Here is a 144,179-nt window from a genome sequence, read left to right as displayed (position 1 = left end):
AACGTTACAATTCACTATCAGTTTTTCGTCCCATTCGATAATCTAGACTCACAGCAGAACGGCCATAAGGTGCCCGAGGGAGCCAAGGACCCATGGAGTCAAGTCGGCTGGAGGACGATGTATTGAATCGGGACGCAATTTGAGTGATCCATCGTCATTAGGTGGCCCTGAACGTTACAATTCACAATCAGTTTTTCGTCCCATTCGATAATCTAGACTCACAGCAGAACGGCCATAAGGTGCCCGAGGCAGCAATAGACCCATGGAGTCAACTCGGCTGGAGGACGATGTATTGAATCGGGACGCAATTTGCGTGGTCCGTCGTCATTAAGTGGCCCTGAATGTTACAATTCACTATCAGTTTTTCGTCCGATTCGAAAATCTTTGACTCACAGCAGAACGGCCATTAGGTGCCCGAGGCAGCAATCGACCCATGGAGACAAGTCTGCTGGAGGACGATGTATTGAATCGGGACGCAATTTGAGTGATCCATCGTCATTAGGAGGCCCTGAACGTTACAATTCACTATCAGTTTTTCGTCCCATTCGATAATCTAGACTCACAGCAGAACGGCCATAAGGTGCCCGAGGGAGCCATAGACCCATGGAGTCAAGTCGGCTGGAGGACGATGTATTGAATCGGGACGCAATTTGAGTGATCCATCGTCATTAGGAGGCCCTGAACGTTACAATTCACTATCAGTTTTTTGTCCCATTCGATAATCTAGACTCACAGCAGAACGGCCATAAGGTGCCCGAGGCAGCAATAGACCCATGGAGACAAGTCTGCTGGAGGACGATGTATTGAATCGGGACGCAATTTGAGTGATCCATCGTCATTAGGTGGCCCTGAAAGTTACAATTCACTATCAGTTTTTCGTCCGATTCGAAAATCTTTGACTCACAGCAGAACGGCCATTAGGTGCCCGAGGCAGCAATCGACCCATGGAGACAAGTCTGCTGGAGGACGATGTATTGAATCGGGACGCAATTTGAGTGATCCATCGTCATTAGGAGGCCCTGAACGTTACAATTCACTATCAGTTTTTCGTCCCATTCGATAATCTAGACTCACAGCAGAACGGCCATAAGGTGCCCGAGGCAGCAATAGACCCATGGAGTCAAGTCGGCTGGAGGACGATGTATTGAATCGGGACGCAATTTGAGTGATCCATCGTCATTAGGAGGCCCTGAATGTTACAATTCACTATCAGTTTTTCGTCCCATTCTATAATCACAACAGAACGGCCATAAGGTGCCCGAGGCAGCAATAGACCCATGGAGTCAAGTCGGCTGGAGGACGATGTATTGATTCGGGACGCAATTTGAGTGATCCATCGTCATTAGGTGGCCCTGAACGTTACAATTCACTATCAGTTTTTCGTCCCATTCGATAATCTAGACTCACAGCAGAACGGCCATAAAGTGCCCGAGGCAGCAATAGACCCATGGAGACAAGTCTGCTGGAGGACGATGTATTGAATCGGGACGCAATTTGAGTGATCCATCGTCATCAGGAGGCCCTGAACGTTACAATTCACTATCAGTTTTTTGTCCCATTCGATAATCTAGACTCACAGCAGAACGGCCATAAGGTGCCCGAGGCAGCAATAGACCCATGGAGTCAAGTCTGCTGGAGGACGATGTATTGAATCGGGACGCAATTTGAGTGATCCATCGTCATTAGGAGGCGCTGAACGTTACAATTCACTATCAGTTTTTCGTCCGATTCGAAAATCTTTGACTCACAGCAGAACGGCCATAAGGTGCCCGAGGCAGCAATAGACGCATGGAGACAAGTTTGCTGGAGGACGATGTATTGAATCGGGACGCAAATTGAGTGTTCCATCGTCATTAGGAGGCCCTGAACGTTACAATTCACTATCAGTTTTTCGTCCGATTCGAAAATCTTTGAGTCACAGAAGGCCTGCCATAAGGTGCCCGAGGCAGCAATAGACCCATGGAGACAAGTCGGCTGGAGGACGATGTATTGAATCAGGACGCAATTTGAGTGATCCATCGTCATTAGGTGGCCCTGAACGTTACAATTCACTATCAGTTTTTCGTCCCATTCGATAATCTAGACTCACAGCAGAACGGCCATAAGGTGCCCGAGGCAGCAATAGACCCATGGAGTCAAGTCGGCTGGAGGACGATGTATTGAATCGGGACGCAATTTGAGTGATCCATCGTCATTAGGAGGCCCTGAACGTTACAATTCACTATCAGTTTTTCGTCCCATTCTATAATCTAGACTCACAGCAGAACGGCCATAAGGTGCCCGAGGCAGCAATAGACCCATGGAGTCAAGTCGGCTGGAGGACGATGTATTGAATCGGGACGCAATTTGAGTGATCCATCGTCATTAGGTGGCTCTGAACTATACAATTCACTATCAGTTTTTCGTCCGATTCGAAATTCTATGAGTCACAGCAGGCCTGCCATAAGGTGCCCGAGGCAGCATGGAGACAAGTCTGCTGGAGGACGATGTATTGAATCGGGACGCAATTTGAGTGATCCATCATCATTAGGTGGCCCTGAACGTTACAATTCACTATCAGTTTTTCATCCCATTCTATAAACTAGACTCACAGCAGAACGGCCATAAGGTGCCCGAGGCAGCAATAGTCCCATGGAATCAAGTCGGCTAGTGGATGATGTACTGAATCGGGACGCAATTTGAGTGATCCATCGTCATTAGGAGGCCCTGAACGTTACAATTCACTATCAGTTTTTCGTCCCATTCGATAATCTAGACTCACAGCAGAACGGCCATAAGGTGCCCGAGGGAGCCAAGGACCCATGGAGTCAAGTCGGCTGGAGGACGATGTATTGAATCGGGACGCAATTTGAGTGATCCATCGTCATTAGGTGGCCCTGAACGTTACAATTCACAATCAGTTTTTCGTCCCATTCGATAATCTAGACTCACAGCAGAACGGCCATAAGGTGCCCGAGGCAGCAATAGACCCATGGAGTCAACTCGGCTGGAGGACGATGTATTGAATCGGGACGCAATTTGCGTGGTCCGTCGTCATTAAGTGGCCCTGAATGTTACAATTCACTATCAGTTTTTCGTCCGATTCGAAAATCTTTGACTCACAGCAGAACGGCCATTAGGTGCCCGAGGCAGCAATCGACCCATGGAGACAAGTCTGCTGGAAGACGATGTATTGAATCGGGACGCAATTTGAGTGATCCATCGTCATTAGGAGGCCCTGAACGTTACAATTCACTATCAGTTTTTCGTCCCATTCGATAATCTAGACTCACTGCAGAACGGCCATTAGGTGCCCGAGGGAGCCATAGACCCATGGAGTCAAGTCGGCTGGAGGACGATGTATTGAATCGGGACGCAATTTGAGTGATCCATCGTCATTAGGTGGCCCTGAAAGTTACAATTCACAATCAGTTTTTCGTCCCATTCGATAATCTAGACTCACAGCAGAACGGCCATAAGGTGCCCGAGGCAGCAATAGACCCATGGAGACAAGTCTGCTGGAGGACGATGTATTGAATCGGGACGCAATTTGAGTGATCCATCGTCATTAGGAGGCCCTGAACGTCACAATTCACTATCAGTTTTTTGTCCCATTCGATAATCTAGACTCACAGCAGAACGGCCATAAGGTGCCCGAGGCAGCAATAGACCCATGGAGACAAGTCTGCTGGAGGACGATGTATTGAATCGGGACGCAATTTGAGTGATCCATCGTCATTAGGTGGCCCTGAAAGTTACAATTCACTATCAGTTTTTCGTCCGATTCGAAAATCTTTGACTCACAGCAGAACGGCCATTAGGTGCCCGAGGCAGCAATCGACCCATGGAGACAAGTCTGCTGGAGGACGATGTATTGAATCGGGACGCAATTTGAGTGATCTATCGTCATTAGGAGGCCCTGAACGTTACAATTCACTATCAGTTTTTCGTCCCATTCGATAATCTAGACTCACAGCAGAACGGCCATAAGGTGCCCGAGGCAGCAATAGACCCATGGAGTCAAGTCGGCTGGAGGACGATGTATTGAATCGGGACGCAATTTGAGTGATCCATCGTCATTAGGAGGCCCTGAATGTTACAATTCACTATCAGTTTTTCGTCCCATTCTATAATCACAACAGAACGGCCATAAGGTCCCCGAGGCAGCAATAGACCCATGGAGTCAAGTCGGCTGGAGGACGATGTATTGATTCGGGACGCAATTTGAGTGATCCATCGTCATTAGGTGGCCCTGAACGTTACAATTCACTATCAGTTTTTCGTCCCATTCGATAATCTAGACTCACAGCAGAACGGCCATAAGGTGCCCGAGGCAGCAATAGACCCATGGAGACAAGTCTGCTGGAGGACGATGTATTGAATCGGGACGCAATTTGAGTGATCCATCGTCATCAGGAGGCCCTGAACGTTACAATTCACTATCAGTTTTTTGTCCCATTCGATAATCTAGACTCACAGCAGAACGGCCATAAGGTGCCTGAGGCAGCAATAGACCCATGGAGTCAAGTCTGCTGGAGGACGATGTATTGAATCGGGACGCAATTTGAGAGATCCATCGTCATTAGGAGGCGCTGAACGTTACAATTCACTATCAGTTTTTTGTCCCATTCGATAATCTAGACTCACAGCAGAACGGCCATAAGGTGCCCGAGGCAGCAATAGACCCATGGAGTCAAGTCGGCTGGAGGACGATGTATTGAATAGGGACGCAATTTGAGTGATCCATCGTCATTAGGTGGCCCTGAACGTTACAATTCACTATCAGTTTTTCGTCCGATTCGAAAATCTTTGACTCACAGCAGAACGGCCATAAGGTGCCCGAGGCAGCAATAGACGCATGGAGACAAGTTTGCTGGAGGACGATGTATTGAATCGGGACGCAAATTGAGTGTTCCATCGTCATTAGGAGGCCCTGAACGTTACAATTCACTATCAGTTTTTCGTCCGATTCGAAAATCTTTGAGTCACAGAAGGCCTGCCATAAGGTGCCCGAGGCAGCAATATACCCATGGAGACAAGTCGGCTGGAGGACGATGTATTGAATCAGGACGCAATTTGAGTGATCCATCGTCATTAGGTGGCCCTGAACGTTACAATTCACTATCAGTTTTTCGTCCCATTCGATAATCTAGACTCACAGCAGAACGGCCATAAGTTGCCCGAGGCAGCAATAGTCCCATGGAGTCAAGTCGGCTGGAGGACGATGTATTGAATCGGGACGCAATTTGAGTGATCCATCGTCATTAGGAGGCCCTGAACGTTACAATTCACTATCAGTTTTTCGTCCCATTCTATAATCTAGACTCACAGCAGAACGGCCATAAGGTGCCCGAGGCAGCAATAGACCCATGGAGTCAAGTCGGCTGGAGGACGATGTATTGAATCGGGACGCAATTTGAGTGATCCATCGTCATTAGGTGGCTCTGAACTATACAATTCACTATCAGTTTTTCGTCCGATTCGAAAATCTATGAGTCACAGCAGGCCTGCCATAAGGTGCCCGAGGCAGCATGGAGACAAGTCTGCTGGAGGACGATGTATTGAATCGGGACGCAATTTGAGTGATCCATCGTCATTAGGTGGCCCTGAACGTTACAATTCACTATCAGTTTTTCATCCCATTCTATAAACTAGACTCACAGCAGAACGGCCATAAGGTGCCCGAGGCAGCAATAGTCCCATGGAATCAAGTCGGCTAGTGGATGATGTACTGAATCGGGACGCAATTTGTGTGGTTCATCGTCATTAGGTGGCCCTGAATGTTACAAATCACTATCAGTTTTTCGTCCGATTCGAAAATCTTTGACTCACAGCAGAACGGCCATAAGGTGCCCGAGGCAGCAATATCCGCATGGAGACAAGTCTGCTGGAGGACGATGTATTGAATCGGGACGCAATTTGAGTGTTCCATCGTCATTAGGAGGCCCTGAACGTTACAATTCACAATCAGTTTTTCGTCCCATTCGATAATCTAGACTCACAGCAGAACGGCCATAAGGTGCCCGAGGCAGCAATAGACCAATGGAGACAAGTCTGCTGGAGGACGATGTATTGAATCGGGACGCAATTTGAGTGATCCATCGTCATTAGGAGGCCCTGAACGTTACAATTCACTATCAGTTTTTTGTCCCATTCGATAATCTAGACTCACAGCAGAACGGCCATAAGGTGCCCGAGGCAGCAATAGACCCATGGAGACAAGTCTGCTGGAGGACGATGTATTGAATCGGGACGCAATTTGAGTGATCCATCGTCATTAGGTGGCCCTGAAAGTTACAATTCACTATCAGTTTTTCGTCCGATTCGAAAATCTTTGACTCACAGCAGAACGGCCATTAGGTGCCCGAGCCAGCAATCGACCCATGGAGACAAGTCTGCTGGAGGACGATGTATTGAATCGGGACGCAATTTGAGTGATCCATCGTCATTAGGTGGCCCTGAACGTTACAATTCACTATCAGTTTTTCATCCCATTCTATAAACTAGACTCACAGCAGAACGGCCATAAGGTGCCCGAGGCAGCAATAGTCCCATGGAATCAAGTCGGCTAGTGGATGATGTACTGAATCGGGACGCAATTTGAGTGATCCATCGTCATTAGGAGGCCCTGAACGTTACAATTCACTATCAGTTTTTCGTCCCATTCGATAATCTAGACTCACAGCAGAACGGCCATAAGGTGCCCGAGGGAGCCAAGGACCCATGGAGTCAAGTCGGCTGGAGGACGATGTATTGAATCGGGACGCAATTTGAGTGATCCATCGTCATTAGGTGGCCCTGAACGTTACAATTCACAATCAGTTTTTCGTCCCATTCGATAATCTAGACTCACAGCAGAACGGCCATAAGGTGCCCGAGGCAGCAATAGACCCATGGAGTCAACTCGGCTGGAGGACGATGTATTGAATCGGGACGCAATTTGCGTGGTCCGTCGTCATTAAGTGGCCCTGAATGTTACAATTCACTATCAGTTTTTCGTCCGATTCAAAAATCTTTGACTCACAGCAGAACGGCCATTAGGTGCCCGAGGCAGCAATCGACCCATGGAGACAAGTCTGCTGGAAGACGATGTATTGAATCGGGACGCAATTTGAGTGATCCATCGTCATTAGGAGGCCCTGAACGTTACAATTCACTATCAGTTTTTCGTCCCATTCGATAATCTAGACTCACAGCAGAACGGCCTTAAGGTGCCCGAGGGAGCCATAGACCCATGGAGTCAAGTCGGCTGGAGGACGATGTATTGAATCGGGACGCAATTTGAGTGATCCATCGTCATTAGGTGGCCCTGAACGTTACAATTCACAATCAGTTTTTCGTCCCATTCGATAATCTAGACTCACAGCAGAACGGCCATAAGGTGCCCGAGGCAGCAATAGACCCATGGAGACAAGTCTGCTGGAGGACGATGTATTGAATCGGGACGCAATTTGAGTGATCCATCGTCATTAGGAGGCCCTGAACGTCACAATTCACTATCAGTTTTTTGTCCCATTCGATAATCTAGACTCACAGCAGAACGGCCATAAGGTGCCCGAGGCAGCAATAGACCCATGGAGACAAGTCTGCTGGAGGACGATGTATTGAATCGGGACGCAATTTGAGTGATCCATCGTCATTAGGTGGCCCTGAACGTTACAATTCACTATCAGTTTTTCGTCCGATTCGAAAATCTTTGACTCACAGCAGAACGGCCATTAGGTGCACGAGGCAGCAATCGACCCATGGAGACAAGTCTGCTGGAGGACGATGTATTGAATCGGGACGCAATTTGAGTGATCCATCGTCATTAGGAGGCCCTGAACGTTACAATTCACTATCAGTATTTCGTCCCATTCTATAATCTAGACTCACAGCAGAACGGCCATAAGGTGCCCGAGGCAGCAATAGACCCATGGAGTCAAGTCGGCTGGAGGACGATGTATTGAATCGGGACGCAATTTGAGTGATCCATCGTCATTAGGTGGCTCTGAACTATACAATTCACTATCAGTTTTTCGTCCGATTCGAAAATCTATGAGTCACAGCAGGCCTGCCATAAGGTGCCCGAGGCAGCATGGAGACAAGTCTGCTGGAGGACGATGTATTGAATCGGGACGCAATTTGAGTGATCCATCGTCATTAGGTGGCCCTGAACGTTACAATTCACTATCAGTTTTTCATCCCATTCTATAAACTAGACTCACAGCAGAACGGCCATAAGGTGCCCGAGGCAGCAATAGTCCCATGGAATCAAGTCGGCTAGTGGATGATGTACTGAATCGGGACGCAATTTGTGTGGTTCATCGTCATTAGGTGGCCCTGAATGTTACAAATCACTATCAGTTTTTCGTCCGATTCGAAAATCTTTGACTCACAACAGAACGGCCATAAGGTGCCCGAGGCAGCAATATCCGCATGGAGACAAGTCTGCTGGAGGACGATGTATTGAATCGGGACGCAATTTGAGTGTTCCATCGTCATTAGGAGGCCCTGAACGTTACAATTCACTATCAGTTTTTCGTCCGATTCGAAAATCTATGAGTCACAGCAGGCCTGCCATAAGGTGCCCGAGGCAACAATAGACCCATGGAGACAAGTCTGCTGGAGGACGATGTATTGAATCGGGACGCAATTTGAGTGATCCATCGTCATTAGGTGGCCCTGAACGTTACAATTCACAATCAGTTTTTCGTCCCATTCGATAATCTAGACTCACAGCAGAACGGCCATAAGGTGCCCGAGGCAGCAATAGACCAATGGAGACAAGTCTGCTGGAGGACGATGTATTGAATCGGGACGCAATTTGAGTGATCCATCGTCATTAGGAGGCCCTGAACGTTACAATTCACTATCAGTTTTTTGTCCCATTCGATAATCTAGACTCACAGCAGAACGGCCATAAGGTGCCCGAGGCAGCAATAGACCCATGGAGACAAGTCTGCTGGAGGACGATGTATTGAATCGGGACGCAATTTGAGTGATCCATCGTCATTAGGTGGCCCTGAAAGTTACAATTCACTATCAGTTTTTCGTCCGATTCGAAAATCTTTGACTCACAGCAGAACGGCCATTAGGTGCCCGAGCCAGCAATCGACCCATGGAGACAAGTCTGCTGGAGGACGATGTATTGAATCGGGACGCAATTTGAGTGATCCATCGTCATTAGGTGGCCCTGAACGTTACAATTCACTATCAGTTTTTCATCCCATTCTATAAACTAGACTCACAGCAGAACGGCCATAAGGTGCCCGAGGCAGCAATAGTCCCATGGAATCAAGTCGGCTAGTGGATGATGTACTGAATCGGGACGCAATTTGAGTGATCCATCGTCATTAGGAGGCCCTGAACGTTACAATTCACTATCAGTTTTTCGTCCCATTCGATAATCTAGACTCACAGCAGAACGGCCATAAGGTGCCCGAGGGAGCCAAGGACCCATGGAGTCAAGTCGGCTGGAGGACGATGTATTGAATCGGGACGCAATTTGAGTGATCCATCGTCATTAGGTGGCCCTGAACGTTACAATTCACAATCAGTTTTTCGTCCCATTCGATAATCTAGACTCACAGCAGAACGGCCATAAGGTGCCCGAGGCAGCAATAGACCCATGGAGTCAACTCGGCTGGAGGACGATGTATTGAATCGGGACGCAATTTGCGTGGTCCGTCGTCATTAAGTGGCCCTGAATGTTACAATTCACTATCAGTTTTTCGTCCGATTCGAAAATCTTTGACTCACAGCAGAACGGCCATTAGGTGCCCGAGGCAGCAATCGACCCATGGAGACAAGTCTGCTGGAAGACGATGTATTGAATCGGGACGCAATTTGAGTGATCCATCGTCATTAGGAGGCCCTGAACGTTACAATTCACTATCAGTTTTTCGTCCCATTCGATAATCTAGACTCACAGCAGAACGGCCATAAGGTGCCCGAGGGAGCCATAGACCCATGGAGTCAAGTCGGCTGGAGGACGATGTATTGAATCGGGACGCAATTTGAGTGATCCATCGTCATTAGGTGGCCCTGAACGTTACAATTCACAATCAGTTTTTCGTCCCATTCGATAATCTAGACTCACAGCAGAACGGCCATAAGGTGCCCGAGGCAGCAATAGACCCATGGAGACAAGTCTGCTGGAGGACGATGTATTGAATCGGGACGCAATTTGAGTGATCCATCGTCATTAGGAGGCCCTGAACGTCACAATTCACTATCAGTTTTTTGTCCCATTCGATAATCTAGACTCACAGCAGAACGGCCATAAGGTGCCCGAGGCAGCAATAGACCCATGGAGACAAGTCTGCTGGAGGACGATGTATTGAATCGGGACGCAATTTGAGTGATCCATCGTCATTAGGTGGCCCTGAAAGTTACAATTCACTATCAGTTTTTCGTCCGATTCGAAAATCTTTGACTCACAGCAGAACGGCCATTAGGTGCACGAGGCAGCAATCGACCCATGGAGACAAGTCTGCTGGAGGACGATGTATTGAATCGGGACGCAATTTGAGTGATCCATCGTCATTAGGAGGCCCTGAACGTTACAATTCACTATCAGTTTTTCGTCCCATTCGATAATCTAGACTCACAGCAGAACGGCCATAAGGTGCCCGAGGCAGCAATAGACCCATGGAGTCAAGTCGGCTGGAGGACGATGTATTGAATCGGGACGCAATTTGAGTGATCCATCGTCATTAGGAGGCCCTGAATGTTACAATTCACTATCAGTTTTTCGTCCCATTCTATAATCACAACAGAACGGCCATAAGGTGCCCGAGGCAGCAATAGACCCATGGAGTCAAGTCGGCTGGAGGACGATGTATTGATTCGGGACGCAATTTGAGTGATCCATCGTCATTAGGTGGCCCTGAACGTTACAATTCACTATCAGTTTTTCGTCCCATTCGATAATCTAGACTCACAGCAGAACGGCCATAAGGTGCCCGAGGCAGCAATAGACCCATGGAGACAAGTCTGCTGGAGGACGATGTATTGAATCGGGACGCAATTTGAGTGATCCATCGTCATCAGGAGGCCCTGAACGTTACAATTCACTATCAGTTTTTTGTCCCATTCGATAATCTAGACTCACAGCAGAACGGCCATAAGGTGCCCGAGGCAGCAATAGACCCACGGAGTCAAGTCTGCTGGAGGACGATGTATTGAATCGGGACGCAATTTGAGTGATCCATCGTCATTAGGAGGCGCTGAACGTTACAATTCACTATCAGTTTTTTGTCCCATTCGATAATCTAGACTCACAGCAGAACGGCCATAAGGTGCCCGAGGCAGCAATAGACCCATGGAGTCAAGTCGGCTGGAGGACGATGTATTGAATAGGGACGCAATTTGAGTGATCCATCGTCATTAGGTGGCCCTGAACGTTACAATTCACTATCAGTTTTTCGTCCGATTCGAAAATCTTTGACTCACAGCAGAACGGCCATAAGGTGCCCGAGGCAGCAATAGACGCATGGAGACAAGTTTGCTGGAGGACGATGTATTGAATCGGGACGCAAATTGAGTGTTCCATCGTCATTAGGAGGCCCTGAACGTTACAATTCACTATCAGTTTTTCGTCCGATTCGAAAATCTTTGAGTCACAGAAGGCCTGCCATAAGGTGCCCGAGGCAGCAATATACCCATGGAGACAAGTCGGCTGGAGGAGGATGTATTGAATCAGGACGCAATTTGAGTGATCCATCGTCATTAGGTGGCCCTGAACGTTACAATTCACTATCAGTTTTTCGTCCCATTCGATAATCTAGACTCACAGCAGAACGGCCATAAGGTGCCCGAGGCAGCAATAGACCCATGGAGTCAAGTCGGCTGGAGGACGATGTATTGAATCGGGACGCAATTTGAGTGATCCATCGTCATTAGGAGGCCCTGAACGTTACAATTCACTATCAGTTTTCCGTCCCATTCTATAATCTAGACTCACAGCAGAACGGCCATAAGGTGCCCGAGGCAGCAATAGACCCATGGAGTCAACTCGGCTGGAGGACGATGTATTGAATCGGGACGCAATTTGCGTGGTCCGTCGTCATTAAGTGGCCCTGAATGTTACAATTCACTATCAGTTTTTCGTCCGATTCGAAAATCTTTGACTCACAGCAGAACGGCCATTAGGTGCCCGAGGCAGCAATCGACCCATGGAGACAAGTCTGCTGGAAGACGATGTATTGAATCGGGACGCAATTTGAGTGATCCATCGTCATTAGGAGGCCCTGAACGTTACAATTCACTATCAGTTTTTCGTCCCATTCGATAATCTAGACTCACTGCAGAACGGCCATTAGGTGCCCGAGGGAGCCATAGACCCATGGAGTCAAGTCGGCTGGAGGACGATGTATTGAATCGGGACGCAATTTGAGTGATCCATCGTCATTAGGTGGCCCTGAACGTTACAATTCAACATCAGTTTTTCGTCCCATTCGATAATCTAGACTCACAGCAGAACGGCCATAAGGTGCCCGAGGCAGCAATAGACCCATGGAGACAAGTCTGCTGGAGGACGATGTATTGAATCGGGACGCAATTTGAGTGATCCATCGTCATTAGGAGGCCCTGAACGTCACAATTCACTATCAGTTTTTTGTCCCATTCGATAATCTAGACTCACAGCAGAACGGCCATAAGGTGCCCGAGGCAGCAATAGACCCATGGAGACAAGTCTGCTGGAGGACGATGTATTGAATCGGGACGCAATTTGAGTGATCCATCGTCATTAGGTGGCCCTGAAAGTTACAATTCACTATCAGTTTTTCGTCCGATTCAAAAATCTTTGACTCACAGCAGAACGGCCATTAGGTGCCCGAGGCAGCAATCGACCCATGGAGACAAGTCTGCTGGAGGACGATGTATTGAATCGGGACGCAATTTGAGTGATCCATCGTCATTAGGAGGCCCTGAACGTTACAATTCACTATCAGTTTTTCGTCCCATTCGATAATCTAGACTCACAGCAGAACGGCCATAAGGTGCCCGAGGCAGCAATAGACCCATGGAGTCAAGTCGGCTGGAGGACGATGTATTGAATCGGGACGCAATTTGAGTGATCCATCGTCATTAGGAGGCCCTGAATGTTACAATTCACTATCAGTTTTTCGTCCCATTCTATAATCACAACAGAACGGCCATAAGGTCCCCGAGGCAGCAATAGACCCATGGAGTCAAGTCGGCTGGAGGACGATGTATTGATTCGGGACGCAATTTGAGTGATCCATCGTCATTAGGTGGCCCTGAACGTTACAATTCACTATCAGTTTTTCGTCCCATTCGATAATCTAGACTCACAGCAGAACGGCCATAAGGTGCCCGAGGCAGCAATAGACCCATGGAGACAAGTCTGCTGGAGGACGATGTATTGAATCGGGACGCAATTTGAGTGATCCATCGTCATCAGGAGGCCCTGATCGTTACAATTCACTATCAGTTTTTTGTCCCATTCGATAATCTAGACTCACAGCAGAACGGCCATAAGGTGCCCGAGGCAGCAATAGACCCATGGAGTCAAGTCTGCTGGAGGACGATGTATTGAATCGGGACGCAATTTGAGAGATCCATCGTCATTAGGAGGCGCTGAACGTTACAATTCACTATCAGTTTTTTGTCCCATTCGATAATCTAGACTCACAGCAGAACGGCCATAAGGTGCCCGAGGCAGCAATAGACCCATGGAGTCAAGTCGGCTGGAGGACGATGTATTGAATAGGGACGCAATTTGAGTGATCCATCGTCATTAGGTGGCCCTGAACGTTACAATTCACTATCAGTTTTTCGTCCGATTCGAAAATCTTTGACTCACAGCAGAACGGCCATAAGGTGCCCGAGGCAGCAATAGACGCATGGAGACAAGTTTGCTGGAGGACGATGTATTGAATCGGGACGCAAATTGAGTGTTCCATCGTCATTAGGAGGCCCTGAACGTTACAATTCACTATCAGTTTTTCGTCCGATTCGAAAATCTTTGAGTCACAGAAGGCCTGCCATAAGGTGCCCGAGGCAGCAATATACCCATGGAGACAAGTCGGCTGGAGGACGATGTATTGAATCAGGACGCAATTTGAGTGATCCATCGTCATTAGGTGGCCCTGAACGTTACAATTCACTATCAGTTTTTCGTCCCATTCGATAATCTAGACTCACAGCAGAACGGCCATAAGGTGCCCGAGGCAGCAATAGACCCATGGAGTCAAGTCGGCTGGAGGACGATGTATTGAATCGGGACGCAATTTGAGTGATCCATCGTCATTAGGAGGCCCTGAACGTTACAATTCACTATCAGTTTTTCGTCCCATTCTATAATCTAGACTCACAGCAGAACGGCCATAAGGTGCCCGAGGCAGCAATAGACCCATGGAGTCAAGTCGGCTGGAGGACGATGTATTGAATCGGGACGCAATTTGAGTGATCCATCGTCATTAGGTGGCTCTGAACTATACAATTCACTATCAGTTTTTCGTCCGATTCGAAAATCTATGAGTCACAGCAGGCCTGCCATAAGGTGCCCGAGGCAGCATGGAGACAAGTCTGCTGGAGGACGATGTATTGAATCGGGACGCAATTTGAGTGATCCATCGTCATTAGGTGGCCCTGAACGTTACAATTCACTATCAGTTTTTCATCCCATTCTATAAACTAGACTCACAGCAGAACGGCCATAAGGTGCCCGAGGCAGCAATAGTCCCATGGAATCAAGTCGGCTAGTGGATGATGTACTGAATCGGGACGCAATTTGTGTGGTTCATCGTCATTAGGTGGCCCTGAATGTTACAAATCACTATCAGTTTTTCGTCCGATTCGAAAATCTTTGACTCACAGCAGAACGGCCATAAGGTGCCCGAGGCAGCAATATCCGCATGGAGACAAGTCTGCTGGAGGACGATGTATTGAATCGGGACGCAATTTGAGTGTTCCATCGTCATTAGGAGGCCCTGAACGTTACAATTCACAATCAGTTTTTCGTCCCATTCGATAATCTAGACTCACAGCAGAACGGCCATAAGGTGCCCGAGGCAGCAATAGACCAATGGAGACAAGTCTGCTGGAGGACGATGTATTGAATCGGGACGCAATTTGAGTGATCCATCGTCATTAGGAGGCCCTGAACGTTACAATTCACTATCAGTTTTTTGTCCCATTCGATAATCTAGACTCACAGCAGAACGGCCATAAGGTGCCCGAGGCAGCAATAGACCCATGGAGACAAGTCTGCTGGAGGACGATGTATTGAATCGGGACGCAATTTGAGTGATCCATCGTCATTAGGTGGCCCTGAAAGTTACAATTCACTATCAGTTTTTCGTCCGATTCGAAAATCTTTGACTCACAGCAGAACGGCCATTAGGTGCCCGAGCCAGCAATCGACCCATGGAGACAAGTCTGCTGGAGGACGATGTATTGAATCGGGACGCAATTTGAGTGATCCATCGTCATTAGGTGGCCCTGAACGTTACAATTCACTATCAGTTTTTCATCCCATTCTATAAACTAGACTCACAGCAGAACGGCCATAAGGTGCCCGAGGCAGCAATAGTCCCATGGAATCAAGTCGGCTAGTGGATGATGTACTGAATCGGGACGCAATTTGAGTGATCCATCGTCATTAGGAGGCCCTGAACGTTACAATTCACTATCAGTTTTTCGTCCCATTCGATAATCTAGACTCACAGCAGAACGGCCATAAGGTGCCCGAGGGAGCCAAGGACCCATGGAGTCAAGTCGGCTGGAGGACGATGTATTGAATCGGGACGCAATTTGAGTGATCCATCGTCATTAGGTGGCCCTGAACGTTACAATTCACAATAAGTTTTTCGTCCCATTCGATAATCTAGACTCACAGCAGAACGGCCATAAGGTGCCCGAGGCAGCAATAGACCCATGGAGTCAACTCGGCTGGAGGACGATGTATTGAATCGGGACGCAATTTGCGTGGTCCGTCGTCATTAAGTGGCCCTGAATGTTACAATTCACTATCAGTTTTTCGTCCGATTCGAAAATCTTTGACTCACAGCAGAACGGCCATTAGGTGCCCGAGGCAGCAATCGACCCATGGAGACAAGTCTGCTGGAAGACGATGTATTGAATCGGGACGCAATTTGAGTGATCCATCGTCATTAGGAGGCCCTGAACGTTACAATTCACTATCAGTTTTTCGTCCCATTCGATAATCTAGACTCACAGCAGAACGGCCTTAAGGTGCCCGAGGGAGCCATAGACCCATGGAGTCAAGTCGGCTGGAGGACGATGTATTGAATCGGGACGCAATTTGAGTGATCCATCGTCATTAGGTGGCCCTGAACGTTACAATTCACAATCAGTTTTTCGTCCCATTCGATAATCTAGACTCACAGCAGAACGGCCATAAGGTGCCCGAGGCAGCAATAGACCCATGGAGACAAGTCTGCTGGAGGACGATGTATTGAATCGGGACGCAATTTGAGTGATCCATCGTCATTAGGAGGCCCTGAACGTCACAATTCACTATCAGTTTTTTGTCCCATTCGATAATCTAGACTCACAGCAGAACGGCCATAAGGTGCCCGAGGCAGCAATAGACCCATGGAGACAAGTCTGCTGGAGGACGATGTATTGAATCGGGACGCAATTTGAGTGATCCATCGTCATTAGGTGGCCCTGAAAGTTACAATTCACTATCAGTTTTTCGTCCGATTCGAAAATCTTTGACTCACAGCAGAACGGCCATTAGGTGCACGAGGCAGCAATCGACCCATGGAGACAAGTCTGCTGGAGGACGATGTATTGAATCGGGACGCAATTTGAGTGATCCATCGTCATTAGGAGGCCCTGAACGTTACAATTCACTATCAGTATTTCGTCCCATTCTATAATCTAGACTCACAGCAGAACGGCCATAAGGTGCCCGAGGCAGCAATAGACCCATGGAGTCAAGTCGGCTGGAGGACGATGTATTGAATCGGGACGCAATTTGAGTGATCCATCGTCATTAGGTGGCTCTGAACTATACAATTCACTATCAGTTTTTCGTCCGATTCGAAAATCTATGAGTCACAGCAGGCCTGCCATAAGGTGCCCGAGGCAGCATGGAGACAAGTCTGCTGGAGGACGATGTATTGAATCGGGACGCAATTTGAGTGATCCATCGTCATTAGGTGGCCCTGAACGTTACAATTCACTATCAGTTTTTCATCCCATTCTATAAACTAGACTCACAGCAGAACGGCCATAAGGTGCCCGAGGCAGCAATAGTCCCATGGAATCAAGTCGGCTAGTGGATGATGTACTGAATCGGGACGCAATTTGTGTGGTTCATCGTCATTAGGTGGCCCTGAATGTTACAAATCACTATCAGTTTTTCGTCCGATTCGAAAATCTTTGACTCACAGCAGAACGGCCATAAGGTGCCCGAGGCAGCAATATCCGCATGGAGACAAGTCTGCTGGAGGACGATGTATTGAATCGGGACGCAATTTGAGTGTTCCATCGTCATTAGGAGGCCCTGAACGTTACAATTCACTATCAGTTTTTCGTCCGATTCGAAAATCTATGAGTCACAGCAGGCCTGCCATAAGGTGCCCGAGGCAACAATAGACCCATGGAGACAAGTCTGCTGGAGGACGATGTATTGAATCGGGACGCAATTTGAGTGATCCATCGTCATTAGGTGGCCCTGAACGTTACAATTCACAATCAGTTTTTCGTCCCATTCGATAATCTAGACTCACAGCAGAACGGCCATAAGGTGCCCGAGGCAGCAATAGACCAATGGAGACAAGTCTGCTGGAGGACGATGTATTGAATCGGGACGCAATTTGAGTGATCCATCGTCATTAGGAGGCCCTGAACCTTACAATTCACTATCAGTTTTTTGTCCCATTCGATAATCTAGACTCACAGCAGAACGGCCATAAGGTGCCCGAGGCAGCAATAGACCCATGGAGACAAGTCTGCTGGAGGACGATGTATTGAATCGGGACGCAATTTGAGTGATCCATCGTCATTAGGTGGCCCTGAAAGTTACAATTCACTATCAGTTTTTCGTCCGATTCGAAAATCTTTGACTCACAGCAGAACGGCCATTAGGTGCCCGAGCCAGCAATCGACCCATGGAGACAAGTCTGCTGGAGGACGATGTATTGAATCGGGACGCAATTTGAGTGATCCATCGTCATTAGGTGGCCCTGAACGTTACAATTCACTATCAGTTTTTCATCCCATTCTATAAACTAGACTCACAGCAGAACGGCCATAAGGTGCCCGAGGCAGCAATAGTCCCATGGAATCAAGTCGGCTAGTGGATGATGTACTGAATCGGGACGCAATTTGAGTGATCCATCGTCATTAGGAGGCCCTGAACGTTACAATTCACTATCAGTTTTTCGTCCCATTCGATAATCTAGACTCACAGCAGAACGGCCATAAGGTGCCCGAGGGAGCCAAGGACCCATGGAGTCAAGTCGGCTGGAGGACGATGTATTGAATCGGGACGCAATTTGAGTGATCCATCGTCATTAGGTGGCCCTGAACGTTACAATTCACAATCAGTTTTTCGTCCCATTCGATAATCTAGACTCACAGCAGAACGGCCATAAGGTGCCCGAGGCAGCAATAGACCCATGGAGTCAACTCGGCTGGAGGACGATGTATTGAATCGGGACGCAATTTGCGTGGTCCGTCGTCATTAAGTGGCCCTGAATGTTACAATTCACTATCAGTTTTTCGTCCGATTCGAAAATCTTTGACTCACAGCAGAACGGCCATTAGGTGCCCGAGGCAGCAATCGACCCATGGAGACAAGTCTGCTGGAAGACGATGTATTGAATCGGGACGCAATTTGAGTGATCCATCGTCATTAGGAGGCCCTGAACGTTACAATTCACTATCAGTTTTTCGTCCCATTCGATAATCTAGACTCACAGCAGAACGGCCATAAGGTGCCCGAGGGAGCCATAGACCCATGGAGTCAAGTCGGCTGGAGGACGATGTATTGAATCGGGACGCAATTTGAGTGATCCATCGTCATTAGGTGGCCCTGAACGTTACAATTCACAATCAGTTTTTCGTCCCATTCGATAATCTAGACTCACAGCAGAACGGCCATAAGGTGCCCGAGGCAGCAATAGACCCATGGAGACAAGTCTGCTGGAGGACGATGTATTGAATCGGGACGCAATTTGAGTGATCCATCGTCATTAGGAGGCCCTGAACGTCACAATTCACTATCAGTTTTTTGTCCCATTCGATAATCTAGACTCACAGCAGAACGGCCATAAGGTGCCCGAGGCAGCAATAGACCCATGGAGACAAGTCTGCTGGAGGACGATGTATTGAATCGGGACGCAATTTGAGTGATCCATCGTCATTAGGTGGCCCTGAAAGTTACAATTCACTATCAGTTTTTCGTCCGATTCGAAAATCTTTGACTCACAGCAGAACGGCCATTAGGTGCACGAGGCAGCAATCGACCCATGGAGACAAGTCTGCTGGAGGACGATGTATTGAATCGGGACGCAATTTGAGTGATCCATCGTCATTAGGAGGCCCTGAACGTTACAATTCACTATCAGTTTTTCGTCCCATTCGATAATCTAGACTCACAGCAGAACGGCCATAAGGTGCCCGAGGCAGCAATAGACCCATGGAGTCAAGTCGGCTGGAGGACGATGTATTGAATCGGGACGCAATTTGAGTGATCCATCGTCATTAGGAGGCCCTGAATGTTACAATTCACTATCAGTTTTTCGTCCCATTCTATAATCACAACAGAACGGCCATAAGGTGCCCGAGGCAGCAATAGACCCATGGAGTCAAGTCGGCTGGAGGACGATGTATTGATTCGGGACGCAATTTGAGTGATCCATCGTCATTAGGTGGCCCTGAACGTTACAATTCACTATCAGTTTTTCGTCCCATTCGATAATCTAGACTCACAGCAGAACGGCCATAAGGTGCCCGAGGCAGCAATAGACCCATGGAGACAAGTCTGCTGGAGGACGATGTATTGAATTGGGACGCAATTTGAGTGATCCATCGTCATCAGGAGGCCCTGAACGTTACAATTCACTATCAGTTTTTTGTCCCATTCGATAATCTAGACTCACAGCAGAACGGCCATAAGGTGCCCGAGGCAGCAATAGACCCACGGAGTCAAGTCTGCTGGAGGACGATGTATTGAATCGGGACGCAATTTGAGTGATCCATCGTCATTAGGAGGCGCTGAACGTTACAATTCACTATCAGTTTTTTGTCCCATTCGATAATCTAGACTCACAGCAGAACGGCCATAAGGTGCCCGAGGCAGCAATAGACCCATGGAGTCAAGTCGGCTGGAGGACGATGTATTGAATAGGGACGCAATTTGAGTGATCCATCGTCATTAGGTGGCCCTGAACGTTACAATTCACTATCAGTTTTTCGTCCGATTCGAAAATCTTTGACTCACAGCAGAACGGCCATAAGGTGCCCGAGGCAGCAATAGACGCATGGAGACAAGTTTGCTGGAGGACGATGTATTGAATCGGGACGCAAATTGAGTGTTCCATCGTCATTAGGAGGCCCTGAACGTTACAATTCACTATCAGTTTTTCGTCCGATTCGAAAATCTTTGAGTCACAGAAGGCCTGCCATAAGGTGCCCGAGGCAGCAATATACCCATGGAGACAAGTCGGCTGGAGGACGATGTATTGAATCAGGACGCAATTTGAGTGATCCATCGTCATTAGGTGGCCCTGAACGTTACAATTCACTATCAGTTTTTCGTCCCATTCGATAATCTAGACTCACAGCAGAACGGCCATAAGGTGCCCGAGGCAGCAAATGACCCATGGAGTCAAGTCGGCTGGAGGACGATGTATTGAATCGGGACGCAATTTGAGTGATCCATCGTCATTAGGAGGCCCTGAACGTTACAATTCACTATCAGTTTTCCGTCCCATTCTATAATCTAGACTCACAGCAGAACGGCCATAAGGTGCCCGAGGCAGCAATAGACCCATGGAGTCAAGTCGGCTGGAGGACGATGTATTGAATCGGGACGCAATTTGAGTGATCCATCGTCATTAGGTGGCTCTGAACTATACAATTCACTATCAGTTTTTCGTCCGATTCGAAAATCTATGAGTCACAGCAGGCCTGCCATAAGGTGCCCGAGGCAGCATGGAGACAAGTCTGCTGGAGGACGATGTATTGAATCGGGACGCAATTTGAGTGATCCATCGTCATTAGGTGGCCCTGAACGTTACAATTCACTATCAGTTTTTCATCCCATTCTATAAACTAGACTCACAGCAGAACGGCCATAAGGTGCCCGAGGCAGCAATAGTCCCATGGAATCAAGTCGGCTAGTGGATGATGTACTGAATCGGGACGCAATTTGTGTGGTTCATCGTCATTAGGTGGCCCTGAATGTTACAAATCACTATCAGTTTTTCGTCCGATTCGAAAATCTTTGACTCACAGCAGAACGGCCATAAGGTGCCCGAGGCAGCAATATCCGCATGGAGACAAGTCTGCTGGAGGACGATGTATTGAATCGGGACGCAATTTGAGTGTTCCATCGTCATTAGGAGGCCCTGAACGTTACAATTCACTATCAGTTTTTCGTCCGATTCGAAAATCTATGAGTCACAGCAGGCCTGCCATAAGGTGCCCGAGGCAACAATAGACCCATGGAGACAAGTCTGCTGGAGGACGATGTATTGAATCGGGACGCAATTTGAGTGATCCATCGTCATTAGGTGGCCCTGAACGCTACAATTCACAATCAGTTTTTCGTCCCATTCGATAATCTAGACTCACAGCAGAACGGCCATAAGGTGCCCGAGGCAGCAATAGACCAATGGAGACAAGTCTGCTGGAGGACGATGTATTGAATCGGGACGCAATTTGAGTGATCCATCGTCATTAGGAGGCCCTGAACGTTACAATTCACTATCAGTTTTTTGTCCCATTCGATAATCTAGACTCACAGCAGAACGGCCATAAGGTGCCCGAAGCAGCAATAGGCCCATGGAGACAAGTCTGCTGGAGGACGATGTATTGAATCGGGACGCAATTTGAGTGATCCATCGTCATTAGGTGGCCCTGAAAGTTACAATTCACTATCAGTTTTTCGTCCGATTCGAAAATCTTTGACTCACAGCAGAACGGCCATTAGGTGCCCGAGCCAGCAATCGACCCATGGAGACAAGTCTGCTGGAGGACGATGTATTGAATCGGGACGCAATTTGAGTGATCCATCGTCATTAGGAGGCCCTGAACGTTACAATTCACTATCAGTTTTTCGTCCCATTCGATAATCTAGACTCACAGCAGAACGGCCATAAGGTGCCCGAGGCAGCAATAGACCCATGGAGTCAAGTCGGCTGGAGGACGATGTATTGAATCGGGACGCAATTTGAGTGATCCATCGTCATTAGGAGGCCCTGAATGTTACAATTCACTATCAGTTTTTCGTCCCATTCTATAATCACAGCAGAACGGCCATAAGGTGCCCGAGGCAGCAATAGACCCATGGAGACAAGTCTGCTGGAGGACGATGTATTGAATCGGGACGCAATTTGAGTGATCCATCGTCATTAGGTGGCCCTGAAAGTTACAATTCACTATCAGTTTTTCGTCCGATTCGAAAATCTTTGACTCACAGCAGAACGGCCATTAGGTGCCCGAGGCAGCAATCGACCCATGGAGACAAGTCTGCTGGAGGACGATGTATTGAATCGGGACGCAATTTGAGTGATCCATCGTCATTAGGAGGCCCTGAACGTTACAATTCACTATCAGTTTTTCGTCCCATTCGATAATCTAGACTCACAGCAGAACGGCCATAAGGTGCCCGAGGCAGCGATAGACCCATGGAGTCAAGTCGGCTGGAGGACGATGTATTGAATCGGGACGCAATTTGAGTGATCCATCGTCAGTAGGAGGCCCTGAATGTTACAATTCATTATCAGTTTTTCGTCCCATTCTATAATCACAGCAGAACGGCCATAAGGTGCCCGAGGTAGCAATAGACCCATGGAGTCAAGTCGGCTGGAGGACGATGTATTGATTCGGGACGCAATTTGAGTGATCCATCGTCATTAGGTGGCCCTGAACGTTACAATTCACTATCAGTTTTTCGTCCCATTCGATAATCTAGACTCACAGCAGAACGGCCATAAGGTGCCCGAGGCAGCAATAGACCCATGGAGTCAAGTCTGCTGGAGGACGATGTATTGAATCGGGACGCAATTTGAGTGATCCATCGTCATTAGGAGGCGCTGAACGTTACAATTCACTATCAGTTTTTTGTCCCATTCGATAATCTAGACTCACAGCAGAACGGCCATAAGGTGCCCGAGGCAGCAATAGACCCATGGAGTCAAGTCGGCTGGAGGACGATGTATTGAATAGGGACGCAATTTGAGTGATCCATCGTCATTAGGTGGCCCTGAACGTTACAATTCACTATCAGTTTTTCGTCCGATTCGAAAACCTTTGACTCACAGCAGAACGGCCATAAGGTGCCCGAGGCAGCAATAGACGCATGGAGACAAGTTTGCTGGAGGACGATGTATTGAATCGGGACGCAAATTGAGTGTTCCATCGTCATTAGGAGGCCCTGAACGTTACAATTCACTATCAGTTTTTCGTCCGATTCGAAAATCTTTGAGTCTCAGAAGGCCTGCCATAAGGTGCCCGAGGCAGCAATAGACCCATGGAGACAAGTCGGCTGGAGGACGATGTATTGAATCAGGACGCAATTTGAGTGATCCATCGTCATTAGGTGGCCCTGAACGTTACAATTCACTATCAGTTTTTCGTCCCATTCGATAATCTAGACTCACAGCAGAACGGCCATAAGGTGCCCGAGGCAGCAATAGACCTATGGAGACAAGTCGGCTGGGGACGATGTATTGAATCGGGACACAATTTGAGTGATCCATCGTCATTAGGTGGCCCTGAACGTTACAATTCACTATCAGTTTTTCGTCCCATTCGATAATCTAGATTCACAGCAGAACGGCCATAAGGTGCCCGAGGCAGCAATAGACCCATGGAGTCAAGTCGGCTGGAGGACGATGTATTGAATCGGGACGCAATTTGAGTGATCCATCGTCATTAGGAGGCCCTGAACGTTACAATTCACTATCAGTTTTTCGTCCCATTCTATAATCTAGACTCACAGCAGAACGGCCATAAGGTGCCCGAGGCAGCAATAGACCCATGGAGTCAAGTCGGCTGGAGGACGATGTATTGAATCGGGACGCAATTTGAGTGATCCATCGTCATTAGGTGGCTCTGAACGTTACAATTCACTATGAGTTTTTCGTCCCATTCGATAATCTAGACTCACAGCAGAACGGCCATAAGGTGCCCGAGGCAGCAATAGACCCATGAGGACAAATCTGCTGGAGGACGATGTATTGAATCGGGACGCAATTTAAGTGATCCATCGTCATTAGGAGGCCCTGAACGTTACAATTCACTATCAGTTTTTTGTCCCATTCGATAATCTAGACTCACAGCAGAACGGCCATAAGGTGCCCGAGGCAGCAATAGACCCATGGAGTCAAGTCGGCTGGAGGACGATGTATTGAATCGGGACGCAATTTGAGTGATCCATCGTCATTAGGTGGCCCTGAACGTTACAATTCACTATCAGTTTTTCGTCCGATTCGAAAATCTTTGACTCACAGCAGAACGGCCACTAGGTGCCCGAGGCAGCAATATCCGCATGGAGACAAGTCTGCTGGAGGACGATGTATTGAATCGGGACGCAATTTGAGTGTTCCATCGTCATTAGGAGGCCCTGAACGTTACAATTCACTATCAGTTTTTCGTCCGATTCGAAAATCTATGAGTCACAGCAGGCCTGCCATAAGGTGCCCGAGGCAGCATGGAGACAAGTCTGCTGGAGGACGATGTATTGAATCGGGACGCAATTTGAGTGATCCATCGTCATTAGGTGGCCCTGAACGTTACAATTCACTATCAGTTTTTCATCCCATCCTATAAACTAGACTCACAGCAGAACGGCCATAAGGTGCCCGAGGCAGCAATAGTCCCATGGAATCAAGTCGGCTAGTGGATGATGTACTGAATCGGGACGCAATTTGTGTGGTTCATCGTCATTACGTGGCCCTGAATGTTACAAATCACTATCAGTTTTTCGTCCGATTCGAAAATCTTTGACTCACAGCAGAACGGCCATAAGGTGCCCGAGGCAGCTATATCCGCATGGAGACAAGTCTGCTGGAGGACGATGTATTGAATCGGGACGCAATTTGAGTGTTCCATCGTCATTAGGAGGCCCTGAACGTTACAATTCACTATCAGTTTTTCGTCCGATTCGAAAATCTATGAGTCACAGCAGGCCTGCCATAAGGTGCCCGAGGCAACAATAGACCCATGGAGACAAGTCTGCTGGAGGACGATGTATTGAATCGGGACGCAATTTGAGTGATCCATCGGCATTAGGTGGCCCTGAAAGCTACAATTCACTATCAGTTTTTCGTCCGATTCGAAAATCTTTGACTCACAGCAGAACGGCCATAAGGTGCCCGAGGCAGCAATAGACCCATGAAGTCAAATCGGCTGGAGGACGATGTATTGAAACAGGACGCAATTTGAGTGATCCATCGTCATTAGGTGGCCCTGAACGTTACAATTCACTATCAGTTTTTCGTCCCATTCGATAATCTAGACTCACAGCAGAACGGCCATAAGGTGCCCGAGGCAGCAATAGACCCATGGAGACAAGTCGGCTGGGGACGATGTATTGAATCGGGACGCAATTTGAGTGATCCATCGTCATTAGGAGGCCCTGAACGTTACAATTCACTATCAGTTTTTTGTCCCATTCGATAATCTAGATTCACAGCGGAACGGCCATAAGGTGCCCGAGGCAGCAATAGACCCATGGAGTCAACTCGGCTGGAGGACGATGTATTGAATCGGGACGCAATTTGCGTGGTCCGTCGTCATTAAGTGGCCCTGAATGTTACAATTCACTATCAGTTTTTCGTCCGATTCGAAAATCTTTGACTCACAGCAGAACGGCCATTAGGTGCCCGAGGCAGCAATCGACCCATGGAGACAAGTCGGCTGGAGGACGATGTATTGAATCGGGACGCAATTTGAGTGATCCATCGTCATTAGGAGGCCCTGAACGTTACAATTCACTATCAGTTTTTCGTCCCATTCGATAATGTAGACTCACAGCAGAACGGCCATAAGGTGCCCGAGGGAGCCATAGTCCCATGGAGTCAAGTCGGCTGGAGGACGATGTATTGAATCGGGACGCAATTTGAGTGATCCATCGTCATTAGGTGGCCCTGAACGTTACAATTCACAATCAGTTTTTCGTCCCATTCGATAATCTAGACTCACAGCAGAACGGCCATAAGGTGCCCGAGGCAGCAATAGACCCATGGAGACAAGTCTGCTGGAGGACGATGTATTGAATCGGGACGCAATTTGAGTGATCCATCGTCATTAGGAGGCCCTGAACGTTACAATTCACTATCTGTTTTTTGTCCCATTCGATAATCTAGACTCACAGCAGAACGGCCATAAGGTGCCCGAGGCAGCAATAGACCCATGGAGACAAGTCTGCTGGAGGACGATGTATTGAATCGGGACGCAATTTGAGTGATCCATCGTCATTAGGAGGCCGTGAACGTTACAATTCACTATCAGTTTTTTGTCCCATTCGATAATCTAGACTCACAGCAGAACGGCCATAAGGTGTCCGAGGCAGCAATAGACCCATGGAGACAAGTCTGCTGGAGGACGATGTATTGAATCGGGACGCAATTTGAGTGTTCCATCGTCATTAGGTGGCCCTGAAAGTTACAATTCACTATCAGTTTTTCGTCCGATTCGAAAATCTTTGACTCACAGCAGAACGGCCATTAGGTGCCCGAGGCAGCAATCGACCCATGGAGACAAGTCTGCTGGAGGACGATGTATTGAATCGGGACGCAATTTGAGTGATCCATCGTCATTAGGAGGCCCTGAACGTTACAATTCACTATCAGTTTTTCGTCCCATTCGATAATCTAGACTCACAGCAGAACGGCCATAAGGTGCCCGAGGCAGCAATAGACCCATGGAGTCAAGTCGGCTGGAGGACGATGTATTGAATCGGGACGCAATTTGAGTGATCCATCGTCATTAGGAGGCCCTGAACGTTACAATTCACTATCAGTTTTTCGTCCCATTCTATAATCACAGCAGAACGGCCATAAGGTGCCCGAGGCAGCAATAGACCCATGGAGTCAAGTCGGCTGGAGGACGATGTATTGATTCGGGACGCAATTTGAGTGATCCATCGTCATTAGGTGGCCCTGAACGTTACAATTCACTATCAGTTTTTCGTCCCATTCGATAATCTAGACTCACACCAGAACGGCCATAAAGTGCCCGAGGCAGCAATAGACCCATGGAGACAAGTCTGCTGGAGGGGGATGTATTGAATCGGGACGCAATTTGAGTGATCCATCTTCATCAGGAGGCCCTGAACGTTACAATTCACTATCAGTTTTTTGTCCCATTCGATAATCTAGACTCACAGCAGAACGGCCATAAGGTGCCCGAGGCAGCAATAGACCCATGGAGTCAAGTCTGCTGGAGGACAATGTATTGAATCGGGACGCAATTTGAGTGATCCATCGTCATTAGGAGGCCCTGAACGTTACAATTCACTATCAGTTTTTTGTCCCATTCGATAATCTAGACTCACAGCAGAACGGCCATAAGGTGCCCGAGGCAGCAATAGACCCATGGAGTCAAGTCGGCTGGAGGACGATGTATTGAATAGGGACGCAATTTGAGTGATCCATCGTCATTAGGTGGCCCTGAACGTTACAATTCACTATCAGTTTTTCGTCCGATTCGAAAATCTTTGACTCACAGCAGAACGGCCATAAGGTGCCCGAGGCTGCAATAGACGCATGGAGACAAGTTTGCTGGAGGACGATGTATTGAATCGGGACGCAAATTGAGTGTTCCATCGTCATTAGGAGGCCATGAACGTTACAATTCACTATCAGTTTTTCCTCCGATTCGAAAATCTTTGAGTCACAGAAGGCCTGCCATAAGGTGCCCGAGGCAGCAATAGACCCATGGTGACAAGTCGGCTGGAGGACGATGTATTGAATCAGGACGCAATTTGAGTGATCCATCGTCATTAGGTGGCCCTGAACGTTACAATTCACTATCAGTTTTTCGTCCCATTCGATAATCTAGACTCACAGCAGAACGGCCATAAGGTGCCCGAGGCAGCAATAGACCCATGGAGTCAACTCGGCTGGAGGACAATGTATTGAATCGGGACGCAATTTGCGTGATCCATCTTCATTAGGTGGCCCTGAACGTTACAATTCACTATCAGTTTTTCGTCCCATTCGATAATCTAGATTCACAGCAGAACGGCCATAAGGTGCCCGAGGCAGCAATAGACCCATGGAGTCAAGTCGGCTGGAGGACGATGTATTGAATCGGGACGCAATTTGAGTGATCCATCGTCATTAGGAGGCCCTGAACGTTACAATTCACTATCAGTTTTTCGTCCCATTCTATAATCTAGACTCACAGCAGAACGGCCATAAGGTGCCCGAGGCAGCAATAGACCCATGGAGTCAAGTCGGCTGGAGGACGATGTATTGAATCGGGACGCAATTTGAGTGATCCATCGTCATTAGGTGGCTCTGAACGTTACAATTCACTATCAGTTTTTCGTCCCATTCGATAATCTAGACTCACAGCAGAACGGCCATAAGGTGCCCGAGGCAGCAATAGACCCATGAGGACAAATCTGCTGGAGGACGATGTATTGAATCGGGACGCAATTTAAGTGATCCATCGTCATTAGGAGGCCCTGAACGTTACAATTCACTATCAGTTTTTTGTCCCATTCGATAATGTAGACTCACAGCAGAACGGCCATAAGGTGCCCGAGGCAGCAATAGACCCATGGAGTCAAGTCGGCTGGAGGACGATGTATTGAATCGGGACGCAATTTGAGTGATCCATCGTCATTAGGTGGCCCTGAACGTTACAATTCACAATCAGTTTTTCGTCCCATTTGATAATCTAGACTCACAGCAGAACGGCCATAAGGTGCCCGAGGCAGCAATAGCCCCATGGAGACAAGTCTGCTGGAGGACGATGTATTGAATCGGGACGCAATTTGAGTGATCCATCGTCATTAGGTGGCCCTGAACGTTACAATTCACTATCAGCTTTTCATCCCATTCTATAAACTAGACTCACAGCAGAACGGCCATAAGGTGCCCGAGGCAGCAATAGTCCCGTGGAATCAATTCGGCTAGTGGACGATGTACTGAATCGGGACGCAATTTGTGTGGTTCATCGTCATTAGGTGGCCCTGAATGTTACAAATCACTATCAGTTTTTCGTCCGATTCGAAAATCTATGAGTCACAGCAGGCCTGCCATAAGGTGCCCGAGGCAGCAATAGACCCATGGAGTCAACTCGGCTGGAAGACGATGTATTGAATCGGGACGCAATTTGCGTGGTCCGTCGTCATTAAGTGGCCCTGAATGTTACAATTCACTATCAGTTTTTCGTCCGATTCGAAAATCTTTGACTCACAGCAGAACGGCCATTAGGTGCCCGAGGCAGCAATCGACCCATGGAGACAAGTCTGCTGGAGGACGATGTATTGAATCGGGACGCAATTTGAGTGATCCATCGTCATTTGGAGGCCCTGAACGTTACAATTCACTATCAGTTTTTCGTCCCATTCGATAATCTAGACTCACAGCAGAACGGCCATAAGGTGCCCGAGGGAGCCATAGACCCATGGAGTCAAGTCGGCTGGAGGACGATGTATTGAATCGGGACGCAATTTGAGTGATCCATCGTCATTAGGTGGCCCTGAACGTTACAATTCACAATCAGTTTTTCGTCCCATTTGATAATCTAGACTCACAGCAGAACGGCCATAAGGTGCCCGAGGCAGCAATAGACCATGGAGACAAGTCTGCTGGAGGACGCTGTATTGAATCGGGACGCAATTTGAGTGATCCATCGTCATTAGGAGGCCCTGAACGTTACAATTCACTATCAGTTTTTTGTCCCATTCGATAATCTAGACTCACAGCAGAACGGCCATAAGGTACCCGAGGCAGCAATAGACCCATGGAGTCAAGCCGGCTGGAGGACGATGTATTGAATCGGGACGCAATTTGAGTGATCCATCGCCATTAGGTGGACTTGAACGTTACAATTCACTATCAGTTTTTCGTCCGATTCGAAAATCTTTGACTCACAGCAGAACGGCCATAAGGTGCCCGAGGCAGCAATAGACCCATGGAGACAAGTCGGCTGGAGGACGATGTATTTAATCGGGACGCAATTTGAGTGAACCATCGACATTAGATGGCCCTGAACGTTACAATTCACTATCAGTTTTTCGTCCGATTCGAAAACCTTTGACTCACAGCAGAACGGCCATAAGGTGCCCGAGGCAGCAATAGACCCATGGAGACAAGTCGGCTGGAGGACGATGTATTGAATCGGGACGCAATTTGAATGTTCCATCGTCATTAGGAGGCCCTGAACGTTACAATTCACTATCAGTTTTTCGTCCGATTCGAAAATCTTTGAGTCACAGCTGAACGGCCATAAGGTGCCCGACGCTGCAATAGACCCATGGGGACAGTCTGCTGGAGGACAATGTATTGAATCGGGACGCATTTGAGTGATCCATCGTCATTAGGTGGCCCTGAACGTTACAATTCACTATCAGTTTTTCGTCCGATTCGAAAATCTTTGACTCACAGCAGAACGGCCATAAGGTGCCCGAGGCAGCAAGAGACCCATGGAGACAAGTCTGCTGGAGGACGATGTATTGAATCGGGACGCAATTTGAGTCTTCCATCGTCATTAGGAGGCCCTGAATGTTACAATTCACTATCAGTTTTTTGTCCGATTCGAAAATCTTTGACTCACAGCAGAACGGCCATAAGGTGCCCGAGGCAGCAATAGACGCATGGAGACAAGTCTGCTGGAGGACGATGTATTGAATCGGGACGCAATTTGAGTGTTCCATCGTCGTTAGGAGGCCCTGAACGTTACAATTCACTATCAGTTTTTCGTCCGATTCGAAAATCTTTGACTTACAGCAGAACGGCCATAAGGTGCCCGAGGCAGCAATAGGCCCATGGAGACAAGTCGGCTGGTGGACGATGTATTGAATCGGGACGCAATTTGAGTGATCCATCGTCATTAGGTGGCCCTGAAAGTTACAATTCACTATCAGTTTTTCGTCCGATTCGAAAATCTTTGACTCACAGCAGAACGGCCATAAGGTGCCCGAGGCAGCAATAGACCCATGGAGACAAGTCTGCTGGAGGGCGATGTATTGAATCGGGACGCAATTTGAGTGATCCATCGTCATTAGGTGGCCCTGAACGTTACAATTCACCATCAGTTTTTCGTCCCATTCGATAATCTAGACTCACAGCAGAACGGCCATACGGTGCCCGAGGCAGCAATAGACCCATGGAGTCAGGTCGGCTAGAGGACGATGTACTGAATCGGGACGCAATTTGTGTGGTCCATCGTCATTAGGTGGCCCTGAATGTTACAATTCACTATCAGTTTTTCGTCCGATTCGAAAATCTTTGACTCACAGCAGAACGGCCATAAGGTGCCCGAGGCAGCAATAGACCAATGGAGACAAGTCCGCTGGAGGACGATTTATTGAATCGGGACGCAATTTGAGTGTTCCATTGTCATTAGGAGGCCCTGAACGTTCCAATTTACTATCAGTTTTTCGTCCGATTCGAAAATCTTTGACTCACAGCAAAACGGCCAATAAGGTGCCCGAGGCAGCAATAGTCCCATGGAGACAAGTCGGCTGGAGGACGATGTATTGAATCGGGAGGCAATTTGAGTGATCCATCGTCATTAGGTTGCCCTGAAAGTTACAATTCACTATCAGTTTTTCGTCCGATTCGAAAATCTTTGACTCACAGCAGAACGGCCATAAGGTGCCCCAGGCAACAATAGACCCATGGAAACAAGTCTGCTGGAGGACGATATATTGAATCGGGACGCAATTTGTGTGGTCCATCGTCATTAGGCGGCCCTGAATGTTACAAATCACTATCAGTTTTTCGTCCGATTCGAAAATCTTTGACTCACAGCAGAACGGCCATAGGGTGCCCGAGGCAGCAATCGACCCATGGAGACAACTCTGCTGGAGGACGATGTATTGAATCGGGACGCAATTTGAGTGATCCATCGTCATTAGGTGGCCCTGAAAGTTACAATTCACTATCAGTTTTTCGTCCGATTCGAAAATCTTTGACTCACAGCAGAACGGCCATAAGGTGCCCGAGGCAGCAATAGACCCATGAAGTCAAGTCTGCTGGAGGACGATGTATTGAATCAGGACGCAATTCGAGTGATCCATCGTCTTTAGGTGGCCCTGAACGTTACAATTCACTATCAGTTTTTCGTCCCATTCGATAATCTAGACTCACAGCAGAACGGCCATAAGGTGCCCGAGGCAGCAATAGACCTATGGAGACAAGTCGGCTGGGGACGATGTATTGAATCGGGACATAATTTGAGTGATCCATCGTCATTAGGAGGCCCTGAACGTTACAATTCACTATCAGTTTTTCGTCCCATTCGATAATCTAGATTCACAGCAGAACGGCCATAAGGTGCCCGAGGCAGCAATAGACCCATGGAATCAACTCGGCTGGAGGACGATGTATTGAATCGGGACGCAATTTGCGTGGTCCATCGTCATTAGGTGGCCCTGAATATTACAATTCACTATCAGTTTTTCGTCCCATTCGATAATCTAGACTCACAGCAGAACGGCCATAAGGTGCCCGAGGCAGCAATAGACCCATGGAGTCAAGTCGGCTGGAGGACGATGTATTGAATCGGGACGCAATTTGAGTGATCCATCGTCATTAGGAGGCCCTGAACGTTACAATTCACTATCAGTTTTTCGTCCCATTCGATAATCTAGACTCACAGCAGAACGGCCATAAGGTGCCCGAGGCAGCAATAGACCCATGGAGTCAAGTCGGCTGGAGGACGATGTATTGAATCGGGACGCAATTTGAGTTATCCATCGTCATTAGGAGGCCCTGAACGTTACAATTCACTATCAGTTTTTCGTCCCATTCGATAATCTAGACTCACAGCGGAACGGCCATTAGGTGCCCGAGGCAGCAATCGAACCATGGAGACAAGTCTGCTGGAGGACGATGTATTGAATCGGGACGCAATTTGAGTGTTCCATCGTCATTAGGAGACCCTGAACGTTACAATTCACTATCAGTTTTTCGTCCGATTCGAAAATCTTGGAGTCACAGCAGGCCTGCCATAAGGTGCCCGAGGCAGCAATAGACCCATGGAGACAAGTCGGCTAGTGGACGATGTACTGAATCGGGACGCAATTTGTGTGTTCCATCGTCATTAGGTGGCCTTAAATGTTACAAATCACTATCAGTTTTTCGTCCGATTCGAAAGTCTTTGACTCACAGCAGAACGGCCATAAGGTGCCCGAGGCAGTAATCGACCCATGGAGACAAGTCTGCTGGAGGACGATGTATTGAATCGGGACGCAATTTGAGTGATCCATCGTCATTAGGAGACCCTGAACGTTACAATTCACTATCAGTTTTTCGTCCCATTCGATAATCTAGACTCACAGCAGAACGGCCATAAGGTGCCCGAGGCAGCAATAGACCCATGGAGTCAAGTCGGCTGGAGGACGATGTATTGAATCGGGACGCAATTTGAGTGATCCATCGTCATTAGGAGGCCCTGAACGTTACAATTCACTATTAGTTTTTCGTCCCATTCGATAATCTAGACTCACAGCAGAACGGCCATAAGGTGCCCGAGGCAGCAATAGACCCATGGAGACAAGTCTGCTGGAGGACGATGTATTGAATCGGGACGCATTTTGAGTGATCCATCGTCATTAGGAGGCCCTGAACGTTACAATTCACTATCAGATTTTTGTCCCATTCGATAATCTAGACTCACAGCAGAACGGCCATAAGGTGCCCGAGGCAACAATAGACCCATGGAGTCAAGTCGGCTGGAGGACGATGATTGAATCGGGACGCAATTTGAGTGATCCATCGTCGTTAGGAGGCCCTGAACGTTACAATTCACTATCAGTTTTTCGTCCGATTCGAAAATCTTTGACTTACAGCAGAGCGGCCATAAGGTGCCCGAGGCAGCAATTGGCCCATGGAGACAAGTCGGCTGGTGGACGATGTATTGAATCGGGACGCAATTTGAGTGATCCATCGTCATTAGGTGGCCCTGAAAGTTACAATTCACTATCAGTTTTTCGTCCGATTCGAAAATCTTTGACTCACAGCAGAACGGCCATAAGGTGCCCGAGGCAGCAATAGACCCATGGAGACAAGTCTGCTGGAGGGCGATGTATTGAATCGGGACGCAATTTGAGTGATCCATCGTCATTAGGTGGCCCTGAACGTTACAATTCACCATCAGTTTTTCGTCCCATTCGATAATCTAGACTCACAGCAGAACGGCCATAAGGTGCCCGAGGCAGCAATAGACCCATGGAGTCAGGTCGGCTAGAGGACGATGTACTGAATCGGGACGCAATTTGTGTGGTCCATCGTCTTTAGGTGGTCCTGAATGTTACAATTCACTATCAGTTTTTCGTCCGATTCGAAAATCTTTGACTCACAGCAGAACGGCCATAAGGTGCCCGAGGCAGCAATAGACCAATGGAGACAAGTCTGCTGGAGGACGATGTATTGAATCGGGACGCAATTTGAGTGTTCCATTGTCATTAGGAGGCCCTGAACGTTCAAATTTACTATCAGTTTTTCGTCCGATTCGAAAATCTTTGACTCACAGCAGAACGGCCATAAGGTGCCCGAGGCAGCAATAGACCCATGAAGTCAAGTCTGCTGGAGGACGATGTATTGAATCGGGACGCAATTTGAGTGATCCATAGTCATTAGGTGGCCCTGAACGTTACAATTCACCATCAGTTTTTCGTCCCATTCGATAATCTAGACTCACAGCAGAACGGCCATACGGTGCCCGAGGCAGCAATAGACCCATGGAGTCAGGTCGGCTAGAGGACGATGTACTGAATCGGGACGCAATTTGTGTGGTCCATCGTCATTAGGTGGCCCTGAATGTTACAATTCACTATCAGTTTTTCGTCCGATTCGAAAATCTTTGACTCACAGCAGAACGGCCATAAGGTGCCCGAGGCAGCAATAGACCAATGGAGACAAGTCTGCTGGAGGACGATGTATTGAATCGGGACGCATTTTGAGTGATCCATCGTCATTAGGAGGCCCTGAACGTTACAATTCACTATTAGTTTTTCGTCCCATTCGATAATCTAGACTCACAGCAGAACGGCCATAAGGTGCCCGAGGCAGCAATAGACCCATGGAGACAAGTCTGCTGGAGGACGATGTATTGAATCGGGACGCATTTTGAGTGATCCATCGTCATTAGGAGGCCCTGAACGTTACAATTCACTATCAGATTTTTGTCCCATTCGATAATCTAGACTCACAGCAGAACGGCCATAAGGTGCCCGAGGCAACAATAGACCCATGGAGTCAAGTCGGCTGGAGGACGATGATTGAATCGGGACGCAATTTGAGTGATCCATCGTCGTTAGGAGGCCCTGAACGTTACAATTCACTATCAGTTTTTCGTCCGATTCGAAAATCTTTGACTTACAGCAGAACGGCCATAAGGTGCCCGAGGCAGCAATAGGCCCATGGAGACAAGTCGGCTGGTGGACGATGTATTGAATCGGGACGCAATTTGAGTGATCCATCGTCATTAGGTGGCCCTGAAAGTTACAATTCACTATCAGTTTTTCGTCCGATTCGAAAATCTTTGACTCACAGCAGAACGGCCATAAGGTGCCCGAGGCAGCAATAGACCCATGGAGACAAGTCTGCTGGAGGGCGATGTATTGAATCGGGACGCAATTTGAGTGATCCATCGTCATTAGGTGGCCCTGAACGTTACAATTCACCATCAGTTTTTCGTCCCATTCGATAATCTAGACTCACAGCAGAACGGACATAAGGTGCCCGAGGCAGCAATAGACCCATGGAGTCAGGTCGGCTAGAGGACGATGTACTGAATCGGGACGCAATTTGAGTGATCCATCGTCATTAGGAGGCCCTGAACGTTACAATTCACTATCAGTTTTTCGTCCCATTCTATAATCTAGACTCACAGCAGAACGGCCATAAGGTGCCCGAGGCAGCAATAGACCCATGGAGTCAAGTCGGCTGGAGGACGATGTATTGAATCGGGACGCAATTTGAGTGATCCATCGTCATTAGGTGGCTCTGAACGTTACAATTCACTATCAGTTTTTCGTCCCATTCGATAATCTAGACTCACAGCAGAACGGCCATAAGGTGCCCGAGGCAGCAATAGACCCATGAGGACAAATCTGCTGGAGGACGATGTATTGAATCGGGACGCAATTTAAGTGATCCATCGTCATTAGGAGGCCCTGAACGTTACAATTCACTATCAGTTTTTTGTCCCATTCGATAATGTAGACTCACAGCAGAACGGCCATAAGGTGCCCGAGGCAGCAATAGACCCATGGAGTCAAGTCGGCTGGAGGACGATGTATTGAATCGGGACGCAATTTGAGTGATCCATCGTCATTAGGTGGCCCTGAACGTTACAATTCACAATCAGTTTTTCGTCCCATTTGATAATCTAGACTCACAGCAGAACGGCCATAAGGTGCCCGAGGCAGCAATAGACCCATGGAGACAAGTCTGCTGGAGGACGCTGTATTGAATCGGGACGCAATTTGAGTGATCCATCGTCATTAGGAGGCCCTGAACGTTACAATTCACTATCAGCTTTTCATCCCATTCTATAAACTAGACTCACAGCAGAACGGCCATAAGGTGCCCGAGGCAGCAATAGTCCCATGGAATCAATTCGGCTAGTGGACGAAGTACTGAATCGGGACGCAATTTGTGTGGTTCATCGTCATTAGGTGGCCCTGAATGTTACAAATCACTATCAGTTTTTCGTCCGATTCGAAAATCTATGAGTCACAGCAGGCCTGCCATAAGGTGCCCGAGGCAGCAATAGCCCCATGGAGACAAGTCTGCTGGAGGACGATGTATTGAATCGGGACGCAATTTGAGTGATCCATCGTCATTAGGTGGCCCTGAACGTTACAATTCACTATCAGCTTTTCATCCCATTCTATAAACTAGACTCACAGCAGAACGGCCATAAGGTGCCCGAGGCAGCAATAGTCCCGTGGAATCAATTCGGCTAGTGGACGATGTACTGAATCGGGACGCAATTTGTGTGGTTCATCGTCATTAGGTGGCCCTGAATGTTACAAATCACTATCAGTTTTTCGTCCGATTCGAAAATCTATGAGTCACAGCAGGCCTGCCATAAGGTGCCCGAGGCAACAATAGACCCATGGAGACAAGTCTGCTGGAGGACGATGTATTGAATCGGGACGCAATTTGAGTGATCCATCGGCATTAGGTGGCCCTGAAAGTTACAATTCACTATCAGTTTTTCGTCCGATTCGAAATTCTTTGACTCACAGCAGAACGGCCATAAAGTTCCCGAGGCAGCAATAGACCCATGGAGACAAGTCGCCTGGGGACGATGTATTGAATCGGGACGCAATTTGAGTGATTCATCGTCATTAGGAGGCCCTGAACGTTACAATTCACTATCAGTTTTTCGTCCCATTCGATAATCTAGATTCACAGCAGAACGGCCATAAGGTGCCCGAGGCAGCAATAGACCCATGGAGTCAACTCGGCTGGAAGACGATGTATTGAATCGGGACGCAATTTGCGTGGTCCGTCGTCATTAAGTGGCCCTGAATGTTACAATTCACTATCAGTTTTTCGTCCGATTCGAAAATCTTTGACTCACAGCAGAACGGCCATTAGGTGCCCGAGGCAGCAATCGACCCATGGAGACAAGTCTGCTGGAGGACGATGTATTGAATCGGGACGCAATTTGAGTGATCCATCGTCATTTGGAGGCCCTGAACGTTACAATTCACTATCAGTTTTTCGTCCCATTCGATAATCTAGACTCACAGCAGAACGGCCATAAGGTGCCCGAGGGAGCCATAGACCCATGGAGTCAAGTCGGCTGGAGGACGATGTATTGAATCGGGACGCAATTTGAGTGATCCATCGTCATTAGGTGGCCCTGAACGTTACAATTCACAATCAGTTTTTCGTCCCATTTGATAATCTAGACTCACAGCAGAACGGCCATAAGGTGCCCGAGGCAGCAATAGACCCATGGAGACAAGTCTGCTGGAGGACGCTGTATTGAATCGGGACGCAATTTGAGTGATCCATCGTCATTAGGAGGCCCTGAACGTTACAATTCACTATCAGTTTTTTGTCCCATTCGATAATCTAGACTCACAGCAGAACGGCCATAAGGTACCCGAGGCAGCAATAGACCCATGGAGTCAAGCCGGCTGGAGGACGATGTATTGAATCGGGACGCAATTTGAGTGATCCATCGCCATTAGGTGGACTTGAACGTTACAATTCACTATCAGTTTTTCGTCCGATTCGAAAATCTTTGACTCACAGCAGAACGGCCATAAGGTGCCCGAGGCAGCAATAGACCCATGGAGACAAGTCGGCTGGAGGACGATGTATTTAATCGGGACGCAATTTGAGTGAACCATCGACATTAGATGGCCCTGAACGTTACAATTCACTATCAGTTTTTCGTCCGATTCGAAAACCTTTGACTCACAGCAGAACGGCCATAAGGTGCCCGAGGCAGCAATAGACCCATGGAGACAAGTCGGCTGGAGGACGATGTATTGAATCGGGACGCAATTTGAATGTTCCATCGTCATTAGGAGGCCCTGAACGTTACAATTCACTATCAGTTTTTCGTCCGATTCGAAAATCTTTGAGTCACAGCTGAACGGCCATAAGGTGCCCGACGCTGCAATAGACCCATGGGGACAGTCTGCTGGAGGACAATGTATTGAATCGGGACGCATTTGAGTGATCCATCGTCATTAGGTGGCCCTGAACGTTACAATTCACTATCAGTTTTTCGTCCGATTCGAAAATCTTTGACTCACAGCAGAACGGCCATAAGGTGCCCGAGGCAGCAAGAGACCCATGGAGACAAGTCTGCTGGAGGACGATGTATTGAATCGGGACGCAATTTGAGTCTTCCATCGTCATTAGGAGGCCCTGAATGTTACAATTCACTATCAGTTTTTTGTCCGATTCGAAAATCTTTGACTCACAGCAGAACGGCCATAAGGTGCCCGAGGCAGCAATAGACGCATGGAGACAAGTCTGCTGGAGGACGATGTATTGAATCGGGACGCAATTTGAGTGTTCCATCGTCGTTAGGAGGCCCTGAACGTTACAATTCACTATCAGTTTTTCGTCCGATTCGAAAATCTTTGACTTACAGCAGAACGGCCATAAGGTGCCCGAGGCAGCAATAGGCCCATGGAGACAAGTCGGCTGGTGGACGATGTATTGAATCGGGACGCAATTTGAGTGATCCATCGTCATTAGGTGGCCCTGAAAGTTACAATTCACTATCAGTTTTTCGTCCGATTCGAAAATCTTTGACTCACAGCAGAACGGCCATAAGGTGCCCGAGGCAGCAATAGACCCATGGAGACAAGTCTGCTGGAGGGCGATGTATTGAATCGGGACGCAATTTGAGTGATCCATCGTCATTAGGTGGCCCTGAACGTTACAATTCACCATCAGTTTTTCGTCCCATTCGATAATCTAGACTCACAGCAGAACGGCCATAAGGTGCCCGAGGCAGCAATAGACCCATGGAGTCAGGTCGGCTAGAGGACGATGTACTGAATCGGGACGCAATTTGTGTGGTCCATCGTCTTTAGGTGGCCCTGAATGTTACAATTCACTATCAGTTTTTCGTCCGATTCGAAAATCTTTGACTCACAGCAGAACGGCCATAAGGTGCCCGAGGCAGCAATAGACCAATGGAGACAAGTCCGCTGGAGGACGATGTATTGAATCGGGACGCAATTTGAGTGTTCCATTGTCATTAGGAGGCCCTGAACGTTCAAACTTACTATCAGTTTTTCGTCCGATTCGAAAATCTTTGACTCACAGCAGAACGGCCATAAGGTGCCCGAGGCAGCAATAGACCCATGAAGTCAAGTCTGCTGGAGGACGATGTATTGAATCGGGACGCAATTTGAGTGATCCATAGTCATTAGGTTGCCCTGAACGTTACAATTCACCATCAGTTTTTCGTCCCATTCGATAATATAGACTCACAGCAGAACGGCCATACGGTGCCCGAGGCAGCAATAGACCCATGGAGTCAGGTCGGCTAGAGGACGATGTACTGAATCGGGACGCAATTTGTGTGGTCCATCGTCATTAGGTGGCCCTGAATGTTACAATTCACTATCAGTTTTTCGTCCGATTCGAAAATCTTTGACTCACAGCAGAACGGCCATAAGGTGCCCGAGGCAGCAATAGACCAATGGAGACAAGTCCGCTGGAGGACGATTTATTGAATCGGGACGCAATTTGAGTGTTCCATTGTCATTAGGAGGCCCTGAACGTTCCAATTTACTATCAGTTTTTCGTCCGATTCGAAAATCTTTGACTCACAGCAAAACGGCCAATAAGGTGCCCGAGGCAGCAATAGTCCCATGGAGACAAGTCGGCTGGAGGACGATGTATTGAATCGGGAGGCAATTTGAGTGATCCATCGTCATTAGGTTGCCCTGAAAGTTACAATTCACTATCAGTTTTTCGTCCGATTCGAAAATCTTTGACTCACAGCAGAACGGCCATAAGGTGCCCCAGGCAACAATAGACCCATGGAAACAAGTCTGCTGGAGGACGATATATTGAATCGGGACGCAATTTGTGTGGTCCATCGTCATTAGGTGGCCCTGAATGTTACAAATCACTATCAGTTTTTCGTCCGATTCGAAAATCTTTGACTCACAGCAGAACGGCCATAGGGTGCCCGAGGCAGCAATCGACCCATGGAGACAACTCTGCTGGAGGACGATGTATTGAATCGGGACGCAATTTGAGTGATCCATCGTCATTAGGTGGCCCTGAAAGTTACAATTCACTATCAGTTTTTCGTCCGATTCGAAAATCTTTGACTCACAGCAGAACGGCCATAAGGTGCCCGAGGCAGCAATAGACCCATGAAGTCAAGTCTGCTGGAGGACGATGTATTGAATCAGGACGCAATTCGAGTGATCCATCGTCTTTAGGTGGCCCTGAACGTTACAATTCACTATCAGTTTTTCGTCCCATTCGATAATCTAGACTCACAGCAGAACGGCCATAAGGTGCCCGAGGCAGCAATAGACCTATGGAGACAAGTCGGCTGGGGACGATGTATTGAATCGGGACGCAATTTGAGTGATCCATCGTCATTAGGAGGCCCTGAACGTTACAATTCACTATCAGTTTTTCGTCCCATTCGATAATCTAGATTCACAGCAGAACGGCCATAAGGTGCCCGAGGCAGCAATAGACCCATGGAATCAACTCGGCTGGAGGACGATGTATTGAATCGGGACGCAATTTGCGTGGTCCATCGTCATTAGGTGGCCCTGAATATTACAATTCACTATCAGTTTTTCGTCCCATTCGATAATCTAGACTCACAGCAGAACGGCCATAAGGTGCCCGAGGCAGCAATAGACCCATGGAGTCAAGTCGGCTGGAGGACGATGTATTGAATCGGGACGCAATTTGAGTGATCCATCGTCATTAGGAGGCCCTGAACGTTACAATTCACTATCAGTTTTTCGTCCCATTCGATAATCTAGACTCACAGCAGAACGGCCATAAGGTGCCCGAGGCAGCAATAGACCCATGGAGTCAAGTCGGCTGGAGGACGATGTATTGAATCGGGACGCAATTTGAGTTATCCATCGTCATTAGGAGGCCCTGAACGTTACAATTCACTATCAGTTTTTCGTCCCATTCGATAATCTAGACTCACAGCGGAACGGCCATTAGGTGCCCGAGGCAGCAATCGAACCATGGAGACAAGTCTGCTGGAGGACGATGTATTGAATCGGGACGCAATTTGAGTGTTCCATCGTCATTAGGAGACCCTGAACGTTACAATTCACTATCAGTTTTTCGTCCGATTCGAAAATCTTGGAGTCACAGCAGGCCTGCCATAAGGTGCCCGAGGCAGCAATAGACCCATGGAGACAAGTCGGCTAGTGGACGATGTACTGAATCGGGACGCAATTTGTGTGTTCCATCGTCATTAGGTGGCCTTAAATGTTACAAATCACTATCAGTTTTTCGTCCGATTCGAAAGTCTTTGACTCACAGCAGAACGGCCATAAGGTGCCCGAGGCAGTAATCGACCCATGGAGACAAGTCGGCTGGTGGACGATGTATTGAATCGGGACGCAATTTGAGTGATCCATCGTCATTAGGTGGCCCTGAAAGTTACAATTCACTATCAGTTTTTCGTCCGATTCGAAAATCTTTGACTCACAGCAGAACGGCCATAAGGTGCCCGAGGCAGCAATAGACCCATGGAGACAAGTCTGCTGGAGGGCGATGTATTGAATCGGGACGCAATTTGAGTGATCCATCGTCATTAGGTGGCCCTGAACGTTACAATTCACCATCAGTTTTTCGTCCCATTCGATAATCTAGACTCACAGCAGAACGGCCATAAGGTGCCCGAGGCAGCAATAGACCCATGGAGTCAGGTCGGCTAGAGGACGATGTACTGAATCGGGACGCAATTTGTGTGGTCCATCGTCTTTAGGTGGTCCTGAATGTTACAATTCACTATCAGTTTTTCGTCCGATTCGAAAATCTTTGACTCACAGCAGAACGGCCATAAGGTGCCCGAGGCAGCAATAGACCAATGGAGACAAGTCCGCTGGAGGACGATGTATTGAATCGGGACGCAATTTGAGTGTTCCATTGTCATTAGGAGGCCCTGAACGTTCAAATTTACTATCAGTTTTTCGTCCGATTCGAAAATCTTTGACTCACAGCAGAACGGCCATAAGGTGCCCGAGGCAGCAATAGACCCATGAAGTCAAGTCTGCTGGAGGACGATGTATTGAATCGGGACGCAATTTGAGTCTTCCATCGTCATTAGGAGGCCCTGAATGTTACAATTCACTATCAGTTTTTTGTCCGATTCGAAAATCTTTGACTCACAGCAGAACGGCCACAAGGTGCCCGAGGCAGCAATAGACGCATGGAGACAAGTCTGCTGGAGGACGATGTATTGAATCGGGACGCAATTTGAGTGTTCCATCGTCGTTAGGAGGCCCTGAACGTTACAATTCACTATCAGTTTTTCGTCCGATTCGAAAATCTTTGACTTACAGCAGAACGGCCATAAGGTGCCCGAGGCAGCAATAGGCCCATGGAGACAAGTCGGCTGGTGGACGATGTATTGAATCGGGACGCAATTTGAGTGATCCATCGTCATTAGGTGGCCCTGAAAGTTACAATTCACTATCAGTTTTTCGTCCGATTCGAAAATCTTTGACTCACAGCAGAACGGCCATAAGGTGCCCGAGGCAGCAATAGACCCATGGAGACAAGTCTGCTGGAGGGCGATGTATTGAATCGGGACGCAATTTGAGTGATCCATCGTCATTAGGTGGCCCTGAACGTTACAATTCACCATCAGTTTTTCGTCCCATTCGATAATCTAGACTCACAGCAGAACGGCCATAAGGTGCCCGAGGCAGCAATAGACCCATGGAGTCAGGTCGGCTAGAGGACGATGTACTGAATCGGGACGCAATTTGTGTGGTCCATCGTCTTTAGGTGGCCCTGAATGTTACAATTCACTATCAGTTTTTCGTCCGATTCGAAAATCTTTGACTCACAGCAGAACGGCCATAAGGTGCCCGAGGCAGCAATAGACCAATGGAGACAAGTCCGCTGGAGGACGATGTATTGAATCGGGACGCAATTTGAGTGTTCCATTGTCATTAGGAGGCCCTGAACGTTCAAACTTACTATCAGTTTTTCGTCCGATTCGAAAATCTTTGACTCACAGCAGAACGGCCATAAGGTGCCCGAGGCAGCAATAGACCCATGAAGTCAAGTCTGCTGGAGGACGATGTATTGAATCGGGACGCAATTTGAGTGATCCATAGTCATTAGGTGGCCCTGAACGTTACAATTCACCATCAGTTTTTCGTCCCATTCGATAATCTAGACTCACAGCAGAACGGCCATACGGTGCCCGAGGCAGCAATAGACCCATGGAGTCAGGTCGGCTAGAGGACGATGTACTGAATCGGGACGCAATTTGTGTGGTCCATCGTCATTAGGTGGCCCTGAATGTTACAATTCACTATCAGTTTTTCGTCCGATTCGAAAATCTTTGACTCACAGCAGAACGGCCATAAGGTGCCCGAGGCAGCAATAGACCAATGGAGACAAGTCCGCTGGAGGACGATTTATTGAATCGGGACGCAATTTGAGTGTTCCATTGTCATTAGGAGGCCCTGAACGTTCCAATTTACTATCAGTTTTTCGTCCGATTCGAAAATCTTTGACTCACAGCAAAACGGCCAATAAGGTGCCCGAGGCAGCAATAGTCCCATGGAGACAAGTCGGCTGGAGGACGATGTATTGAATCGGGAGGCAATTTGAGTGATCCATCGTCATTAGGTTGCCCTGAAAGTTACAATTCACTATCAGTTTTCCGTCCGATTCGAAAATCTTTGACTCACAGCAGAACGGCCATAAGGTGCCCCAGGCAACAATAGACCCATGGAAACAAGTCTGCTGGAGGACGATATATTGAATCGGGACGCAATTTGTGTGGTCCATCGTCATTAGGTGGCCCTGAATGTTACAAATCACTATCAGTTTTTCGTCCGATTCGAAAATCTTTGACTCACAGCAGAACGGCCATAGGGTGCCCGAGGCAGCAATCGACCCATGGAGACAACTCTGCTGGAGGACGATGTATTGAATCGGGACGCAATTTGAGTGATCCATCGTCATTAGGTGGCCCTGAAAGTTACAATTCACTATCAGTTTTTCGTCCGATTCGAAAATCTTTGACTCACAGCAGAACGGCCATAAGGTGCCCGAGGCAGCAATAGACCCATGAAGTCAAGTCTGCTGGAGGACGATGTATTGAATCAGGACGCAATTCGAGTGATCCATCGTCTTTAGGTGGCCCTGAACGTTACAATTCACTATCAGTTTTTCGTCCCATTCGATAATCTAGACTCACAGCAGAACGGCCATAAGGTGCCCGAGGCAGCAATAGACCTATGGAGACAAGTCGGCTGGGGACGATGTATTGAATCGGGACGCAATTTGAGTGATCCATCGTCATTAGGAGGCCCTGAACGTTACAATTCACTATCAGTTTTTCGTCCCATTCGATAATCTAGATTCACAGCAGAACGGCCATAAGGTGCCCGAGGCAGCAATAGACCCATGGAATCAACTCGGCTGGAGGACGATGTATTGAATCGGGACGCAATTTGCGTGGTCCATCGTCATTAGGTGGCCCTGAATATTACAATTCACTATCAGTTTTTCGTCCCATTCGATAATCTAGACTCACAGCAGAACGGCCATAAGGTGCCCGAGGCAGCAATAGACCCATGGAGTCAAGTCGGCTGGAGGACGATGTATTGAATCGGGACGCAATTTGAGTGATCCATCGTCATTAGGAGGCCCTGAACGTTACAATTCACTATCAGTTTTTCGTCCCATTCGATAATCTAGACTCACAGCAGAACGGCCATAAGGTGCCCGAGGCAGCAATAGACCCATGGAGTCAAGTCGGCTGGAGGACGATGTATTGAATCGGGACGCAATTTGAGTTATCCATCGTCATTAGGAGGCCCTGAACGTTACAATTCACTATCAGTTTTTCGTCCCATTCGATAATCTAGACTCACAGCGGAACGGCCATTAGGTGCCCGAGGCAGCAATCGAACCATGGAGACAAGTCTGCTGGAGGACGATGTATTGAATCGGGACGCAATTTGAGTGTTCCATCGTCATTAGGAGACCCTGAACGTTACAATTCACTATCAGTTTTTCGTCCGATTCGAAAATCTTGGAGTCACAGCAGGCCTGCCATAAGGTGCCCGAGGCAGCAATAGACCCATGGAGACAAGTCGGCTAGTGGACGATGTACTGAATCGGGACGCAATTTGTGTGTTCCATCGTCATTAGGTGGCCTTAAATGTTACAAATCACTATCAGTTTTTCGTCCGATTCGAAAGTCTTTGACTCACAGCAGAACGGCCATAAGGTGCCCGAGGCAGTAATCGACCCATGGAGACAAGTCTGCTGGAGGACGATGTATTGAATCGGGACGCAATTTGAGTGATCCATCGTCATTAGGAGACCCTGAACGTTACAATTCACTATCAGTTTTTCGTCCCATTCGATAATCTAGACTCACAGCAGAACGGCCATAAGGTGCCCGAGGCAGCAATAGACCCATGGAGTCAAGTCGGCTGGAGGACGATGTATTGAATCGGGACGCAATTTGAGTGATCCATCGTCATTAGGAGGCCCTGAACGTTACAATTCACTATTAGTTTTTCGTCCCATTCGATAATCTAGACTCACAGCAGAACGGCCATAAGGTGCCCGAGGCAGCAATAGACCCATGGAGACAAGTCTGCTGGAGGACGATGTATTGAATCGGGACGCATTTTGAGTGATCCATCGTCATTAGGAGGCCCTGAACGTTACAATTCACTATCAGATTTTTGTCCCATTCGATAATCTAGACTCACAGCAGAACGGCCATAAGGTGCCCGAGGCAACAATAGACCCATGGAGTCAAGTCGGCTGGAGGACGATGATTGAATCGGGACGCAATTTGAGTGATCCATCGTCGTTAGGAGGCCCTGAACGTTACAATTCACTATCAGTTTTTCGTCCGATTCGAAAATCTTTGACTTACAGCAGAACGGCCATAAGGTGCCCGAGGCAGCAATTGGCCCATGGAGACAAGTCGGCTGGTGGACGATGTATTGAATCGGGACGCAATTTGAGTGATCCATCGTCATTAGGTGGCCCTGAAAGTTACAATTCACTATCAGTTTTTCGTCCGATTCGAAAATCTTTGACTCACAGCAGAACGGCCATAAGGTGCCCGAGGCAGCAATAGACCCATGGAGACAAGTCTGCTGGAGGGCGATGTATTGAATCGGGACGCAATTTGAGTGATCCATCGTCATTAGGTGGCCCTGAACGTTACAATTCACCATCAGTTTTTCGTCCCATTCGATAATCTAGACTCACAGCAGAACGGCCATAAGGTGCCCGAGGCAGCAATAGACCCATGGAGTCAGGTCGGCTAGAGGACGATGTACTGAATCGGGACGCAATTTGTGTGGTCCATCGTCTTTAGGTGGTCCTGAATGTTACAATTCACTATCAGTTTTTCGTCCGATTCGAAAATCTTTGACTCACAGCAGAACGGCCATAAGGTGCCCGAGGCAGCAATAGACCAATGGAGACAAGTCCGCTGGAGGACGATGTATTGAATCGGGACGCAATTTGAGTGTTCCATTGTCATTAGGAGGCCCTGAACGTTCAAATTTACTATCAGTTTTTCGTCCGATTCGAAAATCTTTGACTCACAGCAGAACGGCCATAAGGTGCCCGAGGCAGCAATAGACCCATGAAGTCAAGTCTGCTGGAGGACGATGTATTGAATCGGGACGCAATTTGAGTCTTCCATCGTCATTAGGAGGCCCTGAATGTTACAATTCACTATCAGTTTTTTGTCCGATTCGAAAATCTTTGACTCACAGCAGAACGGCCACAAGGTGCCCGAGGCAGCAATAGACGCATGGAGACAAGTCTGCTGGAGGACGATGTATTGAATCGGGACGCAATTTGAGTGTTCCATCGTCGTTAGGAGGCCCTGAACGTTACAATTCACTATCAGTTTTTCGTCCGATTCGAAAATCTTTGACTTACAGCAGAACGGCCATAAGGTGCCCGAGGCAGCAATAGGCCCATGGAGACAAGTCGGCTGGTGGACGATGTATTGAATCGGGACGCAATTTGAGTGATCCATCGTCATTAGGTGGCCCTGAAAGTTACAATTCACTATCAGTTTTTCGTCCGATTCGAAAATCTTTGACTCACAGCAGAACGGCCATAAGGTGCCCGAGGCAGCAATAGACCCATGGAGACAAGTCTGCTGGAGGGCGATGTATTGAATCGGGACGCAATTTGAGTGATCCATCGTCATTAGGTGGCCCTGAACGTTACAATTCACCATCAGTTTTTCGTCCCATTCGATAATCTAGACTCACAGCAGAACGGCCATAAGGTGCCCGAGGCAGCAATAGACCCATGGAGTCAGGTCGGCTAGAGGACGATGTACTGAATCGGGACGCAATTTGTGTGGTCCATCGTCTTTAGGTGGCCCTGAATGTTACAATTCACTATCAGTTTTTCGTCCGATTCGAAAATCTTTGACTCACAGCAGAACGGCCATAAGGTGCCCGAGGCAGCAATAGACAAATGGAGACAAGTCCGCTGGAGGACGATGTATTGAATCGGGACGCAATTTGAGTGTTCCACTGTCATTAGGAGGCCCTGAACGTTCAAATTTACTATCAGTTTTTCGTCCGATTCGAAAATCTTTGACTCACAGCAGAACGGCCATAAGGTGCCCGAGGCAGCAATAGACCCATGGAGACAAGTCTGCTGGAGGGCGATGTATTGAATCGGGACGCAATTTGAGTGATCCATCGTCATTAGGTGGCCCTGAACGTTACAATTCACCATCAGTTTTTCGTCCCATTCGATAATCTAGACTCACAGCAGAACGGCCATAAGGTGCCCGAGGCAGCAATAGACCCATGGAGTCAGGTCGGCTAGAGGACGATGTACTGAATCGGGACGCAATTTGTGTGGTCCATCGTCTTTAGGTGGCCCTGAATGTTACAATTCACTATCAGTTTTTCGTCCGATTCGAAAATCTTTGACTCACAGCAGAACGGCCATAAGGTGCCCGAGGCAGCAATAGACCAATGGAGACAAGTCCGCTGGAGGACGATGTATTGAATCGGGACGCAATTTGAGTGTTCCATTGTCATTAGGAGGCCCTGAACGTTCAAATTTACTATCAGTTTTTCGTCCGATTCGAAAATCTTTGACTCACAGCAGAACGGCCATAAGGTGCCCGAGGCAGCAATAGACCCATGAAGTCAAGTCTGCTGGAGGACGATGTATTGAATCGGGACGCAATTTGAGTGATCCATAGTCATTAGGTGGCCCTGAACGTTACAATTCACCATCAGTTTTTCGTCCCATTCGATAATCTAGACTCACAGCAGAACGGCCATAAGGTGCCCGAGGCAGCAATAGACCCATGGAGTCAGGTCGGCTAGAGGACGATGTACTGAATCGGGACGCAATTTGTGTGGTCCATCGTCTTTAGGTGGTCCTGAATGTTACAATTCACTATCAGTTTTTCGTCCGATTCGAAAATCTTTGACTCACAGCAGAACGGCCATAAGGTGCCCGAGGCAGCAATAGACCAATGGAGACAAGTCCGCTGGAGGACGATGTATTGAATCGGGACGCAATTTGAGTGTTCCATTGTCATTAGGAGGCCCTGAACGTTCAAATTTACTATCAGTTTTTCGTCCGATTCGAAAATCTTTGACTCACAGCAGAACGGCCATAAGGTGCCCGAGGCAGCAATAGACCCATGAAGTCAAGTCTGCTGGAGGACGATGTATTGAATCGGGACGCAATTTGAGTCTTCCATCGTCATTAGGAGGCCCTGAATGTTACAATTCACTATCAGTTTTTTGTCCGATTCGAAAATCTTTGACTCACAGCAGAACGGCCATAAGGTGCCCGAGGCAGCAATAGACGCATGGAGACAAGTCTGCTGGAGGACGATGTATTGAATCGGGACGCAATTTGAGTGTTCCATCGTCGTTAGGAGGCCCTGAACGTTACAATTCACTATCAGTTTTTCGTCCGATTCGAAAATCTTTGACTTACAGCAGAACGGCCGTAAGGTGCCCGAGGCAGCAATAGGCCCATGGAGACAAGTCGGCTGGTGGACGATGTATTGAATCGGGACGCAATTTGAGTGATCCATCGTCATTAGGTGGCCCTGAAAGTTACAATTCACTATCAGTTTTTCGTCCGATTCGAAAATCTTTGACTCACAGCAGAACGGCCATAAGGTGCCCGAGGCAGCAATAGACCCATGGAGACAAGTCTGCTGGAGGGCGATGTATTGAATCGGGACGCAATTTGAGTGATCCATCGTCATTAGGTGGCCCTGAACGTTACAATTCACCATCAGTTTTTCGTCCCATTCGATAATCTAGACTCACAGCAGAACGGCCATAAGGTGCCCGAGGCAGCAATAGACCCATGGAGTCAGGTCGGCTAGAGGACGATGTACTGAATCGGGACGCAATTTGTGTGGTCCATCGTCTTTAGGTGGCCCTGAATGTTACAATTCACTATCAGTTTTTCGTCCGATTCGAAAATCTTTGACTCACAGCAGAACGGCCATAAGGTGCCCGAGGCAGCAATAGACCAATGGAGACAAGTCCGCTGGAGGACGATGTATTGAATCGGGACGCAATTTGAGTGTTCCATTGTCATTAGGAGGCCCTGAACGTTCAAATTTACTATCAGTTTTTCGTCCGATTCGAAAATCTTTGACTCACAGCAGAACGGCCATAAGGTGCCCGAGGCAGCAATAGACCCATGAAGTCAAGTCTGCTGGAGGACGATGTATTGAATCGGGACGCAATTTGAGTGATCCATAGTCGTTAGGTGGCCCTGAACGTTACAATTCACCATCAGTTTTTCGTCCCATTCGATAATCTAGACTCACAGCAGAACGGCCATACGGTGCCCGAGGCAGCAATAGACCCATGGAGTCAGGTCGGCTAGAGGACGATGTACTGAATCGGGACGCAATTTGTGTGGTCCATCGTCATTAGGTGGCCCTGAATGTTACAATTCACTATCAGTTTTTCGTCCGATTCGAAAATCTTTGACTCACAGCAGAACGGCCATAAGGTGCCCGAGGCAGCAATAGACCAAATGGAGACAAGTCCGCTGGAGGACGATTTATTGAATCGGGACGCAATTTGAGTGTTCCATTGTCATTAGGAGGCCCTGAACGTTCCAATTTACTATCAGTTTTTCGTCCGATTCGAAAATCTTTGACTCACAGCAAAACGGCCAATAAGGTGCCCGAGGCAGCAATAGTCCCATGGAGACAAGTCGGCTGGAGGACGATGTATTGAATCGGGAGGCAATTTGAGTGATCCATCGTCATTAGGTTGCCCTGAAAGTTACAATTCACTATCAGTTTTTCGTCCGATTCGAAAATCTTTGACTCACAGCAGAACGGCCATAAGGTGCCCGAGGCAACAATAGACCCATGGAAACAAGTCTGCTGGAGGACGATATATTGAATCGGGACGCAATTTGTGTGGTCCATCGTCATTAGGTGGCCCTGAATGTTACAAATCACTATCAGTTTTTCGTCCGATTCGAAAATCTTTGACTCACAGCAGAACGGCCATAGGGTGCCCGAGGCAGCAATCGACCCATGGAGACAACTCTGCTGGAGGACGATGTATTGAATCGGGACGCAATTTGAGTGATCCATCGTCATTAGGTGGCCCTGAAAGTTACAATTCACTATCAGTTTTTCGTCCGATTCGAAAATCTTTGACTCACAGCAGAACGGCCATAAGGTGCCCGAGGCAGCAATAGACCCATGAAGTCAAGTCTGCTGGAGGACGATGTATTGAATCAGGACGCAATTCGAGTGATCCATCGTCTTTAGGTGGCCCTGAACGTTACAATTCACTATCAGTTTTTCGTCCCATTCGATAATCTAGACTCACAGCAGAACGGCCATAAGGTGCCCGAGGCAGCAATAGACCTATGGAGACAAGTCGGCTGGGGACGATGTATTGAATCGGGACGCAATTTGAGTGATCCATCGTCATTAGGAGGCCCTGAACGTTACAATTCACTATCAGTTTTTCGTCCCATTCGATAATCTAGATTCACAGCAGAACGGCCATAAGGTGCCCGAGGCAGCAATAGACCCATGGAATCAACTCAGCTGGAGGACGATGTATTGAATCGGGACGCAATTTGCGTGGTCCATCGTCATTAGGTGGCCCTGAATATTACAATTCACTATCAGTTTTTCGTCCCATTCGATAATCTAGACTCACAGCAGAACGGCCATAAGGTGCCCGAGGCAGCAATAGACCCATGGAGTCAAGTCGGCTGGAGGACGATGTATTGAATCGGGACGCAATTTGAGTGATCCATCGTCATTAGGAGGCCCTGAACGTTACAATTCACTATCAGTTTTTCGTCCCATTCGATAATCTAGACTCACAGCAGAACGGCCATAAGGTGCCCGAGGCAGCAATAGACCCATGGAGTCAAGTCGGCTGGAGGACGATGTATTGAATCGGGACGCAATTTGAGTTATCCATCGTCATTAGGAGGCCCTGAACGTTACAATTCACTATCAGTTTTTCGTCCCATTCGATAATCTAGACTCACAGCGGAACGGCCATTAGGTGCCCGAGGCAGCAATCGAACCATGGAGACAAGTCTGCTGGAGGACGATGTATTGAATCGGGACGCAATTTGAGTGTTCCATCGTCATTAGGAGACCCTGAACGTTACAATTCACTATCAGTTTTTCGTCCGATTCGAAAATCTTGGGGTCACAGCAGGCCTGCCATAAGGTGCCCGAGGCAGCAATAGACCCATGGAGACAAGTCGGCTAGTGGACGATGTACTGAATCGGGACGCAATTTGAGTGTTCCATCGTCATTAGGAGGCCCTGAACGTTACAATTCACTATCAGTTTTTCGTCCATTCGATAATCTAGACTCACAGCAGAACGGCCATAAGGTGCCCGAGGCAGCAATAGACCCATGGAGTCAATTCGGCTGGAGGACGATGTATTGAATCGGGACGCAATTTGAGTGATCCATCGTCATTAGGAGGCCCTGAACGTTACAATTCACTATCAGTTTTTCGTCCCATTCTATAATCACAGCAGAACGGCCATAAGGTGCCCGAGGCAGCAATAGACCCATGGAGTCAAGTCGGCTGGAGGACGATGTATTGATTCGGGACGCAATTTGAGTGATCCATCGTCATTAGGTGGCCCTGAACGTTACAATTCACTATCAGTTTTTCGTCCCATTCGATAATCTAGACTCACAGCAGAACGGCCATAAGGTGCCCGAGGCAGCAATAGACCCATGGAGACAAGTCTGCTGGAGGACGATGTATTGAATCGGGACGCATTTTGAGTGATCCATCGTCATCAGGAGGCCCCGAACGTTACAATTCACTATCAGTTTTTTGTCCCATTCGATAATCTAGACTCACAGCAGAACGGCCATAAGGTGCCCGAGGCAGCAATAGACCCATGGAGTCAAGTCTGCTGGAGGACGATGTATTGAATCGGGACGCAATTTGAGTGATCCATCGTCATTAGGAGGCCCTGAACGTTACAATTCACTATCAGTTTTTTGTCCCATTCGATAATCTAGACTCACAGCAGAACGGCCATAAGGTGCCCGAGGCAGCAATAGACCCATGGAGTCAAGTCGGCTGGAGGACGTTGTATTGAATAGGGACGCAATTTGAGTGATCCATGTCATTAGGTGGCCCTGAACGTTACAATTCACTATCAGTTTTTCGTCCGATTCGAAAATCTTTGACTCACAGCAGAACGGCCATAAGGTGCCCGAGGCAGCAATAGACGCATGGAGACAAGTTTGCTGGAGGACGATGTATTGAATCGGGACGCAATTTGAGTGATCCATCGTCATTAGGTGGCCCTGAACGTTACAATTCACTATCAGTTTTTCATCCCATTCTATAAACTAGACTCACAGCAGAACGGCCATAAGATGCCCGAGGCAGCAATAGTCCCATGGAATCAAGTCGGCTAGTGGACGATGTACTGAATCGGGACGCAATTTGTGTGGTTCATCGTCATTAGGTGGCCCTGAATGTTACAAATCACTATCAGTTTTTCGTCCGATTCGAAAATCTTTGACTCACAGCAGAACGGCCATAAGGTGCCCGAGGCAGCAATATCCGCATGGAGACAAGTCTGCTGGAGGACGATGTATTGAATCGGGACGCAATTTGAGTGTTCCATCGTCATTAGGAGGCCCTGAACGTTACAATTCACTATCAGTTTTTCGTCCGATTCGAAAATCTATGAGTCACAGCAGGCCTGCCATAAGGTGCCCGAGGCAACAATAGACCCATGGAGACAAGTCTGCTGGAGGACGATGTATTGAATCGGGACGCAATTTGAGTGATCCATCGGCATTAGGTGGCCCTGAAAGTTACAATTCACTATCAGTTTTTCGTCCGATTCGAAAATCTTTGACTCACAGCAGAACGGCCATAAGGTGCCCGAGGCAGCAATAGACCCATGGAGACAAGTCTGCTGGAGGACGATGTATTGAATCGGGACGCAATTTGAGTGATCCATCGTCATTAGGTGGCCCTGAACGTTACAATTCACCATCAGTTTTTCGTCCCATTCGATAATCTAGACTCACAGCAGAACGGCCATAAGGTGCCCGAGGCAGCAATAGACCCATGGAGTCAGGTCGGCTAGAGGACGATGTAATGAATCGGGACGCAATTTGTGTGGTCCATCGTCTTTAGGTGGCCCTGAATGTTACAATTCACTATCAGTTTTTCGTCCGATTCGAAAATCTTTGACTCACAGCAGAACGGCCATAAGGTGCCCGAGGCAGCAATAGACCAATGGAGACAAGTCCGCTGGAGGACGATGTATTGAATCGGGACGCAATTTGCGTGGTCCGTCGTCATTAAGTGGCCCTGAATGTTACAATTCACTATCAGTTTTTCGTCCGATTCGAAAATCTTTGACTCACAGCAGAACGGCCATTAGGTGCCCGAGGCAGCAATCGACCCATGGAGACAAGTCTGCTGGAGGACGATGTATTGAATCGGGACGCAATTTGAGTGATCCATCGTCATTAGGAGGCCCTGAACGTTACAATTCACTATCAGTTTTTCGTCCCATTCGATAATCTAGACTCACAGCAGAACGGCCATAAGGTGCCCGAGGGAGCCATAGACCCATGGAGTCAAGTCGGCTGGAGGACGATGTATTGAATCGGGACGCAATTTGAGTGATCCATCGTCATTAGGTGGCCCTGAACGTTACAATTCACAATCCGTTTTTCGTCCCATTTGATAATCTAGACTCACAGCAGAACGGCCATAAGGTGCCCGAGGCAGCAATAGTCCCATGGAGACAAGTCTGCTGGAGGACGATGTATTGAATCGGGACGCAATTTGAGTGATCCATCGTCATTAGAAGGCCCTGAACGTTACAATTCACTATCAGTTTTTTGTCCCATTCGATAATCTAGACTCACAGCAGAACGGCCATAAGGTGCCCGAGGCAGCAATAGACCCATGGAGTCAAGTCGGCTGGAGGACGATGTATTGAATCGGGACGCAATTTGAGTGATCCATCGTCATTAGGTGGACTTGAACGTTACAATTCTCTATCAGTTTTTCGTCCGATTCGAAAATCTTTGACTCACAGCAGAACGGCCATAAGGTGCCCGAGGCAGCAATAGACCCATGGAGACAAGTCGGCTGGAGGACGATGTATTTAATCGGGACGCAATTTGAGTGAACCATCGACATTAGATGGCCCTGAACGATACAATTCACTATCAGTTTTTCGTCCGATTCGAAAATCTTTGACTCACAGCAGAACGGCCATAAGGTGCCCGAGGCAGCAATAGACCCATGGAGACAAGTCGGCTGGAGGACGACGTATTGAATCGGGACGCAATTTGAATGTTCCATCGTCATTAGGAGGCCCTGAACGTTACAATTCACTATCAGTTTTTCGTCCGATTCGAAAATCTTTGAGTCACAACTGAACGGCCATAAGGTGCCAGACGCTGCAATAGACCCATGGGGACAGTCTGCTGGAGGACAATGTATTGAATCGGGACGCAATTTGAGTGATCCATCGTCATTAGGTGGCCCTGAACGTTACAATTCACAATCAGTTTTTCGTCCGATTCGAAAATCTTTGGATCACAGCAGAACGGCCATAAGGTGCCAAGGCAGCAATAGACCCATGGAGACATGTCGGCTGGAGGACGATGTATTGAATCGGGACGCAATTTGAGTGATCCATCGTCATTAGGTGGCCCTGAACGTTACAATTCACTATCAGTTTTTCGTCCGATTCGAAAATCTTTGACTCACAGCAGAACGGCCATAAGGTGCCCGAGGCAGCAAGAGACCCATGGAGACAAGTCTGCTGAAGGACGATGTATTGAATCGGGACGCAATTTGAGTCTTCCATCGTCATTAGGAGGCCCTGAATGTTACAATTCACTATCAGTTTTATGTCCGATTCGAAAATCTTTGACTCACAGCGGAACGGCCATAAGGTGCCCGAGGCAGCAATAGACGCATGGAGACAAGTCTGCTGGAGGACGATGTATTGAATCGGGACGCAATTTGAGTGTTCCATCGTCGTTAGGAGGCCCTGAACGTTACAATTCACTATCAGTTTTTCGTCCGATTCGAAAATCTTTGACTTACAGCAGAACGGCCATAAGGTGCCCGAGGCAGCAATAGACCCATGGAGACAAGTCGGCTGGTGGACGATGTATTGAATCAGGACGCAATTTGAGTGATCCATCGTCATTAGGTGGCCCTGAAAGTTACAATTCACTATCAGTTTTTCGTCCGATTCGAAAATCTTTGACTCACAGCAGAACGGCCATAAGGTGCCCGAGGCAGCAATAGACCCATGGAGACAAGTCTGCTGGAGGACGATGTATTGAATCGGGACGCAATTTGAGTGATCCATCGTCATTAGGTGGCCCTGAACGTTACAATTCACCATCAGTTTTTCGTCCCATTCGATAATCTAGACTCACAGCAGAACGGCCATAAGGTGCCCGAGGCAGCAATAGACCCATGGAGTCAGGTCGGCTAGAGGACGATGTAATGAATCGGGACGCAATTTGTGTGGTCCATCGTCTTTAGGTGGCCCTGAATGTTACAATTCACTATCAGTTTTTCGTCCGATTCGAAAATCTTTGACTCACAGCAGAACGGCCATAAGGTGCCCGAGGCAGCAATAGACCAATGGAGACAAGTCCGCTGGAGGACGATGTATTGAATCGGGACGCAATTTGAGTGTTCCATTGTCATTAGGAGGCCCTGAACGTTCCAATTTACTATCAGTTTTTCGTCCGATTCGAAAATCTTTGACTCACAGCAGAACGGCCATAAGGTGCCCGAGGCAGCAATAGACCCATGAAGTCAAGTCTGCTGGAGGACGATGTATTGAATCGGGACGCAATTTGAGTGATCCATCGTCATTAGGTGGCCCTGAACGTTACAATTCACTATCAGTTTTTTGTCCCATTCTATAATCTAGACTCACAGCAGAACGGCCATAAGGTGCCCGAGGCAGCAATAGTCCCATGGAGTCAAGTCGGCTAGTGGACGATGTACTGAATCGGGACGCAATTAGTGTGGTCCATCGTCATTAGGTGGCCCTGAACGTTACAATTCACTATCAGTTTTTCGTTCCATTCGATAATCTAGACTCACAGCAGAACGGCCATAAGGTGCCCGAGGCAGCAATAGACCCATGGAGTCAAGTCGGCTGGAGGACGATGTATTGAATCGGGACGCAATTTGAGTGATCCATCGTCATTAGGAGGCCCTGAACGTTACAATTCACTATCAGTTTTTTGTCCCATTCGATAATGTAGACTCACAGCAGAACGGCCATAAGGTGCCCGAGGCAGCAATAGACCCATGGAGTCAAGTCGGCTGGAGGACGATGTATTGAATCGGGACGCAATTTGAGTGATCCATCGTCATTAGGAGGCCCTGAACGTTACAATTCACTATCAGTTTTTCATCCCATTCTATAAACTAGACTCACAGCAGAACGGCCATAAGGTGCCCGAGGCAGCAATAGTCCCATGGAATCAAGTCGGCTAGTGGACGATGTACTGTATCGGGACGCAATTTGTGTGGTTCATCGTCATTAGGTGGCCCTGAATGTTACAAATCACTATCAGTTTTTCGTCCGATTCGAAAATCTTTGACTCACAGCAGAACGGCCATAAGGTGCCCGTGGCACCAATCGACCCATGGAGACAAGTCTGCTGGAGGACGATGTATTGAATCGGGACGCAATTTGAGTGATCCATCGTCATTAGGTGGCCCTGAATGTTACAATTCACTATCAGTTTTTCGTCCGATTCGAAAATCTTTGACTCACAGCAGAACGGCCATAAGGTGCCCGAGGCAGCAATAGACCCATGGAGTCAACTCGGCTGGAGGACGATGTGTTGAATCGGGACGCAATTTGCGTGGTCCATAGTCATTAGGTGGCCCTGAATGTTACAATTCACTATCAGTTTTTCGTCCGATTCGAAAATCTTTGACTCACAGCAAAACGGCCATTAGGTGCCCGAGGCAGCAATCGACCCATGGAGACAAGTCTGCTGGAGGACGATGTATTGAATCGGGACGCAATTTGAGTGATCCATCGTCATTAGGAGGCCCTGAACGTTACAATTCACTATTAGTTTTTCGTCCCATTCGATAATCTAGACTCACAGCAGAACGGCCATAAGGTGCCCGAGGCAGCAATAGACCCATGGAGTCAAGTCGGCTGGAGGACCATGTATTGAATCGGGACGCAATTTGAGTGATCCATCGTCATTAGGAGGCCCTGAACGTTACAATTCACTATCACTTTTTCGTCCCATTCGATAATCTAGACTCACAGCAGAACGGCCATAATGTGCCCGAGGCAGCAATAGACCCATGGAGTCAAGTCGGCTGGAGGACGATGTATTGAATCGGGACGCAATTTGAGAGATCTATCGTCAGTAGGTGGCCCTGAATGTTACAATTCACTATCAGTTTTTTGTCCCATTCGATAATCTAGACTCACAGCAGAACGGCCATAAGGTGCCCGAGGCAGCAATAGACCCATGGAGTCAAGTCTGCTGGAGGACGATGTATTGAATCGGGACGCAATTTGAGTGATCCATCGTCATTAGGAGGCCCTGAACGTTACAATTCACTATCAGTTTTTTGTCCCATTCGATAATCTAGACTCACAGCAGAACGGCCATAAGAAGCCCGAGGCAGCAATAGACCCATGGAGTCAAGTCGGCTGGAGGACGATGTATTGAATAGGGACGCAATTTGAGTGATCCATCGTCATTAGGTGGCCCTGAACGTTACAATTCACTATCAGTTTTTCGTCCGATTCGAAAATCTTTGACTCAGCAGAACGGCCATAAGGTGCCCGAGGCAGCGATAGACCCATGGAGTCAAGTCGGCTGGAGGACGATGTATTGAATCGGGACGCAATTTGAGTGATCCATCGTCATTAGGAGGCCCTGAATGTTACAATTCACTATCAGTTTTTCGTCCCATTCTATAATCACAGCAGAACGGCCATAAGGTGCCCGAGGTAGCAATAGACCCATGGAGTCAAGTCGGCTGGAGGACGATGTATTGATTCGGGACGCAATTTGAGTGATCCATCGTCATTAGGTGGCCCTGAACGTTACAATTCACTATCAGTTTTTCGTCCCATTCGATAATCTAGACTCACAGCAGAACGGCCATAAGGTGCCCGAGGCAGCAATAGACCCATGGAGTCAAGTCTGCTGGAGGACGATGTATTGAATCGGGACGCAATTTGAGTGATCCATCGTCATTAGGAGGCCGTGAACGTTACAATTCACTATCAGTTTTTCGTCCCATTCGATAATCTAGACTCACAGCAGAACGGCCATAAGGTGCCCGAGGGAGCCATAGAACCATGGAGTCAAGTCGGCTGGAGGACGATGTATTGAATCGGGACGCAATTTGAGTGATCCATCGTCATTAGGTGGCCCTGAACGTTACAATTCACAATCAGTTTTTCGTCCCATTCGATAATCTAGACTCACAGCAGAACGGCCATAAGGTGCCCGAGGCAGCAATAGACCCATGAAGTCAAGTCTGCTGGAGGACGATGTATTGAATCGGGACGTAATTTGAGTGATCCATCGTCATTAGGTGGCCCTGAACGTTACAATTCACTATCACTTTTTTGTCCCATTCTATAATCTAGACTCACAGCAGAGGCCATAAGGTGCCCGAGGCAGCAATAGTCCCATGGAGTCAAGTCGGCTAGTGGACGATGTACTGAATCGGGACGCAATTAGTGTGGTCCATCGTCATTAGGTGGCCCTGAACGTTACAATTCACTATCAGTTTTTCGTCCCATTCGATAATCTAGACTCACAGCAGAACGGCCATAAGGTGCCCGAGGCAGCAATAGACCCATGGAGTCAAGTCGGCTGGAGGACGATGTATTGAATCGGGACGCAATTTGAGTGATCCATCGTCATTAGGAGGCCCTGAACGTTACAATTCACTATCAGTTTTTTGTCCCATTCGATAATGTAGACTCACAGCAGAACGGCCATAAGGTGCCCGAGGCAGCAATAGACCCATGGAGTCAAGTCGGCTGGAGGACGATGTATTGAATCGGGACGCAATTTGAGTGATCCATCGTCATTAGGTGGCCCTGAACGTTACAATTCACTATCAGTTTTTCGTCCGATTCGAAAATCTTTGACTCACAGCAGAACGGCCATTAGGTGCCCGAGGCAGCAATATCCGCATGGAGACAAGTCTGCTGGAGGACGATGTATTGAATCGGGACGCAATTTGAGTGTTCCATCGTCATTAGGAGGCCCTGAACGTTACAATTCACTATCAGTTTTTCATCCCATTCTATAAACTAGACTCACAGCAGAACGGCCATAAGGTGCCCGAGGCAGCAATAGTCCCATGGAATCAAGTCGGCTAGTGGACGATGTACTGTATCGGGACGCAATTTGTGTGGTTCATCGTCATTAGGTGGCCCTGAATGTTACAAATCACTATCAGTTTTTCGTCCGATTCGAAAATCTTTGACTCACAGCAGAACGGCCATAAGGTGCCCGAGGCAGCAATATCCGCATGGAGACAAGTCTGCTGGAGGACGATGTATGGAATCGGGACGCAATTTGAGTGTTCCATCGTCATTAGGAGGCGCTGAACGTTACAATTCACTATCAGTTTTTCGTCCCATTCGATAATCTAGATTCACAGCAGAACGGCCATAAGGTGCCCGAGGCAGCAATAGACCCATGGAGTCAACTCGGCTGGAGGACGATGTATTGAATCGGGACGCAATTTGCGTGGTCCGTCGTCATTAAGTGGCCCTGAATGTTACAATTCACTATCAGTTTTTCGTCCGATTCGAAAATCTTTGACTCACAGCAGAACGGCCATTAGGTGCCCGAGGCAGCAATCGACCCATGGAGACAAGTCTGCTGGAGGACGATGTATTGAATCGGGACGCAATTTGAGTGATCCATCGTCATTAGGAGGCCGTGAACGTTACAATTCACTATCAGTTTTTCGTCCCATTCGATAATCTAGACTCACAGCAGAACGGCCATAAGGTGCCCGAGGGAGCCATAGAACCATGGAGTCAAGTCGGCTGGAGGACGATGTATTGAATCGGGACGCAATTTGAGTGATCCATCGTCATTAGGTGGCCCTGAACGTTACAATTCACAATCAGTTTTTCGTCCCATTCGATAATCTAGACTCACAGCAGAACGGCCATAAGGTGCCCGAGGCAGCAATAGACCCATGGAGACAAGTCTGCTGGAGGACGATGTATTGAATCGGGACGCAATTTGAGTGATCCATCGTCATTAGGTGGCCCTGAAAGTTACAATTCACTATCAGTTTTTCGTCCGATTCGAAAATCTTTGACTCACAGCAGAACGGCCATTAGGTGCCCGAGGCAGCAATAGACCCATGGAGTCAAGTCGGCTGGAGGACGATGTATTGATTCGGGACGCAATTTGAGTGATCCATCGTCTTTAGGTGGCCCTGAACGTTACAATTCACTATCAGTTTTTCGTCCCATTCGATAATCTAGACTCACAGCAGAACGGCCATAAGGTGCCCGAGGCAGCAATAGACCCATGGAGACAAGTCTGCTGGAGGACGATGTATTGAATCGGGACGCAATTTGAGTGATCCATCGTCATCAGGAGGCCCTGAACGTTACAATTCACTATCAGTTTTTTGTCCCATTCGATAATCTAGACTCACAGCAGAACGGCCATAAGGTGCCCGAGGCAGCAATAGACCCATGGAGTCAAGTCTGCTGGAGGACGATGTATTGAATCGGGACGCAATTTGAGTGATCCATCGTCATTAGGAGGCCCTGAAAGTTACAATTCACTATCAGTTTTTTGTCCCATTCGATAATCTAGACTCACAGCAGAACGGCCATAAGGTACCCGAGGCAGCAATAGACCCATGGAGTCAAGTCGGCTGGAGGACGATGTATTGAATAGGGACGCAATTTGAGTGATCCATTGTCATTAGGTGGCCCTGAACGTTACAATTCACTATCTGTTTTTCGTCCGATTTGAAAATCTTTGACTCACAGCAGAACGGCCATAAGGTGCCCGAGGCAGCAATAGACGCATGGAGACAAGTTTGCTGGAGGACGATGTATTGAATCGGGACGCAAATTGAGTGTTCCATCGTCAATAGGAGGTCCTGAACGTTACAATTCACTATCAGTTTTTCGTCCGATTCGAAAATCTTTGAGTCACAGAAGGCCTGCCATAAGGTGCCCGAGGCAGCAATAGACCCATGGAGTCAAGTCTGCTGGAGGACGATGTATTGAATCGGGACGCAATTTGAGTGATCCATCGTCATTAGGAGGCCCTGAACGTTACAATTCACTATCAGTTTTTTGTCCCATTCGATAATCTAGACTCACAGCAGAACGGCCATAAGAAGCCCGAGGCATCAATAGACCCATGGAGTCAAGTCGGCTGGAGGACGATGTATTGAATAGGGACGCAATTTGAGTGATCCATCGTCATTAGGTGGCCCTGAACGTTACAATTCACTATCAGTTTTTCGTCCGATTCGAAAATCTTTGACTCACAGCAGAACGGCCATAAGGTGCCCGAGGCAGCAATAGACGCATGGAGACAAGTTTGCTGGAGGACGATGTATTGAATCGGGACGCAAATTGAGTGTTCCATCGTCATTAGGAGGCCCTGAACGTTACAATTCACTATCAGTTTTTCGTCCGATTCGAAAATCTTTGAGTCACAGAAGGCCTGCCATAAGGTGCCCGAGGCAGCAATAGACCCATGGAGACAAGTCGGCTGGAGGACGATGTATTGAATCAGGACGCAATTTGAGTGATCCATCGTCATTAGGAGGCCCTGAACGTTACAATTCACTATCAGTTTTTCGTCCGATTCGAAAATCTTTGAGTCACAGAAGGCCTGCCATAAGGTGCCCGAGGCAGCAATAGACCCATGGAGTCAAGTCTGCTGGAGGACGATGTATTGAGTCGGGACGCAATTTGAGTGATCCATCGTCATTAGGAGGCCGTGAACGTTACAATTCACTATCAGTTTTTCGTCCCATTCGATAATCTAGACTCACAGCAGAACGGCCATAAGGTGCCCGAGGGAGCCATAGAACCATGGAGTCAAGTCGGCTGGAGGACGATGTATTGAATCGGGACGCAATTTGAGTGATCCATCGTCATTAGGTGGCCCTGAACGTTACAATTCACAATCAGTTTTTCGTCCCATTCGATAATCTAGACTCACAGCAGAACGGCCATAAGGTGCCCGAGGCAGCAATAGACCCATGGAGACAAGTCTGCTGGAGGACGATGTATTGAATCGGGACGCAATTTGAGTGATCCATCGTCATTAGGAGGCCCTGAACGTTACAATTCACTATCAGTTTTTTGTCCCATTCGATAATCTAGACTCACAGCAGAACGGCCATAAGGTGCCCGAGGCAGCAATAGACCCATGGAGACAAGTCTGCTGGAGGACGATGTATTGAATCGGGACGCAATTTGAGTGATCCATCGTCATTAGGTGGCCCTGAAAGTTACAATTCACTATCAGTTTTTCGTCCGATTCGAAAATCTTTGACTCACAGCAGAACGGCCATTAGGTGCCCGAGGCAGCAATAGACCCATGGAGTCAAGTCGGCTGGAGGACGATGTATTGATTCGGGACGCAATTTGAGTGATCCATCGTCATTAGGTGGCCCTGAACGTTACAATTCACTATCAGTTTTTCGTCCCATTCGATAATCTAGACTCACAGCAGAACGGCCATAAGGTGCCCGAGGCAGCAATAGACCCATGGAGACAAGTCTGCTGGAGGACGATGTATTGAATCGGGACGCAATTTGAGTGATCCATCGTCATCAGGAGGCCCTGAACGTTACAATTCACTATCAGTTTTTTGTCCCATTCGATAATCTAGACTCACAGCAGAACGGCCATAAGGTGCCCGAGGCAGCAATAGACCCATGGAGTCAAGTCGGCTGGAGGACGATGTATTGAATAGGGACGCAATTTGAGTGATCCATTGTCATTAGGTGGCCCTGAACGTTACAATTCACTATCAGTTTTTCGTCCGATTCGAAAATCTTTGACTCACAGCAGAACGGCCATAAGGTGCCCGAGGCAGCAATAGACGCATGGAGACAAGTTTGCTGGAGGACGATGTATTGAATCGGGACGCAAATTGAGTGTTCCATCGTCATTAGGAGGCCCTGAACGTTACAATTCACTATCAGTTTTTTGTCCCATTCGATAATCTAGACTCACAGCAGAACGGCCATAAGGTGCCCGAGGCAGCAATAGACCCATGGAGTCAAGTCGGCTGGAGGACGATGTATTGAATAGGGACGCAATTTGAGTGATCCATTGTCATTAGGTGGCCCTGAACGTTACAATTCACTATCTGTTTTTCGTCCGATTCGAAAATCTTTGACTCACAGCAGAACGGCCATAAGGTGCCCGAGGCAGCAATAGACGCATGGAGACAAGTTTGCTGGAGGACGATGTATTGAATCGGGACGCAAATTGAGTGTTCCATCGTCATTAGGAGGTCCTGAACGTTACAATTCACTATCAGTTTTTCGTCCGATTCGAAAATCTTTGAGTCACAGAAGGCCTGCCATAAGGTGCCCGAGGCAGCAATAGACCCATGGAGTCAAGTCTGCTGGAGGACGATGTATTGAATCGGGACGCAATTTGAGTGATCCATCGTCATTAGGAGGCCCTGAAAGTTACAATTCACTATCAGTTTTTTGTCCCATTCGATAATCTAGACTCACAGCAGAACGGCCATTAGAAGCCCGAGGCATCAATAGACCCATGGAGTCAAGTCGGCTGGAGGACGATGTATTGAATAGGGACGCAATTTGAGTGATCCATCGTCATTAGGTGGCCCTGAACGTTACAATTCACTATCAGTTTTTCGTCCGATTCGAAAATCTTTGACTCACAGCAGAACGGCCATAAGGTGCCCGAGGCAGCAATAGACGCATGGAGACAAGTTTGCTGGAGGACGATGTATTGAATCGGGACGCAAATTGAGTGTTCCATCGTCATTAGGAGGTCCTGAACGTTACAATTCACTATCAGTTTTTCGTCCGATTCGAAAATCTTTGAGTCACAGAAGGCCTGCCATAAGGTGCCCGAGGCAGCAATAGACCCATGGAGTCAAGTCTGCTGGAGGACGATGTATTGAATCGGGACGCAATTTGAGTGATCCATCGTCATTAGGAGGCCCTGAACGTTACAATTCACTATCAGTTTTTTGTCCCATTCGATAATCTAGACTCACAGCAGAACGGCCATAAGAAGCCCGAGGCATCAATAGACCCATGGAGTCAAGTCGGCTGGAGGACGATGTATTAAATAGGGACGCAATTTGAGTGATCCATCGTCATTAGGTGGCCCTGAACGTTACAATACACTATCAGTTTTTCGTCCGATTCGAAAATCATTGACTCACAGCAGAACGGCCATAAGGTGCCCGAGGCAGCAATAGACGCATGGAGACAAGTTTGCTGGAGGACGATGTATTGAATCGGGACGCAAATTGAGTGTTCCATCGTCATTAGGAGGCCCTGAACGTTACAATTCACTATCAGTTTTTCGTCCGATTCGAAAATCTTTGAGTCACAGAAGGCCTGCCATAAGGTGCCCGAGGCAGCAATAGACCCATGGAGACAAGTTGGCTGGAGGACGATGTATTGAATCAGGACGCAATTTGAGTGATCCATCGTCATTAGGAGGCCCTGAACGTTACAATTCACTATCAGTTTTTCGTCCGATTCGAAAATCTTTGAGTCACAGAAGGCCTGCCATAAGGTGCCCGAGGCAGCAATAGACCCATGGAGTCAAGTCTGCTGGAGGACGATGTATTGAGTCGGGACGCAATTTGAGTGATCCATCGTCATTAGGAGGCCGTGAACGTTACAATTCACTATCAGTTTTTCGTCCCATTCGATAATCTAGACTCACAGCAGAACGGCCATAAGGTGCCCGAGGGAGCCATAGAACCATGGAGTCAAGTCGGCTGGAGGACGATGTATTGAATCGGGACGCAATTTGAGTGATCCATCGTCATTAGGTGGCCCTGAACGTTACAATTCACAATCAGTTTTTCGTCCCATTCGATAATCTAGACTCACAGCAGAACGGCCATAAGGTGCCCGAGGCAGCAATAGACCCATGGAGACAAGTCTGCTGGAGGACGATGTATTGAATCGGGACGCAATTTGAGTGATCCATCGTCATTAGGAGGCCCTGAACGTTACAATTCACTATCAGTTTTTTGTCCCATTCGATAATCTAGACTCACAGCAGAACGGCCATAAGGTGCCCGAGGCAGCAATAGACCCATGGAGACAAGTCTGCTGGAGGACGATGTATTGAATCGGGACGCAATTTGAGTGATCCATCGTCATTAGGTGGCCCTGAAAGTTACAATTCACTATCAGTTTTTCGTCCGATTCGAAAATCTTTGACTCACAGCAGAACGGCCATTAGGTGCCCGAGGCAGCAATAGACCCATGGAGTCAAGTCGGCTGGAGGACGATGTATTGATTCGGGACGCAATTTGAGTGATCCATCGTCATTAGGTGGCCCTGAACGTTACAATTCACTATCAGTTTTTCGTCCCATTCGATAATCTAGACTCACAGCAGAACGGCCATAAGGTGCCCGAGGCAGCAATAGACCCATGGAGACAAGTCTGCTGGAGGACGATGTATTGAATCGGGACGCAATTTGAGTGATCCATCGTCATCAGGAGGCCCTGAACGTTACAATTCACTATCAGTTTTTTGTCCCATTCGATAATCTAGACTCACAGCAGAACGGCCATAAGGTGCCCGAGGCAGCAATAGACCCATGGAGTCAAGTCGGCTGGAGGACGATGTATTGAATAGGGACGCAATTTGAGTGATCCATTGTCATTAGGTGGCCCTGAACGTTACAATTCACTATCAGTTTTTCGTCCGATTCGAAAATCTTTGACTCACAGCAGAACGGCCATAAGGTGCCCGAGGCAGCAATAGACGCATGGAGACAAGTTTGCTGGAGGACGATGTATTGAATCGGGACGCAAATTGAGTGTTCCATCGTCATTAGGAGGCCCTGAACGTTACAATTCACTATCAGTTTTTTGTCCCATTCGATAATCTAGACTCACAGCAGAACGGCCATAAGGTGCCCGAGGCAGCAATAGACCCATGGAGTCAAGTCGGCTGGAGGACGATGTATTGAATAGGGACGCAATTTGAGTGATCCATTGTCATTAGGTGGCCCTGAACGTTACAATTCACTATCTGTTTTTCGTCCGATTCGAAAATCTTTGACTCACAGCAGAACGGCCATAAGGTGCCCGAGGCAGCAATAGACGCATGGAGACAAGTTTGCTGGAGGACGATGTATTGAATCGGGACGCAAATTGAGTGTTCCATCGTCATTAGGAGGTCCTGAACGTTACAATTCACTATCTGTTTTTCGTCCGATTCGAAAATCTTTGAGTCACAGAAGGCCTGCCATAAGGTGCCCGAGGCAGCAATAGACCCATGGAGTCAAGTCTGCTGGAGGACGATGTATTGAATCGGGACGCAATTTGAGTGATCCATCGTCATTAGGAGGCCCTGAAAGTTACAATTCACTATCAGTTTTTTGTCCCATTCGATAATCTAGACTCACAGCAGAACGGCCATTAGAAGCCCGAGGCATCAATAGACCCATGGAGTCAAGTCGGCTGGAGGACGATGTATTGAATAGGGACGCAATTTGAGTGATCCATCGTCATTAGGTGGCCCTGAACGTTACAATTCACTATCAGTTTTTCGTCCGATTCGAAAATCTTTGACTCACAGCAGAACGGCCATAAGGTGCCCGAGGCAGCAATAGACGCATGGAGACAAGTTTGCTGGAGGACGATGTATTGAATCGGGACGCAAATTGAGTGTTCCATCGTCATTAGGAGGTCCTGAACGTTACAATTCACTATCAGTTTTTCGTCCGATTCGAAAATCTTTGAGTCACAGAAGGCCTGCCATAAGGTGCCCGAGGCAGCAATAGACCCATGGAGTCAAGTCTGCTGGAGGACGATGTATTGAATCGGGACGCAATTTGAGTGATCCATCTTCATTAGGAGGCCCTGAACGTTACAATTCACTATCAGTTTTTTGTCCCATTCGATAATCTAGACTCACAGCAGAACGGCCATAAGAAGCCCGAGGCATCAATAGACCCATGGAGTCAAGTCGGCTGGAGGACGATGTATTAAATAGGGACGCAATTTGAGTGATCCATCGTCATTAGGTGGCCCTGAACGTTACAATACACTATCAGTTTTTCGTCCGATTCGAAAATCATTGACTCACAGCAGAACGGCCATAAGGTGCCCGAGGCAGCAATAGACGCATGGAGACAAGTTTGCTGGAGGACGATGTATTGAATCGGGACGCAAATTGAGTGTTCCATCGTCATTAGGAGGCCCTGAACGTTACAATTCACTATCAGTTTTTCGTCCGATTCGAAAATCTTTGAGTCACAGAAGGCCTGCCATAAGGTGCCCGAGGCAGCAATAGACCCATGGAGACAAGTTGGCTGGAGGACGATGTATTGAATCAGGACGCAATTTGAGTGATCCATCGTCATTAGGAGGCCCTGAACGTTACAATTCACTATCAGTTTTTCGTCCGATTCGAAAATCTTTGAGTCACAGAAGGCCTGCCATAAGGTGCCCGAGGCAGCAATAGACCCATGGAGTCAAGTCTGCTGGAGGACGATGTATTGAATCGGGACGCAATTTGAGTGATCCATCGTCATTAGGAGGCCGTGAACGTTACAATTCACTATCAGTTTTTCGTCCCATTCGATAATCTAGACTCACAGCAGAACGGCCATAAGGTGCCCGAGGGAGCCATAGAACCATGGAGTCAAGTCGGCTGGAGGACGATGTATTGAATCGGGACGCAATTTGAGTGATCCATCGTCATTAGGTGGCCCTGAACGTTACAATTCACAATCAGTTTTTCGTCCCATTCGATAATCTAGACTCACAGCAGAACGGCCATAAGGTGCCCGAGGCAGCAATAGACCCATGGAGACAAGTCTGCTGGAGGACGATGTATTGAATCGGGACGCAATTTGAGTGATCCATCGTCATTAGGAGGCCCTGAACGTTACAATTCACTATCAGTATTTTGTCCCATTCGATAATCTAGACTCACAGCAGAACGGCCATAAGGTGCCCGAGGCAGCAATAGACCCATGGAGACAAGTCTGCTGGAGGACGATGTATTGAATCGGGACGCAATTTGAGTGATCCATCGTCATTAGGTGGCCCTGAAAGTTACAATTCACTATCAGTTTTTCGTCCGATTCGAAAATCTTTGACTCACAGCAGAACGGCCATTAGGTGCCCGAGGCAGCAATAGACCCATGGAGTCAAGTCGGCTGGAGGACGATGTATTGATTCGGGACGCAATTTGAGTGATCCATCGTCATTAGGTGGCCCTGAACGTTACAATTCACTATCAGTTTTTCGTCCCATTCGATAATCTAGACTCACAGCAGAACGGCCATAAGGTGCCCGAGGCAGCAATAGACCCATGGAGACAAGTCTGCTGGAGGACGATGTATTGAATCGGGACGCAATTTGAGTGATCCATCGTCATCAGGAGGCCCTGAACGTTACAATTCACTATCAGTTTTTTGTCCCATTCGATAATCTAGACTCACAGCAGAACGGCCATAAGGTGCCCGAGGCAGCAATAGACCCATGGAGTCAAGTCGGCTGGAGGACGATGTATTGAATAGGGACGCAATTTGAGTGATCCATTGTCATTAGGTGGCCCTGAACGTTACAATTCACTATCAGTTTTTCGTCCGATTCGAAAATCTTTGACTCACAGCAGAACGGCCATAAGGTGCCCGAGGCAGCAATAGACGCATGGAGACAAGTTTGCTGGAGGACGATGTATTGAATCGGGACGCAAATTGAGTGTTCCATCGTCATTAGGAGGCCCTGAACGTTACAATTCACTATCAGTTTTTCGTCCGATTCGAAAATCTTTGAGTCACAGAAGGCCTGCCATAAGGTGCCCGAGGCAGCAATAGACCCATGGAGTCAAGTCTGCTGGAGGACGATGTATTGAATCGAGACGCAATTTGAGTGATCCATCGTCATTAGGAGGCCCTGAACGTTACAATTCACTATCAGTTTTTTGTCCCATTCGATAATCTAGACTCACACCAGAACGGCCATAAGAAGCCCGAGGCATCAATAGACCCATGGAGTCAAGTCGGCTGGAGGACGATGTATTGAATAGGGACGCAATTTGAGTGATCCATCGTCATTAGGTGGCCCTGAACGTTACAATTCACTATCAGTTTTTCGTCCGATTCGAAAATCTTTGACTCACAGCAGAACGGCCATAAGGTGCCCGAGGCAGCAATAGACGCATGGAGACAAGTTTGCTGGAGGACGATGTATTGAATCGGGACGCAAATTGAGTGTTCCATCGTCATTAGGAGGCCCTGAACGTTACAATTCACTATCAGTTTTTCGTCCGATTCGAAAATCTTTGAGTCACAGAAGGCCTGCCATAAGGTGCCCGAGGCAGCAATAGACCCATGGAGACAAGTCGGCTGGAGGACGATGTATTGAATCAGGACGCAATTTGAGTGATCCATCGTCATTAGGAGGCCCTGAACGTTACAATTCACTATCAGTTTTTCGTCCCATTCGATAATCTAGACTCACAGCAGAACGGCCATAAGGTGCCCGAGGGAGCCATAGAACCATGGAGTCAAGTCGGCTGGAGGACGATGTATTGAATCGGGACGCAATTTGAGTGATCCATCGTCATTAGGTGGCCCTGAACGTTACAATTCACAATCAGTTTTTCGTCCCATTCGATAATCTAGACTCACAGCAGAACGGCCATAAGGTGCCCGAGGCAGCAATAGACCCATGGAGACAAGTCTGCTGGAGGACGATGTATTGAATCGGGACGCAATTTGAGTGATCCATCGTCATTAGGAGGCCCTGAACGTTACAATTCACTATCAGTTTTTTGTCCCATTCGATAATCTAGACTCACAGCAGAACGGCCATAAGGTGCCCGAGGCAGCAATAGACCCATGGAGACAAGTCTGCTGGAGGACGATGTATTGAATCGGGACGCAATTTGAGTGATCCATCGTCATTAGGTGGCCCTGAAAGTTACAATTCACTATCAGTTTTTCGTCCGATTCGAAAATCTTTGACTCACAGCAGAACGGCCATTAGGTGCCCGAGGCAGCAATAGACCCATGGAATCAAGTCGGCTGGAGGACGATGTATTGATTCGGGACGCAATTTGAGTGATCCATCGTCATTAGGTGGCCCTGAACGTTACAATTCACTATCAGTTTTTCGTCCCATTCGATAATCTAGACTCACAGCAGAACGGCCATAAGGTGCCCGAGGCAGCAATAGACCCATGGAGACAAGTCTGCTGGAGGACGATGTATTGAATCGGGACGCAATTTGAGTGATCCATCGTCATCAGGAGGCCCTGAACGTTACAATTCACTATCAGTTTTTTGTCCCATTCGATAATCTAGACTCACAGCAGAACGGCCATAAGGTGCCCGAGGCAGCAATAATCCCATGGAGTCAAGTCTGCTGGAGGACGATGTATTGAATCGGGACGCAATTTGAGTGATCCATCGTCATTAGGAGGCCCTGAAAGTTACAATTCACTATCAGTTTTTTGTCCCATTCGATAATCTAGACTCACAACAGAACGGCCATATGGTGCCCGAGGCAGCAATAGACCCATGGAGTCAAGTCGGCTGGAGGACGATGTATTGAATAGGGACGCAATTTGAGTGATCCATTGTCATTAGGTGGCCCTGAACGTTACAATTCACTATCAGTTTTTCGTCCGATTCGAAAATCTTTGACTCACAGCAGAACGGCCATAAGGTGCCCTAGGGAGCCATAGAACCATGGAGTCAAGTCGGCTGGAGGACGATGTATTGAATCGGGACGCAATTTGAGTGATCCATCGTCATTAGGTGGCCCTGAACGTTACAATTCACAATCAGTTTTTCGTCCCAATCGATAATCTAGACTCACAGCAGAACGGCCATAAGGTGCCCGAGGCAGCAATAGACCCATGGAGACAAGTCTGCTGGAGGACGATGTATTGAATCGGGACGCAATTTGAGTGATCCATCGTCATTAGGAGGCCCTGAACGTTACAATTCACTATCAGTTTTTTGTCCCATTCGATAATCTAGACTCACAGCAGAACGGCCATAAGGTGCCCGAGGCAGCAATAGACCCATGGAGACAAGTCTGCTGGAGGACGATGTATTGAATCGGGACGCAATTTGAGTGATCCATCGTCATTAGGTGGCCCTGAAAGTTACAATTCACTATCAGTTCTTCGTCCGATTCGAAAATCTTTGACTCACAGCAGAAAGGCCATTAGGTGCCCGAGGCAGCAATAGACGCATGGAGACAAGTTTGCTGGAGGACGATGTATTGAATCGGGACGCAAATTGAGTGTTCCATCGTCATTAGGAGGCCCTGAACGTTACAATTCACTATCAGTTTTTCGTCCGATTCGAAAATCTTTGAGTCACGGAAGGCCTGCCATAAGGTGCCCGAGGCAGCAATAGACCCATGGAGTCAAGTCTGCTGGAGGACGATGTATTGAATCGGGACGCAATTTGAGTGATCCATCGTCATTAGGAGGCCGTGAACGTTACAATTCACTATCAGTTTTTCGTCCCATTCGATAATCTAGACTCACAGCAGAACGGCCATAAGGTGCCCGAGGGAGCCATAGAACCATGGAGTCAAGTCGGCTGGAGGACGATGTATTGAATCGGGACGCAATTTGAGTGATCCATCGTCATTAGGTGGCCCTGAACGTTACAATTCACAATCAGTTTTTCGTCCCATTCGATAATCTAGACTCACAGCAGAACGGCCATAAGGTGCCCGAGGCAGCAATAGACCCATGGAGACAAGTCTGCTGGAGGACGATGTATTGAATCGGGACGCAATTTGAGTGATCCATCGTCATTATGAGGCCCTGAACGTTACAATTCACTATCAGTTTTTTGTCCCATTCGATAATCTAGACTCACAGCAGAACGGCCATAAGGTGCCCGAGGCAGCAATAGACCCATGGAGACAAGTCTGCTGGAGGACGATGTATTGAATCGGGACGCAATTTGAGTGATCCATCGTCATTAGGTGGCCCTGAAAGTTACAATTCACTATCAGTTTTTCGTCCGATTCGAAAATCTTTGACTCACAGCAGAACGGCCATTAGGTGCCCGAGGCAGCAATAGACCCATGGAGTCAAGTCGGCTGGAGGACGATGTATTGATTCGGGACGCAATTTGAGTGATCCATCGTCATTAGGAGGCCCTGAACGTTACAATTCACTATCAGTTTTTTGTCCCATTCGATAATCTAGACTCACAGCAGAACGGCCATAAGAAGCCCGAGGCATCAATAGACCCATGGAGTCAAGTCGGCTGGAGGACGATGTATTGAATAGGGACGCAATTTGAGTGATCCATCGTCATTAGGTGGCCCTGAACGTTACAATTCACTATCAGTTTTTCGTCCGATTCGAAAATCTTTGAGTCACAGAAGGCCTGCCATAAGGTGCCCGAGGCAGCAATAGACCCATGGAGTCAAGTCTGCTGGAGGACGATGTATTGAACGGGACGCAATTTGAGTGATCCATCGTCATTAGGAGGCCGTGAACGTTACAATTCACTATCAGTTTTTCGTCCCATTCGATAATCTAGACTCACAGCAGAACGGCCATAAGGTGCCCGAGGGAGCCATAGAACCATGGAGTCAAGTCGGCTGGAGGACGATGTATTGAATCGGGACGCAATTTGAGTGATCCATCGTCATTAGGTGGCCCTGAACGTTACAATTCACAATCAGTTTTTCGTCCCAATCGATAATCTAGACTCACAGCAGAACGGCCATAAGGTGCCCGAGGCAGCAATAGACCCAAGGAGACAAGTCTGCTGGAGGACGATGTATTGAATCGGGACGCAATTTGAGTGATCCATCGTCATTAGGAGGCCCTGAACGTTACAATTCACTATCAGTTTTTTGTCCCATTCGATAATCTAGACTCACAGCAAAACGGCCATAAGGTGCCCGAGGCAGCAATAGACCCATGGAGACAAGTCTGCTGGAGGACGATGTATTGAATCGGGACGCAATTTGAGTGATCCATCGTCATTAGGTGGCCCTGAAAGTTACAATTCACTATCAGTTTTTCGTCCGATTCGAAAATCTTTGACTCACAGCAGAAAGGCCATTAGGTGCCCGAGGCAGCAATAGACGCATGGAGACAAGTTTGCTGGAGGACGATGTATTGAATCGGGACGCAAATTGAGTGTTCCATCGTCATTAGGAGGCCCTGAACGTTACAATTCACTATCAGTTTTTCGTCCGATTCGAAAATCTTTGAGTCACAGAAGGCCTGCCATAAGGTGCCCGAGGCAGCAATAGACCCATGGAGTCAAGTCTGCTGGAGGACGATGTATTGAATCGGGACGCAATTTGAGTGATCCATCGTCATTAGGAGGCCGTGAACGTTACAATTCACTATCAGTTTTTCGTCCCATTCGATAATCTAGACTCACAGCAGAACGGCAATAAGGTGCCCGAGGGAGCCATAGAACCATGGAGTCAAGTCGGCTGGAGGACGATGTATTGAATCGGGACGCAATTTGAGTGATCCATCGTCATTAGGTGGCCCTGAACGTTACAATTCACAATCATTTTTTCGTCCCATTCGATAATCTAGACTCACAGCAGAACGGCCATAAGGTGCCCGAGGCAGCAATAGACCCATGGAGACAAGTCTGCTGGAGGACGATGTATTGAATCGGGACGCAATTTGAGTGATCCATCGTCATCAGGAGGCCCTGAACGTTACAATTCACTATCAGTTTTTTGTCCCATTCGATAATCTAGACTCACAGCAGAACGGCCATAAGGTGCCCGAGGCAGCAATTGACCCATGGAGTCAAGTCTGCTGGAGGACGATGTATTGAATCGGGACGCAATTTGAGTGATCCATCGTCATTAGGAGGCCCTGAACGTTACAATTCACTATCAGTTTTTTGTCCCATTCGATAATCTAGACTCACAGCAGAACGGCCATAAGGTGCCCGAGGCAGCAATAGACCCATGGAGTCAAGTCGGCTGGAGGACGATGTATTGAATAGGGACGCAATTTGAGTGATCCATCGTCATTAGGTGGCCCTGAACGTTACAATTCACTATCAGTTTTTCGTCCGATTCGAAAATCTTTGACTCACAGCGGAACGGCCATAAGGTGCCCGAGGCAGCAATAGACGCATGGAGACAAGTTTGCTGGAGGACGATGTATTGAATCGGGACGCAAATTGAGTGTTCCATCGTCATTAGGAGGCCCTGAACGTTACAATTCACTATCAGTTTTTCGTCCGATTCGAAAATCTTTGAGTCACAGAAGGCCTGCCATAAGGTGCCCGAGGCAGCAATAGACCCATGGAGACAAGTCGGCTGGAGGACGATGTATTGAATCAGGACGCAATTTGAGTGATCCATCGTCATTAGGTGGCCCTGAACGTTACAATTCACTATCAGTTTTTCGTCCCATTCGATAATCTAGACTCACAGCAGAACGGCCATAAGGTGCCCGAGGCAGCAATAGACCCATGGAGACAAGTCGGCTGGGGACGATGTATTGAATCGGGACACAATTTGAGTGATCCTTCGTCATTAGGTGGCCCTGAACGTCACAATTCACTATCAGTTTTTCGTCCCATTCGATAATCTAGATTCACAGCAGAACGGCCATAAGGTGCCCGAGGCAGCAATAGACCCATGGAGTCAAGTCGTCTGGAGGACGATGTATTGAATCGGGACGCAATTTGAGTGATCCATCGTCATTAGGAGGCCCTGAACGTTACAATTCACTATCAGGTTTTCGTCCCATTCTATAATCTAGACTCACAGCAGAACGGCCATTAGGTGCCCGAGGCAGCAATAGACCCATGGAGTCAAGTCGGCTGGAGGACGATGTATTGAATCGGGACGCAATTTGAGTGATCCATCGTCATTAGGTGGCTCTGAACGTTACAATTCACTATCAGTTTTTCGTCCCATTCGATAATCTAGACTCACAGCAGAACGGCCATAAGGTGCCCGAGGCAGCAATAGACCCATGGAGACAAGTCTGCTGGAGGACGATGTATTGAATCGGGACGCAATTTGAGTGATCCATCGTCATTAGGAGGCCCTGAACGTTACAATTCACTATCAGTTTTTTGTCCCATTCGATAATCTAGACTCACAGCAGAACGGCCATAAGGTGCCCGAGGCAGCAATAGACCCATGGAGACAAGTTTGCTGGAGGACGATGTATTGAATCGGGACGCAAATTGAGTGTTCCATCGTCAGTAGGAGGCCCTGAACGTTACAATTCACTATCAGTTTTTCGTCCGATTCGAAAATCTTTGAGTCACAGAAGGCCTGCCATAACGTGCCCGAGGCAGCAATAGACCCATGGAGTCAAGTCTGCTGGAGGACGATGTATTGAATCGGGACGCAATTTGAGTGATCCATCGTCATTAGGAGGCCGTGATCGTTACAATTCACTATCAGTTTTTCGTCCCATTCGATAATCTAGACTCACAGCAGAACGGCAATAAGGTGCCCGAGGGAGCCATAGAACCATGGAGTCAAGTCGGCTGGAGGACGATGTATTGAATCGGGACGCAATTTGAGTGATCCATCGTCATTAGGTGGCCCTGAACGTTACAATTCACAATCATTTTTTCGTCCCATTCGATAATCTAGACTCACAGCAGAACGGCCATAAGGTGCCCGAGGCAGCAATAGACCCATGGAGACAAGTCTGCTGGAGGACGATGTATTGAATCGGGACGCAATTTGAGTGATCCATCGTCATCAGGAGGCCCTGAACGTTACAATTCACTATCAGTTTTTTGTCCCATTCGATAATCTAGACTCACAGCAGAACGGCCATAAGGTGCCCGAGGCAGCAATTGACCCATGGAGTCAAGTCTGCTGGAGGACGATGTATTGAATCGGGACGCAATTTGAGTGATCCATCGTCATTAGGAGGCCCTGAACGTTACAATTCACTATCAGTTTTTTGTCCCATTCGATAATCTAGACTCACAGCAGAACGGCCATAAGGTGCCCGAGGCAGCAATAGACCCATGGAGTCAAGTCGGCTGGAGGACGATGTATTGAATAGGGACGCAATTTGAGTGATCCATCGTCATTAGGTGGCCCTGAACGTTACAATTCACTATCAGTTTTTCGTCCGATTCGAAAATCTTTGACTCACAGCAGAACGGCCATAAGGTGCCCGAGGCAGCAATAGACGCATGGAGACAAGTTTGCTGGAGGACGATGTATTGAATCGGGACGCAAATTGAGTGTTCCATCGTCATTAGGAGGCCCTGAACGTTACAATTCACTATCAGTTTTTCGTCCGATTCGAAAATCTTTGAGTCACAGAAGGCCTGCCATAAGGTGCCCGAGGCAGCAATAGACCCATGGAGACAAGTCGGCTGGAGGACGATGTATTGAATCAGGACGCAATTTGAGTGATCCATCGTCATTAGGTGGCCCTGAACGTTACAATTCACTATCAGTTTTTCGTCCCATTCGATAATCTAGACTCACAGCAGAACGGCCATAAGGTGCCCGAGGCAGCAATAGACCCATGGAGACAAGTCGGCTGGGGACGATGTATTGAATCGGGACACAATTTGAGTGATCCTTCGTCATTAGGTGGCCCTGAACGTCACAATTCACTATCAGTTTTTCGTCCCATTCGATAATCTAGATTCACAGCAGAACGGCCATAAGGTGCCCGAGGCAGCAATAGACCCATGGAGTCAAGTCGTCTGGAGGACGATGTATTGAATCGGGACGCAATTTGAGTGATCCATCGTCATTAGGTGGCTCTGAACGTTACAATTCACTATCAGTTTTTCGTCCCATTCGATAATCTAGACTCACAGCAGAACGGCCATAAGGTGCCCGAGTCAGCAATAGACCCATGAGGACAAATCTGCTGGAGGACGATGCATTGAATCGGGACGCAATTTAAGTGATCCATCGTCATTAGGAGGCCCTGAACGTTACAATTCACTATCAGTTTTTCATCCCATTCTATAAACTAGACTCACAGCAGAACGGCCATAAGGTGCCCGAGGCAGCAATAGTCCCATGGAATCAAGTCGGCTAGTGGACGATGTACTGAATCGGGACGCAATTTGTGTGGTTCATCGTCATTAGGTGGCCCTGAATGTTACAAATCACTATCAGTTTTTCGTCCGATTCGAAAATCTTTGACTCACAGCAGAACGGCCATAAGGTGCCCGAGGCAGCAATATCCGCATGGAGACAAGTCTGCTGGAGGACGATGTATTGAATCGGGGCGCAATTTGAGTGTTCCATCGTCATTAGGAGGCCCTGAACGTTACAATTCACTATCAGTTTTTCGTCCGATTCGAAAATCTATGAGTCACAGCAGGCCTGCCATAAGGTGCCCGAGGCAACAATAGACCCATGGAGACAAGTCTGCTGGAGGACGATGTATTGAATCGGGACGCAATTTGAGTGATCCATCGGCATTAGGCGGCCCTGAACGTTACAATTCACTATCAGTTTTTCGTCCCATTCGATAATCTAGACTCACAGCAGAACGGCCATAAGGTGCCCTAGGTAGCAATAGACCCATGGAGACAAGTCTGCTGGAGGACGATGTATTGAATCGGGACGCAATTTGAGTGATCCATCGTCATTAGGAGGCCCTGAACGTTACAATTCACTATCAGTTTTTTGTCCCATTCGATAATCTAGACTCACAGCAGAACGGCCATAAGGTGCCCGAGGGAGCCATAGACCCATGGAGTCAAGTCGGCTGGAGGACGATGTATTGAATCGGGACGCAATTTGAGTGTTCCATCGTCATTAGGTGGCCCTGAACGTTACAATTCACTATCAGTTTTTCGTCCCATTCGATAATCTAGACTCACAGCAGAACGGCCATAAGGTGCCCTAGGTAGCAATAGACCCATGGAGACAAGTCTGCTGGAGGACGATGTATTGAATCGGGACGCAATTTGAGTGATCCATCGTCATTAGGAGGCCCTGAACGTTACAATTCACTATCAGTTTTTTGTCCCATTCGATAATCTAGACTCACAGCAGAACGGCCATAAGGTGCCCGAGGCAGCAATAGCCCCATGGAGACAAGTCTGCTGGAGGACGATGTATTGAATCGGGACGCAATTTGAGTGATCCATCGTCATTAGGTGGCCCTGAAAGTTACAATTCACTATCAGTTTTTCGTCCGATTCGAAAATCTTTGACTCACAGCAGAACGGCCATTAGGTGCCCGAGGCAGCAATCGACCCATGGAGACAAGTCTGCTGGAGGACGATGTATTGAATCGGGACGCAATTTGAGTGATCCATCGTCATTAGAAGGCCCTGAACGTTACAATTCACTATCAGTTTTTCGTCCCATTCGATAATCTAGACTCACAGCAGAACGGCCATAAGGTGCCCGAGGGAGCCATAGAACCATGGAGTCAAGTCGGCTGGAGGACGATGTATTGAATCGGGACGCAATTTGAGTGATCCATCGTCATTAGGTGGCCCTGAACGTTACAATTCACAATCATTTTTTCGTCCCATTCGATAATCTAGACTCACAGCAGAACGGCCATAAGGTGCCCGAGGCAGCAATAGACCCATGGAGACAAGTCTGCTGGAGGACGATGTATTGAATCGGGACGCAATTTGAGTGATCCATCGTCATCAGGAGGCCCTGAACGTTACAATTCACTATCAGTTTTTTGTCCCATTCGATAATCTAGACTCACAGCAGAACGGCCATAAGGTGCCCGAGGCAGCAATTGACCCATGGAGTCAAGTCTGCTGGAGGACGATGTATTGAATCGGGACGCAATTTGAGTGATCCATCGTCATTAGGAGGCCCTGAACGTTACAATTCACTATCAGTTTTTTGTCCCATTCGATAATCTAGACTCACAGCAGAACGGCCATAAGGTGCCCGAGGCAGCAATAGACCCATGGAGTCAAGTCGGCTGGAGGACGATGTATTGAATAGGGACGCAATTTGAGTGATCCATCGTCATTAGGTGGCCCTGAACGTTACAATTCACTATCAGTTTTTCGTCCGATTCGAAAATCTTTGACTCACAGCAGAACGGCCATAAGGTGCCCGAGGCAGCAATAGACGCATGGAGACAAGTTTGCTGGAGGACGATGTATTGAATCGGGACGCAAATTGAGTGTTCCATCGTCATTAGGAGGCCCTGAACGTTACAATTCACTATCAGTTTTTCGTCCGATTCGAAACTCTTTGAGTCACAGAAGGCCTGCCATAAGGTGCCCGAGGCAGCAATAGACCCATGGAGACAAGTCGGCTGGAGGACGATGTATTGAATCAGGACGCAATTTGAGTGATCCATCGTCATTAGGTGGCCCTGAACGTTACAATTCACTATCAGTTTTTCGTCCCATTCGATAATCTAGACTCACAGCAGAACGGCCATAAGGTGCCCGAGGCAGCAATAGACCCATGGAGACAAGTCGGCTGGGGACGATGTATTGAATCGGGACACAATTTGAGTGATCCTTCGTCATTAGGTGGCCCTGAACGTCACAATTCACTATCAGTTTTTCGTCCCATTCGATAATCTAGATTCACAGCAGAACGGCCATAAGGTGCCCGAGGCAGCAATAGACCCATGGAGTCAAGTCGTCTGGAGGACGATGTATTGAATCGGGACGCAATTTGAGTGATCCATCGTCATTAGGAGGCCCTGAACGTTACAATTCACTATCAGGTTTTCGTCCCATTCTATAATCTAGACTCACAGCAGAACGGCCATTAGGTGCCCGAGGCAGCAATAGACCCATGGAGTCAAGTCGGCTGGAGGACGATGTATTGAATCGGGACGCAATTTGAGTGATCCATCGTCATTAGGTGGCTCTGAACGTTACAATTCACTATCAGTTTTTCGTCCCATTCGATAATCTAGACTCACAGCAGAACGGCCATAAGGTGCCCGAGTCAGCAATAGACCCATGAGGACAAATCTGCTGGAGGACGATGTATTGAATCGGGACGCAATTTAAGTGATCCATCGTCATTAGGAGGCCCTGAACGTTACAATTCACTATCAGTTTTTCATCCCATTCTATAAACTAGACTCACAGCAGAACGGCCATAAGGTGCCCGAGGCAGCAATAGTCCCATGGAATCAAGTCGGCTAGTGGACGATGTACTGAATCGGGACGCAATTTGTGTGGTTCATCGTCATTAGGTGGCCCTGAATGTTACAAATCACTATCAGTTTTTCGTCCGATTCGAAAATCTTTGACTCACAGCAGAACGGCCATAAGGTGCCCGAGGCAGCAATATCCGCATGGAGACAAGTCTGCTGGAGGACGATGTATTGAATCGGGGCGCAATTTGAGTGTTCCATCGTCATTAGGAGGCCCTGAACGTTACAATTCACTATCAGTTTTTCGTCCGATTCGAAAATCTATGAGTCACAGCAGGCCTGCCATAAGGTGCCCGAGGCAACAATAGACCCATGGAGACAAGTCTGCTGGAGGACGATGTATTGAATCGGGACGCAATTTGAGTGATCCATCGGCATTAGGCGGCCCTGAACGTTACAATTCACTATCAGTTTTTCGTCCCATTCGATAATCTAGACTCACAGCAGAACGGCCATAAGGTGCCCTAGGTAGCAATAGACCCATGGAGACAAGTCTGCTGGAGGACGATGTATTGAATCGGGACGCAATTTGAGTGATCCAACGTCATTAGGAGGCCCTGAACGTTACAATTCACTATCAGTTTTTTGTCCCATTCGATAATCTAGACTCACAGCAGAACGGCCATAAGGTGCCCGAGGGAGCCATAGACCCATGGAGTCAAGTCGGCTGGAGGACGATGTATTGAATAGGGACGCAATTTGAGTGTTCCATCGTCATTAGGTGGCCCTGAACGTTACAATTCACTATCAGTTTTTCGTCCCATTCGATAATCTAGACTCACAGCAGAACGGCCATAAGGTGCCCTAGGTAGCAATAGACCCATGGAGACAAGTCTGCTGGAGGACGATGTATTGAATCGGGACGCAATTTGAGTGATCCATCGTCATTAGGAGGCCCTGAACGTTACAATTCACTATCAGTTTTTTGTCCCATTCGATAATCTAGACTCACAGCAGAACGGCCATAAGGTGCCCGAGGCAGCAATAGCCCCATGGAGACAAGTCTGCTGGAGGACGATGTATTGAATCGGGACGCAATTTGAGTGATCCATCGTCATTAGGTGGCCCTGAAAGTTACAATTCACTATCAGTTTTTCGTCCGATTCGAAAATCTTTGACTCACAGCAGAACGGCCATTAGGTGCCCGAGGCAGCAATCGACCCATGGAGACAAGTCTGCTGGAGGACGATGTATTGAATCGGGACGCAATTTGAGTGATCCATCGTCATTAGAAGGCCCTGAACGTTACAATTCACTATCAGTTTTTCGTCCCATTCGATAATCTAGACTCACAGCAGAACGGCCATAAGGTGCCCGAGGGAGCCATAGAACCATGGAGTCAAGTCGGCTGGAGGACGATGTATTGAATCGGGACGCAATTTGAGTGAACCATCGTCATTAGGTGGCCCTGAACGTTACAATTCACAATCATTTTTTCGTCCCATTCGATAATCTAGACTCACAGCAGAACGGCCATAAGGTGCCCGAGGCAGCAATAGACCCATGGAGACAAGTCTGCTGGAGGACGATGTATTGAATCGGGACGCAATTTGAGTGATCCATCGTCATCAGGAGGCCCTGAACGTTACAATTCACTATCAGTTTTTTGTCCCATTCGATAATCTAGACTCACAGCAGAACGGCCATAAGGTGCCCGAGGCAGCAATTGACCCATGGAGTCAAGTCTGCTGGAGGACGATGTATTGAATCGGGACGCAATTTGAGTGATCCATCGTCATTAGGAGGCCCTGAACGTTACAATTCACTATCAGTTTTTTGTCCCATTCGATAATCTAGACTCACAGCAGAACGGCCATAAGGTGCCCGAGGCAGCAATAGACCCATGGAGTCAAGTCGGCTGGAGGACGATGTATTGAATAGGGACGCAATTTGAGTGATCCATCGTCATTAGGTGGCCCTGAACGTTACAATTCACTATCAGTTTTTCGTCCGATTCGAAAATCTTTGACTCACAGCAGAACGGCCATAAGGTGCCCGAGGCAGCAATAGACGCATGGAGACAAGTTTGCTGGAGGACGATGTATTGAATCGGGACGCAAATTGAGTGTTCCATCGTCATTAGGAGGCCCTGAACGTTACAATTCACTATCAGTTTTTCGTCCGATTCGAAAATCTTTGAGTCACAGAAGGCCTGCCATAAGGTGCCCGAGGCAGCAATAGACCCATGGAGACAAGTCGGCTGGAGGACGATGTATTGAATCAGGACGCAATTTGAGTGATCCATCGTCATTAGGTGGCCCTGAACGTTACAATTCACTATCAGTTTTTCGTCCCATTCGATAATCTAGACTCACAGCAGAACGGCCATAAGGTGCCCGAGGCAGCAATAGACCCATGGAGACAAGTCGGCTGGGGACGATGTATTGAATCGGGACACAATTTGAGTGATCCTTCGTCATTAGGTGGCCCTGAACGTCACAATTCACTATCAGTTTTTCGTCCCATTCGATAATCTAGATTCACAGCAGAACGGCCATAAGGTGCCCGAGGCAGCAATAGACCCATGGAGTCAAGTCGTCTGGAGGACGATGCATTGAATCGGGACGCAATTTGAGTGATCCATCGTCATTAGGAGGCCCTGAACGTTACAATTCACTATCAGGTTTTCGTCCCATTCTATAATCTAGACTCACAGCAGAACGGCCATAAGGTGCCCGAGGCAGCAATAGACCCATGGAGTCAAGTCGGCTGGAGGACGATGTATTGAATCGGGACGCAATTTGAGTGATCCATCGTCATTAGGTGGCTCTGAACGTTACAATTCACTATCAGTTTTTCGTCCCATTCGATAATCTAGACTCACAGCAGAACGGCCATAAGGTGCCCGAGGCAGCAATAGACCCATGAGGACAAATCTGCTGGAGGACGATGTATTGAATCGGGACGCAATTTAAGTGATCCATCGTCATTAGGAGGCCCTGAACGTTACAATTCACTATCAGTTTTTCATCCCATTCTATAAACTAGACTCACAGCAGAACGGCCATAAGGTGCCCGAGGCAGCAATAGTCCCATGGAATCAAGTCGGCTAGTGGACGATGTACTGAATCGGGACGCAATTTGTGTGGTTCATCGTCATTAGGTGGCCCTGAATGTTACAAATCACTATCAGTTTTTCGTCCGATTCGAAAATCTTTGACTCACAGCAGAACGGCCATAAGGTGCCCGAGGCAGCAATATCCGCATGGAGACAAGTCTGCTGGAGGACGATGTATTGAATCGGGACGCAATTTGAGTGTTCCATCGTCATTAGGAGGCCCTGAACGTTACAATTCACTATCAGTTTTTCGTCCGATTCGAAAATCTATGAGTCACAGCAGGCCTGCCATAAGGTGCCCGAGGCAACAATAGACCCATGGAGACAAGTCTGCTGGAGGACGATGTATTGAATCGGGACGGAATTTGAGTGATCCATCGGCATTAGGCGGCCCTGAACGTTACAATTCACTATCAGTTTTTCGTCCCATTCGATAATCTAGACTCACAGCAGAACGGCCATAAGGTGCCCTAGGTAGCAATAGACCCATGGAGACAAGTCTGCTGGAGGACGATGTATTGAATCGGGACGCAATTTGAGTGATCCATCGTCATTAGGAGGCCCTGAACGTTACAATTCACTATCAGTTTTTTGTCCCATTCGATAATCTAGACTCACAGCAGAACGGCCATAAGGTGCCCGAGGGAGCCATAGACCCATGGAGTCAAGTCGGCTGGAGGACGATGTATTGAATCGGGACGCAATTTGAGTGTTCCATCGTCACTAGGTGGCCCTGAACGTTACAATTCACTATCAGTTTTTCGTCCCATTCGATAATCTAGACTCACAGAAGAACGGCCATAAGGTGCCCTAGGTAGCAATAGACCCATGGAGACAAGTCTGCTGGAGGACGATGTATTGAATCGGGACGCAATTTGAGTGATCCATCGTCATTAGGAGGCCCTGAACGTTACAATTCACTATCAGTTTTTTGTCCCATTCGATAATCTAGACTCACAGCAGAACGGCCATAAGGTGCCCGAGGCAGCAATAGCCCCATGGAGACAAGTCTGCTGGAGGACGATGTATTGAATCGGGACGCAATTTGAGTGATCCATCGTCATTAGGTGGCCCTGAAAGTTACAATTCACTATCAGTTTTTCGTCCGATTCGAAAATCTTTGACTCACAGCAGAACGGCCATTAGGTGCCCGAGGCAGCAATCGACCCATGGAGACAAGTCTGCTGGAGGACGATGTATTGAATCGGGACGCAATTTGAGTGATCCATCGTCATTAGAAGGCCCTGAACGTTACAATTCACTATCAGTTTTTCGTCCCATTCGATAATCTAGACTCACAGCAGAACGGCCATAAGGTGCCCGAGGCAGCAATAGACCCATGGAGTTAAGTCGGCTGGAGGACGATGTATTGAATCGGGACGCAATTTTAGTGATCCATCGTCATTAGGAGGCCCTGAACGTTACAATTCACTATCAGTTTTTCGTCCCATTCTATAATCACAGCAGAACGGCCATAAGGTGCCCGAGGCAGCAATAGACCCATGGAGTCAAGTCGGCTGGAGGACGATGTATTGATTCGGGACGCAATTTGAGTGATCCATCGTCATTAGGTGGCCCTGAACGTTACAATTCACTATCAGTTTTTCGTCCCATTCGATAATCTAGACTCACAGCAGAACGGCCATAAGGTGCCCGAGGCAGCAATAGACCCATGGAGTCAAGTCTGCTGGAGGACGATGTATTGAATCGGGACGCAAATTGAGTGTTCCATCGTCATTAGGAGGCCCTGAACGTTACAATTCACTATCAGTTTTTCGTCCGATTCGAAAATCTTTGAGTCACAGAAGGCCTGCCATAAGGTGCCCGAGGCAGCAATAGACCCATGGAGACAAGTCGGCTGGAGGACGATGTATTGAATCAGGACGCAATTTGAGTGATCCATCGTCATTAGGTGTCCCTGAACGTTACAATTCACTATCAGTTTTTCGTCCCATTCGATAATCTAGACTCACAGCAGAACGGCCATAAGGTGCCCGAGGCAGCAATAGACCCATGGAGTCAACTCGGCTGGAGGACAATGTATTGAATCGGGACGCAATTTGCGTTATCCATCGTCATTAGGTGGCCCTGAACGTTACAATTCACTATCAGTTTTTCGTCCCATTCGATAATCTAAATTCACAGCAGAACGGCCATAAGGTGCCCGAGGCAGCAATAGACCCATGGAGTCAATTCGGCTGGAGGACGATGTATTGAATCGGGACGCAATTTGAGTGATCCATCGTCATTAGGAGGCCCTGAACGTTACAATTCACTATCAGTTTTTCGTCCCATTCGATAATCTAGACTCACAGCAGAACGGCCATAAGGTGCCCGAGGCAGCAATAGACCCATGGAGTCAAGTCGGCTGGAGGACGATGTATTGAATCGGGACGCAATTTGAGTGATCCATCGTCATTAGGTGGCTCTTATCGTTACAATTCACTATCAGTTTTTCGTCCCATTCGATAATCTAGACTCACAGCAGAACGGCCATAAGGTGCCCTAGGTAGCAATAGACCCATGGAGACAAGTCTGCTGGAGGACGATGTATTGAATCGGGACGCAATTTGAGTGATCCATCGTCATTAGGAGGCCCTGAACGTTACAATTCACTATCAGTTTTTTGTCCCATTCGATAATCTAGACTCACAGCAGAACGGCCATAAGGTGCCCGAGGGAGCCATAGACCCATGGAGTCAAGTCGGCTGGAGGACGATGTATTGAATCGGGACGCAATTTGAGTGTTCCATCGTCATTAGGTGGCCCTGAACGTTACAATTCACTATCAGTTTTTCGTCCCATTCGATAATCTAGACTCACAGAAGAACGGCCATAAGGTGCCCTAGGTAGCAATAGACCCATGGAGACAAGTCTGCTGGAGGACGATGTATTGAATCGGGACGCAATTTGAGTGATCCATCGTCATTAGGAGGCCCTGAACGTTACAATTCACTATCAGTTTTTTGTCCCATTCGATAATCTAGACTCACAGCAGAACGGCCATAAGGTGCCCGAGGCAGCAATAGCCCCATGGAGACAAGTCTGCTGGAGGACGATGTATTGAATCGGGACGCAATTTGAGTGATCCATCGTCATTAGGTGGCCCTGAAAGTTACAATTCACTATCAGTTTTTCGTCCGATTCGAAAATCTTTGACTCACAGCAGAACGGCCATTAGGTGCCCGAGGCAGCAATCGACCCATGGAGACAAGTCTGCTGGAGGACGATGTATTGAATCGGGACGCAATTTGAGTGATCCATCGTCATTAGAAGGCCCTGAACGTTACAATTCACTATCAGTTTTTCGTCCCATTCGATAATCTAGACTCACAGCAGAACGGCCATAAGGTGCCCGAGGCAGCAATAGACCCATGGAGTTAAGTCGGCTGGAGGACGATGTATTGAATCGGGACGCAATTTTAGTGATCCATCGTCATTAGGAGGCCCTGAACGTTACAATTCACTATCAGTTTTTCGTCCCATTCTATAATCACAGCAGAACGGCCATAAGGTGCCCGAGGCAGCAATAGACCCATGGAGTCAAGTCGGCTGGAGGACGATGTATTGATTCGGGACGCAATTTGAGTGATCCATCGTCATTAGGTGGCCCTGAACGTTACAATTCACTATCAGTTTTTCGTCCCATTCGATAATCTAGACTCACAGCAGAACGGCCATAAGGTGCCCGAGGCAGCAATAGACCCATGGAGTCAAGTCTGCTGGAGGACGATGTATTGAATCGGGACGCAAATTGAGTGTTCCATCGTCATTAGGAGGCCCTGAACGTTACAATTCACTATCAGTTTTTCGTCCGATTCGAAAATCTTTGAGTCACAGAAGGCCTGCCATAAGGTGCCCGAGGCAGCAATAGACCCATGGAGACAAGTCGGCTGGAGGACGATGTATTGAATCAGGACGCAATTTGAGTGATCCATCGTCATTAGGTGTCCCTGAACGTTACAATTCACTATCAGTTTTTCGTCCCATTCGATAATCTAGACTCACAGCAGAACGGCCATAAGGTGCCCGAGGCAGCAATAGACCCATGGAGTCAACTCGGCTGGAGGACAATGTATTGAATCGGGACGCAATTTGCGTTATCCATCGTCATTAGGTGGCCCTGAACGTTACAATTCACTATCAGTTTTTCGTCCCATTCGATAATCTAAATTCACAGCAGAACGGCCATAAGGTGCCCGAGGCAGCAATAGACCCATGGAGTCAATTCGGCTGGAGGACGATGTATTGAATCGGGACGCAATTTGAGTGATCCATCGTCATTAGGAGGCCCTGAACGTTACAATTCACTATCAGTTTTTCGTCCCATTCGATAATCTAGACTCACAGCAGAACGGCCATAAGGTGCCCGAGGCAGCAATAGACCCATGGAGTCAAGTCGGCTGGAGGACGATGTATTGAATCGGGACGCAATTTGAGTGATCCATCGTCATTAGGTGGCTCTTATCGTTACAATTCACTATCAGTTTTTCGTCCCATTCGATAATCTAGACTCACAGCAGAACGGCCATAAGGTGCCCGAGGCAGCAATAGACCCATGAGGACAAATCTGCTGGAGGACGATGTATTGAATCGGGACGCAATTTAAGTGATCCATCGTCATTAGGAGGCCCTGAACGTTACAATTCACTATCAGTTTTTTGTCCCATTCGATAATGTAGACTCACAGCAGAACGGCCATAAGGTGCCCGAGGCAGCAATAGACCCATGGAGTCAAGTCGGCTGGAGGACGATGTATTGAATCGGGACGCAATTTGAGTGATCCATCGTCATTAGGTGGCCCTGAACGTTACAATTCACTATCAGTTTTTCGTCCGATTCGAAAATCTTTGACTCACAGCAGAACGGCCATTAGGTGCCCGAGGCAGCAATATCCGCATGGAGACAAGTCTGCTGGAGGACGATGTATTGAATCGGGACGCAATTTGAGTGTTCCATCGTCATTAGGAGGCCCTGAACGTTACAATTCACTATCAGTTTTTCGTCCGATTCGAAAATCTATGAGTCACAGCAGGCCTGCCATAAAGTGCCCGAGGCAGCAATAGACCCATGGAGACAAGTCTGCTAAAGGACGATGTATTGAATCGGGACGCAATTTGAGTGATCCATCGTCATTAGGTGGCCCTGAACGTTACAATTCACTATCAGATTTTCATCCCATTCTATAAACTAGACTCACAGCAGAACGGCCATAATGTGCCCGAGGCAGCAATAGTCCCATGGAATCAAGTCGGCTAGTGGACGATGTACTGAATCGGGACGCAATTTGTGTGGTTCATCGTCATTAGGTGGCCCTGAATGTTACAAATCACTATCAGTTTTTCGTCCGATTCGAAAATCTTTGACTCACAGCAGAACGGCCATTAGGTGCCCGAGGCAGCAATCGACCCATGGAGACAAGTCTGCTGGAGGACGATGTATTGAATCGGGACGCAATTTGAGTGATCCATCGTCATTAGGAGGCCCTGAACGTTACAATTCACTATCAGTTTTTCGTCCCATTCGATAATCTAGACTCACAGCAGAACGGCCATAAGGTGCCCGAGGGAGCCATAGACCCATGGAGTCAAGTCGGCTGGAGGACGATGTATTGAATCGGGACGCAATTTGAGTGATCCATCGTCATTAGGTGGCTCTTAACGTTACAATTCACTATCAGTTTTTTGTCCCATTCGATAATGTAGACTCACAGCAGAACGGCCATAAGGTGCCCGAGGCAGCAATATCCGCATGGTGACAAGTCGGCTGGAGGACGATGTATTGAATCGGGACGCAATTTGAGTGTTCCATCGTCATTAGGAGGCCCTGAACGTTACAATTCACTATCAGTTTTTCGTCTGATTCGAAAATCTTTGACTCACAGCAGAACGGCCATAAGGTGCCCGAGGCAGCAATAGACCCATGGAGACAAGTCTGCTGGAGGACGATGTATTGAATCGGGACGCAATTTGAGTGATCCATCGTCATTAGGTGGCCCTGAACGTTACAATTCACTATCAGATTTTCATCCCATTCTATAAACTAGACTCACAGCAGAACGGCCATAATGTGCCCGAGGCAGCAATAGTCCCATGGAATCAAGTCGGCTAGTGGACGATGTACTGAATCGGGACGCAATTTGTGTGGTTCATCGTCATTAGGTGGCCCTGAATGTTACAAATCACTATCAGTTTTTCGTCCGATTCGAAAATCTTTGACTCACAGCAGAACGGCCATAAGGTGCCCGAGGCAGCAATATCCGCATGGAGACAAGTCTGCTGGAGGACGATGTATTGAATCGGGACGCAATTTGAGTGTTCCATCGTCATTAGGAGGCCCTGAACGTTACAATTCACTATCAGTTTTTCGTCCGATTCGAAAATCTATGAGTCACAGCAGGCCTGCCATAACGTGCCCGAGGCAACAATAGACCCAAGGAGACAAGTCTGCTGGAGGACGATGTATTGAATCGGGACGCAATTTGAGTGATCCATCGTCATTAGGAGGCCTTGAACGTTACAATTCACTATCAGTTTTTCGTCCGATTCGAAAATCTTTGACTCACAGCAGAACGGCCATAAGGTGCCCGAGGCAGCAATAGACGCATGGAGACAAGTTTGCTGGAGGACGATGTATTGAATCGGGACGCAAATTGAGTGTTCCATCGTCATTAGGAGGCCCTGAACGTTACAATTCACTATCAGTTTTTCGTCCGATTCGAAAATCTTTGAGTCACAGAAGGCCTGCCATAAGGTGCCCGAGGCAGCAATAGACCCATGGAGACAAGTCGGATGGAGGACGATGTATTGAATCAGGACGCAATTTGAGTGATCCATCGTCATTAGGTGTCCCTGAACGTTACAATTCACTATCAGTTTTTCGTCCCATTCGATAGTCTAGACTCACAGCAGAACGGCCATAAGGTGCCCGAGGCAGCAATAGACCCATGGAGTCAACTCGGCTGGAGGACAATGTATTGAATCGGGACGCAATTTGCGTGATCCATCGTCATTAGGTGGCCCTGAACGTTACAATTCACTATCAGTTTTTCGTCGCATTCGATAATCTAGATTCACAGCAGAACGGCCATAAGGTGCCCGAGGCTGCAATAGACCCATGGAGTCAAGTCGGCTGGAGGACGATGTATTGAATCGGGACGCAATTTGAGTGATCCATCGTCATTAGGAGGCCATGAACGTTACAATTCACTATCAGTTTTTCGTCCCATACGATAATCTAGACTCACAGCAGAACGGCCATAAGGTGCCCGAGGCAGCAATAGACCCATGGAGTCAAGTCGGCTGGAGGACGATGTATTGAATCGGGACGCAATTTGAGTGATCCATCGTCATTAGGTGGCTCTTAACGTTACAATTCACTATCAGTTTTTCGTCCCATTCGATAATCTAGACTCACAGCAGAACGGCCATAAGGTGCCCGAGGCAGCAATTGACCCATGAGGACAAATCTGCTGGAGGACGGTGTATTGAATCGGGACGCAATTTAAGTGATCCATCGTCATTAGGAGGCCCTGAACGTTACAATTCACTATCAGTTTTTTGTCCCATTCGATAGTCTAGACTCACAGCAGAAACGGCCATAAGGTGCCCGAGGCAGCAATAGACCCATGGAGTCAAGTCGGCTGGAGGACGATGTATTGAATCGGGACGCAATTTGAGTGATCCATCGTCATTAGGTAGCCCTGAACGTTACAATTCACTATCAGTTTTTCGTCCGATTCGAAAATCTTTGACTCACAGCAGAACGGCCATTAGGTGCCCGAGGCAGCAATATCCGCATGGAGACAAGTCTGCTGGAGGACGATGTATTGAATCGGGACGCAATTTGAGTGTTCCATCGTCATTAGGAGGCCCTGAACGTTACAATTCACTATCAGTTTTTCGTCCGATTCGAAAATCTATGAGTCACAGCAGGCCTGCCATAAGGTGCCCGAGGCAGCAATAGACCCATGGAGACAAGTCTGCTGGAGGACGATGTATTGAATCGGGACGCAATTTGAGTGATCCATCGTCATTAGGTGGCCCTGAACGTTACAATTCACTATCAGATTTTCATCCCATTCTATAAACTAGACTCACAGCAGAACGGCCATAATGTGCCCGAGGCAGCAATAGTCCCGTGGAATCAAGTCGGCTAGTGGACGATGTACTGAATCGGGACGCAATTTGTGTGGTTCATCGTCATTAGGTGGCCCTGAATGTTACAAATCACTATCAGTTTTTCGTCCGATTCGAAAATCTTTGACTCACAGCAGAACGGCCATAAGGTGCCCGAGGCAGCAATATCCGCATGGAGACAAGTCTGCTGGAGGACGATGTATTGAATCGGGACGCAATTTGAGTGTTCCATCGTCATTAGGAGGCCCTGAACGTTACAATTCACTATCAGTTTTTCGTCCCATTCGATAATCTAGATTCACAGCAGAACGGCCATAAGGTGCCCGAGGCAGCAATAGACCCATGGAGTCAAGTCGGCTGGAGGACGATGTATTGAATCGGGACGCAATTTGCGTGGTCCGTCGTCATTAAGTGGCCCTGAATGTTACAATTCACTATCAGTTTTTCGTCCGATTCGAAAATCTTTGACTCACAGCAGAACGGCCATTAGGTGCCCGAGGCAGCAATCGACCCATGGAGACAAGTCTGCTGGAGGACGATGTATTGAATCGGGACGCAATTTGAGTGATCCATCGTCATTAGGAGGCCCTGAACGTTACAATTCACTATCAGTTTTTCGTCCCATTCGATAATCTAGACTCACAGCAGAACGGCCATAAGGTGCCCGAGGGAGCCATAGACCCATGGAGTCAAGTCGGCTGGAGGACGATGTATTGAAACAGGACGCAATTTGAGTGATCCATCGTCATTAGGTGGCCCTGAACGTTACAATTCACTATCAGTTTTTCGTCCCATTCGATAATCTAGACTCACAGCAGAACGGCCATAAGGTGCCCGAGGCAGCAATAGACCCATGGAGACAAGTCGGCTGGGGACGATGTATTGAATCGGGACGCAATTTGCGTGGTCCGTCGTCATTAAGTGGCCCTGAATGTTACAATTCACTATCAGTTTTTCGTCCGATTCGAAAATTTTTGACTCACAGCAGAACGGCCATTAGGTGCCCGAGGCAGCAATCGACCCATGGAGACAAGTCTGCTGGAGGACGATGTATTGAATCGGGACGCAATTTGAGTGATCCATCGTCATTAGGAGGCCCTGAACGTTACAATTCACTATCAGTTTTTCGTCCCGTTCGATAATCTAGACTCACAGCAGAACGGCCATAAGGTGCCCCAGGGAGCCATAGACCCATGGAGTCAAGTCGGCTGGAGGACGATGTATTGAATCGGGACGCAATTTGAGTGTTCCATCGTCATTAGGTGGCCCTGAACGTTACAATTCACTATCAGTTTTTCGTCCCATTCGATAATCTAGACTCACAGCAGAACGGCCATAAGGTGCCCTAGGTAGCAATAGACCCATGGAGACAAGTCTGCTGGAGGACGATGTATTGAATCGGGACGCAATTTGAGTGATCCATCGTCATTAGGAGGCCCTGAACGTTACAATTCACTATCAGTTTTTTGTCCCATTCGATAATCTAGACTCACAGCAGAACGGCCATAAGGTGCCCGAGGCAGCAATAGACCCATGGAGACAAGTCTGCTGGAGGACGATGTATTGAATCGGGACGCAATTTGAGTGATCCATCGTCATTAGGTGGCCCTGAAAGTTACAATTCACTATCAGTTTTTCGTCCGATTCGAAAATCTTTGACTCACAGCAGAACGGCCATTAGGTGCCCGAGGCAGCAATCGACCCATGGAGACAAGTCTGCTGGTGGACGATGTATTGAATCGGGACGCAATTTGAGTGATCCATCGTCATTAGGAGGCCCTGAACGTTACAATTCACTATCAGTTTTTCGTCCCATTCGATAATCTAGACTCACAGCAGAACGGCCATAAGGTGCCCGAGGCAGCAATAGACCCATGGAGTTAAGTCGGCTGGAGGACGATGTATTGAATCGGGACGCAATTTCAGTGATCCATCGTCATTAGGAGGCCCTGAACGTTACAATTCACTATCAGTTTTTCGTCCCATTCTATAATCACAGCAGAACGGCCATAAGGTGCCCGAGGCAGCAATAGACCCATGGAGTCAAGTCGGCTGGAGGACGATGTATTGATTCGGGACGCAATTTGAGTGATCCATCGTCATTAGGTGGCCCTGAACGTTACAATTCACTATCAGTTTTTCGTCCCATTCGATAATCTAGACTCACAGCAGAACGGCCATAAGGTGCCCGAGGCAGCAATAGACCCATGGAGTCAAGTCTGCTGGAGGACGATGTATTGAATCGGGACGCAAATTGAGTGTTCCATCGTCATTAGGAGGCCCTGAACGTTACAATTCACTATCAGTTTTTCTTCCGATTCGAAAATCTTTGAGTCACAGAAGGCCTGCCATAAGGTGCCCGAGGCAGCAATAGACCCATGGAGACAAGTCGGCTGGAGGACGATGTATTGAATCAGGACGCAATTTGAGTGATCCATCGTCATTAGGTGTCCCTGAACGTTACAATTCACTATCAGTTTTTCGTCCCATTCGATAATCTAGACTCACAGCAGAACGGCCATAAGGTGCCCGAGGCAGCAATAGACCCATGGAGTCAACTCGGCTGGAGGACAATGTATTGAATCGGGACGCAATTTGCGTGATCCATCGTCATTAGGTGGCCCTGAACGTTACAATTCACTATCAGTTTTTCGTCCCATTCGATAATCTAGATTCACAGCAGAACGGCCATAAGGTGCCCGAGGCAGCAATAGACCCATGGAGTCAAGTCGGCTGGAGGACGATGTATTGAATCGGGACGCAATTTGAGTGATCCATCGTCATTAGGAGGCCCTGAACGTTACAATTCACTATCAGTTTTTCGTCCCATTCGATAATCTAGACTCACAGCAGAACGGCCATAAGGTGCCCGAGGGAGCCATAGACCCATGGAGTCAAGTCGGCTGGAGGACGATGTATTGAAACAGGACGCAATTTGAGTGATCCATCGTCATTAGGTGGCCCTGAACGTTACAATTCACTATCAGTTTTTCGTCCCATTCGATAATCTAGACTCACAGCAGAACGGCCATAAGGTGCCCGAGGCAGCAATAGACCCATGGAGACAAGTCGGCTGGGGACGATGTATTGAATCGGGACGCAATTTGCGTGGTCCGTCGTCATTAAGTGGCCCTGAATGTTACAATTCACTATCAGTTTTTCGTCCGATTCGAAAATTTTTGACTCACAGCAGAACGGCCATTAGGTGCCCGAGGCAGCAATCGACCCATGGAGACAAGTCTGCTGGAGGACGATGTATTGAATCGGGACGCAATTTGAGTGATCCATCGTCATTAGGAGGCCCTGAACGTTACAATTCACTATCAGTTTTTCGTCCCATTCGATAATCTAGACTCACAGCAGAACGGCCATAAGGTGCCCCAGGGAGCCATAGACCCATGGAGTCAAGTCGGCTGGAGGACGATGTATTGAATCGGGACGCAATTTGAGTGTTCCATCGTCATTAGGTGGCCCTGAACGTTACAATTCACTATCAGTTTTTCGTCCCATTCGATAATCTAGACTCACAGCAGAACGGCCATAAGGTGCCCTAGGTAGCAATAGACCCATGGAGACAAGTCTGCTGGAGGACGATGTATTGAATCGGGACGCAATTTGAGTGATCCATCGTCATTAGGAGGCCCTGAACGTTACAATTCACTATCAGTTTTTTGTCCCATTCGATAATCTAGACTCACAGCAGAACGGCCACAAGGTGCCCGAGGCAGCAATAGACCCATGGAGACAAGTCTGCTGGAGGACGATGTATTGAATCGGGACGCAATTTGAGTGATCCATCGTCATTAGGTGGCCCTGAAAGTTACAATTCACTATCAGTTTTTCGTCCGATTCGAAAATCTTTGACTCACAGCAGAACGGCCATTAGGTGCCCGAGGCAGCAATCGACCCATGGAGACAAGTCTGCTGGTGGACGATGTATTGAATCGGGACGCAATTTGAGTGATCCATCGTCATTAGGAGGCCCTGAACGTTACAATTCACTATCAGTTTTTCGTCCCATTCGATAATCTAGACTCACAGCAGAACGGCCATAAGGTGCCCGAGGCAGCAATAGACCCATGGAGTTAAGTCGGCTGGAGGACGATGTATTGAATCGGGACGCAATTTTAGTGATCCATCGTCATTAGGAGGCCCTGAACGTTACAATTCACTATCAGTTTTTCGTCCCATTCTATAATCACAGCAGAACGGCCATAAGGTGCCCGAGGCAGCAATAGACCCATGGAGTCAAGTCGGCTGGAGGACGATGTATTGATTCGGGACGCAATTTGAGTGATCCATCGTCATTAGGTGGCCCTGAACGTTACAATTCACTATCAGTTTTTCGTCCCATTCGATAATCTAGACTCACAGCAGAACGGCCATAAGGTGCCCGAGGCAGCAATAGACCCATGGAGTCAAGTCTGCTGGAGGACGATGTATTGAATCGGGACGCAAATTGAGTGTTCCATCGTCATTAGGAGGCCCTGAACGTTACAATTCACTATCAGTTTTTCTTCCGATTCGAAAATCTTTGAGTCACAGAAGGCCTGCCATAAGGTGCCCGAGGCAGCAATAGACCCATGGAGACAAGTCGGCTGGAGGACGATGTATTGAATCAGGACGCAATTTGAGTGATCCATCGTCATTAGGTGTCCCTGAACGTTACAATTCACTATCAGTTTTTCGTCCCATTCGATAATCTAGACTCACAGCAGAACGGCCATAAGGTGCCCGAGGCAGCAATAGACCCATGGAGTCAACTCGGCTGGAGGACAATGTATTGAATCGGGACGCAATTTGCGTGATCCATCGTCATTAGGTGGCCCTGAACGTTACAATTCACTATCAGTTTTTCGTCCCATTCGATAATCTAGATTCACAGCAGAACGGCCATAAGGTGCCCGAGGCAGCAATAGACCCATGGAGTCAAGTCGGCTGGAGGACGATGTATTGAATCGGGACGCAATTTGAGTGATCCATCGTCATTAGGAGGCCCTGAACGTTACAATTCACTATCAGTTTTTCGTCCCATTCGATAATCTAGACTCACAGCAGAACGGCCATAAGGTGCCCGAGGCAGCAATAGACCCATGGAGTCAAGTCGGCTGGAGGACGATGTATTGAATCGGGACGCAATTTGAGTGATCCATCGTCATTAGGTGGCTCTTATCGTTACAATTCACTATCAGTTTTTCGTCCCATTCGATAATCTAGACTCACAGCAGAACGGCCATAAGGTGCCCGAGGCAGCAATAGACCCATGAGGACAAATCTGCTGGAGTACGATGTATTGAATCGGGACGCAATTTAAGTGATCCATCGTCATTAGGAGGCCCTGAACGTTACAATTCACTATCAGTTTTTTGTCCCATTCGATAATGTAGACTCACAGCAGAACGGCCATAAGGTGCCCGAGGCAGCAATAGACCCATGGAGTCAAGTCGGCTGGAGGACGATGTATTGAATCGGGACGCAATTTGAGTGAACCATCGTCATTAGGTGGCCCTGAACGTTACAATTCACTATCAGTTTTTCGTCCGATTCGAAAATCTTTGACTCACAGCAGAACGGCCATTAGGTGCCCGAGGCAGCAATATCCGCATGGAGACAAGTCTGCTGGAGGACGATGTATTGAATCGGGACGCAATTTGAGTGTTCCATCGTCATTAGGAGGCCCTGAACGTTACAATTCACTATCAGTTTTTTGTCCCATTCGATAATGTAGACTCACAGCAGAACGGCCATAAGGTGCCCGAGGCAGCAATAGACCCATGGAGTCAAGTCGGCTGGAGGACGGTGTATTGAATCGGGACGCAATTTGCGTGGTCCGTCGTCATTAAGTGGCCCTGAATGTTACAATTCACTATCAGTTTTTCGTCCGATTCGAAAATCTTTGACTCACAGCAGAACGGTGCCCGAGGCAGCAATCGACCCATGGAGACAAGTCTGCTGGAGGACGATGTATTGAATCGGGACGCAATTTGAGTGATCCATCGTCATTAGGAGGCCCTGAACGTTACAATTCACTATCAGTTTTTCGTCCCATTCGATAATCTAGACTCACAGCAGAACGGCCATAAGGTGCCCGAGGCAGCAATATCCGCATGGAGACAAGTCGGCTGGAGGACGATGTATTGAATCGGGACGCAATTTGAGTGTTCCATCGTCATTAGGAGGCCCTGAACGTTACAATTCACTATCAGTTTTTCGTCTGATTCGAAAATCTTTGACTCACAGCAGAACGGCCATAATGTGCCTGAGGCAGCAATAGACCCATGGAGACAAGTCAGCTGGAGGACGATGTATTGAATCGGGACGCAATTTGAGTGATCCATCGTCATTAGGTGGCCCTGAACGTTACAATTCACTATCAGATTTTCATCCCATTCTATAAACTAGACTCACAGCAGAACGGCCATAATGTGCCCGAGGCAGCAATAGTCCCATGGAATCAAGTCGGCTAGTGGACGATGTACTGAATCGGGACGCAATTTGTGTGGTTCATCGTCATTAGGTGGCCCTGAATGTTACAAATCACTATCAGTTTTTCGTCCGATTCGAAAATCTTTGACTCACAGCAGAACGGCCATAAGGTGCCCGAGGCAGCAATATCCGCATGGAGACAAGTCTGCTGGAGGACGATGTATTGAATCGGGACGCAATTTGAGTGTTCCATCGTCATTAGGAGGCCCTGAACGTTACAATTCACTATCAGTTTTTCGTCCCATTCGATAATCTAGATTCACAGCAGAACGGCCATAAGGTGCCCGAGGCAGCAATAGACCCATGGAGTCAAGTCGGCTGGAGGACGATGTATTGAATCGGGACGCAATTTGCGTGGTCCGTCGTCATTAAGTGGCCCTGAATGTTACAATTCACTATCAGTTTTTCGTCCGATTCGAAAATCTTTGACTCACAGCAGAACGGCCATTAGGTGCCCGAGGCAGCAATAGACGCATGGAGACAAGTTTGCTGGAGGACGATGTATTGAATCGGGACGCAAATTGAGTGTTCCATCGTCATTAGGAGGCCCTGAACGTTACAATTCACTATCAGTTTTTCGTCCCATTCGATAATCTAGATTCACAGCAGAACGGCCATAAGGTGCCCGAGGCAGCAATAGACCCATGGAGTCAAGTCGGCTGGAGGACGATGTATTGAATCGGGACGCAATTTGCGTGGTCCGTCGTCATTAAGTGGCCCTGAATGTTACAATTCACTATCAGTTTTTCGTCCGATTCGAAAATCTTTGACTCACAGCAGAACGGCCATAAGGTGCCCGAGGCAGCAATAGACGCATGGAGACAAGTTTGCTGGAGGACGATGTATTGAATCGGGACGCAAATTGAGTGTTCCATCGTCATTAGGAGGCCCTGAACGTTACAATTCACTATCAGTTTTTCGTCCCATTCGATAATCTAGATTCACAGCAGAACGGCCATAAGGTGCCCGAGGCTGCAATAGACCCATGGAGTCAAGTCGGCTGGAGGACGATGTATTGAATCGGGACGCAATTTGAGTGATCCATCGTCATTAGGAGGCCATGAACGTTACAATTCACTATCAGTTTTTCGTCCGATTCGAAAATCTTTGAGTCACAGAAGGCCTGCCATAAGGTGCCCGAGGCAGCAATAGACCCATGGAGACAAGTCGGATGGAGGACGATGTATTGAATCAGGACGCAATTTGAGTGATCCATCGTCATTAGGTGTCCCTGAACGTTACAATTCACTATCAGTTTTTCGTCCCATTCGATAGTCTAGACTCACAGCAGAACGGCCATAAGGTGCCCGAGGCAGCAATAGACCCATGGAGTCAACTCGGCTGGAGGACAATGTATTGAATCGGGACGCAATTTGCGTGATCCATCGTCATTAGGTGGCCCTGAACGTTACAATTCACTATCAGTTTTTCGTCCCATTCGATAATCTAGATTCACAGCAGAACGGCCATAAGGTGCCCGAGGCTGCAATAGACCCATGGAGTCAAGTCGGCTGGAGGACGATGTATTGAATCGGGACGCAATTTGAGTGATCCATCGTCATTAGGAGGCCATGAACGTTACAATTCACTATCAGTTTTTCGTCCCATACGATAATCTAGACTCACAGCAGAACGGCCATAAGGTGCCCGAGGCAGCAATAGACCCATGGAGTCAAGTCGGCTGGAGGACGATGTATTGAATCGGGACGCAATTTGAGTGATCCATCGTCATTAGGTGGCTCTTAACGTTACAATTCACTATCAGTTTTTCGTCCCATTCGATAATCTAGACTCACAGCAGAACGGCCATAAGGTGCCCGAGGCAGCAATAGACCCATGAGGACAAATCTGCTGGAGGAGGGTGTATTGAATCGGGACGCAATTTAAGTGATCCATCGTCATTAGGAGGCCCTGAACGTTACAATTCACTATCAGTTTTTTGTCCCATTCGATAATGTAGACTCACAGCAGAACGGCCATAAGGTGCCCGAGGCAGCAATAGACCCATGGAGTCAAGTCGGCTGGAGGACGATGTATTGAATCGGGACGCAATTTGAGTGATCCATCGTCATTAGGTAGCCCTGAACGTTACAATTCACTATCAGTTTTTCGTCCGATTCGAAAATCTTTGACTCACAGCAGAACGGCCATTAGGTGCCCGAGGCAGCAATATCCGCATGGAGACAAGTCTGCTGGAGGACGATGTATTGAATCGGGACGCAATTTGAGTGTTCCATCGTCATTAGGAGGCCCTGAACGTTACAATTCACTATCAGTTTTTCGTCCGATTCGAAAATCTATGAGTCACAGCAGGCCTGCCATAAGGTGCCCGAGGCAGCAATAGACCCATGGAGACAAGTCTGCTGGAGGACGATGTATTGAATCGGGACGCAATTTGAGTGATCCATCGTCATTAGGTGGCCCTGAACGTTACAATTCATTATCAGATTTTCATCCCATTCTATAAACTAGACTCACAGCAGAACGGCCATAATGTGCCCGAGGCAGCAATAGTCCCGTGGAATCAAGTCGGCTAGTGGACGATGTACTGAATCGGGACGCAATTTGTGTGGTTCATCGTCATTAGGTGGCCCTGAATGTTACAAATCACTATCAGTTTTTCGTCCGATTCGAAAATCTTTGACTCACAGCAGAACGGCCATAAGGTGCCCGAGGCAGCAATATCCGCATGGAGACAAGTCTGCTGGAGGACGATGTATTGAATCGGGACGCAATTTGAGTGTTCCATCGTCATTAGGAGGCCCTGAACGTTACAATTCACTATCAGTTTTTCGTCCCATTCGATAATCTAGATTCACAGCAGAACGGCCATAAGGTGCCCGAGGCAGCAATAGACCCATGGAGTCAAGTCGGCTGGAGGACGATGTATTGAATCGGGACGCAATTTGCGTGGTCCGTCGTCATTAAGTGGCCCTGAATGTTACAATTCACTATCAGTTTTTCGTCCGATTCGAAAATCTTTGACTCACAGCAGAACGGCCATTAGGTGCCCGAGGCAGCAATAGACGCATGGAGACAAGTTTGCTGGAGGACGATGTATTGAATCGGGACGCAAATTGAGTGTTCCATCGTCATTAGGAGGCCCTGAACGTTACAATTCACTATCAGTTTTTCGTCCCATTCGATAATCTAGATTCACAGCAGAACGGCCATAAGGTGCCCGAGGCAGCAATAGACCCATGGAGTCAAGTCGGCTGGAGGACGATGTATTGAATCGGGACGCAATTTGCGTGGTCCGTCGTCATTAAGTGGCCCTGAATGTTACAATTCACTATCAGTTTTTCGTCCGATTCGAAAATCTTTGACTCACAGCAGAACGGCCATAAGGTGCCCGAGGCAGCAATAGACGCATGGAGACAAGTTTGCTGGAGGACGATGTATTGAATCGGGACGCAAATTGAGTGTTCCATCGTCATTAGGAGGCCCTGAACGTTACAATTCACTATCAGTTTTTCGTCCCATTCGATAATCTAGATTCACAGCAGAACGGCCATAAGGTGCCCGAGGCTGCAATAGACCCATGGAGTCAAGTCGGCTGGAGGACGATGTATTGAATCGGGACGCAATTTGAGTGATCCATCGTCATTAGGAGGCCATGAACGTTACAATTCACTATCAGTTTTTCGTCCGATTCGAAAATCTATGAGTCACAGCAGGCCTGCCATAAGGTGCCCGAGGCAACAATAGACCCATGGAGACAAGTCTGCTGGAGGACGATGTATTGAATCGGGACGCAAATTGAGTGTTCCATCGTCATTAGGAGGCCCTGAACGTTACAATTCACTATCAGTTTTTCGTCCCATTCGATAATCTAGATTCACAGCAGAACGGCCATAAGGTGCCCGAGGCTGCAATAGACCCATGGAGTCAAGTCGGCTGGAGGACGATGTATTGAATCGGGACGCAATTTGAGTGATCCATCGTCATTAGGAGGCCATGAACGTTACAATTCACTATCAGTTTTTCGTCCGATTCGAAAATCTTTGAGTCACAGAAGGCCTGCCATAAGGTGCCCGAGGCAGCAATAGACCCATGGAGACAAGTCGGATGGAGGACGATGTATTGAATCAGGACGCAATTTGAGTGATCCATCGTCATTAGGTGTCCCTGAACGTTACAATTCACTATCAGTTTTTCGTCCCATTCGATAGTCTAGACTCACAGCAGAACGGCCATAAGGTGCCCGAGGCAGCAATAGACCCATGGAGTCAACTCGGCTGGAGGACAATGTATTGAATCGGGACGCAATTTGCGTGATCCATCGTCATTAGGTGGCCCTGAACGTTACAATTCACTATCAGTTTTTCGTCCCATTCGATAATCTAGATTCACAGCAGAACGGCCATAAGGTGCCCGAGGCTGCAATAGACCCATGGAGTCAAGTCGGCTGGAGGACGATGTATTGAATCGGGACGCAATTTGAGTGATCCATCGTCATTAGGAGGCCATGAACGTTACAATTCACTATCAGTTTTTCGTCCCATACGATAATCTAGACTCACAGCAGAACGGCCATAAGGTGCCCGAGGCAGCAATAGACCCATGGAGTCAAGTCGGCTGGAGGACGATGTATTGAATCGGGACGCAATTTGAGTGATCCATCGTCATTAGGTGGCTCTTAACGTTACAATTCACTATCAGTTTTTCGTCCCATTCGATAATCTAGACTCACAGCAGAACGGCCATAAGGTGCCCGAGGCAGCAATAGACCCATGAGGACAAATCTGCTGGAGGAGGGTGTATTGAATCGGGACGCAATTTAAGTGATCCATCGTCATTAGGAGGCCCTGAACGTTACAATTCACTATCAGTTTTTTGTCCCATTCGATAATGTAGACTCACAGCAGAACGGCCATAAGGTGCCCGAGGCAGCAATAGACCCATGGAGTCAAGTCGGCTGGAGGACGATGTATTGAATCGGGACGCAATTTGAGTGATCCATCGTCATTAGGTAGCCCTGAACGTTACAATTCACTATCAGTTTTTCGTCCGATTCGAAAATCTTTGACTCACAGCAGAACGGCCATTAGGTGCCCGAGGCAGCAATATCCGCATGGAGACAAGTCTGCTGGAGGACGATGTATTGAATCGGGACGCAATTTGAGTGTTCCATCGTCATTAGGAGGCCCTGAACGTTACAATTCACTATCAGTTTTTCGTCCGATTCGAAAATCTATGAGTCACAGCAGGCCTGCCATAAGGTGCCCGAGGCAGCAATAGACCCATGGAGACAAGTCTGCTGGAGGACGATGTATTGAATCGGGACGCAATTTGAGTGATCCATCGTCATTAGGTGGCCCTGAACGTTACAATTCATTATCAGATTTTCATCCCATTCTATAAACTAGACTCACAGCAGAACGGCCATAATGTGCCCGAGGCAGCAATAGTCCCGTGGAATCAAGTCGGCTAGTGGACGATGTACTGAATCGGGACGCAATTTGTGTGGTTCATCGTCATTAGGTGGCCCTGAATGTTACAAATCACTATCAGTTTTTCGTCCGATTCGAAAATCTTTGACTCACAGCAGAACGGCCATAAGGTGCCCGAGGCAGCAATATCCGCATGGAGACAAGTCTGCTGGAGGACGATGTATTGAATCGGGACGCAATTTGAGTGTTCCATCGTCATTAGGAGGCCCTGAACGTTACAATTCACTATCAGTTTTTCGTCCCATTCGATAATCTAGATTCACAGCAGAACGGCCATAAGGTGCCCGAGGCAGCAATAGACCCATGGAGTCAAGTCGGCTGGAGGACGATGTATTGAATCGGGACGCAATTTGCGTGGTCCGTCGTCATTAAGTGGCCCTGAATGTTACAATTCACTATCAGTTTTTCGTCCGATTCGAAAATCTTTGACTCACAGCAGAACGGCCATTAGGTGCCCGAGGCAGCAATCGACCCATGGAGACAAGTCTGCTGGAGGACGATGTATTGAATCGGGACGCAATTTGAGTGATCCATCGTCATTAGGAGGCCCTGAACGTTACAATTCACTATCAGTTTTTCGTCCCATTCGATAATCTAGACTCACAGCAGAACGGCCATAAGGTGCCCGAGGGAGCCATAGACCCATGGAGTCAAGTCGGCTGGAGGACGATGTATTGAATCGGGACGCAATTTGAGTGATCCATCGTCATTAGGTGGCCCTGAACGTTACAATTCACAATCAGTTTTTCGTCCCATTCGATAATCTAGACTCACAGCAGAACGGCCATAAGGTGCCCGAGGCAGCAATAGACCCATGGAGACAAGTCTGCTGGAGGACGATGTATTGAATCGGGACGCAATTTGAGTGATCCATCGTCATTAGGAGGCCCTGAACGTTACAATTCACTATCAGTTTTTTGTCCCATTCGATAATCTAGACTCACAGCAGAACGGCCATAAGGTGCCCGAGGCAGCAATAGACCCATGGAGTCAAGTCGGCTGGAGGACGATGTATTGAATCGGGACGCAATTTGAGTGATCCATCGTCATTAGGTGGACCTGAACGTTACAATTCACTATCAGTTTTTCGTCCGATTCGAAAATCTTTGACTCACAGCAGAACGGCCATAAGGTGCCCGAGGCAGCAATAGACCCATGGAGACAAGTCGGCTGGAGGACGATGTATTTAATCGGGACGCAATTTGAGTGAACCATCGACATTAGATGGCCCTGAACGTTACAATTCACTATCAGTTTTTCGTCTGATTCGAAAATCTTTGACTCACAGCAGAACGGCCATAAGGTGCCCGAGGCAGCAATAGACCCATGGAGACAAGTCTGCTGGAGGACGATGTATTGAATCGGGACGCAATTTGAGTGATCCATCGTCATTAGGTGGCCCTGAACGTTACAATTCACTATCAGATTTTCATCCCATTCTATAAACTAGACTCACAGCAGAACGGCCATAATGTGCCCGAGGCAGCAATAGTCCCATGGAATCAAGTCGGCTAGTGGACGATGTACTGAATCGGGACGCAATTTGTGTGGTTCATCGTCATTAGGTGGCCCTGAATGTTACAAATCACTATCAGTTTTTCGTCCGATTCGAAAGTCTTTGACTCACAGCAGAACGGCCATAAGGTGCCCGAGGCAGCAATATCCGCATGGAGACAAGTCTGCTGGAGGACGATGTATTGAATCGGGACGCAATTTGAGTGTTCCATCGTCATTAGGAGGCCCTGAACGTTACAATTCACTATCAGTTTTTCGTCCGATTCGAAAATCTATGAGTCACAGCAGGCCTCCCATAAGGTGCCCGAGGCAACAATAGACCCATGGAGACAAGTCTGCTGGAGGACGATGTATTGAATCGGGACGCAATTTGAGTGATCCATCGGCATTAGGTGGCCCTGAAAGTTACAATTCACTATCAGTTTTTCGTCCGATTCGAAAATCTTTGACTCACAGCAGAACGGCCATAAGGTGCCCGAGGCAGCAATAGACCCATGAAGTCAAATCGACTGGAGGACGATGTATTGATACAGGACGCAATTTGAGTGATCCGTCGTCATTAGGTGGCCCTGAACGTTACATTTCACTATCAGTTTTTCGTCCCATTCGATAATCTAGACTCACAGCAGAACGGCCATAAGGTGCCCGAGGCAGCAATCGACCCATGGAGTCAAGTCGGCTGGAGGACGATGTATTGAATCGGGACGCAATTTGCGTGGTCCGTCGTCATTAAGTGGCCCTGAATGTTACAATTCACTATCAGTTTTTCGTCCGATTCGAAAATCTTTGACTCACAGCAGAACGGCCATTAGGTGCCCGAGGCAGCAATCGACCCATGAAGACAAGTCTGCTAGAGGACGATGTATTGAATCGGGACGCAATTTGAGTGATCCATCGTCATTAGGAGGCCCTGAACGTTACAATTCACTATCAGTTTTTCGTTCCATTCGATAATCTAGACTCACAGCAGAACGGCCATAAGGTGCCCGAGGGAGCCATAGACCCATGGAGTCAAGTCGGCTGGAGGACGATGTATTGAATCGGGACGCAATTTGAGTGATCCATCGTCATTAGGTGGCCCTGAACGTTACAATTCACAATCAGTTTTTCGTCCCATTCGATAATCTAGACTCACAGCAGAACGGCCATAAGGTGCCCGAGGCAACAATAGACCCATGGAGACAAGTCTGCTGGAGGACGATGTATTGAATCGGGACGCAATTTGAGTGATCCATCGTCATTAGGTGGCCCTGAACGTTACAATTCACTATCAGATTTTCATCCCATTCTATAAACTAGACTCACAGCAGAACGGCCATAATGTGCCCGAGGCAGCAATAGTCCCATGGAATCAAGTCGGCTAGTGGACGATGTACTGAATCGGGACGCAATTTGTGTGGTTCATCGTCATTAGGTGGCCCTGAATGTTACAAATCACTATCAGTTTTTCGTCCGATTCGAAAATCTTTGACTCACAGCAGAACGGCCATAAGGTGCCCGAGGCAGCAATATCCGCATGGAGACAAGTCTGCTGGAGGACGATGTATTGAATCGGGACGCAATTTGGGGGTTCCATCGTCATTAGGAGGCCCTGAACGTTACAATTCACTATCAGTTTTTCGTCCGATTCGAAAATCTATGAGTCACAGCAGGCCTCCCATAAGGTGCCCGAGGCAACAATAGACCCATGGAGACAAGTCTGCTGGAGGACGATGTATTGAATCGGGACGCAATTTGAGTGATCCATCGGCATTAGGTGGCCCTGAAAGTTACAATTCACTATCAGTTTTTCGTCCGATTCGAAAATCTTTGACTCACAGCAGAACGGCCATGAGGTGCCCGAGGCAGCAATAGACCCATGAAGTCAAATCGGCTGGAGGACGATGTATTGATACAGGACGCAATTTGAGTGATCCGTCGTCATTAGGTGGCCCTGAACGTTACGTTTCACTATCAGTTTTTCGTCCCATTCGATAATCTAGACTCACAGCAGAACGGCCATAAGGTGCCCGAGGCAGCAACAGACCCATGGAGACAAGTCGGCTGGGGACGATGTATTGAATCGGGACGCAATTTGAGTGATCCATCGTCATTAGGAGGCCCTGAACGTTACAATTCACTATCAGTTTTTCGTCCCATTCGATAATCTAGATTCACAGCAGAACGGCCATAAGGTGCCCGAGGCAGCAATAGACCCATGGAGTCAAGTCGGCTGGAGGACGATGTATTGAATCGGGACGCAATTTGCGTGGTCCGTCGTCATTAAGTGGCCCTGAATGTTACAATTCACTATCAGTTTTTCGTCCGATTCGAAAATCTTTGACTCACAGCAGAACGGCCATTAGGTGCCCGAGGCAGCAATCGACCCATGAAGACAAGTCTGCTAGAGGACGATGTATTGAATCGGGACGCAATTTGAGTGATCCATCGTCATTAGGAGGCCCTGAACGTTACAATTCACTATCAGTTTTTCGTTCCATTCGATAATCTAGACTCACAGCAGAACGGCCATAAGGTGCCCGAGGGAGCCATAGACCCATGGAGTCAAGTCGGCTGGAGGACGATGTATTGAATCGGGACGCAATTTGAGTGATCCATCGTCATTAGGTGGCCCTGAACGTTACAATTCACAATCAGTTTTTCGTCCCATTCGATAATCTAGACTCACAGCAGAACGGCCATAAGGTGCCCGAGGCAGCAATAGACCCATGGAGACAAGTCTGCTGGAGCTCGATGTATTGAATCGGGACGCAATTTGAGTGATCCATCGTCATTAGGAGGCCCTGAACGTTACAATTCACTATCAGTTTTTTGTCCCATTCGATAATCTAGACTCACAGCAGAACGGCCATAAGGTGCCCGAGGCAGCAATAGACCCATGGAGTCAAGTCGGCTGGAGGACGATGTATTGAATCGGGACGCAATTTGAGTGATCCATCGTCATTAGGTGGACTTGAACGTTACAATTCACTATCAGTTTTTCGTCCGATTCGAAAATCTTTGACTCACAGCAGAACGGCCATAAGGTGCCCGAGGCAGCAATAGACCCATGGAGACAAGTCGGCTGGAGGACGATGTATTTAATCGGGACGCAATTTGAGTGAACCATCGACATTAGATGGCCCTGAACGTTACAATTCACTATCAGTTTTTCGTCTGATTCGAAAATCTTTGACTCACAGCAGAACGGCCATAAGGTGCCCGAGGCAGCAATAGACCCATGGAGACAAGTCTGCTGGAGGACGATGTATTGAATCGGGACGCAATTTGAGTGATCCATCGTCATTAGGTGGCCCTGAACGTTACAATTCACTATCAGATTTTCATCCCATTCTATAAACTAGACTCACAGCAGAACGGCCATAATGTGCCCGAGGCAGCAATAGTCCCATGGAATCAAGTCGGCTAGTGGACGATGTACTGAATCGGGACGCAATTTGTGTGGTTCATCGTCATTAGGTGGCCCTGAATGTTACAAATCACTATCAGTTTTTCGTCCGATTCGAAAATCTTTGACTCACAGCAGAACGGCCATAAGGTGCCCGAGGCAGCAATATCCGCATGGAGACAAGTCTGCTGGAGGACGATGTATTGAATCGGGACGCAATTTGAGTGTTCCATCGTCATTAGGAGGCCCTGAACGTTACAATTCACTATCAGTTTTTCGTCCGATTCGAAAATCTATGAGTCACAGCAGGCCTGCCATAAGGTGCCCGAGGCAACAATAGACCCATGGAGACAAGTCTGCTGGAGGACGATGTATTGAATCGGGACGCAATTTGAGTGATCCATCGGCATTAGGTGGCCCTGAAAGTTACAAATCACTATCAGTTTTTCGTCCGATTCGAAAATCTTTGACTCACAGCAGAACGGCCATAAGGTGCCCGAGGCAGCAATAGACCCATGAAGTCAAATCGGCTGGAGGACGATGTATTGAAACAGGACGCAATTTGAGTGATCCATCGTCATTAGGTGGCCCTGAACGTTACATTTCACTATCAGTTTTTCGTCCCATTCGATAATCTAGACTCACAGCAGAACGGCCATAAGGTGCCCGAGGCAGCAATAGACCCATGGAGACAAGTCGGCTGGGGACGATGTATTGAATCGGGACGCAATTTGAGTGATCCATCGTCATTAGGAGGCCCTGAACGTTACAATTCACTATCAGTTTTTCGTCCCATTCGATAATCTAGATTCACAGCAGAACGGCCATAAGGTGCCCGAGGCAGCAATAGACCCATGGAGTCAAGTCGGCTGGAGGACGATGTATTGAATCGGGACGCAATTTGCGTGGTCCGTCGTCATTAAGTGGCCCTGAATGTTACAATTCACTATCAGTTTTTCGTCCGATTCGAAAATCTTTGACTCACAGCAGAACGGCCATTAGGTGCCCGAGGCAGCAATCGACCCATGGAGACAAGTCTGCTGGAGGACGATGTATTGAATCGGGACGCAATTTGAGTGATCCATCGTCATTAGGAGGCCCTGAACGTTACAATTCACTATCAGTTTTTCGTCCCATTCGATAATCTAGACTCACAGCAGAACGGCCATAAGGTGCCCGAGGGAGCCATAGACCCATGGAGTCAAGTCGGCTGGAGGACGATGTATTGAATCGGGACGCAATTTGAGTGATCCATCGTCATTAGGTGGCCCTGAACGTTACAATTCACAATCAGTTTTTCGTCCGATTCGAAAATCTTTGACTCACAGCAGAACGGCCATAAGGTGCCCGAGGCAGCAAGAGACCCATGGAGACAAGTCTGCTGGAGGACGATGTATTGAATCGGGACGCAATTTGAGTCTTCCATTGTCATTAGGAGGCCCTGAATGTTACAATTCACTATCAGTTTTTTGTCCGATTCCAAAATCTTTGACTCACAGCAGAACGGCCATAAGGTGCCCGAGGCAGCAATAGACGCATGGAGACAAGTCTGCTGGAGGACGATGTACTGAATCGGGACGCAATTTGAGTGTTCCATCGTCATTAGGTGGCCCTGAACGTTACAATTCACCATCAGTTTTTCGTCCCATTCGATAATCTAGACTCACAGCAGAACGGCCATAAGGTGCCCGAGGCAGCAATAGACCCATGGAGTCAGGTCGGCTAGAGGACGATGTACTGAATCGGGACGCAATTTGTGTGGTCCATCGTCTTTAGGTGGCCCTGAATGTTACAATTCACTATCAGTTTTTCGTCCGATTCGAAAATCTTTGACTCACAGCAGAACGGCCATAAGGTGCCCGAGGCAGCAATAGACCAATGGAGACAAGTCCGCTGGAGGACGATGTATTGAATCGGGACGCAATTTGAGTGTTCCATTGTCATTAGGAGGCCCTGAACGTTCCAATTTACTATCAGTTTTTCGTCCGATTCGTAAATCTTTCACTCACAGCAGAACGGCCATAAGGTGCCCGAGGCATTAATAGACCCATGAAGTCAAGTCTGCTGGGGGACGATGTATTGAATCAGGACGCAATTAGAGTGATCCATCGTCATTAGGTGGCCCTGAACGTTACAATTCACTATCAGTTTTTCGTCCCATTCGATAATCTAGACTCACAGCAGAACGTCCATAAGGTGTCCGAGGCAGCAATAGACCTATGGAGACAAGTCGGCTGGGGACGATGTATTGAATCGGGACGCAATTTGAGTGATCCATCGTCATTAGGAGGCCCTGAACGTTACAATTCACTATCAATTTTTCGTCCCATTCGATAATCTAGATTCACAGCAGAACGGCCATAAGGTGCCCGAAGCAGCAATAGACCCATGGAGTCAACTCGGCTTGAGGACGATGTATTGAATCGGGACGCAATTTGCGTGGTCCATCGTCATTAGGTGGCCCTGAATGTTACAAATCACTATCAGTTTTTCGTCCGATTCGAAAATCTTTGACTCACAGCAGAACGGCCAATAGGTGCCCGAGGCAGCAATCGACCCATGGAGACAAGTCTGCTGGAGGACGATGTATTGAATCGGGACGCAATTTGAGTGATCCATCGTCATTAGGAGGCCTTGAACGTTACAATTCACTATCAGTTTTTCGTCCCATTCGATAATCTAGACTCACAGCAGAACGGCCATAAGGTGCCCGAGGCAGCAATAGACCCATGGAGTCAAGTCGGCTGGAGGACGATGTATTGAATCGGGACGCAATTTGAGTGATCCATCGTCATTAGGTGGCCCTGAATGTTACAAATCACTATCAGTTTTTCGTCCGATTCGAAAATCTTTGACTCACAGCAGAACGGCCATAAGGTGCCCGAGGCAGCAACAGACCCATGAAGTCAAGTCTGCTGCAGGACGATGTATTGAATCAGGACGCAATTTGAGTGATCCATCGTCATTAGGTGGCCCAGTTTTTCGTCCCATTCGATAATCTAGATTCACAGCAGAACGGCCATAAGGTGCCCGAGGCAGCAATAGACCCATGGAGTCAACTCGGCTGGAGGACGATGTATTGAATCGGGACGCAATTTGCGTGGTCCATCGTCATTAGGTGGCCCTGAATGTTACAATTCACTATCAGTTTTTCGTCCGATTCGAAAATCTTTGACTCACAGCAGAACGGCCATTAGGTGCCCGAGGCAGCAATCGACCCATGGGGACAAGTCTGCTGGAGTACGATGTATTGAATCGTGACGCAATTTGAGTGATCCATCGTCATTAGGAGGCCCTGAACGTTACAATTCACTATCAGTTTTTCGTCCCATTCGATAATCTAGACTCACAGCAGAACGGCCATAAGGTGCCCGAGGCAGCAATAGACCCATGGATTCAAGTCGGCTGGAGGACGATGTATTGAATCGGGACGCAATTTGAGTGATCCATCGTCATTAGGAGGCCCTGAACGTTACAATTCACTATCAGTTTTTCGTCCCATTCGATAATCTAGACTCACAGCAGAACGGCCATAAGGTGCCCGAGGCAGCAATAGACCCATGGAGTCAAGTCGGCTGGAGGACGATGTATTGAATCGGGACGCAATTTGAGTGATCCATCGTCATTAGGTGGCTCTGAAAGATACAATTCACTATCAGTTTTTCGTCCCTTTCGATAATCTAGACTCACAGCAGAACGGCCATAAGGTGCCCGAGGCAGCAATAGACCCATGGAGACAAGTCTGCTGGAGGACGATGTATTAAATCGGGATTCAATTTGAGTGATCCATCGTCATTAGGTGGCCCTGATCGTTACAATTCACTATCAGTTTTTCGTCCCATTCGATAATCTAGACTCACAGCAGAACGGCCATAAGGTGCCCGAGGCAACAATCGACCCATGGGGACAAGTCTGCTGGAGGACGATGTATTGAATCGGTACGCAATTTGAGTGTTCCATCGTCATTAGGAGGCCCTGAACGTTACAATTCACTATCAGTTTTTCGTCCGATTCGAAAATCTTTGAGTCACAGCTGAACGGCCATAAGGTGCCCGACGCTGCAATAGACCCATGGGGACAGTCTGCTGGAGGACAATGTATTGAATCGGGACGCAATTTGAGTGATCCATCGTCATTAGGTGGCCCTGAACGTTACAATTTACTATCAGTTTTTCGTCCGATTCGAAAATCTTTGGATCACAGCAGAACGGCCATAAGGTGCCAAGGCAGCAATAGACCCATGGAGCCATGCCGGCTGGAGGACGATGTATTGAACCGGGACGCAATTTGAGTGATCCATCGTCATTAGGTGGCCCTGAACGTTACAATTCACTATCAGTTTTTCGTCCGATTCGAAAATCTTTGACTCACAGCAGAACGGCCATAAGGTGCCCGAGGCAGCAAGAGACCCATGGAGACAAGTCTGCTGGAGGACGATCTATTGAATCGGGACGCAATTTGAGTCTTCCATCGTCATTAGGAGGCCCTGAATGTTACAATTCACCATCAGTTTTTTGTCCGATTCCAAAATCTTTGACTCACAGCAGAACGGCCATAAGGTGCCCGAGGCAGCAATAGACGCATGGAGACAAGTCTGCTGGAGGACGATGTATTGAATCGGGACGCAATTTGAGTGTTCCATCGTCATTAGGTGGCCCTGAACGTTACAATTCACCATCAGTTTTTCGTCCCATTCGATAATCTAGACTCACAGCAGAACGGCCATAAGGTGCCCGAGGCAGCAATAGACCCATGGAGTCAGGTCGGCTAGAGGACGATGTACTGAATCGGGACGCAATTTGTGTGGTCCATCGTCTTTAGGTGGCCCTGAATGTTACAATTCACTATCAGTTTTTCGTCCGATTCGAAAATCTTTGACTCACAGCAGAACGGCCATAAGGTGCCCGAGGCAGCAATAGACCAATGGAGACAAGTCCGCTGGAGGACGATGTATTGAATCGGGACGCAATTTGAGTGTTCCATTGTCATTAGGAGGCCCGGAACGTTCCAATTTACTATCAGTGTTTCGTCCGATTCGAAAATCTTTGACTCATAGCAGAACGGCCATAAGGTGCCCGAGGCATTAATAGACCCATGAGGTCAAGTCTGCTGGAGGACGATGTATTGAATCGGGACGCAATTTGAGTGATCCATAGTCATTAGGTGGCCCTGAACGTTCCAATTTACTATCAGTTTTTCGTCCGATTCGAAAATCTTTGACTTACAGCAGAACGGCCATAAGGTGCCCGAGGCAGCAATAGTCCCATGGAGACAAGTCGGCTGGAGGACGATGTATTGAATCGGGAGGCAATTTGAGTGATCCATCGTCATTAGGTTGCCCTGAAAGTTACAATTCACTATCAGTTTTTCGTTCGATTCGAAAATCTTTGACTCACAGCAGAACGGCCATAAGGTGCCCGAGGCAACAATAGACCCATGGAAACAAGTCTGCTGGAGGACGATATATTGAATCGGGACGCAATTTGTGTGGTCCATCGTCATTAGGTGGCCCTGAATGTTACAAATCACTATCAGTTTTTCGTCGGATTCGAAAATCTTTGACTCACAGCAGAACGGCCATAAGGTGCCCGAGGCAGCAATCGACCCATGGAGACAACTCTGCTGGAGGACGATGTATTGAATCGGGACGCAATTTGAGTGATCCATCGTCATTGGGTGGCCTTGAACGTTACAATTCACTATCAGTTTTTCATCCGATTCGAAAATCTTTGACTCACAGCAGAACGGCCATAAGGTGCCCGAGGCAGCAATAGACGCATGGAGACAAGTCTGCTGGAGGACGATGTATTGAATCGGGACGCAATTTGTGTTTTCCATCGTCATTAGGAGGCCCTGAACGTTACAATTCACTATCAGTTTTTTGTCCCATTCGATAATCTAGACTCACAGCAGAACGGCCATAAGGTGCCCGAGGCAGCAATAGACCCATGGAGTCAAGTCGGCTGGAGGACGATGTATTGAATCGGGACGCAGTTTGAGTGATCCATCGTCATTAGGTGGCCCTGAACGTTACAATTCACTATCAGTTTTTCGTCCGATTCGAAAATCTTTGACTCACAGCAGAACGGCCATAAGGTGCCCGAGGCAGCAATAGACGCATGGAGACAAGTCTGCTGGAGGACGATGTATTGAATCGGGACGCAATTTGAGTGTTCCATCGTCATTAGGAGGCCCTGAACGTTACAATTCACTATCAGTTTTTTGTCCCATTCGATAATCTAGACTCACAGCAGAACGGCCATAAGGTGCCCGAGGCAGCAATAGACCCATGGAGTCAAGTCGGCTGGAGGACGATGTATTGAATCGGGACGCAGTTTGAGTGATCCATCGTCATTAGGTGGCCCTGAACGTTACAAATCACTATCAGTTTTTCGTCCGATTCGAAAATCTTTGACTCACAGCAGAACGGCCATAAGGTGCCCGAGGCAGCAACAGACCCATGAAGTCAAGTCTGCTGCAGGACGATGTATTGAATCAGGACGCAATTTGAGTGATCCATCGTCATTAGGTGGCCCAGTTTTTCGTCCCATTCGATAATCTAGATTCACAGCAGAACGGCCATAAGGTGCCAAGGCAGCAATAGACCCATGGAGACAAGTCTGCTGGAGGACGATGTATTAAATCGGGATTCAATTTGAGTGATCCATCGTCATTAGGTGGCCCTGATCGTTACAATTCACTATCAGTTTTTCGTCCCATTCGATAATCTAGACTCACAGCAGAACGGCCATAAGGTGCCCGAGGCAACAATCGACCCATGGGGACAAGTCTGCTGGAGGACGATGTATTGAATCGGGACGCAATTTGAGTGTTCCATCGTCATTAGGAGGCCCTGAACGTTACAATTCACTATCAGTTTTTCGTCCGATTGGAAAATCTTTGAGTCGCAGCTGAACGGCCATAAGGTGCCCGACGCTGCAATAGACCCATGGGGACAGTCTGCTGGAGAACAATGTATTGAATCGGGACGCAATTTGAGTGATCCATCGTCATTAGGTGGCCCTGAACGTTACAATTCACTATCAGTTTTTCGTCCGATTCGAAAATCTTTGGATCACAGCAGAACGGCCATAAGGTGCCAAGGCAGCAATAGACACATGGAGCCATGCCGGCTGGAGGACGATGTATTGAATCGGGACGCAATTTGAGTGATCCATCGTCATTAGGTGGCCCTGAACGTTACAATTCACTATCAGTTTTTCGTCCGATTCGAAAATCTTTGACTCACAGCAGAACGGCCATAAGGTGCCCGAGGCAGCAAGAGACCCATGGAGACAAGTCTGCTGGAGGACGATGTATTGAATCGGGACGCAATTTGAGTCTTCCATCGTCATTAGGAGGCCCTGAATGTTACAATTCACTATCAGTTTTTTGTCCGATTCCAAAATCTTTGACTCACAGCAGAACGGCCATAAGGTGCCCGAGGCAGCAATAGACGCATGGAGACAAGTCTGCTGGAGGACGATGTATTGAATCGGGACGCAATTTGAGTGTTCCATCGTCATTAGGTGGCCCTGAACGTTACTATTCACCATTAGTTTTTCGTCCCATTCGATAATCTAGACTCACAGCAGAACGGCCATAAGGTGCCCGAGGCAGCAATAGACCCATGGAGTCAGGTCGGCTAGAGGACGATGTACTGAATCGGGACGCAATTTGTGTGGTCCATCGTCTTTAGGTGGCCCTGAATGTTAAAATTCACTATCAGTTTTTCGTCCGATTCGAAAATCTTTGACTCACAGCAGAACGGCCATAAGGTGCCCGAGGCAGCAATAGACCAATGGAGACAAGTCCGCTGGAGGACGATGTATTGAATCGGGACGCAATTTGAGTGTTCCATTGTCATTAGGAGGCCCTGAACGTTGCAATTTACTATCAGTTTTTCGTCCGATTCGAAAATCTTTCACTCACAGCAGAACGGCGATAAGGTGCCCGAGGCATTATTAGACCCATGAAGTCAAGTCTGCTGGAGGACGATGTATTTAATCGGGACGCAATTTGAGTGATCCATAGTCATTAGGTGGCCCTGAACGTTACAATTCACCATCAGTTTTTCGTCCCATTCGATAATCTAGACTCACAGCAGAACGGCCATAAGGTGCCCGAAGCAGCAATAGACCAATGGAGACAAGTCCGCTGGAGGACGATGTATTGAATCGGGACGCAATTTGAGTGTTCCATTGTCATTAGGAGGCCCTGAACGTTAAAATTTACTATCAGTTTTTCGTCCGATTCGAAAATCTTTGACTCACAGCAGAACGGCCATAAGGTGCCCGGGGCAGCAATAGTCCCATGGAGACAAGTCGGCTGGAGGACGATGTATTGAATCGGGAGGCAATTTGAGTGATCCATCGTCATTAGGTTGCCCTGAAAGTTACAATTCACTATCAGTTTTTCGTCCGATTCGAAAATCTTTGACTCACAGCAGAACGGCCATACTGGTGCCCGAGGCAACAATAGACCCATGGAAACAAGTCTGCTGGAGGACGATATATTGAATCGGGACGCAATTTGTGTGGTCCATCGTCATTAGGTGGCCCTGAATGTTACAAATCACTATCAGTTTTTCGTCCGATTCGAAAATCTTTGACTCACAGCAGAACGGCCATAAGGTGCCCGAGGCAGCAATCGACCCATGGAGACAACTCTGCCGGAGTACGATGTATTGAATCGGGACGCAATTTGAGTGATCCATCGTCATTAGGTGGCCCTGAAAGTTACAATTCACTATCAGTTTTTCGTCCGATTCGAAAATCTTTGACTCACAGCAGAACGGCCATAAGGTGCCCGAGGCAGCAATAGACCCATGAAGTCAAGTCTGCTGGAGGACGATGTATTGAATCAGGACGCAATTCGAGGGATCCATCGTCATTAGGTGGCCTATCAGTTTTTCGTCCCATTCGATAATCTAGACTCACAGCAGAACGTCCATAAGGTGCCCGAGGCAGCAATAGACCTATGGAGACAAGTCGGCTGGGGACGATGTATTGAATCGGGACGCAATTTGAGTGATCCATCGTCATTAGGAGGCCCTGAACGTTACAATTCACTATCAATTTTACGTCCCATTCGATAATCTAGATTCACAGCAGAACGGCCATAAGGTGCCCGAAGCAGCAATAGACCCATGGAGTCAACTCGGCTTGAGGACGATGTATTGAATCGGGACGCAATTTGCGTGGTCCATCGTCATTAGGTGGCCCTGAATGTTACAAATCACTATCAGTTTTTCGTCCGATTCGAAAATCTTTGACTCACAGAAGAACGGCCATTAGGTGCCCGAGGCAGCAATCGACCCATGGAGACAAGTCTGCTGGAGGACGATGTATTGAATCGGGACGCAATTTGAGTGATCCATCGTCATTAGGAGGCCTTGAACGTTACAATTCACTATCAGTTTTTCGTCCCATTCGATAATCTAGACTCACAGCAGAACGGCCATACGGTGCCCGAGGCAGCAACAGACCCATGAAGATAAGTCTGCTGCAGGACGATGTATTGAATCAGGACGCAATTTGAGTGATCCATCGTCATTAGGTGGCCCAGTTTTTCGTCCCATTCGATAATCTAGATTCACAGCAGAACGGCCATAAGGTGCCCGAGGCAGCAATAGACCCATGGAGTCAACTCGGCTGGAGGACGATGTATTGAATCGGGACGCAATTTGCGTGGTCCATCGTCATTAGGTGGCCCTGAATGTTACAATTCACTATCAGTTTTTCGTCCGATTCGAAAATCTTTGACTCACAGCAGAACGGCCATTAGGTGCCCGAGGCAGCAATCGACCCATGGGGACAAGTCTGCTGGAGTACGATGTATTGAATCGGGACGCAATTTGAGTGATCCATCGTCATTAGGAGGCCCTGAACGTTACAATTCACTATCAGTTTTTCGTCCCATTCGATAATCTAGACTCACAGCAGAACGGCCATAAGGTGCCCGAGGCAGCAATAGACCCATGGAGTCAAGTCGGCTGGAGGACGATGTATTGAATCGGGACGCAATTTGAGTGATCCATCGTCATTACGAGGCCCTGATCGTTACAATTCACTATCAGTTTTTCGTCCCATTCGATAATCTAGACTCACAGCAGAACGGCCATAAGGTGCCCGAGGCAGCAATAGACCCATGGAGTCAAGTCGGCTGGAGGACGATGTATTGAATCGGGACGCAATTTGAATGATCCATCGTCATTAGGTGGCTCTGAAAGTTACAATTCACTATCAGTTTTTCGTCCCATTCGATAATCTAGACTCACAGCAGAACGGCCATAAGGTGCCCGAGGCAGCAATAGACCCATGGAGACAAGTCTGCTGGAGGACGATGTATTAAATCGGGATTCAATTTGAGTGATCCATCGTCATTAGGAGGCCCTGAACGTTACAATTCACTATCAGTTTTTCGTCCGATTCGAAAATCTTTGAGTCACAGCTGAACGGCCATAAGGTGCCCGACGCTGCAATAGACCCATGGGGACAGTCTGCTGGAGGACAATGTATTGAATCGGGACGCAATTTGAGTGATCCATCGTCATTAGGTGGCCCTGAACGTTACAATTCACCATCAGTTTTTCGTCCGATTCGAAAATCTTTGGATCACAGCAGAACGGCCATAAGGTGCCAAGGCAGCAATAGACCCATGGAGCCATGCCGGCTGGAGGACGATGTATTGAACCGGGACGCAATTTGAGTGATCCATCGTCATTAGGTGGCCCTGAACGTTACAATTCACTATCAGTTTTTCGTCCGATTCGAAAATCTTTGACTCACAGCAGAACGGCCATAAGGTGCCCGAGGCAGCAAGAGACCCATGGAGACAAGTCTGCTGGAGGACGATGTATTGAAACGGGACGCAATTTGAGTCTTCCATCGTCATTAGGAGGCCCTGAATGTTACAATTCACTATCAGTTTTTTGTCCGATTCCAAAATCTTTGACTCACAGCAGAACGGCCATAAGGTGCCCGAGGCAGCAATAGACGCATGGAGACAAGTCTGCTGGAGGACGATGTATTGAATCGGGACGCAATTTGAGTGTTCCATCGTCATTAGGTGGCCCTGAACGTTACAATTCACCATCAGTTTTTCGTCCCATTCGAGAATCTAGACTCACAGCAGAACGGCCATAAGGTGCCCGAGGCAGCAATAGACCCATGGAGTCAGGTCGGCTAGAGGACGATGTACTGAATCGGGACGCAATTTGTGTGGTCCATCGTCTTTAAGTGGCCCTGAATGTTACAATTCACTATCAGTTTTTCGTCCGATTCGAAAATCTTTGACTCACAGCAGAACGGCCATAAGGTGCCCGAGGCAGCAATAGACCAATGGAGACAAGTCCGCTGGAGGACGATGTATTGAATCGGGACGCAATTTGAGTGTTCCATTGTCATTAGGAGGCCCGGAACGTTCGAATTTACTATCAGTGTTTCGTCCGATTCGAAAATCTTTGACTCACAGCAGAACGGCCATAAGGTGCCCGAGGCATTAATAGACCCATGAAGTCAAGTCTGCTGGAGGACGATGTATTGAATCGGGACGCAATTTGAGTGATCCATAGTCATTAGGTGGCCCTGAACGTTACAATTCACCATCAGTTTTTCGTCCCATTCGATAATCTAGACTCACAGCAGAACGGCCATAAGGTGCCCGAGGCCGCAATAGACCCATGGAGTCAGGTCGGCTAGAGGACGATGTACTGAATCGGGACGCAATTTGTGTGGTCCATCGTCATTAGGTGGCCCTGAATGTTACAATTCACTATCAGTTTATCATCCGATTCGAAAATCTTTGACTCACAGCAGAACGGCCATAAGGTGCCCGAGGCAGCAATAGACCAATGGAGACAAGTCCGCTGGAGGACGATGTATTGAATCGGGACGCAATTTGAGTGTTCCATTGTCATTAGGAGGCCCTGAACGTTAAAATTTACTATCAGTTTTTCGTCCGATTCGAAAATCTTTGACTCACAGCAGAACGGCCATAAGGTGCCCGAGGCAGTAATAGTCCCATGGAGACAAGTCGGCTGGAGGACGATGTATTGAATCGGGAGGCAATTTGAGTGATCCATCGTCATTAGGTTGCCCTGAAAGTTACAATTCACTATCAGTTTTTCGTCCGATTCGAAAATCTTTGACTCACAGCAGAACGGCCATACTGGTGCCCGAGGCAACAATAGACCCATGGAAACAAGTCTGCTGGAGGACGATATATTGAATCGGGACGCAATATGTGTGGTCCATCGACATTAGGTGGCCCTGAATGTTACAAATCACTATCAGTTTTTCGTCCGATTCGAAAATCTTTGACTCACAGCAGAACGGCCATAAGGTGCCCGAGGCAGCAATCGACCCATGGAGACAACTCTGCTGGAGGACGATGTATTGAATCGGTACGCAATTTGAGTGATCCATCGTCATTAGGTGGCCCTGAAAGTTACAATTCACTATCAGTTTTTCGTCCGATTCGAAAATCTTTGACTCACAGCAGAACGGCCATAAGGTGCCCGAGGCAGCAATAGACCCATGAAGTCAAGTCTGCTGGAGGACTATGTATTGAATCAGGACGCAATTCGAGTGATCCATCGTCATTAGTTGGCCTTGAACGTTACAATTCACTATCAGTTTTTCGTCCCATTCGATAATCTAGACTCACAGCAGAACGTCCATAAGGTGCCCGAGGCAGCAATAGACCTATTTAGACAAGTCGGCTGGGGACGATGTATTGAATCGGGACGCAATTTGAGTGATCCATCGTCTTTAGGAGGCCCTGAACGTTACAATTCACTATCAATTTTTCGTCCCATTCGATAATCTAGATTCACAGCAGAACGGCCATAAGGTGCCCGAAGCAGCAATAGACCCATGGAGTCAACTCGGCTTGAGGACGATGTATTGAATCGGGACGCAATTTGCGTGGTCCATCGTCATTAGGTGTCCCTGAATGTTACAAATCACTATCAGTTTTTCGTCCGATTCGAAAATCTTTGACTCACAGCAGAACGGCCATTAGGTGCCCGAGGCAGCAATCGACCCATGGAGACAAGTCTGCTGGAAGACGATGTATTGAATCGGGACGCAATTTGAGTGATCCATCGTCATTAGGAGGCCTTGAACGTTACAATTCACTATCAGTTTTTCGTCCCATTCGATAATCTAGACTCACAGCAGGACGGCCATAAGGTGCCCGAGGCAGCAATAGACCCATGGAGTCAAGTCGGCTGGAGGACGATGTATTGAATCGGGACGCAATTTGAGTGATCCATCGTCATTAGGAGGCCCTGAACGTTACAATTCACTATCAGTTTTTCGTCCCATTCGATAATCTAGACTCACAGCAGAACGGCAATAAGGTGCCCGAGGCAGCATTAGACCCATGGAGTCAAGTCGGCTGGAGGACGATGTATTGAATCGGGACGCAATTTGAGAGATCCATCGTCATTAGGTGGCCCTGATCGTTACAATTCACTATCAGTTGTTCGTCCCATTCGATAATCTAGACTCACAGCAGAACGGCCATAAGGTGCCCGAGGCAACAATAGACCCATGGAGACAAGTCTGCTGGAGGACGATGTATTGAATCGGGACGCAATTTGAGTGATCCATCGTCATTAGGAGGCCCTGAACGTTACAATTCAATATCAGTTTTTTGTCCCATTCGGTAATCTAGACTCACAGCAGAACGGCCATAAGGTGCCCGAGGCAGCAATAGACCCATGGAGTCAAGTCGGCTGGAGGACGATGTATTGAATCGGGACGCAATTTGAGTGATCCATCGTCATTAGGTGGCCCTGAACGTTACAATTCACTATCAGTTTTTCGTCCGATTCGAAAATCTTTGACTCACAGCAGAACGGCCATAAGGTGCCCGAGGCAGCAATAGACGCATGGAGACAAGTCTGCTGAGGGCGATGTATTGAATCGGGACGCAATTTGAGTGTTCCATCGTCATTAGGAGGCCCTGAACGTTACAATTCACTATCAGTTTTTTGTCCCATTCGATAATCTAGACTCACAGCAGAACGGCCATAAGGTGCCCGAGGCAGCAATAGACCCATGGAGTCAAGTCGGCTGGAGGACGATGTATTGAATCGGGACGCAATTTGAGTGATCCATCGTCATTAGGAGGCCCTGAACGTTACAATTCACTATCAGTTTTTCGTCCCATTCGATAATCTAGACTCACAGCAGAACGGCCATAAGGTGCCCGAGGCAGCAATAGACCCATGGAGTCAAGTCGGCTGGAGGACGATGTATTGAATCGGGACGCAATTTGAGTGATCCATCGTCATTAGGTGGCCCTGAACGTTACAATTCACTATCAGTTTTTCGTCCCATTCGATAATCTAGACTTACAGCAGAACGGCCATAAGGTGCCCGAGGCAGCAATAGACCCATGGAGACAAGTCTGCTGGAGGACGATGTATTAAATCGGGATTCAATTTGAGTGATCCATCGTCATTAGGAGGCCCTGAACGTTACAATTCACTATCAGTTTTTTGAACCATTCGATAATCTAGACTCACAGCAGAACGGCCATAAGGTGCCCGAGGCAGCAATAGACGCATGGAGACAAGTCTGCTGGAGGACAATGTATTGAATCGGGACGCAATTTGAGTGTTCCATCGTCATTAGGAGGCCCTGAACGTTACAATTCACTATCAGTTTTTCGTCCGATTCGAAAATCTTTGAGTTACAGCAGGCCTGCCATAAGGTGCCCGAGGCAGCAATAGACCATGGAGAGAAGTCGGCTGGAGGACGATGTATTAAATCGGGACGCAATTTGAGTGATCCATTGTCATTAGGTGGCCCTGAACGTTACAATTCACTATCAGTTTTTCGTCCGATTCGAAAATCTTTGACTCACAGCAGAACGGCCATTAGGTGCCCGAGGCAGCAATCGACCCATGGAGACAAGTCTGCTGGAGGACGATGTATTGAATCGGGACGCAATTTGAGTGATCCATCGTCATTAGGAGGCCCTGAACGTTACAATTCACTATCAGTTTTTCGTCCCATTCGATAATCTAGACTCACAGCAGAACGGCCATAAGGTGCCCGAGGAAGCAATAGACCCATGGAGTCAAGTCGGCTAGTGGACGATGTACTGAATCGGGACGCAATTTGTGTGGTCCATCGTCATTAGGTGGCCCTGAATGTTACAAATCACTATCAGTTTTTCGTCCGATTCGAAAATCTTTGGATCACAGCAGAACGGCCATAAGGTGCCAAGGCAGCAATAGACCCATGGAGCCATGCCGGCTGGAGGACGATGTATTGAACCGGGACGCAATTTGAGTGATCCATCGTCATTAGGTGGCCCTGAACGTTACAATTCACTATCAGTTTTTCGTCCGATTCGAAAATCTTTGACTCACAGCAGAACGGCCATAAGGTGCCCGAGGCAGCAAGAGACCCATGGAGACAAGTCTGCTGGAGGACGATGTATTGAATCGGGACGCAATTTGAGTCTTCCATCGTCATTAGGAGGCCCTGAATGTTACAATTCACTATCAGTTTTTTGTCCGATTCCAAAATCTTTGACTCACAGCAGAACGGCCATAAGGTGCCCGAGGCAGCAATAGACGCAAGGAGACAAGTCTGCTGGAGGACGATGTATTGAATCGGGACGCAATTTGAGTGTTCCATCGTCATTAGGTGGCCCTGAACGTTACAATTCACCATCAGTTTTTCGTCCCATTCGATAATCTAGACTCACAGCAGAACGGCCATAAGGTGCCCGAGGCAGCAATAGACCCATGGAGTCAGGTCGGCTAGAGGACGATGTACTGAATCGGGACGCAATTTGTGTGGTCCATCGTCTTTAGGTGGCCCTGAATGTTACAATTCACTATCAGTTTTTCGTCCGATTCGAAAATCTTTGACTCACAGCAGAACGGCCATAAGGTGCCCGAGGCAGCAATAGACCAATGGAGACAAGTCCGCTGGAGGACGATGTATTGAATCGGGACGCAATTTGAGTGTTCCATTGTCATTAGGAGGCCCGGAACGTTCCAATTTACTATCAGTGTTTCGTCCGATTCGAAAATCTTTGACTCATAGCAGAACGGCCATAAGGTGCCCGAGGCATTAATAGACCCATGAAGTCAAGTCTGCTGGAGGACGATGTATTGAATCGGGACGCAATTTGAGTGATCCATAGTCATTAGGTGGCCCTGAACGTTCCAATTTACTATCAGTTTTTCGTCCGATTCGAAAATCTTTGACTCACAGCAGAACGGCCATAAGGTGCCCGAGGCAACAATAGACCCATGGAAACAAGTCTGCAGGAGGACGATATATTGAATCGGGACGCAATTTGTGTGGTCCATCGTCATTAGGTGGCCCTGAATGTTACAAATCACTATCAGTTTTTCGTCCGATTCGAAAATCTTTGACTCACAGCAGAACGGCCATAAGGTGCCCGAGGCAACAATAGACCCATGGAAACAAGTCTGCTGGAGGACGATATATTGAATCGGGACGCAATTTGTGTGGTCCATCGTCATTAGGTGGCCCTGAATGTTACAAATCACTATCAGTTTTTCGTCCGATTCGAAAATCTTTGACTCACAGCAGAACGGCCATAAGGTGCCCGAGGCAGCAATCGACCCATGGAGACAACTCTGCTGGAGGACGATGTATTGAATCGGGACGTAATTTGAGTGATCCATCGTCATTAGGTGGCCTTGAACGTTACAATTCACTATCTGTTTTTCGTCCGATTCGAAAATCTTTGACTCACAGCAGAACGGCCATAAGGTGCCCGAGGCCGCAATAGACCCATGGAGTCAGGTCGGCTAGAGGACGATGTACTGAATCGGGACGCAATTTGTGTGGTCCATCGTCATTAGGTGGCCCTGAATGTTACAATTCACTATCAGTTTATCATCCGATTCGAAAATCTTTGACTCACAGCAGAACGGCCATAAGGTGCCCGAGGCAGCAATAGACCAATGGAGACAAGTCCGCTGGAGGACGATGTATTGAATCGGGACGCAATTTGAGTGTTCCATTGTCATTAGGAGGCCCTGAACGTTAAAATTTACTATCAGTTTTTCGTCCGATTCGAAAATCTTTGACTCACAGCAGAACGGCCATAAGGTGCCCGAGGCAGTAATAGTCCCATGGAGACAAGTCGGCTGGAGGACGATGTATTGAATCGGGAGGCAATTTGAGTGATCCATCGTCATTAGGTTGCCCTGAAAGTTACAATTCACTATCAGTTTTTCGTCCGATTCGAAAATCTTTGACTCACAGCAGAACGGCCATACTGGTGCCCGAGGCAACAATAGACCCATGGAAACAAGTCTGCTGGAGGACGATATATTGAATCGGGACGCAATATGTGTGGTCCATCGACATTAGGTGGCCCTGAATGTTACAAATCACTATCAGTTTTTCGTCCGATTCGAAAATCTTTGACTCACAGCAGAACGGCCATAAGGTGCCCGAGGCAGCAATCGACCCATGGAGACAACTCTGCTGGAGGACGATGTATTGAATCGGTACGCAATTTGAGTGATCCATCGTCATTAGGTGGCCCTGAAAGTTACAATTCACTATCAGTTTTTCGTCCGATTCGAAAATCTTTGACTCACAGCAGAACGGCCATAAGGTGCCCGAGGCAGCAATAGACCCATGAAGTCAAGTCTGCTGGAGGACTATGTATTGAATCAGGACGCAATTCGAGTGATCCATCGTCATTAGTTGGCCTTGAACGTTACAATTCACTATCAGTTTTTCGTCCCATTCGATAATCTAGACTCACAGCAGAACGTCCATAAGGTGCCCGAGGCAGCAATAGACCTATTTAGACAAGTCGGCTGGGGACGATGTATTGAATCGGGACGCAATTTGAGTGATCCATCGTCTTTAGGAGGCCCTGAACGTTACAATTCACTATCAATTTTTCGTCCCATTCGATAATCTAGATTCACAGCAGAACGGCCATAAGGTGCCCGAAGCAGCAATAGACCCATGGAGTCAACTCGGCTTGAGGACGATGTATTGAATCGGGACGCAATTTGCGTGGTCCATCGTCATTAGGTGTCCCTGAATGTTACAAATCACTATCAGTTTTTCGTCCGATTCGAAAATCTTTGACTCACAGCAGAACGGCCATTAGGTGCCCGAGGCAGCAATCGACCCATGGAGACAAGTCTGCTGGAAGACGATGTATTGAATCGGGACGCAATTTGAGTGATCCATCGTCATTAGGAGGCCTTGAACGTTACAATTCACTATCAGTTTTTCGTCCCATTCGATAATCTAGACTCACAGCAGGACGGCCATAAGGTGCCCGAGGCAGCAATAGACCCATGGAGTCAAGTCGGCTGGAGGACGATGTATTGAATCGGGACGCAATTTGAGTGATCCATCGTCATTAGGAGGCCCTGAACGTTACAATTCACTATCAGTTTTTCGTCCCATTCGATAATCTAGACTCACAGCAGAACGGCAATAAGGTGCCCGAGGCAGCATTAGACCCATGGAGTCAAGTCGGCTGGAGGACGATGTATTGAATCGGGACGCAATTTGAGAGATCCATCGTCATTAGGTGGCCCTGATCGTTACAATTCACTATCAGTTGTTCGTCCCATTCGATAATCTAGACTCACAGCAGAACGGCCATAAGGTGCCCGAGGCAACAATAGACCCATGGAGACAAGTCTGCTGGAGGACGATGTATTGAATCGGGACGCAATTTGAGTGATCCATCGTCATTAGGAGGCCCTGAACGTTACAATTCAATATCAGTTTTTTGTCCCATTCGGTAATCTAGACTCACAGCAGAACGGCCATAAGGTGCCCGAGGCAGCAATAGACCCATGGAGTCAAGTCGGCTGGAGGACGATGTATTGAATCGGGACGCAATTTGAGTGATCCATCGTCATTAGGTGGCCCTGAACGTTACAATTCACTATCAGTTTTTCGTCCGATTCGAAAATCTTTGACTCACAGCAGAACGGCCATAAGGTGCCCGAGGCAGCAATAGACGCATGGAGACAAGTCTGCTGAGGGCGATGTATTGAATCGGGACGCAATTTGAGTGTTCCATCGTCATTAGGAGGCCCTGAACGTTACAATTCACTATCAGTTTTTTGTCCCATTCGATAATCTAGACTCACAGCAGAACGGCCATAAGGTGCCCGAGGCAGCAATAGACCCATGGAGTCAAGTCGGCTGGAGGACGATGTATTGAATCGGGACGCAATTTGAGTGATCCATCGTCATTAGGAGGCCCTGAACGTTACAATTCACTATCAGTTTTTCGTCCCATTCGATAATCTAGACTCACAGCAGAACGGCCATAAGGTGCCCGAGGCAGCAATAGACCCATGGAGTCAAGTCGGCTGGAGGACGATGTATTGAATCGGGACGCAATTTGAGTGATCCATCGTCATTAGGTGGCCCTGAACGTTACAATTCACTATCAGTTTTTCGTCCCATTCGATAATCTAGACTTACAGCAGAACGGCCATAAGGTGCCCGAGGCAGCAATAGACCCATGGAGACAAGTCTGCTGGAGGACGATGTATTAAATCGGGATTCAATTTGAGTGATCCATCGTCATTAGGAGGCCCTGAACGTTACAATTCACTATCAGTTTTTTGAACCATTCGATAATCTAGACTCACAGCAGAACGGCCATAAGGTGCCCGAGGCAGCAATAGACGCATGGAGACAAGTCTGCTGGAGGACGATGTATTGAATCGGGACGCAATTTGAGTGTTCCATCGTCATTAGGAGGCCCTGAACGTTACAATTCACTATCAGTTTTTCGTCCGATTCGAAAATCTTTGAGTTACAGCAGGCCTGCCATAAGGTGCCCGAGGCAGCAATAGACCATGGAGAGAAGTCGGCTGGAGGACGATGTATTAAATCGGGACGCAATTTGAGTGATCCATTGTCATTAGGTGGCCCTGAACGTTACAATTCACTATCAGTTTTTCGTCCGATTCGAAAATCTTTGACTCACAGCAGAACGGCCATTAGGTGCCCGAGGCAGCAATCGACCCATGGAGACAAGTCTGCTGGAGGACGATGTATTGAATCGGGACGCAATTTGAGTGATCCATCGTCATTAGGAGGCCCTGAACGTTACAATTCACTATCAGTTTTTCGTCCCATTCGATAATCTAGACTCACAGCAGAACGGCCATAAGGTGCCCGAGGAAGCAATAGACCCATGGAGTCAAGTCGGCTAGTGGACGATGTACTGAATCGGGACGCAATTTGTGTGGTCCATCGTCATTAGGTGGCCCTGAATGTTACAAATCACTATCAGTTTTTCGTCCGATTCGAAAATCTTTGGATCACAGCAGAACGGCCATAAGGTGCCAAGGCAGCAATAGACCCATGGAGCCATGCCGGCTGGAGGACGATGTATTGAACCGGGACGCAATTTGAGTGATCCATCGTCATTAGGTGGCCCTGAACGTTACAATTCACTATCAGTTTTTCGTCCGATTCGAAAATCTTTGACTCACAGCAGAACGGCCATAAGGTGCCCGAGGCAGCAAGAGACCCATGGAGACAAGTCTGCTGGAGGACGATGTATTGAATCGGGACGCAATTTGAGTCTTCCATCGTCATTAGGAGGCCCTGAATGTTACAATTCACTATCAGTTTTTTGTCCGATTCCAAAATCTTTGACTCACAGCAGAACGGCCATAAGGTGCCCGAGGCAGCAATAGACGCATGGAGACAAGTCTGCTGGAGGACGATGTATTGAATCGGGACGCAATTTGAGTGTTCCATCGTCATTAGGTGGCCCTGAACGTTACAATTCACCATCAGTTTTTCGTCCCATTCGATAATCTAGACTCACAGCAGAACGGCCATAAGGTGCCCGAGGCAGCAATAGACCCATGGAGTCAGGTCGGCTAGAGGACGATGTACTGAATCGGGACGCAATTTGTGTGGTCCATCGTCTTTAGGTGGCCCTGAATGTTACAATTCACTATCAGTTTTTCGTCCGATTCGAAAATCTTTGACTCACAGCAGAACGGCCATAAGGTGCCCGAGGCAGCAATAGACCAATGGAGACAAGTCCGCTGGAGGACGATGTATTGAATCGGGACGCAATTTGAGTGTTCCATTGTCATTAGGAGGCCCGGAACGTTCCAATTTACTATCAGTGTTTCGTCCGATTCGAAAATCTTTGACTCATAGCAGAACGGCCATAAGGTGCCCGAGGCATTAATAGACCCATGAAGTCAAGTCTGCTGGAGGACGATGTATTGAATCGGGACGCAATTTGAGTGATCCATAGTCATTAGGTGGCCCTGAACGTTCCAATTTACTATCAGTTTTTCGTCCGATTCGAAAATCTTTGACTCACAGCAGAACGGCCATAAGGTGCCCGAGGCAACAATAGACCCATGGAAACAAGTCTGCTGGAGGACGATATATTGAATCGGGACGCAATTTGTGTGGTCCATCGTCATTAGGTGGCCCTGAATGTTACAAATCACTATCAGTTTTTCGTCCGATTCGAAAATCTTTGACTCACAGCAGAACGGCCATAAGGTGCCCGAGGCAACAATAGACCCATGGAAACAAGTCTGCTGGAGGACGATATATTGAATCGGGACGCAATTTGTGTGGTCCATCGTCATTAGGTGGCCCTGAATGTTACAAATCACTATCAGTTTTTCGTCCGATTCGAAAATCTTTGACTCACAGCAGAACGGCCATAAGGTGCCCGAGGCAGCAATCGACCCATGGAGACAACTCTGCTGGAGGACGATGTATTGAATCGGGACGTAATTTGAGTGATCCATCGTCATTAGGTGGCCTTGAACGTTACAATTCACTATCTGTTTTTCGTCCGATTCGAAAATCTTTGACTCACAGCAGAACGGCCATAAGGTGCCCGAGGCAGCAATAGACGCATGGAGACAAGTCTGCTGGAGGACGATGTATTGAATCGGGACGCAATTTGTGTTTTCCATCGTCATTAGGAGGCCCTGAACGTTACAATTCACTATCAGTTTTTTGTCCCATTCGATAATCTAGACTCACAGCAGAACGGCCATAAGGTGCCCGAGGCAGCAATAGACCCATGGAGTCAAGTCGGCTGGAGGACGATGTATTGAATCGGGACGCAGTTTGAGTGATCCATCGTCATTAGGTGGCCCTGAACGTTACAATTCACTATCAGTTTTTCGTCCGATTCGAAAATCTTTGACTCACAGCAGAACGGCCATAAGGTGCCCGAGGCAGCAATAGACGCATGGAGACAAGTCTGCTGGAGGACGATGTATTGAATCGGGACGCAATTTGAGTGTTCCATCGTCATTAGGAGGCCCTGAACGTTACAATTCACTATCAGTTTTTTGTCCCATTCGATAATCTAGACTCACAGCAGAACGGCCATAAGGTGCCCGAGGCAGCAATAGACCCATGGAGTCAAGTCGGCTGGAGGACGATGTATTGAATCGGGACGCAGTTTGAGTGATCCATCGTCATTAGGTGGCCCTGAACGTTACAAATCACTATCAGTTTTTCGTCCGATTCGAAAATCTTTGACTCACAGCAGAACGGCCATAAGGTGCCCGAGGCAGCAACAGACCCATGAAGTCAAGTCTGCTGCAGGACGATGTATTGAATCAGGACGCAATTTGAGTGATCCATCGTCATTAGGTGGCCCAGTTTTTCGTCCCATTCGATAATCTAGATTCACAGCAGAACGGCCATAAGGTGCCAAGGCAGCAATAGACCCATGGAGACAAGTCTGCTGGAGGACGATGTATTAAATCGGGATTCAATTTGAGTGATCCATCGTCATTAGATGGCCCTGATCGTTACAATTCACTATCAGTTTTTCGTCCCATTCGATAATCTAGACTCACAGCAGAACGGCCATAAGGTGCCCGAGGCAACAATCGACCCATGGGGACAAGTCTGCTGGAGGACGATGTATTGAATCGGGACGCAATTTGAGTGTTCCATCGTCATTAGGAGGCCCTGAACGTTACAATTCACTATCAGTTTTTCGTCCGATTGGAAAATCTTTGAGTCACAGCTGAACGGCCATAGGGTGCCCGACGCTGCAATAGACCCATGGGGACAGTCTGCTGGAGAACAATGTATTGAATCGGGACGCAATTTGAGTGATCCATCGTCATTAGGTGGCCCTGAACGTTACAATTCACTATCAGTTTTTCGTCCGATTCGAAAATCTTTGGATCACAGCAGAACGGCCATAAGGTGCCAAGGCAGCAATAGACCCATGGAGCCATGCCGGCTGGAGGACGATGTATTGAATCGGGACGCAATTTGAGTGATCCATCGTCATTAGGTGGCCCTGAACGTTACAATTCACTATCAGTTTTTCGTCCGATTCGAAAATCTTTGACTCACAGCAGAACGGCCATAAGGTGCCCGAGGCAGCAAGAGACCCATGGAGACAAGTCTGCTGGAGGACGATGTATTGAACCGGGACGCAATTTGAGTCTTCCATCGTCATTAGGAGGCCCTGAATGTTACAATTCACTATCAGTTTTTTGTCCGATTCCAAAATCTTTGACTCACAGCAGAACGGCCATAAGGTGCCCGAGGCAGCAATAGACGCATGGAGACAAGTCTGCTGGAGGACGATGTATTGAATCGGGACGCAATTTGAGTGTTCCATCGTCATTAGGTGGCCCTGAACGTTACAATTCACCATCAGTTTTTCGTCCCATTCGATAATCTAGACTCACAGCAGAACGGCCATAAGGTGCCCGAGGCAGCAATAGACCCATGGAGTCAGGTCGGCTAGAGGACGATGTACTGAATCGGGACGCAATTTGTGTGGTCCATCGTCTTTAGGTGGCCCTGAATGTTACAATTCACTATCAGTTTTTCGTCCGATTCGAAAATCTTTGACTCACAGCAGAACGGCCATAAGGTGCCCGAGGCAGCAAAAGACCAATGGAGACAAGTCCGCTGGAGGACGATGTATTGAATCGGGACGCAATTTGAGTGTTCCATTGTCATTAGGAGGCCCTGAACGTTCCAATTTACTATCAGTTTTTCGTCCGATTCGAAAATCTTTCACTCACAGCAGAACGGCCATAAGGTGCCCGAGGCATTAATAGACCCATGAAGTCAAGTCTGCTGGAGGACGATGTATTGAATCGGGACGCAATTTGAGTGATCCATAGTCATTAGGTGGCCCTGAACGTTACAATTCACCATCAGTTTTTCGTCCCATTCGATAATCTAGACTCACAGCAGAACGGCCATAAGGTGCCCGAAGCAGCAATAGACCAATGGAGACAAGTCCGCTGGAGGACGATGTATTGAATCGGGACGCAATTTGAGTGTTCCATTGTCATTAGGAGGCCCTGAACGTTAAAATTTGCTATCAGTTTTTCGTCCGATTCGAAAATCTTTGACTCACAGCAGAACGGCCATAAGGTGCCCGGGGCAGCAATAGTCCCATGGAGACAAGTCGGCTGGAGGACGATGTATTGAATCGGGAGGCAATTTGAGTGATCCATCGTCATTAGGTTGCCCTGAAAGTTACAATTCACTATCAGTTTTTCGTCCGATTCGAAAATCTTTGACTCACAGCAGAACGGCCATACCGGTGCCCGAGGCAACAATAGACCCATATAAACAAGTCTGCTGGAGGACGATATATTGAATCGGGACGCAATTTGTGTGGTCCATCGTCATTAGGTGGCCCTGAATGTTACAAATCACTATCAGTTTTTCGTCCGATTCGAAAATCTTTGACTCGCAGCAGAACGGCCATAAGGTGCCCGAGGCAGCAATCGACCCATGGAGACAACTCTGCTGGAGGACGATGTATTGAATCGGGACGCAATTTGAGTGATCCATCGTCATTAGGTGGCCCTGAAAGTTACAATTCACTATCAGTTTTTCGTCCGATTCGAAAATCTTTGACTCACAGCAGAACGGCCATAAGGTGCCCGAGGCAGCAATAGACCCATGAAGTCAAGTCTGCTGGAGGACGATGTATTGAATCAGGACGCAATTCGAGGGATCCATCGTCATTAGGTGGCCCTGAACGTTACAATTCACTATCAGTTTTTCGTCCCATTCGATAATCTAGACTCACAGCAGAACGTCCATAAGGTGCCCGAGGCAGCAATAGACCTATGGAGACAAGTCGGCTGGGGACGATGTATTGAATCGGGACGCAATTTGAGTGATCCATCGTCATTAGGAGGCCCTGAACGTTACATTTCACTATCAATTTTTCGTCCCATTCGATAATCTAGATTCACAGCAGAACGGCCATAAGGTGCCCGAAGCAGCAATAGACCCATGGAGTCAACTCGGCTTGAGGACGATGTATTGAATCGGGACGCAATTTGCGTGGTCCATCGTCATTAGGTGGCCCTGAATGTTACAAATCACTATCAGTTTTTCGTCCGATTCGAAAATCTTTGACTCACAGCAGAACGGCCATTAGGTGCCCGAGGCAGCAATCGACCCATGGAGACAAGTCTGCTGGAGGACGATGTATTGAATCGGGACGCAATTTGAGTGATCCATCGTCATTAGGAGGCCTTGAACGTTACAATTCACTATCAGTTTTTCGTCCCATTCGATAATCTAGACTCACTGCCAGAACGGCCATAAGGTGCCCGAGGCAGCAATAGACCTATGGAGTCAAGTCGGGTGGAGGACGATGTATTGAATCGGGACGCAATTTGAGTGATCCATCGTCATTAGGTGGCCCTGAATGTTACAAATCACTATCAGTTTTTCGTCCGATTCGAAAATCTTTGACTCACAGCAGAACGGCCATACGGTGCCCGAGGCAGCAACAGACCCATGAAGATAAGTCTGCTGCAGGACGATGTATTGAATCAGGCCGCAATTTGAGTGATCCATCGTCATTAGGTGGCCCAGTTTTTCGTCCCATTCGATAATCTAGATTCACAGCAGAACGGCCATAAGGTGCCCGAGGCAGCAATAGACCCATGGAGTCAACTCGGCTGGAGGACGATGTATTGAATCGGGACGCAATTTGCGTGGTCCATCGTCATTAGGTGGCCCTGAACGTTACAATTCACCATCAGTTTTGCGTCCGATTCGAAAATCTTTGGATCACAGCAGAACGGCCATAAGGTGCCAAGGCAGCAATAGACCCATGGAGCCATGCCGGCTGGAGGACGATGTATTGAACCGGGACGCAATTTGAGTGATCCATCGTCATTAGGTGGCCCTGAACGTTACAATTCACTATCAGTTTTTCGTCCGATTCGAAAATCTTTGACTCACAGCAGAACGGCCATAAGGTGCCCGAGGCAGCAAGAGACCCATGGAGACAAGTCTGCTGGAGGACGATGTATTGAAACGGGACGCAATTTGAGTCTTCCATCGTCATTAGGAGGCCCTGAATGTTACAATTCACTATCAGTTTTTTGTCCGATTCCAAAATCTTTGACTCACAGCAGAACGGCCATAAGGTGCCCGAGGCAGCAATAGACGCATGGAGACAAGTCTGCTGGAGGACGATGTATTGAATCGGGACGCAATTTGAGTGTTCCATCGTCATTAGGTGGCCCTGAACGTTACAATTCACCATCAGTTTTTCGTCCCATTCGATAATCTAGACTCACAGCAGAACGGCCATAAGGTGCCCGAGGCAGCAATAGACCCATGGAGTCAGGTCGGCTAGAGGACGATGTACTGAATCGGGACGCAATTTGTGTGGTCCATCGTCTTTAAGTGGCCCTGAATGTTACAATTCACTATCAGTTTTTCGTCCGATTCGAAAATCTTTGACTCACAGCAGAACGGCCATAAGGTGCCCGAGGCAGCAATAGACCAATGGAGACAAGTCCGCTGGAGGACGATGTATTGAATCGGGACGCAATTTGAGTGTTCCATTGTCATTAGGAGGCCCGGAACGTTCCAATTTACTATCAGTGTTTCGTCCGATTCGAAAATCTTTGACTCACAGCAGAACGGCCATAAGGTGCCCGAGGCATTAATAGACCCATGAAGTCAAGTCTGCTGGAGGACGATGTATTGAATCGGGACGCAATTTGAGTGATCCATAGTCATTAGGTGGCCCTGAACGTTACAATTCACCATCAGTTTTTCGTCCCATTCGATAATCTAGACTCACAGCAGAACGGCCATAAGGTGCCCGAGGCAACAATAGACCCATAAAAACAAGTCTGCTGGAGGACGATATATTGAATCGGTACGCAATTTGAGTGATCCATCGTCATTAGGTGGCCCTGAAAGTTACAATTCACTATCAGTTTTTCGTCCGATTCGAAAATCTTTGACTCACAGCTGAACGGCCATAAGGTGCCCGAGGCAGCAATAGACCCATGAAGTCAAGTCTGCTGGAGGACGATGTATTGAATCAGGACGCAATTCGAGTGATCCATCGTCATTAGTTGGCCTTGAACGTTACAATTCACTATCAGTTTTTCGTCCCATTCGATAATCTAGACTCACAGCAGAACGTCCATAAGGTGCCCGAGGCAGCAATAGACCTATGGAGACAAGTCGGCTGGGGACGATGTATTGAATCGGGACGCAATTTGAGTGATCCATCGTCATTAGGAGGCCCTGAACGTTACAATTCACTATCAATTTTTCGTCCCATTCGATAATCTAGATTCACAGCAGAACGGCCATAAGGTGCCCGAAGCAGCAATAGACCCATGGAGTCAACTCGGCTTGAGGACGATGTATTGAATCGGGACGCAATTTGCGTGGTCCATCGTCATTAGGTGGCCCTGAATGTTACAAATCACTATCAGTTTTTCGTCCGATTCGAAAATCTTTGACTCACAGCAGAACGGCCATTAGGTGCCCGAGGCAGCAATCGACCCATGGAGACAAGTCTGCTGGAAGACGATGTATTGAATCGGGACGCAATTTGAGTGATCCATCGTCATTAGGAGGCCTTGAACGTTACAATTCACTATCAGTTTTTCGTCCCATTCGATAATCTAGACTCACAGCAGGACGGCCATAAGGTGCCCGAGGCAGCAATAGACCCATGGAGTCAAGTCGGCTGGAGGACGATGTATTGAATCGGGACGCAATTTGAGTGATCCATCGTCATTAGGAGGCCCTGAACGTTACAATTCACTATCAGTTTTTCGTCCCATTCGATAATCTAGACTCACAGCAGAACGGCAATAAGGTGCCCGAGGCAGCATTAGACCCATGGAGTCAAGTCGGCTGGAGGACGATGTATTGAATCGGGACGCAATTTGAGAGATCCATCGTCATTAGGTGGCCCTGATCGTTACAATTCACTATCAGTTTTTCGTCCCATTCGATAATCTAGACTCACAGCAGAACGGCCATAAGGTGCCCGAGGCAACAATAGACCCATGGAGACAAGTCTGCTGGAGGACGATGTATTGAATCGGGACGCAATTTGAGTGATCCATCGTCATTAGGAGGCCCTGAACGTTACAATTCAATATCAGTTTTTTGTCCCATTCGATAATCTAGACTCACAGCAGAACGGCCATAAGGTGCCCGAGGCAGCAATAGACCCATGGAGTCAAGTCGGCTGGAGGACGATGTATTGAATCGGGACGCAATTTGAGTGATCCATCGTCATTAGGTGGCCCTGAACGTTACAATTCACTATCAGTTTTTCGTCCGATTCGAAAATCTTTGACTCACAGCAGAACGGCCATAAGGTGCCCGAGGCAGCAATAGACGCATGGAGACAAGTCTGCTGAGGGCGATGTATTGAATCGGGACGCAATTTGAGTGTTCCATCGTCATTAGGAGGCCCTGAACGTTACAATTCACTATCAGTTTTTTGTCCCATTCGATAATCTAGACTCACAGCAGAACGGCCATAAGGTGCCCGAGGCAGCAATAGACCCATGGAGTCAAGTCGGCTGGAGGACGATGTATTGAATCGGGACGCAGTTTTAGTGATCCATTGTCATTAGGTGGCCCTGAACGTTACAATTCACTATCAGTTTTTCGTCCGATTCGAAAATCTTTGACTCACAGCAGAACGGCCATAAGGTGCCCGAGGCAGCAATAGACGCATGGAGACAAGTCTGCTGGAGGACGATGTATTGAATCGGGACGCAATTTGAGTGATCCATCGTCATTAGGTGGCCCTGAACGTTACAATTCACTATCAGTTTTTCATCCCATTCTATAATCTAGACTCACAGCAGAACGGCCATAAGGTGCCCGAGGCAGCAATAGTCCCATGGAGTCAAGTCGGCTAGTGGACGATGTACTGAATCGGGACGCAATTTGTGTGGTCCATCGTCATTAGGTGGCCCTGAATGTTACAAATCACTATCAGTTTTTCGTCCGATTCGAAAATCTTTGACTCACAGCAGAACGGCCATAAGGTGCCCGAGGCAGCAATAGACCCATGAAGTCAAGTCTGCTGCAGGACGATGTATTGAATCAGGACGCAATTTGAGTGATCCATCGTCATTAGGTGGCCCTGAACGTTACAATTCACTATCAGTTTTTCGTCCCATTCGATAATCTAGATTCACAGCAGAACGGCCATAAGGTGCCCGAGGCAGCAATAGACCCATGGAGTCAACTCGGCTGGAGGACGATGTATTGAATCGGGACGCAATATGCGTGGTCCATCGTCATTAGGTGGCCCTGAATGTTACAATTCACTATCAGTTTTTCGTCCGATTCGAAAATCTTTGACTCACAGCAGAACGGCCATTAGGTGCCCGAGGCAGCAATCGACCCATGGGGACAAATCTGCTGGAGTACGATGTATTGAATCGGGACGCAATTTGAGTGATCCATCGTCATTAGGAGGCCCTGAACGTTACAATTCACTATCAGTTTTTCGTCCCATTCGATAATCTAGACTCACAGCAGAACGGCCATAAGGTGCCCGAGGCAGCAATAGACCCATGGAGTCAAGTCGGCTGGAGGACGATGTATTGAATCGGGACGCAATTTGAGTGATCCATCGTCATTAGGAGGCCCTGAACGTTACAATTCACTATCAGTTTTTCGTCCCATTCGATAATCTAGACTCACAGCAGAACGGCCATAAGGTGCCCGAGGCAGCAATAGACCCATGGAGTCAAGTCGGCTGGAGGACGATGTATTGAATCGGGACGCAATTTGAGTGATCCATCGTCATTAGGTGGCCCTGAACGTTACAATTCACTATCAGTTTTTCGTCCCATTCGATAATCTAGACTCACAGCAGAACGGCCATAAGGCGCCCGAGGCAGCAATAGACCCATGGAGACAAGTCTGCTGGAGGACGATGTATTAAATCGGGATTCAATTTGAGTGATCCATCGTCATTAGGAGGCCCTGAACGTTACAATTCACTATCAGTTTTTTGAACCATTCGATAATCTAGACTCACAGCAGAACGGCCATAAGGTGCCCGAGGCAGCAATAGACCCATGGAGTCAAGTCGGCTGGAGGACGATGTATTGAATAGGGACGCAATTTGAGTGATCCATCGTCATTAGATGGCCCTGAACGTTACAATTCACTATCAGTTTTTCGTCCGATTCGAAAATCTTTGACTCACAGCAGAACGGCCATAAGGTGCCCGAGGCAGCAATAGACGCATGGAGACAAGTCTGCTGGAGGACGATGTATTGAATCGGGACGCAATTTGAGTGTTCCATCGTTATTAGGAGGCCCTGAACGTTACAATTCACTATCAGTTTTTCGTCCGATTCGAAAATCTTTGAGTTACAGCAGGCCTGCCATAAGGTGCCCGAGGCAGCAATAGACCATGGAGAGAAGTCGGCTGGAGGACGATGTATTAAATCGGGACGCAATTTGAGTGATCCATCGTCATTAGGTGGCCCTGAACGTTACAATTCACTATCAGTTTTTCGTCCGATTCGAAAATCTTTGACTCACAGCAGAACGGCCATTAGGTGCCCGAGGCAGCAATCGACCCATGGAGACAAGTCTGCTGGAGGACGATGTATTGAATCGGGACGCAATTTGAGTGATCCATCGTCATTAGGAGGCCCTGAACGTTACAATTCACTATCAGTTTTTCGTCCCATTCGATAATCTAGACTCACAGCAGAACGGCCATAAGGTGCCCGAGGAAGCAATAGACCCATGGAGTCAAGTCGGCTGGAGGACTATGTATTGAATCGGGACGCAATTTGAGTGATCCATCGTCATTAGGAGGCCCTGAACGTTACAATTCACTATCAGTTTTTCGTCCCATTCGATAATCTAGACTCACATCAGAACGGCCATAAGGTGCCCGAGGAGGCAATAGACCCATGGAGTCAAGTCGGCTAGTGGACGATGTACTGAATCGGGACGCAATTTGTGTGGTCCATCGTCATTAGGTGGCCCTGAATGTTACAAATCACTATCAGTTTTTCGTCCGATTCGAAAATCTTTGACTCACAGCAGAACGGCCATAAGGTGCCCGAGGCAGCAATAGACCCATGAAGTCAAGTCTGCTGCAGGACGATGTATTGAATCTGGACGCAATTTGAGTGATCCATCGTGATTAGGTGGCCCTGAACGTTACAATTCACTATCAGTTTTTCGTCCCATTCGATAATCTAGATTCACAGCAGAACGGCCATAAGGTGCCCGAGGCAGCAATAGACCCATGGAGTCAACTCGGCTGGAGGACGATGTATTGAATCGGGACGCAATTTGCGTGGTCCATCGTCATTAGGTGGCCCTGAATGTTACAATTCACTATCAGTTTTTCGTCCGATTCGAAAATCTTTGACTCACAGCAGAACGGCCATTAGGTGCCCGAGGCAGCAATCGACCCATGGGGACAAATCTGCTGGAGTACGATGTATTGAATCGGGACGCAATTTGAGTGATCCATCGTCATTAGGAGGCCCTGAACGTTACAATTCACTATCAGTTTTTCGTCCCATTCGATAATCTAGACTCACAGCAGAACGGCCATAAGGTGCCCGAGGCAGCAATAGACCCATGGAGTCAAGTCGGCTGGAGGACGATGTATTGAATCGGGACGCAATTTGAGTGATCCATCGTCATTAGGAGGCCCTGAACGTTACAATTCACTATCAGTTTTTCGTCTCATTCGATAATTCAGACTCACAGCAGAACGGCCATAAGGTGCCCGAGGCAGCAATAGACCCATGGAGTCAAGTCGGCTGGAGGACGATGTATTGAATCGGGACGCAATTTGAGTGATCCATCGTCATTAGGTGGCCCTGAACGTTACAATTCACTATCAGTTTTTCGTCCCATTCGATAATCTAGACTCACAGCAGAACGGCCATAAGGTGCCCGAGGCAGCAATAGACCCATGGAGACAAGTCTGCTGGAGGACGATGTATTAAATCGGGATTCAATTTGAGTGATCCATCGTCATTAGGAGGCCCTGAACGTTACAATTCACTATCAGTTTTTTGAACCATTCGATAATCTAGACTCACAGCAGAAGGGCCATAAGGTGCCCGAGGCAGCAATAGACGCATGGAGACAAGTCTGCTGGAGGACGATGTATTGAATCGGGACGCAATTTGAGTGTTCCATCGTCATTAGGAGGCCCTGAACGTTACAATTCACTATCAGTTTTTCGTCCGATTCGAAAATCTTTGAGTTACAGCAGGCCTGCCATTAGGTGCCCCTGGCAGCAATAGACCATGGAGACAAGTCGGCTGGAGGACGATGTATTAAATCGGGACGCAATTTGAGTGATCCATCGTCATTAGGTGGCCCTGAACGTTACAATTCACCATCAGTTTTTCGTCCGATTCGAAAATCTTTGGATCACAGCAGAACGGCCATAAGGTGCCAAGGCAGCAATAGACCCATGGAGCCATGCCGGCTGGAGGACGATGTATTGAACCGGGACGCAATTTGAGTGATCCATCGTCATTAGGTGGCCCTGAACGTTACAATTCACTATCAGTTTTTCGTCCGATTCGAAAATCTTTGACTCACAGCAGAACGGCCATAAGGTGCCCGAGGCAGCAAGAGACCCATGGAGACAAGTCTGCTGGAGGACGATGTATTGAAACGGGACGCAATTTGAGTCTTCCATCGTCATTAGGAGGCCCTGAATGTTACAATTCACTATCAGTTTTTTGTCCGATTCCAAAATCTTTGACTCACAGCAGAACGGCCATAAGGTGCCCGAGGCAGCAATAGACGCATGGAGACAAGTCTGCTGGAGGACGATGTATTGAATCGGGACGCAATTTGAGTGTTCCATCGTCATTAGGTGGCCCTGAACGTTACAATTCACCATCAGTTTTTCGTCCCATTCGATAATCTAGACTCACAGCAGAACGGCCATAAGGTGCCCGAGGCAGCAATAGACCCATGGAGTCAGGTCGGCTAGAGGACGATGTACTGAATCGGGACGCAATTTGTGTGGTCCATCGTCTTTAAGTGGCCCTGAATGTTACAATTCACTATCAGTTTTTCGTCCGATTCGAAAATCTTTGACTCACAGCAGAACGGCCATAAGGTGCCCGAGGCATTAATAGACCCATGAAGTCAAGTCTGCTGGAGGACGATGTATTGAATCGGGACGCAATTTGAGTGATCCATAGTCATTAGGTGGCCCTGAACGTTACAATTCACCATCAGTTTTTCGTCCCATTCGATAATCTAGACTCACAGCAGAACGGCCATAAGGTGCCCGAGGCAACAATAGACCCATGGAAACAAGTCTGCTGGAGGACGATATATTGAATCGGGACGCAATTTGTGTGGTCCATCGACATTAGGTGGCCCTGAATGTTACAAATCACTATCAGTTTTTCGTCCGATTCGAAAATCTTTGACTCACAGCAGAACGGCCATAAGGTGCCCGAGGCAGCAATCGACCCATGGAGACAACTCTGCTGGAGGACGATGTATTGAATCGGTACGCAATTTGGGTGATCCATCGTCATTAGGTGGCCCTGAAAGTTACAATTCACTATCAGTTTTTCGTCCGATTCGAAAATCTTTGACTCACAGCAGAACGGCCATAAGGTGCCCGAGGCAGCAATAGACCCATGAAGTCAAGTCTGCTGGAGGACGATGTATTGAATCAGGACGCAATTCGAGTGATCCATCGTCATTAGTTGGCCTTGAACGTTACAATTCACTATCAGTTTTTCGTCCCATTCGATAATCTAGACTCACAGCAGAACGTCCATAAGGTGCCCGAGGCAGCAATAGACCTATGGAGACAAGTCGGCTGGGGACGATGTATTGAATCGGGACGCAATTTGAGTGATCC

Source organism: Schistocerca cancellata, unplaced genomic scaffold, assembly GCF_023864275.1.
Source record: "Schistocerca cancellata isolate TAMUIC-IGC-003103 unplaced genomic scaffold, iqSchCanc2.1 HiC_scaffold_1144, whole genome shotgun sequence".
NCBI lineage: Eukaryota > Metazoa > Arthropoda > Insecta > Orthoptera > Acrididae > Schistocerca > Schistocerca cancellata.
Note: the sequence above shows the minus strand (reverse complement) of the source record.